This window comes from Protopterus annectens, chromosome 1.part0 (assembly GCF_019279795.1).
Source record: "Protopterus annectens isolate FY-2018-M chromosome 1.part0, PAN1.0, whole genome shotgun sequence".
Taxonomy (NCBI): Eukaryota; Metazoa; Chordata; order Ceratodontiformes; family Protopteridae; genus Protopterus; species Protopterus annectens.
The window spans coordinates 133,919,791-134,063,969 of NC_056725.1; positions in this window are offsets into that span (position 1 = coordinate 133,919,791).

Genomic DNA, 144,179 nt, shown 5'->3' on the forward strand with positions numbered 1-144,179 from the left:
TTACAAGTGGCATCCCCCAGGGTTCAGTCCTAGGACCCCTCATGTTCACTATATACTTCTCTGAGGTACAGGCAAGCACAGGAGGACTTTGGCTGAAAAGGTTTGCAGACGACTGCAAACTAGGGGCCATAATTGGTTCCCCAGCTGATACAGATACCCTCCAGAAGGGTCACAGAGACGGATACCTGGTGTCAATATCATGACCTCAAGCTGAATGCCAAAAAGTGCATAGTCATCCCCTTTGGATAAAACTAATTACCCATGGACTACCACATAGGTGCTAGTTCCCTACATACAAAAAAGTTAATAAGGGATCTGGGAACCCAAGTAGATAGCAATCTCTCCTTGGATAACCATAATGCCAAGGTGGTTAGAATATCCTTCTACGTGACCCCCCCCCAATCTCAAATGGGTTCTTTTCCAGAACAAAGGAGGCTGTTGTGCCTCTCTACTCATGACATATTAGACCCATTAAAGGATACAACACCCCATTTTGGATGTACCTTACGAGACAACTGCAACAGCTTGAAAGACCACAACAGTACCATACCAAGAGGATTACTGACCTCAAACAGATGACCTATACAGCCCAACTAAAGAAACTCCTGCTGTACTCGGTTACATACCACATACTCAGAGGTGATCTCTGCTTGACATACAAGGCCCATGTCCAACCCAGTATTGCTGGATATGCTCCACCTAAACAAAAGCCCCTGAGAGCCACATGCTCTAGGGATATACACCTAACCACAATGATAACTAGGACGTGCTGGAGGGATAGATTCCTGACCTGGAGTCTCCCCATGCTTTGGAACATGATTCCAATGTACATCAGGCAGGGCCCCTCACTAGCACTCTTCAAGAGAAACCTTGACGGGTGGATGGGAGACAGACATGTACCCTGGGGATCAATGCAGTGGCTCTGCTGGACAGAGGCACAGGGAACTAATGGCTCTGCTGTTCAGAGGCACAGGGAACTAACCTAAGGGGGTGGTGGAAGCCAACACACTCTAGCTAGGCCTATAAATATCTTTGGGCAGACAGCCTAGTACCTACCTTTGAACTTATTACATGTCTTATGTGCATGGATAGTTAACTAGCTCTTCCATTTTACTTTGCTATCATGCTGATAAACTGTCAGGTGACTACAAGTCATATGTATCCTGTTATTGTGTATTGTAAATGCCAATAGACATAACTAATGTTTGTTTAACATAACAGTAATGTTATGTAAAATGTAATACATATCAGCCTACAATACTGTACATTACACAGTTATTGGCACAATATCCCACAATGCAAATCATAATTGCACAGTAGGCCCACCTTTGACATGTTATTCTCAGTAATACATCCATACATATGCCTATTGTTACAATATATCAACATATACTATCCCCTGTTATAGCACGTACTTGTTGGACCAACCCTGCCACTGACAGTGGCTGGAGAGGAATTGTTGGGTTCAAAGCCCTTATATAGCATCCCTTGTGGTGTATGCAGTGTTTGCCTTGTGACCTACAGCAGTACACACATAAATACTACAAGCATTACTATGCTTAACAATACATCACTGCACGATAACTTTCCACTATATGCATTGCATACACTTTAATTATTACAGAACAGGTACTACATACACAGACATACTGAGTGTTCTACATACCTTATTAGTAACCCGAGGTGTCATTGACTGTTATTTCAATCCTTTTCAGTTTGTGTTTCAGTCTTCTTTGTAATGTCCTGCTGGTATATACAGATGATTTGAATGTGTGACAAGCCATTCTTTTATAGTTAAATATCGGTAACATGTGCTATCCTGACCACCAATTGGTGTTCCAACGTAGTTAATTACATGCACATCAGCTGTGCAGCTACTCCATTAGCCAATGCCATGGCAACAGTGGTGTATAACTGAGTACTCCACTTGGGCGTTGTCCCTTTGCCTTACTTTAAAGGAAGACGGCCTGGATGTGTTGTTTGTGATGTATTGCAACAGCTATATGGAGACAGACAGAGATATATTAGCTTCATGACTCCCGTGGATTGTGTGTAATGGCTAGAAGATGTTGATCTACATGTGAGTACAGCTGTTATATTTCTGAACATTTCTACTTATGCAGGGTTTGTCTGTACCTGATACTTCTGCAGATGTTTCAGTCTGGCAAGGATGTTTGGGCAGCTAAAGGCTGTATGGCTATGCATGAAATGTTAGGTGGTTTACAGTGTGCTCACCAGACATCTTTGGTTTGGTGTACATGTGTATCATACTGTGCTGTTAATCAGTAAATGGTAACACTTCCTGGTGTACACACAACCCTCTGAAACGGGATTAGTGCAAACAAACCTTGTAACATCAGCAGCTGTTCCATTGTATATCAGCAACTGTTTCACATAGGGCCATGTTAGTGTGTCACTGACAAGGTATGTTAAGGCTTCTGCAGATGTTGTACAGTGAGTGAATGATTTGTGATGTTATTACAGTTTGTATTGTAATTGGTTTGGGTATGGGGGAGATGGAGGGTGTACATAGCAGATGCAGGTGTGTAGAAACTGCTTTTATACATAATTCATATGTGTATAAGAGTTCCTTCCCTATTTGAACACCTATCCTTTAGTGGACTAATGCTATGATAATTGCAGGCTGATTCATTAAGGCACTGTTAATTGGTTCCTGTATAGCATGCAGGTGATGTTAGTCCTTGAATCCTTTCGGCAATACATCGGAATGTAATAAAGTGTTGCTACATGAAAACTGTCTGTGTATTTCTGTCATAGCAGTCATTGGAGTTGTGTTGGTGACTGACACTTTGGCTCATGTCCATAGCTCATATTTGTAATAGTGTATAGGCATATACTCTCCATATCCTTTGTCCATAAAGTTTGGTCGTGGCAGAATGTGTGATTGCTATGGTCCATGTTATACTCATATATGAACACTTCAACCACTGTATACGGGATACCTATGGAATTCTGAATGCACACAATTCTGACGCCCACAGTACCGGGCCCAGACTCCAATACCCCACATTACTGAACACTCAAACTCGCGACAGTCAAACTTGCGAAAGTAACACAAACACGGAACACACGCGCGCACACACAGACACACTGCTACCCACCACATCCAAACAAACCATCCTACACTATGTATGAGCAGGTGGACAAACCCCCCTACACCCCCCATGTGGGTGGCTGTGCCCCCCACACCCCCCTACTTTAATATTCTACCTCCGAGATCGCACAAACAGATGCACAAAGCATCCCACACCCACACATTACAGTCCCCCAGGAACACACACCACACTCAGAACACACACTTACACACACTACAGCCCTAAGAAACACACTTACACACAGTAACCTACCTGAACCGCAACACCAGAAGCACTAACTAAATGTCCCTTAACATCAGGATTTTAAACCTTGCACTTCTGGTGTTTCGGTACTGTGGTCTTTTGGTCTTTAAGCTTCGTGATTACTCGCGTCGGTATGTCATGTCAAGCATTCGGTATTTGGTAGGTATCCCATTTATATATACCTCCATGGTTGTGTAGATGTTGTTAACCTATCTATATATCTACATATATGTATATCCCCATATATCAACATATCTCTCTCTCTCTCCCTCTAAATATATATATATATATATATATATATATATATATATATATATATATATATATATATATATATATATATATATATATATATATATATATATATATATATATATATATATATATATATATATATGTTGATATATATATATATATATGTTGATTTATATATATATATATATATATATATATATATATATATAGCATACACCTTTCATTGGGTACATGGCGTTTTGTCCAATTTCCACACATTCATCCCTTTTGTGTTTTAACCTGTCAGAATACATAACTGACATTGGTACATCTCAGGTAGCTTAGTGGTAGGTTATTGTGAAGATTGAGTACATGGTTGCATGTTCTAATTCTGGCAGTAGTCATTTTACCTCTCAGAGCAGGCAGTGGTAGTGCAAGGGTGATTAACACACATTTCAGCCATTGTGTGCTCCAAATGTTTATTTTTCTGTGGAATACTACCTATATGTGCAAGCTGTGGTTAAGGTATACTATGTAACATGTAAATCATCTCTGACTTTATTGGGATTTGAACCTTGACTTCACAGATATTATGCAAATGCTGTAGCCATTACACTATTGACATTAACATTCCTTCTGCCTATTTCCTATCCTATGTGTGAGCTTGGCTACACAACAGGCGGAGCCACCCACACCCAGTGAGCTTCTCGAAATACCGACATGACACATGAATTGAGAGACTATACATTAACATCCTAACTACATTTGGCATAGTCCCTCACTGACACACTTCAGGGGAAACCTTTATATGTGACTGGCCAACAGTACATACACCCCTGGGATCATGCGTCCCAAAAACATGCAGCCAAGGTGTGAGGGGAGCCACTCCAGTTTTATAGCTACAAGACCTGTTGGGGAAATTGAATGCTGTTGGGTTGTCATGTTAACATGCCCTTTTGAGATCACTATGTTCCCCTATCACCCTACAGCACCCCAGCCTTCAACAGCTTCCAGCAACTCTGCCTGGAATCACTTCATTGGCTATGCTTGACAGAGGCTCAGTTACTTCATCAATGGTTCAGGTAAAGCCACCACACTATAGCTATGCTTATAAATGCCCTTGGGCAGATAGCCTACTACCTGTCTGTGAACCTCTACAGTGCAGGCCATCTCCAACATCATATGTGATTATACAGAGTTTTCTGATCACAATATACAGTGGAAAATCACCATGTAGTCAGACAACAGTTAAGTACAGCAATAGCATACAGACTACTGATACATAATCACTCAAAAAGCCTATCTTGGAAGCTAGTGGACTTGTATAGGTTTCAGGCTTTGTATTGCTTACCAGTAGGTTACCTACAGGAAAGATGGGACACAAGCACAGATGGGAAACATGCCTGCAACAATGCCATACCAGCTTGCATGTGTCAGCCTAAGGCTTTGGAATGCTGGGCAAGGCTGTTGGCGCCCCCATGGTGCCGTTTTTAGGCAGGTCTCAGAGGTGAATCTCACCGCCATGGACTGCACAATAGTGGAACCAATGAGGGTTAGGTTACTCAACACCAGGGGTAGTACTCACAACATACACGCACTCACAGCACCCCTCAGTATGGACAACATCTACATCTGTTCTGTGATTGGGACCTGTATAAGGCTCCTGAGAGCACACTGGCACTACCAGACTACAACCCAGAACACACATTTCAACCACTGAACATGGACTGGCACAGACATGGAGGGGGTGTATCCATATTCATCTGGGATACCTACACCTCCAAGTTAGTGGGGCAGCATGTTACCTCTGTGATCATCCATGTGCAGCTAACATCAGCCACGACTGCAATGCAAACTGTGAGCTGCTACAGATAACCCTCCATGACCCAGGATCACCACTACAACTATCTGGAGACAGTGGTAAACATGACAGTCCTACCAGACACCCTGTTATTGGTCAATGTCAGCTACCCTACACTTAACTGGATAATCTACTCGAGTATTCACTTCCAGGCCCAGCACTTCCTGGGATTTATCACCTCATATGGCCTGTATCAGTTGGTAGATAAACTAACGAGTGGTGAAAACATACTAGAAGTGGTAATCACTGACATGTGCAACAGGTGCACTGCATCAGAGGTAAACCAGTCACTGTTTAGATCTGACCATGAACTATTCACTGATGATTTCCACTCCCAACCATCTCCCCCACCCAAGGAACACACAGTGAATACCTTTCCTACAGCTAAATTCACAGTACTAATGACAGAGGTGGGAGGGTTCACAGCCTCCACGCTCAGGGATGACACTGCTCAAGATACAGACAGAATTACAAATGCACTCTATAAGCACCTACAAAGATGTATGGGTCATGCCATCAATGGTAAACCAGGACTCACTATTCCTACACAAGGACACCAGTCTGCTGAACCCCTGTAATATACAGACTATACAACTGAAGTAGGACAGTAGTCCAGAGCAGCAGCAAATCCCAAGACATGCAGACATCCATGACCAGTATTAGTAAGACACTTATGTTACTCATGAAATCATCCAAGGCTGACATCCACAGGTAAATAGGCATGGATTCAGAATATGACCACAAAGGCTTCTTTGGCTATGTCAAGGATGTAAGCAGTAACACACAGATTTGCACTGTGCTGGTGCAATATTGCACTGAATATACTGACCCTACTGATATCACCAACACACTTGATGATACATTCGGAGCAAGCTTCACCCCCTACTGGGCCCACAGCAATACCCAAAACATACAGTATCCCAGACATCTGAGACATACAGGTGGTAATGGCCCTTTCAAACAGCATGACAGAGCGTCAATGGAGGCAGATGGTGTCCCAGACTGCATCCTGCAGACACTACAAGACAAAGTGACCCCCTGCCTAATATAGCAATTCAACATCAGCCTCTACACAGGCTACATGGCCATTCACTGGCACATGGCAACAGCTATTCCACTCCACCAAGGTGGTGACACAACTGACCATGGTAACTACCACCCCATAAGCCTGAGTAGCCTGATCTGCATGGCTATGGAGTGCATCCTCATGGCACTCAATAACATAGACAATGGTAACCTCCAGACACTTGACCCAACCCAGGTCAGCTTGATTGAGTGCAGATCATGCCTACTGAACCTGTTTGACATCTTACAGTCACCTAGACTTTAGGTGCGGGTTGTGGTAGTTCACACATACTACCTGGACCTCACCAAGGGTTTTGACACCATTCCCCGCTCAGGTATTATTTCTACACTCACCAGCCAGTACATACACCCATACATCACAGGTTGGTATGCCAACAGGCTTACACACACAACCCGCATGGTAAGCCTAGCAGCCTCCAGGTCCAACTCTTGACGAGTCACAGGTGGACTACAGCAGGCCGTGTTTGGTGATTACTGCAGACTGGAAGCCATAACTGACAGTCCAGCTGTCACAGACGTCCTTCAAGGGACCTCACATAGACCAACACAGGGTGTCAGAGTGATGGCCTCCAGCTAAAGGCCACATACTGCATGGTCATTCCATTTTGGGAAACTACACACACACATATTAACACGAGTGGCAGACACTATAATTCAGATGACATAATGGGTATGTGGGGACTAAATTACATAGTGATCTCTTTTTTGACAGTCATATCTGTGAAGTAGTTAGGACATCCATCTATGTAGGCCATCTGATTACTTAAGGGTTTACATCTAAACGGACTTAGGTTATTGTGCCCCTTTACTCATCACTCATCAATCCCATCATCGAGTATGATAACCCATTTTAGATGCACCTCAGAAGACACATCCGACAGCTGGAAGGGCCATGAATGTACCTCGCAAAGAGGGATAATGCCCTCAGACATGTGTCCTATGCTGCCAGACTGCATAAACTCTTGCATTACTCAGTGGCATCTCGTTTACTCAGAGATGATATTTGCTGGCCAACAAAGCCGTGTCCAAGTCAGGCTTAATGGATATGCTCCACCTATGGAAATCCATGTCACAGTGAGCTACACACTGTAATGAGCTACACCTTGCAACAACCATAACTGGAAGATGCTGGAGGGACAGATTCCTTTCACGGGTACTCCCCATGATTTGGAACTACATCCCTGATTACATTTTACTAACCCCCTCACTAACATTCCAGGGAATCCTTGCAGAGTGGGTGGGGAACAGTGGATACACCCCATGGATCCCACAATTGGCTCTGCTCCACAGAGGGACAGTTAGTTAATCAATGGGGTGGCGACAGCAGACACATTTTGGCTATGTTTATGAATGGCCTCGAGCAGTTAGGCATGTACCTACCTATGTACCTATGAACCTATACATACAGTATCGACACATGCTGATAGCTTAATTTACTGTTCAGGTATTGACTTACCTTGTGCCAATGGCAATTGTGTTTACAATAGTTGAGGGCTGCCTATGTAGGATGCACAAAGTAGACCACCTATACAAGACAATTTACATGTGGACGTGTGTGTGTGCCATCCATGTTTGCTGTGTGTGCAGGTGGAGAAGGGTGTCAGTCTGTAGGTGCCTACACTGTCAGTGTGTGTGCTATACATTCCCTCTTTGCCAAGGCATGGGCATACTGGGCACACCTCCGTCTGCCTACTGGGGCTGGCACAGGGTGTTTGTGGTTTGATTCCCTCTATGCCTGTGGTGCCCTAGGCAATGGTGTTGGGCTGTGAGGGCCTTCATCATTCTGTCCCTGCTGCAGCTGTTTCCACAGGATCATATTGTGTAGCATGGCACATACTATGAAAATGTCGGCACACATGCCTGGAGAGTACTGCAAGGCTCCACCAGATATGTCCAAGCAACGGAACCGTGATTTCAGCATCCCAAGCACATATAATAAACATACAAGGCCATGTCAAAACCAGAGCTGTTGGACATGCTACACTTAAAGAAATCCCAATCCCTCAGAGCCACACACTCCAGGGATCTAAACCTTGTCATCACAATAAACAAAACATGCTTGAGGGATAGGTTCCTGACCCAGAGACTCCCCAGACTCTGGAATAGATTGCCCACACATGTCAAGCAGAGTGCTTCTTTGGCCCTCTTCAAAAGGAACCTTGATGATTGGATGGGAGAAAGGAAATTCACCCCAGGGATCACATCAGTCACCCTGCTAGACAGGGGTCCAGGGAAGTAAATAGTGTGGGAAGAAATAGCCAGGGAATTGTTATGGCTAGACTTGTATAGGCCCTAGAGCTGATAGCCTATTACCAACCTATGAACCTATGAACCTATGGGTGATTTCAACTACCCCACCATTAACTGGGAAAACTACTCATGTACTAACTCCTTTGCGCAATGCTTTCTGGAATTCATAAATTCCAGTGCCCTGGATCAACTTATCCACACCCCCACCAGGGGCAGCAATATCCTAGACCTAGTCATTACCAACATGAGTGACCGGTGTTCAACACCTGAAGTCAACTCCTCATTGGTCAGATCCGACCATAAGCTAATCGCCCTAGATATCCACATCCCACCCCCACCCCCCATTAAGGAAACCATGGTAAAAAATTTCTCCAAAGCCAACTTCATGCTTCTTAAGACATAACTTCATGACACCCATGCAGATGGACAATACAGTTACGACTGCTGAATCCTACACAAATGCACTCTATAAGCACTTACACGAATGCATGGATCATGCTATCCCAAACAGAACCAAGACATGATCCTCCAAAAAAAGGAAGCCAATCTGGTGGTTCCCTGCCATAAACAAACTCTACAACAGAAGGAAGAAACTGTTGCAAAAGAGAGTAAAATCCCATGAGTGAAGGAGCTCCCTGGTCAGCCTCAGTAAGAAGCTAAGATCCCTTATAAGATCCTCCAAAGCTAGCTATGAAAACAAAATCACCACTGATTCTAAGGGCAATCACAAAGCATTCTATAGCTATGTCAAGAATCTCAATGGCAACACCCAGATCTGCTCTGAGTTACAGCACAATGGCATGAAAATTACAGAACCAACTGATATTGCCAACATCCTGGCAGATAGGTTCAGTGCTAACTTTACCCCCCTCTCACCCCCTAAAGGGCCCATATCTATAGAGGAAGAATGCCGAGTCCATGTAATCACAACTATGCAGGTAAAAGCTGTACTCTCTAAAGCCAAAAACACAGCATCCATGGGAACGGAAAACATCCCAGGCTGCATTTTACATGAACTTCAGAATGAACTGGCTCCCCACCTAAGCACCACGTTCAGTCATAGCCTCATGTCAGGCTTTGTGCCCACTGAATGGCACACAGCAACAGTTATCCCATTTCACAAAGGGGGAGCCATCACTGATCCCGAAAACTATTGCCCTATTAGCCTGATGAGCCTCGTCTGTAAGGCCATGGAACGTATCATCATGGAACTCATAAACAAAGACATTGGTAACTTCCAAACTCTGGACCCCACCCAGTTTGGGTTTGTGAAAGGCAGATCATGCCTCCTGAACCTGATCGGCTTCTTTGAGGTAGTCACCAAAGCCGTAGACGAGGGTAAAGTGGTTCACACAGCTTATCGTGACCTCACCAAGACTTTTGACACCATCCCCCATTCTGGAATCATAGTTAAACTCACTAAACTAGGTATAAATCCCTACGTCACAAGATGGGTTGCCAACTGGATCACTGAGAGAACCCACACTGTAAAAGTTGCAGACTCCAAATCTGACTTCAAACCAGTGACAAGTGGAGTACCACAGGGTTCAGTCCTGGGAGCTCTCCTGTTTGGTATCTACTTCTCTGAAGTACAGCTAACACAGAAGGCCTTTGGCTACTGAAGTTCGTAGATGACTGCAAACTAGGAGCCATAGTTGAGTCCCCAAATGATGTGGACATTCTAGAGAAGGGCCTCACTGAGACAGATGTCTGATGTCAGAGCCATGGCTTCAAGCTCAATGCCAAAAAGTGCATTGTCATCCCCTTTGGTAAAAACTCTGTACCCATGAACTACCACATAGGTGGCAGTCTACTTAACACAGAATGTGTGATAACAGACCTTGGGACCCAGGTGGACAGTAGTCTCTCCTTTGATAATCACATCGCCACAGTAGTCAGGAAATCCTTCTATGTGGCACACTTCATCACAAAAGGGTTCTCATCCAGGAAAAAAGAGGTCATTGTTCCCCTCTACTCAATACTCATCAGACCCATTATAGAGTACAATGCCCCTTTTGGAATGTACCTCACAAGACATCTGCAGCAGCTGGAAAGGCTACAGAAATACCTCACAAAGAGGATTACTGGCCCCAAACAGATGCCCTACACTGACCATCTCAAAAAGCTTCAGCTTTTCTCCATAGCATATCACCTACTCCAAGGTGATCTCTGCCTAACATATAAAGCTATGTCAAACCCAGAGCTGTTGGACATGCTACACCTAAAGAAATTCCAGTCTCTCCAAGCTACATGCTCTAGGGATCTAAACCTTGTCACCACAATAAACAGGACATGCTGGAAGGATAGATTCCTGTCCCTGAGACTTCCCATATTCTGGAACAAGCTACCCATCTATGTCAAGCAAAATTCCTCATTAGCACTCTTCAAGAAAAATCTTGATGAGTGGATGGGAAATAGGAAATACACCCCGGGGATCACTTCTGTGGCTCTGCTCGACAGGGGCACAGGAAAATAACTTTCTTGGGTGGCATAAGCCAGGGAACCTTGTTGGCTAGGCTTACTTAGGCCCTTGGGCTGATAGCCTAGTACCTACCTATGAACCTATTTGAATTTAAAGAAAATGGCTATTATGCCTATATTCACACGTTAGCCTGAGATAAACTAGTCTGCTGGAACTAGGTACTAAAGTTGCCTGTAGTGCAGTGCCACCTAAAGGGAGGAATTGATACTGCAGTCATCAACAGTACAGCTCCACTTGTATGTGGGATTAGGTACTCCAGTCACCTGCGGTACAGCACCTCCTACATGTGTGAATAGGTATTGCAATCACCTATAGTACATCCACTGCTGTCACTCATAGTACAGAACCAACTGTATGTGAGACTAGGTACTATACTCATGTGCAGAATGTAGTCACCTATAGTACATCTCCACCTGTATGTAAGGATAGGACTGCAGGTAGTCCAGCTTCCCAAACAGTACAGCCAGCAGTAATTTTCACATACAAGTGGAACTTTCACCTCTTCAAGAAGCATATCTATTCAAGTTCCTATTGGTGAGCTTGTCAATAAACAATGCAGAAATTATTCAGTGATGCAAGCTCCCCTCCCCTTTTCAAATTAATGTTAATGCTCCACCAGTCCCCATTAGTATAGCCTAATTGGGGACTGGCAGAGACCTATCTTCTGGAATTAGGTATGGAGTAATTCACTGCAAAAATATTTTGGAATCTGTTCCAATATTAAAATTGCAGTTGAGGCCAAATGAGAAAATCTGAGTAAACAATCCATGGAAGTTTTTGTGGAAATTTTTCAAGATATTCTGATGAAGCAAGTATGTACACAAAAGGCTGTAAAACAGATTAAACTTTATTAGTACCCGTGGTAGTGGTGCTGCGGTAGCGTTGTCGCCTCATAGTAAGACGCTGTACAGTTTGATTCTCAGCTAGAGCATCTTCTGCGTGGAGACATGCGTGAATGGGTGTACCTTCGTTGAAGGTTGTGCATCAGGGCTGGTAACTCGGCACATAAAAATCAACTACCAATCATTAACGGACCGGAGTTCCGCTGTGGCGACCCCTAACCGGGAAAAGCCGAAAGACACAACAAAAACAACAACATACAGTACAGGTGACTAATTGTTAAGTATGATATAAATTAAAGTGGGATGATAAGAATATTTACATAGAATGTAGCCAAATTCTCTTATAAGGTACATGATAAAGATTTTTTAAGGATGTTAAATGAGTTGCTTTACTGAGTGAATAAGAAACCTGGATCACAAACTTAGGCAATTTTGCAATGTACAGTTATGAAAGTTTTGGTAGTGAAGCTAAAAATGAAAGTGAATATAATGAGCAAAAGGAACTTTAATTACCTTAAAGATATATATAACCCGTATTCTAAATCTTCTTTTTTAACTTTGTGTATGTAAGTGTGTTTGTGTGTGTGTGTGTGTGTGTGTGTGTGTGTGTGTGTGTGTGTGTGTGTGTGTGTGTGTGTGTGTGTGTGTGTGTGTGTGTGTGTGTCTGTGCCTAACTGGAAGCAAGCTGAATGGAGGTTAGCAACAGTATACCAATGACTGATTTTTGAATCCTACTCTGACAAAAGCAGTTTACCAAAATGCAAAAATCATGAAAAGTTGCCTTTGCTAGTGGTTGGATTTAAGCCCTGCAGCACCTCTCCAGAACCTCACTGCATTAATATCATTACTCTGAGGCCACACATTCCTTGGAGAAAAGGACATACAAAGCTGAAAAATTAAACCTTTCATATCCTCTTTTCTGAAGCTGAGCAATCCTACAGTGACAATAATAATTATTTAGCAAACCATATTGGGAGTGCAAGTCTTAAAAGAGGAGAGTGCATGAGACCTCTGCGCAAAACAAAGCTTCTTGGATTTCAACATTTCACTCCTTTCTTTTTAATAAATTTGGATTCAATGAACAACAGTAGCATTTTTTTGAAAAGAGAGTATGTTGGTATGTAACTAAGCTATGCGTGGAGCTTTACATCTATAAACCCTACTTACTAACATCAACTCCGATGCAAGTGCACATCACACACACACACACGCGCACACACACACACACACACACACACACACACACACACACACACACACACACACACACACACACACACACACAGCCACAGCCACACACACACACACACACACACACACACACACACACACACACACACACACACGCATGCATACGCACACACAGCCACAGCCACACACACAGCCACATAGATATGAAAACTAGATTTCCCATCAATTTTCAGAGGAGGCATAGTTTTTCTTGATGTATGAAAAGCAGTAAGAAGTCAAAATACTGCTTTCTCTAAACCAAATTGAATTAATTTTACTTTAGAACAACCAGTTACTGCTGCATGTGCTTAATTGTTCAGGTGACATAAATAGTCAACCGTTTCTTGTATACCAATGGCAATACCTTTCAAAGGCACAAAACAGAAAAGTTTGTGTATATTAATTTTGTAAAAAATGCTACAGTTAAGAATATTTCTAAGGATGATCTTTAACTGACTTGCTTTTCATATGTTCATTGAAATACTTCATTTGTTTGGTAAAGCCAGCATGTAAATAAATGTGTTTTTTTTTTTAGTCTCTTGGACACAATAGTGCACAAAATTTATGATGTTGTGGGTTGATGGTGCTTTTTAACAAGGCATATTGTAAAACTAAGATATGTACTTACCAAGTGCTGAAGAAACAACTCAAACAGATATTTCCATTAATCTGGAAGCATGGTTCTGTACTGGCCTACCCAGTGGTATCAGCTGTTCATGGGATCACTATAAAGGCCAGATACAACTTAATAGCATTGGATGTATGGAAGGTTCTGTTTGCAGGCCATTCACAGATAGCATAATTTAACTGGTTCTAAACAGATCTATATTAATTCCTCAAAATATGTATTCACTGATTACATATTCAATGAAGGCTAAATATTGAAATTCATTACAGGGAAGCACTGAACTTTTCCCAGGGGTAGGAACCATTCACCTCTAGCATTCCAGAACACACACCGCACTAAATCAAACCCACCCAAGTTGGGGGCTTTACCCCCCACACCCCCCAACTATATATACCAACTTCGAGATCGCACTAGGGTGGGGAAAATGGCAAAGCTGTGCCGACGGCCCAGTGGTCTTAACCATGAGAAAAATTCCATACTTTGCTGTAATGAATTTGGCTGATTAGCAGTCGATTAATTCATATTCGAATATGTATTTCGATGAACTAATATAGACCTGGTTCTAAACACATAACCAGGAGTTACATCTGTTCTACTGCCTGTGTCTGATATTTGACACTTGTTATAACATATATACTTATCTTTTAGACTCAGTTGACTGAATGCCACTAACAAATTAAATGACGTTTAGGACCATGTCACATATTTCATATAAAAATTACTTGACATATGTTTTGTCATCTGATTTACTGGCAGATTATATTTGTATCTGTTAAAAACCTAATCTGTTATTTTTTTGCTTTTGAATGTTAACAGTCTTTTACCGAAAAAGTTGCTGGTTTAATGAATTAAAAAAAACTTTAATATTCAATTCAGTATAGCATTATCAAACGTTGCTTCCATTTAGATGAATGAAATATGGCTTGTTCAGCTCTTATTTAAAATAAAAGCCTTCCCATGTTGTGATCACTTTTGATCTTTTATCCTCAGAGGAAATAACTCTAGCCAGAATGACTAATTGATGGCACAGAAATATTGAAATTGATATTGTAAGTGACAGGAATTATTCACGGATGAGACTAAATCTGACAGGGCTTTAAATCTATATATCAAACCAAATAAAAAATAACATAAAAATGTAAAACCTCATCAGGTGCATGACCTCATTATTAAAAATACAGCAGAGCTAATATGCCAGTGCTGGTTTATATGATAGCATACATCTTTTCTTGGAAATAGACATTGTCTACTGGTATCATTAGTCGTCTCTGTGTTATGTTCAATACATTATAATTTAGGATTTATATCACATTACATGATATAGTTATGATGTACAACAACAAAAGTATACTGCCAATTTTCAGTAAGCCTGCAGAGATTGGTAATGTAAAATTTCTAGTTTGTTTGCTTTATGTTCCATGACGACAACATGCTGACCTAGTAAACAGCAGAATTCATTCATTTTTCCTTTTATAATCACTTTATTTGAAAAATAGCTGTGTATTCTATACTTAGATATATAAGTTACTGGTGGCTTGATTTGTGCTATATTATTCCTAGCCCAAAGCTCCATGTAAATTATAGCGTATTTTTCTTTAAAATCCATTGTTGCTTATTTATTCTGTGTTAGCATGATAACAGCTATGACAACATAATAATTCACTAGTGGTCCCTGAGTTCTGATTTCAGTGACTTGCTTAGTCATACACAGTAAATAACCAAAAGCTGCAGGAGTCCAGCTCAGGTCTTCTGCACATGTCAAGTTCACATAAACAATTTACTAGGCCACATTTTAAGCTATGCTGCCTAGCATTATTTGTTTTACCTGCTCTTTATACAGAGCCCTGATTGGTTACTGTTGTAAACTCTGCAGTTTGTAATTGCACTTGTCAGAAGTACAAGACTGTTAGAATGATTGGGAAGAATATATGCAGTGTCTGAGGTTTGACTACACATGAGTATTCCACAGACTGTGAGGTACAGTGACTTTGGATGTATTTTATATAGTTAATTGGGGTGTAGTTGGCAAAATCCCCACAATAAGGATGGACAGGGAATCATCTGTTCCCTGTAAAACTGTTTTAACAGTACAACCAGTTTCAGCATGCTTTGTTTAGTGTCTGAATCACAAAGTTTGTTTTTCATTTCTGCATGACTTGCAATAGTTGGTATCACACTTGTTATAGGTAACCAGAGGATTATGAGTGGGTCTCCGAACATAACCAACTTATTATGTGTTTGTGACATGGATATCAAGAAATTCACCATCCAAGCAGACTGAAGCAAAACCTGAGAGGTGAATTTTGACATCCACGTTGAGAACAAGTAGTTACATCTCCAGAAACGTGATTATTAGTATGTTTTGTGCAACTGTAGTACCTAGTCCCACAAACAGGTGAAGCCATACTGCCAGCAAGCTGGCATTCCCCATCTGCAGCATGTGGTACCAGTTACAGAAAACAAAAACTGCAGAAGCACAAAGTGTTCTGCATCTCTGAAAGCCATAAAAAACTTATCACAGCTACAGTCAGTGGCCAGAAGTGATGCCTGTCTGATGAATTAATAGCTTTAAAAGCTGTTAGACATTTCACTCTATTATACGTTTGTGTGTGTGTAGCAATAAAATGTGCTTGGCAACAAAACCTAACAGATTTTAAAACTGTTTTAGCTACTCACTGCTGTTCTTTGTTAGCCATCACTGGTTGCCGTTATGCTCTAGCGTGAGACTAGAAGTTAACAGACTAAAAACAAATCTTTTTAAAATACTTTTCTTTTGTCAGGATGTTGCTTAACCAAGTTGCCATTTCTCCAGACTGTACAAATCCCTGACTATGGTCTAGATGACCTTAGTTTGATTAGCAGTTTGTGTTATTGACGGCTCATCCTGGGGGAGTGCACTATGCATAACTGTAATGAAGTTCCAGTAGAGGGCAGTGCTGAGAGAGAGAGAGAGAGAGAGAGAGAGAGAGAGAGATGATGCTGGAGTGGGGGTGCATGATGACAGAGAATGTGTGATGATCCTATGGTCTCAGGGTGGATGCACTAGCTCACAGTCATTCCTCATGGCCCACCCACTCCAACGCTGACCTCAGTATGCTTGGGGAAGGATTTAGGTCTTAAGACAATCCTTCACCAGGCTCCAGTGTGATGGCTCCTGCTTGGCCCATCCCACTCTGCTACACAGGTAGGTGCTTACCTTATAGCCTGCACACAGAAGTGGGGTCTCCATGTGGAAGAGCTCTCCTGGAAAAGAGAGCCTCCTGGTACAGGAACACAGGAGGCCCTTCCAGGGAAATGGGTGGATGAGAACTATAGGAAACTGGCATGAGGCCAAGAAGCCTGAAATCAGTAGTGGGTGGAAAGAAAAAAAATTGCAGAGTAATCATGGCGCTCCATGCACTGCATAGATCTTATAAATGTGCCCACATTTATTTGTTTTATTAATGTATTGTATATAGCAAGGAGGTTATATCCAACTTCAAAGGTTTGTTACTTAAACTTACTTCAGAACATGACCAATACACTTTATGCATCCCATGTCTATTTGAATAAGTTGTTTACTATTTTCTATCCAGACTTTCTGTTTTGGCCTTAACTGTAGCTTTAATTTTGTTCATATTCCAAAATCATTTCTCCATGAATTGTGTTACTACTCATTCTGTTTCAAAAGATAGGGCTGTGCCAGTCCATGATTAGTATGTGCTAATGGGGACTAGTGGTACCCTATGACTGATTCCAGAAAAGGAATTAGACTTGTGTCACCAAGTTATTTCTTCATTGTCCATTGACAAGGCTCATAAATGCATGAGGGAAGCCCATTGAAATGAAAGGGCTTTGTGGTGAGGAGAAAGTTCTATCTGTATGTAAAGTTAATTACAACAGGTAGCAGTGATGAAAGCTGGACCAGATAAAGAAGTCTAAATTTCAAGATGCACTTGCTCAAAGCACTCCTCAAAATGGAGAACATCGACATTTGTGCTATAACAGAGACCTGGTTTAAAGCAGCAGAAAGCACCCCTGAGCTACCAGGCTATAACTCATTCTACACCTTTCAGCCCCACAATATGGACCGAAGCTCCAAAGGTGGTGGTGTCTCCATATTCATAAAGGATATGCACACCTCCAGACTAGTAGCCCAGCATAATGCATCTGCGATACTTGAGGTACAACTAACATTGGGTAAGATGGTGATTCAGGTCATAGCCTGCTATAGGTCCCCAACCATGTCCCAAGACTCTCACTCCCCATTCCTAAGCACCCTGGAAACTATTAGGGTCCAACCTAACACTCTCCAAACTAGGTGACTTCAACTACCCCTCCATCAGCTGGGAAAACTACTCATGCACCAGTACACTGGCCCAATGCTTCCTGGAGTTCATCAATTCCAATGCCCTGGACCAGCTAATTCTTACCCCCACTAGAGGAAGCAACATCCTTGGCCTGGTTATTACTAACATGGGCAACCGTTGCTCTGCACCAATAGTCAATTCCTCCCTGGTTAGATCTGCCATTAATAAACTCTACAATAGAAGGAAAAAACTGTTGCAGAAAAAGGTGAAGTCCCAGTCCCAAGACTGGAAAAACCTCTAAAGCCAGCTATGAAGGCAGAATTGTGGCAGACACTAAAAACAAACATAATTCCTTCTATAGTTATATCAAGAATCTCCACGGCAATACCCAGGTTTGCTCTGAGTTACTGCACAATGGTACCTCCTATACTGAGCCAACAGATATTGCCAACATACTGGCCAACAGATTCAGTGCCAACTTTACCCCTCCTCCCCAAAGGACCAATCACAATACTGGAGGAATGCCAGGCACCCAGCATTACTACAGCACAGGTTAAAGCTGCATTGTCCAAGGCCAAGAATACTGCTTCCATGGGACCCGACAATATCCCTAGATGTGTTCTACATGAACAACAAAGTGAACTGGCACCACATCTGTGTGCCCTGTTCAATCACAGCCTCACCTCAGGCTTTCTCCCTACCGAATGGCGCACTGCTACAGTCATCTCTCTCCACAAAGGGGGAGCAACTACAGACCCTGGGAATTATCGCTCCATTAGCCTGACAAGTCTGATATGTAAGGCTATGGAGTGCATTATCATGGACCTAATTAACAAGGATATAGGGAATCTCCAGACTCTAGATCTCACACAATTTGGTTTTGTGAAAGGTAGATCATGCCTGCTCAACCTGGCTGAATTCTTTGAGTCAGTCACCACAGCTGTGGATGAGGGCAAGGCAGTTCATACAGCCTACCTCGATCTGGCCAAGGTCTTTAATACCATTCCTCACTCAGGAATTATTGATAAACTCACCAAACTAGGTATCAACTCCTATATCACTAGGTGGGTTGCAAAATGGCTCACAGATAGAATCCACAGTGTGAAAGTAGCGGACTCAAAGTCAGACTGCTGACCAGTCACGAGTGGTGTCCCAGAGGGATCGGTCCTGGGTCCTCTCCTGTTTGGCATCTACTTCTCAGAAGTCCAGGCCAAATTGGAGGGACTCTGGCTGACCAAGTTCTCAGATGGCTGCAAGCTGGGAGCCATTATTAACTCCTCAAGTGATGTAGACATCCTATAGAAAGGCCTCACTGAGACCAATGACTGGTGTCAAAACCATGCCCTTAAGCCTAATGCCAAAAAATGCATTTTCATCCCCTTTGGGAAAAACTCAATTGCCACATTGATGGGAGCCCACTGAACACTGAAGGCATTATAAGAGATCTGGGGACACAAGTTTACAGCAACCTCTCCTTCGACCACAGCATTGCCACTGTGGTCAGAAAATCCTTCTATGTGGCACATCTCATTACTAAGGGTTTTGCATCCAGGAAGAAAGAGGTCATCATCTCTCTCTACTCTTCCCTCATTAGGCCAGTCTTCGAGTATAATGCCCCATTTGGCATGTACCTCACTAGATATATGCAACAGCTGGAAAGGCCACAAAAGTACCTCATGAAGAGGATCCTAGGCCTTAAACACATGTCCTACACAGACAGACTCAAAAAATTCCAGCCATTCTCTGTCTCATATCATCTACTAAGAGGCAATTTCTGCTTGACTTACAAAGCCATGTCTGACCCAGCTCTGTTAGAAATCCTACATCTAAAGAAATCCCAATCCCTCCGCACCACACACTCCAGAGACCTCAACCCCATTACCACAATCAACAGAACATGCTGGAGGGACAGGTTCATAACCCAGAAACTGCCCATGCTCTGGAATAGACTTCCCATACATGTCAAGCAGAGCACCTCACTGGCCCTCTTTGAGGGAAATCTTGATGAGTGGATGGGAAATAGAAAGATTATCCCGGGGATCACTCCAGTGGCTCAACTTGATAAAGGCAAGACAATGCCAGGGCATTTCTATGGGCTAGGCTTGTAAAGATTCCAGGGCCATTAGCCTAGTACATACCTATGAACCTATGAACCTATGAACCTATGTTTAAAATTGCAAATTCAGTTCAGTACACTTGGCGCTAGTTTGCTTGACTACTAAGCATTATAAACTAAAGAAGTTGAAATATCTGCATTCTTTAATTGCCCAACAGTTAAACTCTGGTCATTTTTTTCAGAATTATTTAAAGTAAGATACTTTTGATGAAATCAAACATTAGTGAGTGAATCACCAGCTCAAGTGTTAGGCATTTCTGTTGCATGCAGTACTTTAGACTGGAATGGAAAAGTGAGGATGAGAAAATAGAGAGCAACCTTTGTCAGTGGTGCAGCAGGTAACACAGTGCAGAAGACTGTGGGTTCAGTTTCCACACCAGGTAGATTTATTGCTGGCATTGCAGTACAGCATGATGTTGGGCAGGGTTGGTGCAGTCTTTCAGATTAAATGTTAAATCAAGGCCCCATCTGCTTGAGTTAGTGTGGTAGCATATGTAAGATCCCCTAGCACCTATCAGAAAATTGGGGAAAGTCACAGATACTCTAGCCAAATTTCCTCTAGAAGCATAAATGCCACCTTATGTATCCCATGAAAAGACACTACTAGCCTTGTTGGACTAACCAGGTCAACTTGTAATCTTTTGTTAAAATTAGTGACTGCAGTCACTATGGACCATTATTTAATTTTACTGGTTATTGTAAAATCATTTACTAACTAAAATAAGATAGGTAAAATAAGCATTTGTTAATGCGGATTGTTGCCTTATACTGTGAATAAACTTCACCAATACTGTAGAAGGCAATGAGAGATAGGAGGGGGAGACAGACAGAAAGAGAGAGGAGAGAACATCTTTGATAGTACATCTATATTTAAGTGACATTGAAGGTAGACTACAGGAAGAAGAGAATCAGACTGAATCCTTGTTAAATAAATGCAAAGAATGAAGAAACAATGTAAGATTTTTTGGCATATCAGAATAAAAGCGGAAGTAATATAGTGACTTTCCTAGCAACAGTTACCTCAAATATTAAAGTTTCAGGAGGAGACTTTCATATGGAATAGAAAAGGCTGAAAGATCTATAGGAAAATCCTCAACATTCAAAAACTAACTCTCCTTCAAAGTCCATAATTGTAAAAGTTTATCTCTCGCCTGGACAAGTGACCAGTTTTCAAAACTGCTTTATCAAACGCTGGCAGTTAACACAGAGTACTAAGGTTTTGACTTGTTAATGAGCTTCTTACAAGGGTGCAGCTTTTGAATATTCCACCTTCATGGGGGGGGGGGGTTATAGTTTTCAACTGCATAGATTTTCACAGAATGTCCAGATTTTGCCTCATATTTTTGGTCTGTATTTATAAAAATTGTGAGTTTTTTTTGACAAATCATTGTGCACTGAAGTCACTAAATAATGACAGATATTTGAGTTTCAGATTTCATATCTTTCAGAAAATACATTATGATGCAAAGTCTGTTATTCTAGCAACTTTCCAATTTTATAAGAGCAGTTTTTTTTAAATCTGTCCCTATTTTTAGGCCTTTGTCCCCCTCACTATTTTTAGTTTTGCCCAGATTTCATGTATTAAGAGTATAAGAGGTATGACCAGTATAATGGTTAAGGTGTTTACTCACACCCTAGAAAGGGAAATTAGTCACCCTTAAAATGACCAAGAAAGGCAGCTAGCTTAGTATTTATGAAATACACCATTTAATGTTAACAACAATATCAGTAGATATGATAATGATTATGTTTCTAAAGCTATGGGGAAAAAAGAACATGTTGACCTCTGCTGAAAATACTCAAATAAATTAGCATTAAAACTTAACATTTTGTACATAGGTCAGGGATATTTTTATCAACCAGAGGAGAAATTGTGGATACCAATTAATAAAGAGCTGATTTTATCTGGGAGGGGAAGATGGCAAGAGTCAAGTGGGATAAGCTGCTTCTTCCAACAGAACAGGGTTGATTGGGATTACCCGAGCTGAAGGGGTATTTCAGAGCAACACAGTTAAGGCTCCTATACATAGCACAAGCAGAAAACTATAATTAAAAGTGGAAAGGGATGATGATGAAACAGGAGGGAAGCTCAAGAAACAGGGTGAGACTGGGATTTTGGGTGCAGACCTTTAAGGAGAACAACAATAATCATACAGAATATTATATTCATAAAGTAGCAGAAGGTCTTCTAAGAACTGAGCCAACACAGAAATGGAGCAGATAGCCTAGTACCTACCTATGAACCTATAGGCAGAGCCCCTCACTGACCCTCTTCAAGAGAAATCTTGACGAGTGGATGGGAAATTGTAAATTTACTCCGGGGATCACTTCTATGGCCCTGCTGGTCAGATGCTCAGGAATCTAATCAAATCTAAATGGGAGGTGAAAGCCAACACATTCTGACTAGGCTTATAAATGCCCTAGGGCAGATAGCCTAGTACCTCCCTATGAACCTATGAACCTATGAAGATTCTGCTGCTAGAGATGACTGCAATTTGGAATACAGACACTAGGCAAGAGGGGGCAGGAATATATTAAAGAAAACTGACAAAGGAACCAAGTTATTGTGAGCAAATAACTAGAAAGGGCAAGGTTATAGAATGGGAAGACGCCAATAACTTATTTGGACTGCAGGTTAGAGATTGCCTTCCATATCAAAGATGTCAGAGTATAGGCAAAGAGAAAGAAATAGGGGGATCCTGAATGAAAGACCAGCACTGGTAGAATGTTTAACTGAATCTAGAACAGGTTACTGTTAAGAAAGGAATAATTAGTAGAGCATATAAAAAATTGCATGATAACTATAAGAATCAATCACAAGAGGTTAGGAAGGATTGGGAAGAGAGATTAGATAAGCAATTCACAAAGAAACAATGGAGGAATATATGTATGTCTCCCAAATATGCAACAAAATCTAAAAGATTTAGGACCTTTGCCTGGAAGTGTTTACATAGGTATTTTTATACCACAAGCACACTCAAAGAATTTTTTCTCAGGTAGATAGCAAATGTTGGAGGTGTGATGGGTGTAATGAGTTGGCATACTTTAGAGATTCTCTGCATACTTCTCTGTCAGATATGCTGAGTGAGCAAATTGGAGTAACTAGGGAAATGATTTTTTGAGCTATGATACAGAATCAGAATTGTCTAGACATAGTAAGGCCTTGCTGGGTCTGATTATGTTGACTGCCAAAAAAGTAATTACTAGAAAATGGAAATCAAAGTCTAAACCAATTTTACTAGAAGTAACAAAATAGTAACAGAGATAAAATAACCAAAACCAGGAGCTTTAGAAAAGAGTAGGCGCAAATTACATAGGAAAAAAATGGGAAATGTGGGATCAATACATACAGAGGAGGAACAAGGTTTAAAAGAAGCCAGGATTTGAATGAGCTATGTAATGGTTGATTAACAATGACTGGATATTTTAAAAACTGATGGATAGTGTTTAAAGCTACAGTTGTGTCAGCACGGCTTGGAATGTATAACTTTGCAACTGAGATTATTGCTGTAGTTTATTTTAATTTATATAAATGTAACATGGCCTATGTCATACATGATAATTTAATAAAGTTGTTTCTTGTTTAAAAAAAACACATTAAAACTCACATTTTGCATACAGCAAAGATTAAATGGTTTATTTTCATTGGCGTAAGAGTCTTTAAAAATCTAGAAGAAAAATATTCCTTTACACTAAAAATAACCTAATACTGATGTGAAAATATGGGCTGGAGCCTATCCTCTTTTGAAGAGACCTTCTGTGGAAGACACTGGTGCATGCAATTTTTTTCTTTTATAAACTCAAGGCAAATATTGCTGTATATATATGTATACATTATATATATATATATATATATATATATATATATATATATATATATATATATATATATATATATATATATATATATATATATATATATATTATGTGTGTGTGTGTGTGTGTGTGTGTGTGTGTGTGTGTGTGTGGTTGCAATTAGGAAGAGTGAACACTCATGTGAGCAAATGCTTTTTTGTGCTGTAAAAAAAAGCAAGTGCTTATGTGAGTGAATGTTCATTCTAATGGAGTTCCTGCTGGCAGTCTTTTAAATGGGATTACAGTAGAGCGGGGTAATGGAATTTGCCCTTAACCCAGTGTTGTGTGATCTCAAAGTTAATATAGTAGAAGCATGTCATATCCAGGATGAAACAACGAGAAGAGGACATGCACATGCATGGTGTAGCTCAGTATGCACACCCAGTACATGACAAATGTTTTCTCCAGGTATCCAAGTACTGGTATGGCCACCCTTTGAGAACTTGGAAAATAATGTGCTACTGCACACTTTTTGCATACATAGCATACACCTTCTGACCAAAGATGTTGCTGATCAGCATCTAATAAATCAGAGCTGGGGCCACAGCTGATGCAGCACTGGGTACAGTACATGGCAGCACAGGCAAAGTGATGATGTCTTGTCTCAAAACTATAGGCCATGATATAAACAATACAGAGTAGCATGATGCAGGATGTAGCATGCAGGCTGAGCAAGTCAGGGCAGTGCCTGGTCTGCCTTCACTGTGCATCAGACATAAACAAATCCATGCAGGTTAAAGACAGGGAGGGAAGGCACAGTCCTGGTCACTTGTGCAGATGGGTGACACAGTTAACTGTAACACTACAATGTGGGGATAGGGCCACAGGATGTGAATGCAGTAACTGTATACTCTGGAAGATTGTTGAGTGTCAGGGATCATATCCTCCAGTGGCACGGTTAGGATATCACTGTATCAGCATTTGTGACATACAGTGTGTTGGCTAGCTGTGTCAAGGATGGAGCCTTCCTGTGGCAGGTATAGAGCTGAATGATGGGATCTCATGGGGTCATCCTAAGGAGTCATTCCATGTGTACAGCCCAAGGAAAGTCTCTGACCATGACCAGGTTGCCACATCATGTGTCAGCAGGTGACATCAGTGCTGCTGTGCCTATCATGAGCCCTGTCCTATACGCCTTAACTCACAACATTCCAACTAGATAAGTTTGAGTACACTATGTTGCCATTTTATACATCTCTGAATCTCTCCATTACGTTGCTCATTTCCACAGGGTTCTCATTTACATGTATATTAATCCTAGTCTAAGTGTTCTGAAAACACAATATCTTATTTTATTTCTTCAATGAAGAAAACTGTCAAATAATTATTTGTTGCATTCAAAATTTAAAAATATTAATTGTTTTGTTATACCAGGTGTACCGTTGAACCACATACCCATTCCTAGTCCTGCTAGGGTCCTAGTTATTATCTTCCTTATTCTGCTGAAAAGTCTGCATTGTGCACAGCTGAATTGTGGACTTGGAGCAATTTTTTTACCTTCTTTGCATGTTATTCAGCATTTCAACCTGCTGCCATAGCTTGGCTAATTAGTGATATGTCTGCCTCACATTTGAAATACATATTCTGTAGAAATCTCCTCATGGACTTCCACACTCACCTTTCACAATCTTTTTTTTTTCTAAAAAGGCAATTTTGACATTCATTGTGTGCTATTATCTTTTGTCAACTTTTTTTGCATGAGATTATTATATAACAACATAATGCAAATTAAAATTGCAGAAAAATATTTGCGAGCATACCTCTAATAATGTGAGCTTGTTCTCATATTTCTGATAGTTTTCAATGATCCAATGAACAATTTAAAATACAGACATTTTCAGAGCACCATTTGAATGTGTTAGATGACTAATCCAGGACATTTTTTTCCTTTACAACCCAAAAGGAGATTATACATTACCTACAATAACCACCTTAAGCAGGAGCCAAATATTTTCAGTATCTGTTAACAGGATGATCATAACAAAGAAAATACATCTGTAGTGCAGTTTGTAATGACATTTCTTGCTTTGACAATTAATATTTTAACACATAAAGTAGTTTAGTATTTAAGTATTTATTTAGTATTTACAAGGGTAGTGTGACAGTGGTGAGATCTGGCATGGGAGTGACAGATGCATTTAAGGTGGAGGTGGGATTACATCAAGGATCAGCTCTGAGTCCTTTCTTATTTGCACTGGTGATGGACAGGTTAACAGACAAGATCAGACAGGAGTCCCTGTGGAATTTGATGTTTGCAGATGGCATTGTGATATGTAGTGAGAGTAGGGAACAGGTTGAGGAGACCCTGGAGAGGTGGAGATATGCTCTAGAGAGGAGAGGAATGAAGGTCAGCCAGACTAAGACGGAATATATGTGTGTGAATGAAAGGGAGGATAGAGGAATGGTGAGGATGCAGGGAGTAGAGTTGGCGAAGATGGATGAGTTTAAATACTTGGAATCAACAGTTCAGAGAAATGGCAAGTGTGGAAGAGAGGTGAAGAAGAGAGTACAGGCAGGGTGGAGTGGGTGGAGAAGAGTATCAGGAGTGATTTGTGACAGACGAGTACAGTAAGAGTGAAAGGGAAAGTCTACAAGAGGGTAGTGAGACCAGCTATGTTATATGGGTTGGAGACAGTGGCATTGACAAAAAGGCAGGAGTCAGAGCTGGATGTGGCAGAGTTAAAGATGTTAAGATTTCACTGAGTGTGATGAGGGTGGACAGAATTAGGAATAAGTATATTAGAAGGTCAGCCCAGGTTGGACAGTTTGGAGACAAAGCAAGAGAGGCGAGATTGCGTTGGTTTGGACATGTGCTGAGGAGGGAGGCTGAGTATATTGGGAAAAGGATGCTAAGGATGAAGCTGCCAGGTAAGAGGAAAAGAGGAAGACCTAAGATAAGGTTTATGGATGTGGTGAGAGAGGACATGCAGGTGGTTGGTGTGACAGAGCAAGATGCAGAGGACAGGAAGAAATGGAAACAGGTGATCCGCTGTGGCGACCCCTAACCAGGAAAAGCCGAATGAAGAAGAAGAAGAATTACGTTAAGTATTTCTTCACAGCTTCTTATACAAGTAGCAACTGCTGTGACATGTGCTTTAAATAATGTTTTTTTTTTGCATCTTGACTGATGATTAATTTCTGCCATGCATACCAAGTAAGTTAACATGGAACTGAGAAATGCTCACAGCATTTTGCTGTCTCATTGGAGTCTTCCTCTGTGATGAGCTGTTATGCATTAACAGCAACTTTCCTTCTTAGTTCTTCTACTCAGCTTTGGATCTACAGTATTTCTGATGCATTTCCCATAGAATTGGTCGGCAAATGTCTGTTATTTTAAATGCATTCCTCATTCACCGTTACCTATGACATGCCAAACAGTTATTTCTGTCCAAGTTCACCGCGCTCTTAAATAGCTGCATATGTTTTCTGCATGTGACATGGCAGATGTATATTGCTATAGTAGAATACATGGTATATTTCTATTCCTAGAGTGGGGCAAGATGTCTGACACATACAATGGTAGGTTGGAATACATATATATGCACCTGTAGTGAGATATGACTTGCAAGCATATCAAAGAAGAACCACACAATACATTTGCCTTTTACAATAGCAGCACTGGGTGAAATTTTTTGTAGATACACTGAACATGTTTTGTAGTTGTTTACAGTTTGTGTATATTTTACTGCAGATGAAAATAGAATGTATAAAGATGCTGTTAATGAGATGCTGGGTAAATGAGTGCACTGACAGTGATGTGAGTTATACCACATGCTTTATTTACCATAGTGGGTGCTGCAGTCTAAACTGATATCTGATTAATTCTTCATTAGAAGACATTTTTAGATTTCATTATTTACGTATTTTAGAACAGATGCCCAATTACAGACATCCAAGGTCTGTGTACAGGAAAAAACTAAGCCAACTTTGGCCTACTTAGAAGTCACTATTAAAAGATCTAATAGGGGGAAAAAATGCAGTGATCTGCTATTACCTATCAGTTGCCTTACAACGCCATCTAGTGGACTTTGTCATACATTCCTTGATACAGAGGGAAATGAGAAGGCCAGAGACCCTCTAGTATATTAGAGGTCAGTTATTTTCCAGAAACAATGACTAAATGTTTTTTTCTGTGCATTATTGACCTGTCAATGTCTTTCACTAGAACATGCCAAAGTCTGACCTATGTGTAATAACAAATGTCTCAAATCCCACATGAACATTGTTGTCAGCTTGTCTGTTGAGGTTATGGAATCCTTGTGAACTTGACAGTGCTGTCAAAAGCAAAATTGTTGCTTACTTGCTACCAGTCAAGACGAAAAGGAAACAATGTAATAGCCATTTCAGTACTTAAAGTTATATACCTGCTATGTTTACTTCATGGATACTGATTTGAATTAGGGTCAGTTTATCTTGCAGTCCTAGTTTCATTTATTTTCATAATCAGTGCCTGATTTGTTAGAGCTAAAGCCAAAGAAAAAAGTATGCAGCAACAAAGTTTTTTTAGCTTGGAAAAATATATGATTAAAACGATTATATATCATAAGAGAAATCTTTGATAATCATTTAGTCTTGGGGAAATTTTTGTTCAAAATATGATAGCTCTACTGCTGCTGCCCTTTCTAATTGCTTTTGTGTCTTGGAATCAGTAAAATTCAAGGACATGATCTGAGATTTTCTAGTGCACACATGATACTGCTCCTTCCACCTCCACCATGCATGAACTACTTAGCCCTGTACTCTGCAAATATTGCACAACTGGATTCTCATTACAACAGTGTTTTGTTTACTTTTCCTTCTTCAGAACAAATATTTGCTTGATTTTGGAGACTTTCCGTAACTGGGATTCATTGTTTCCTAGTCTGATTTTCATGTTAAGAATGATTCGTTTGACAAGCTGACTAAAATGTTTTGTCTATATGACAAATCGGAAGGAAATATTTTGAGAGGGAGACATGCAGTCAGTTGCTAGAGATTTCATCAATGTGCATTTTGTCATAATATCAGATGTGTATAGCAGTGTAGGTGAATGGGTAGTGAGAATTTCATACTTTCACAGCAAAGGTATGGTGCATACTGTGCATCCTGAGATGGGGTGACATTGCACTGGTCCTTTTCCTCACTGCATTGCAGTCACAGAGTTAATATATGTATAGTTGTGCGTGTGGAAAAGTGGAGCCAATATCTGTTGTGAATCTGAAGGATTCTATGAATTGCTTACCAGTCCAGTGCACTGAATCTTGATCTAGTGTTACACTGATTATTCAAAATAAATTCCAAAGACAAATGGTCAACCTTCCAACACAAATGTGGTGCCATGGGTGTCTCTTATTGCTGACTGTTGCACATTGAAAGAACAACATTATTTGTATTGGTACAATGTATTAGGCATAGCATCACCTGTTTCTGGATATTCAACAATGACTATGGGAAGACAATATACTGCAGACTCTCTTGTACATCAGACATCCTCAATTGTTCCTTTAGATCAGATAACGTTTTGATTCCTATAGTTCCAGCACTAGGTTCAACACCTTGAAGTAGATGTAATAATAGCTGTTGATCAATAATAACACATTGTTCCCTTGGCTTAATTTCACCAAGTCATTTGGGTTTCTAATATGATGATAGGTATGGACCCCATTCCTATGTCAAAGTATGATTAAAGATCATGAAATTAGTATTGTTTCAATCTTTGATGTCAGCCAAAATTGCACTTTGCAGCATCCGCATTGTATCCAGAATTAATTCCTTCTGCAATTCATATAGTGTTACATGTATTAGGTAGCATATCTAAATACGATTGTAAATACTTTTTATGAGACCCATTGCTCCTTCTACTATTGGAACTGTCTGGGTATCCTTCTTTCACATTCCCCTTATTTCTACCTGCAAATCCTGGTATTTTATGACTTTGTGGCTCTTAGTACGTAAGAAACTATAATCACGTTGCTCTCATTTCTGCCTGCAAATCCTTAGTCACAGTTTAATTTCTCCAAGTCTCTGGAGTTTCTAATACCATGACAAGAATGGTCCCCATAGTATGATTAAAGTTCATGAAATCAGTATTGTTTCAATTTTTGATGTTAGCGAAAAGTGCTCTTCGGTACCAGCAATGTTCCTAGAATTGACTCCATCTGCGGTTCATAAGGAATTACATGAACTAGTAGCACATCTAAATCTTCTTCTTTTGGCTTTTCCCGGTTAGGGGTCACCACAGTGGATTACCTTGTCCACTCATGATTGGCAGTGGAGTTTTATGATGTCGAGTTGCCAGCCCAGCGCCCAACCTTCCACAGAAGGCACACACACGCACGCACTCACGCCTATCTAAATAAGACTGCAAATTATTTTTTATGACACCGATTGCACCTACTACAATTGCAACTGTCTGGGTATCCATCTTTCATATTCCCCTGATTTCTGCCTGCAAATCCTGGTATTTTATGACTTTGTGCCTCTTAGTACGTAAGAAACTATAATCACTAGGTGTAGCAATTTGGTAATGGGTGATCATATGTGATATAAACTTCATCATTCTCTATAATACTTTGTGAACATTCCAGAAATTTTGGATACTTCAAATAGCTTTATTTAATGCAAAAAAAGTAGTACATTGCAAAGAAGTGCAGTCATTTTATCCTTGTCATACATTTTAACACTTTAGAAATTATTTCAAACACTTTTGTACTTATTTATAATACTTTATCAGTATGTCGCAATTTTGGACATTTTGTTTATCTCAGTATTTATTTTCAATGTTCTGAATGCTTCACCAAATGTGTGGTGACTAAAAAGTCATTTTACTCATTACACCCTAGTGCCACCTCCAGGTGCTTCTGCAGTTGCATCTTACTGATATCTCTAGGTGTCAAATATTACTTGCTCATAGCTACATTTATAACTCCAAAATTAAGCTGCATACAAAGTAATAAAACACTCCATGTTAAAAATTGCACACTGGCAAACATAGCTGCATTGATATTTGACTTCTGCCTACTGCAGGTAAAGTGATATTGATTGCTGTTCATATAATGTTTATTTATACTGTTATAAATGTCTTGTTTGCCTAAATATCTCAATAACCCAGTAGCACAGGCAGAACTGCCTAGCCTCATATGAAAGCTCTCAGCTGGATGAAGAAAAGTTTGATAACAATGTATGTGCAACTTGAGTGGTTACTGAGATATTGTAAGTTGTTTACAAAGTATTATAAACTTAATAGACACTGGGCCAGATTCATGAAGGCTTACATGGAGTCTAAGAGTAGTGTAAGATGTCAGACAGGCAATATGTCTGCCGAGCGATTTAGCAATAGCACGGACAGTGTTATGATATGCAAATCACCTCATTTGCTGCTGAAATGTATGCAAATGAGGTAAATTTGCAATCCAGGAACCACTAACCTGCCCGTGGAAGAGCAGTGTTATTTGCAGAAATTAACTCCATTGGTAACAGAGTACCATTCTCCAAATAGCTAAATGGAGCTATGACAGCTCCAAATAAAGGATGCATCCAGTTGAGGAAGCATGCCAATGGCCAAATATAAGGCCATTGGCATTTTTATAGGTTGAAAATTAATAAAAATTAATTTTTATTTTTTTCCCCGATCTCTGATGTTTAACCATAGCGCAGTGCCGTGCAAACGTGTGGCGCTTTAAAAACCAGAAAATAATTTAAAAATAGCTAAAAATAGGCATTTTTAATAAAAAGCTTATTCTGCCATGCAGGTGAATGGTAGGCTGAAGACAACATGGCTACTGAGTAGTGGTTGCTAAGGGGGGACGCTCAGTTTGAGAGATGTAACCAAGCTTTAGTAGGCAATCCTATGCAAATGAGAATAAGGATAGTGAATCCCAATTTTCCCTGGCATGTGTGCCATGTCCCTAGAGTGTAAGTGTAGGAGTAGGGGAGTAGGACAGTAGAAGATAGGTGACATCATGAGGGGGTATGTATGAAAGACTGTAAGCTTATTGGAGCAGAGTGGCTTGTGTTTGCTCTGATTTGCTCAAGATTGGAAGAGGCATGTCTACTGTTGTCCTAGCTGAAACCCAAAAACCAAAGGTGTACACCGTGGATATATCTGAAACTTCTTGCAAACGTGTTTACACTGTGTGCGCGCGTTAGCACGCCTGTAAGCCCATGTAAGCTTGTGCTTGCGTGCGTGCGCTTGTGTGTGCGTGTTTGCACGGCGCTGCCCCTTGTGGAAACAGAAAGGGAAAAGGAAGGAAACAAAGTCGTAGGAAGTTAACCAATGAGAACTAGCAGAGCTGCCAGGTGAAATCAATCAGAATCAGCCAATTACACAGGCAGTACACTAGCCTAGCCCAGCCCAGCACTTAAAACTCTGCAAACAACATGTTTTTCTCAAGAACACTGCAACACTGCAGTATACAAAGAGTGAAAACTTAAAAAGCTTAACTCAGACAAAAAAATGTTAGGGGCTGCCATTGCTATCATAAGCCAACATGTGCAAGATGCTGAGGGTGATACCATTGCGAATGCTGCTGAGCAACACACAGTGAGGAGACGGAGAAGAGTGTACAGACCCAGGGTAACCTACCAGGGGCTACATGAGCTGGAGATAGTGGAGCGCTATAGAGTGGACAGAGACCTCCTGCAGAAAATTGTTGAGCTGTGCAGGCCATGCCTCACACACAGAACCACCAGAGGGGAACCCATCCCAGTGGAAACCAAGGTATGTGTTGGACTAAGAATACTAGCAACAGGTACCTTCCAGAGACCGACTGGTGATATGATGGAGATTTCACAGGCATCAGCATCCAGGGTACTGCACCAGTTCCTGAATGCCATGTCAGCACATGTCAGTGATCATGTATATTTCCCCAATTCCCATGAGGCATTGGCCAGCAATATGTGTCTTTTCCAGCAAATAGCGGAATACCCTGAGGTAGTGGGTGCAATAGACTGCACGCACATACACATCAATGCACCACCCGGTGAGCAAGGTAAGGCCTACATCAACCACAAGGGCTTCCCCTCCATCAACTGCCAGGTTGTGTGCGATGCCCAGGGCATAATACAGAATGCGTGTGCTGGCTGCCCTGGAAGCTACCACGATTCCCATATCTGGCATCTGACGCAGCTGTACCAGAGATTTGCCAATGGGGACATCCCTGACAGTCACCTACTGGGGGATGCTGGATACGCACAGGAGCCGTGGCTGATGACACCCATCAGAAATGCACACACACCTGAACAAGACTCCATAATGAGGCACACACACAAACACGAAATGTAATCGAGCATGTGTTTGGGATGCTCAAGTCATGGTTCCGGTGCCTGGACACATCTGGTGGAGCCTTGCAGTACTCACCAACTACATGTACCCAAATTGTCATAGTATGTGCCATGCTACACAATATGATCCTATGAAAACAGCTGCAGCAGGAACAGCATGGGGCAGGGCCAAACAGCCCCCCACCATTGCCAAGGCCATCACAGGCAGAGAGTGACTCAGAGGAGGAACAACCTGAGCCTGCCCCAGTAGGCAGAAGGAGGCGTGCTCAGTATGCCTTGGCCTTGGCAAAGAGGCAACGCATAGCACATACACTGGCTCAGTAGGAACCCTGGAAATGATACCTCTCTCTGACTCGCACATAAAATAAAAGGGATGCCTAACTTGACACTACCTGTTTTCAAACATGTATATGGAGTGTACTATGTGCATCTGACATAGGCAGCCCTGCAGCACCACCTGAGGCATGATTGCCATGTTTTAAGCAATATAAAGCAGTGCTAAGCAGCTTTTACCACTATTTAGTATATGTAAACAAAATTGCCCGCGCTAACTACCGCAAAGTCGGGCAACATTGAGCAATGCTGGGCAAGGTCGGGCAAAGTTGAGCAAAGTCAGGTAAACATGCTCATATTTGCTTTACTGTTCCTTAAGCAGTCTGTTCTGCCCAGCATGAAAATAAAAAGCAGTGACAGGGCTCGAACCCAGGATACTGTGCACTATAGTCACAGTACTGAACCACTAAGCCATAACAGCATTTCACTGGCACAGACACAGCAGGACAATTGTACACTAATGTAAACACAAAGAAATGCTGTATCATGCCCTTAAAGAGGCATATGGGTAACCTCCCCCACAGGCCTATGCAGACAGAGAACAGCAGGCCAGGCGGTGTGATGTGGGTTGGGTAGGCTATGAAGTTGCAATCTAATATACGTGACATTGGATGCTAAGATCTGTAGTACAGTAGTATGCCTCAAGCCAGTACGATAGGCAACAGTACAGACTGAAATGGTGTACCTTACATAGCAGTGCAGGCCTAGCAAATGTGTATAAGTGTCAGGTGAACCCCTCATCCTATGTATACCTACAGTAACAATCAGGTGTGCCCCTGGGTAGAAATGTACAAATAATAGCTGTCCCCCCTGTATGTTGAAATGTTGATAAGTCTATGCAAAGTGTCTCATGGAAGCCCTGCAGGCACAGCATGATACCTGTTGATTTATGACACAAAGGTGAGCCCTGCAGTAAAAATACAACTTGATTTTCCACACACATATAGTATAAATGTCTATACCGGGCGTGCTCACACACTTCAACAAATGTAGTGGATTTCAGTCAGCAACATACTGAAAGGTCATACTGGGCATGCTCACACACTTAGGCCATGTCTGAGTACAGCAGTGGGCCACACATATCTGGCAGTTGCATGTTTTACCCCAGGAACCTGTCACTATTCACCAATCCTGCCTTGTGCACACAGTTATATGAAAACAGACACATAAATATATTGGAACCCTGTCATAATCAAACTATGTACCACAAGTACTTAAGTTGTTCACAGAAAGTGAAAAAGCAAAGAAGATCAATAAACCTGCAATCAGTATCATCAATAAACAATGTGCACTCCAAACATTATCCAATCCATGGTCTGGCAAAATAATCTGTGAAGGAGTCCATAGACAACCATGACGCTTCATTCCGCTATGTCATAAATAGCAATGTACACTCATATATGTCCTGAGTCAGTGCAAACTGTAAATGACTGACATTGCCAACATCCTGTCAGACAGGCTCATACATATATACCCCCCTCTCACCGACAAAAGGCCCCATCATCATACCTGGAGATTGTGAAAGCACAGATATCGCATATAGAATGGGTAAACAGCTCCTTCCAAACCTGAAAACACGGCGTCTATGGGATTACATTGTTTCCCTATATGTGTCATAAGTGAACTCCAGAACAAACAGACCCTGCACCTGAACAGTCTGTTGAGCCTCACCCTCTGTACAGGATATGAAACTGTTGAATGGGTTACAGCAACGTTTGGCACACTCCACAAGTGTGCGTGCACAACAGACCATGGGAACTATTGTCTTATAAGCCTATTAAGCCTTATCTGCAAAGCCATGGTGTCCATCATGATGAACCTCATAAACAGAGGTATTGGGAGCCTACAAACACCCAACCCTAGCCATATTGGTTTGTTCAGGGGCAGATCATGGTTCCCAAACCTGCTACACTGTTTTCAAAGCAGTCACCCAGGACATACAGCAATGAAATGAGTTACACATGTCCCACATAGACCTTGTAAAGCCCGTTGCAAACATCCCAGACACATGTCATATCCACAATATCAACAACCCGTGCATAAATATGTATGTCATCTGATGGATTGCCAAATGGGGCACAGATAGATCCCACAAGGTAAGAAATGTGGTCACCTGTTCAAGCTGGTAACAACTGCTGTCCCCCATGGCTCAGTCATGAGACCCCACCTGTCTGGTGTATGCTCTTCAGATATACAGTCAAACACATGAGGGCTATGTTTAGCAAAGGTTGTGGCTGACTGCGCAACTGTTGTCATACCCGATGTTTGGGACAACAGAGACATCCTTATAAAGGTTCACAGTCAGACAGATGTGGTGACAGGATTATGGCCCCGAGCTACAGTCATACAAATACCACATAGGTGCCAACACCATAAATATGGAGTTGATATGGACACATGTGGATAGTCATCTCCACTTCCAGAAACACATTCACAAAGCGGTTAGAAATACATGCAATGTGTTCCCACAAACCGCCAAAGTCTTTGCATGTAGGTCAAAGGAGGTTCCCTGTGCCCATCAGTCATCAGACCTGTATGAGAGTACCACATCAGAGTTGCAATGTATCTGACTAGGCACCTTCAGCAGCTGGAAAGAGCACTGAATTACCTCAACAAGAGGATTACTGGCCTCAAACAGTTGCCCCATGCAACATGACTGAATTTAACTCAATCTGCACTCTGTTGCATACTGTCTACTCATGAGATCTCTGCCCAACAGACAGGTCCATGTCCAATGCAGAACTGATGTACATGCACTATCTGTAGTAAACCCAAGCTCACTGTACCACATGCTCTAGGGATATCATCATCACAACATTGCATACAACATGTTAGAGGGATACAGTACTACCTCACAGACGTCCCTTACTTTGGAACAGGCTCCCAACCAACAGTAGGCCGAGTCCCTCACTGACACTCTTCCAGAGGAGCCTTGATGAGTGTATGTGAAACTGAAGTGTCACACCAGGCAGCACTTCATCAGCTCTACTACACAGAGGCCTAGGGAACTAACACCATGGGTGGAGATAGCTGCACACTCTGGCCATACTAATATATGCCTTCAGGCAGATAGCCTATTACCTACCTATGTACCTATCAATATATGTAGGGGGAATACAGTATAATAAGGCAAAGATGGATGTGCACAGATGTGTGTAAGAGGGTGACCATCAACACCCCTTCTGCTATGTACCTCACAAGACATCTACAACAACTGGAAAGCCTGCAGAAATACCTCACAAGGAGCATTGGTGGCCTGACATACATGTCATACATAGACCGTCTTTAAATGCTCCAGCTGTACTGTCTTGCATATTGCCTACTCAGAGGTGATCTCTGCATAACATACAAAGCTATGTCAAACACAGAGCTGTTGGACATGCCCCACGTAATACACTCACAATCCCTCTGATCCTCGGACTCAAAACCAGAGTGAAATACAGAAGGAAGGGGTGTATCCATTTACCTTATGGATACACACACCTCTAGGTCAGTGGCACAGCATGAGGCCTCGGAGACCATGCAAGTGCAAGTCACATTAGGCAAAGCTGCTTATCACATTGTAGGCTGCTACAGATCACCTACCATGTCTCAGGAACCTCACTCAGTATTCCTGAGAACAGTGGAAAATATAAAGGTCCTACCAAACAGCATTATATGAGGGGATTACAACTACCCAAACATTGACCGAGATAATTACTGGTGTACAATGTCCATTGCCCAATGCTTCCTAGAGTGTAAGCACTCAAATGCCCTGGAACAGCTGGCCACCATGGCTACTAGAGGTGACAATGTACTGGACTGGAGCATCACCAACATGGGGTAGCAGTGTTCCACAACAGAGATAAACCCCTTGCTGGTAATACAGATCATAAAGTAATCACAGTGGACATCCACATCCCCCCCCCCGTCAAGTAAACCACTGTGAAGACATTGCAAAAGCAAAATGCACACTTCTCAGGACCAAAGTGTAAAGTTCCAAAGCCCCCTTGCTATAGGATAATGCCATACGATCCGCAGCATCATTTACAAGTGCATTCTATGAGCATCTACAGGGATGCATGGATTGAGACATCCCAAATAAAACCAAGATGCACACCTCCAAAAGGAAGACACCAAGCCAATGGTTGTTGCCCATAAATAAGCTATACAACAGAAGGAGGAAACTAACACATGTTAGGGTAAACTTCACAAAAGGAAAGGCATCACTGATCAGCATTAGGAAGACATAATGATTGCTCATAAAATAATGCAAGGCCTGTTTCTAAAGACAAAATGCCAAGGAATGTAAGAATCACCACCAGAAATCCTTCGTTAGCTATACCAAACATGTAGGTGGCAACTCACAAATATGCTGTCAGCCATTGTAAAGTGGTAAAGCATACACTGGACCAACTGACATTGGCCACATCCTGGTGGACAAGTGCAGTGCAACCCCCCCATCACCCCCAAAAGGGCCTGTGTCCATCCCAGAAGAATGCACAGCCCCAGACATCATGGACATACAGGTAGAAACAGCACTCTCCAAAGCTACGAACACAGCATCAATGGGTCTGGATGGTGTGCCAGGCTGCATCTTACACCAGCCCCAAAAGGAACTACACCCTCACCTACATTCACTGTCCAGACTCAACCGTACCACAGGCTATGTACCCAAAGAGTGGCATACAGCAACAGCCATCCAGCTCCACAAAGGTGTTGCCACAACAGAACCTGGAAACTATTGCCCTATAGGCCTACACAGCCTGGTCTGCAAAGCTATGGAACAGATTATCATGGAACCCATAAACAGACACATTGGGAAACAACAGACACTAGACTCTACCCAACTTGGCTTAGTTAAAGGCAGATCCTGCCCTCTAAACCTAGTTCACCTCCTTGAAACAGTTACCAAGGACATAGATGGAGGTGAACATAGGCCACGCAGCCCACCTGGACCTCACTAAGGCCTTTGACACCATTCCCCACTCTGGCATCATGGACAAGCTTACTAGCCTTAACATTAACACCTATGTCACAGGATGGGTGGCCAACTGTTTCACAGATCGAACACACATATTCAGAGTTGCGTGTGTCATGTCCGACTGTAAGCTACTCACAAATGGCATCCCACAGGTCCTGGTCCTGGGACCTGAACTGTTCAGTAGATACTGCTCAGAGGTACAGGCAAGCACGGGTTTGCAGATGACTGCCAACTGTGGTCCATAATCGACTCTACGGCTGACACAGACATTCTCCAGAAGGGTCTTACAGAGACAGATACCTGGTGTCAAACAATGCCCTCAAGCAGAATGCCAAACAATGCATAGACATCCCTTTGGATAAAACAAAGTGCAGACAAATTACCACATAGGTGGTAATCCAGTATGTACAGAGAATGTAATTATGGACCTGTGGACCCAGGTAGATAGTACACTCTCCTTTGATGATCACATTGCCAAAGTGTTTAGAAATACCATCTATGTAGCCCACCTAATGTCACCTAATGTACACACTTTGTGTAGTCTGATGATGTCACCATCCTACAAATATACCTGTGGAAAGAAGCATACCCAGTAATGTGTATAGCACGTTGTGTAAATGCGTACTGCTGTAGTACCATAACATAGTTAGGTAGGGGTTTGAATCTTGCAACTGACAACTGTATGAGAGTCTGTGGGTGTGCGTCTCCCCTTGGAAAGGAGCAACCTTTTTGGAAACTACAACAACACATTCAAAGTGGTATTCTCACTTTTGTCAGGTCGGATGATGTCACCATCCCACAAATATACCTGTGGAAAAAGGAGCGCCCAGTAATGTGTATAGCACATCATGTAAATGCATACTGCTATAGTACCATAGCATAGTTAGGTAGGGGTTTGAATCCTGCAACTGACAACTACATGGGAGTGTGTGTGACTCCCCTTGGAAAGGAGCAGCCTTTTTGGAGACTACAACAACACATTCAAAGTGGTATTCTCAACTTTGTCAGGTCGGATGATGTCACCATCCTACAAATATACCTGTGGAAAGAAGTGCTCCCAGTAATGTGTATAGCACGTCATGTAAATGCGTACTGCTGTAGTACCATAACATAGTTAGGTAGGAGTTTGAATCTTGCAACTGACAGTGACACGAGAGTGTGTGTGTCTACCCTTGGAAAGGAGCAACTTTTTAGAGACTACAACAACACATTCAAAGTGGTATTCTCACCTTTGTCAGGTCGAATGATGTCACCATCCTACAAATATACCTGTGGAAAGAAGAACTTCCAGTAATGTGTGTAGTGCATCATGTAAATGCATACTGCTGTAGTATCATAACATAGTTAGGTAGGGGTTGGAATCCTGCACTTGGTGACTGTGTGTGTGCTTCATATGTGTGACACTGTTGGTCAATGTGTCGCGGGATTTGCTTTTACTACCGTATGACATATCACAATAATGAGAGTATGTGCATTACACGTCAGGTAGCTGTGTGGCAATTACATATACATACATGTGACCTCGATTATTTCATAGGGGGGACCCTGCTTTCTCCATTAACACATCTGTTATCTTTGCCAGGGTGTGCTGCTGCTTTACAGACCTGAGGTCACACCTGTATGCTTGTGACAAGCCCAGCCACTGCAGTGATCCCTGGCCTAGGTCATCTGTGTCACACACACTCATTACGGTTTCTATTGAATAGTGTGAGTGAGGGTTTATGCCTGAGGTATATTTGAAACATGTGCAAATGCAGCAAAGTCTGTCAATGATTGCTATTCATTATAAGTGTACAACAACCTTTGTGGATATGCATGCGGACCCCTTATTGCTTATGTGATCCACTGAGGGATTTCCAAATACCTTTAGAAATGTGATTATCAAAGGAGAGATGACATAACACTTGGCTGTATGTATACATCGGTACACGCTCAACATGCTGGGGGCTAATACCCATGTGGTACTGTGGGGATACTATGTTTTGTGAAGGTGGATGACTGTGCTTTAGCTGGCTTATAGCTTTACAGCATGGGTTTGACTATGGGTATCTGTCTGTATGATACCCTTGTGGAGGATGTGTGTGTCATCTGGAGAATGCATTATAGCTCACAGTATGCATTTCCAAACGTGGATGGACATATCCCTGCTGTGTATGCTTATACCTAAGAGGGCTATATGCCAAACAGGGGTGGTCCCAGGAATGGGTGCAGGTGAATAACACTGGTTACTGGCATAGTATAGTACCCAATGGATCCAAATGTTACTGTGTGTCCTACATCTGTGTGTCAGTTGTCAAGACATCATCTAACGAATGTTTATGGTCAGGCTGTTGAGGTGATGTATACTACCTGAATGCAAACCAATGACAGATAGTAACAGTATCCCCACAGCACAGTGTCAAACCATGTAATACACACATGCGTACTCAGGTTCCAAAATGTGTGTAGTACAATGCATACTGGCCACCAATAGAAACTATGGAGTGTTAACACTGTGTAATACAGGGTGTGTCACCCTGCCCATGTATCCACTATGCATGTACATGCGGATAGTGCACCTCCACCATGTTCACCAATGTACACCTGCAAATCTGTGCTGCACACATCCCACACGTACTGTCCACTCTCTAACACATGCTGCCAATACTACACACATCAGCCAAGTGGCACGTGGGTGGACAATACACTATTGGAATTAACACTAGTGTAAACAATACCACATTGACAATTATAGCTTTAATGCATCATGCCTGCTCAGCTACACTTTCAAGGATATCATTACAGTTTACTGCTGACAACATGCTAACATTGCTATACTGCTATAAAGTCACCCTGTGCATCAGCACCATGTTAGCCTGTTCCTGCATCAATGTTACAGATGACAGGGGTGGCACAGGTTTCATCATATGCACAGGGTGTGTTGTTGGTTTGCCAGAGGCCTACATTGAGCCATACAATCGACATGTGTGTGTGTGTGTGTGTGTGTGTGTGTGTGTGTGTGTGTGTGTGTGTGTGTGTGTGTGTGTGTGTGTGTGTGAGGGCCAAGAGCACTGGTATGGGCCAATGTTGATGTAATGTGTGCGGGTATGTGTTAGCCCTAGGTGTCTGGTTTATGTGTGTGTGTGTCTGCATGCACACAGTTCCACCATATGGCTGCCATATACGGGGATTTGTGGGACAGCCACAGACTGTACCTGCCAGGCTTTACAGATCACCATCTCTGGCCATGGATACGGTACCTGTGCCTGACAGGGGTGCTACTGACAATATCAGGTACTAAGCCAGACTGGGTACTATCCTCAGAGGTAGACATATGTACACTGGACCCAGGTCCCTGCTGGGACTGGCCAGAGCCACATGCATGTGGTCTTCTAGGATGGTCTATGGACAGCCCACCCCCAACATTGCTGGGGTTGGTACTGGCACTACAGGAGTGGCTGTGACTTGAGGGATGTCTGCAGCGACTGCCAGCTGCTGATGTTGCTGACATATGTCCACATCTACATCTCAACCACCCCGCACTGTCGTGACACATGGACATGACATTGTGGTGGACATCTAATGTCTCACACCAATGTTTGTCAATGACCTCAGTGTAATTATGGATGGCACCTGCTAGGTCACGGATACTGTCATTTAAAGCAGTCTTATGTGCCCTCTGTGCCCTTAGTCTCTGTCTGGTGTACCGTTTCATACATGCCTGTGCCTCCATGACAGCCTGGAACATGAGTGAGGTTGTAAGACCTGTGGCACGTCTGCCAGGGGAATGATGACCAGCAGTGCTCCGACAAGAACCCCTGGACATCTGCCTATGTGGTACTGTTCCAGACATCTGGCTATGGCTGCTGTGTCTGGATGCATGTGCCATAGATATCACACTGTCCTGGCCATTGCTGTGTGTACACTGTCCCTCAGATAAGGGCATTGGTGATGATGGATGTATAGGCAGTATGACTGTGTGCATGGATGGGGTGGACACTTGTGTACTGTCGATTGGTGGCCCAATGACAGACCCTGGCAAACATGCCTGTGCCTCAACACACCTATCCTCATTATCACTATTTGTGTCAGTGACATCAGGTTCCCTGCTGCATTGAACTAGCCCAACCTCAGCACCTGTGAGAGAAAGACAGGAAACACAGTTTATGACCTGTATATGATGTCAGAACACATGCACACATGAACACATGAACACATGCACATATGCACACATGCACACATGCACACATGAACACATGAACACATGAATACATGAACACATGAACACATGCACACATGAACACATGCACACATGCACACAAATACACTAAAAGCACACACACACACACACACACACACACACACACACACACACACACACACTCACACACACACACACACACACACACACACACACACACACACACACACACACACACACACACACACACATACACACACACATACACAAACACACACACACAAACACACCACCAACAATCCAGAACATACTCAATAGCGGTTGATGGTGGGGCACAGTATCACAAGCCAAACAGTCATATCACACATGTCAGCATGCAGAACGTGTGTTGCTCAACAGCATGCAATGCGAGTGTAGACAGTCCTTGCTAATAACAGTATACATGGCTTTGATGTATGTGTGTTGTTGTTCAGTGATTGGCCTCACCCTGGAACACAATGTGTACATGGACACAACATTGCTGTGCAAGTATTAAAAGCTCTTTAATGTCCTGTGCACCATCACTCACAGGTATACATACCATGGCTGGATGTGTATCTGTGTGTCACATAGATATCCATTTCTGATTAGAGCGTCTGTGTCTTTAGCAGATAATTGTGGACACAGATTTAGCTCATGCATGCTATGTATACACACGGGATCAGTGGTGCATATATACCTGATGGAATACCATTGTTCAAAATAGCCATTGTACAGTAGTTATGGTGAGTGTAGAGCATATTGTGGACATGCCAGTGCCAGCCATGACATGGCATGCTACAACACAACTGCAACATTAAACATCACACATACCCAATGTGTGTCATGTGACCTATACACTCAATAGCATTACAAGACATATATGTGTCAATTTGAGCAAATGGTGATTGCTATGCATATTGGGTATAGGTGCATATGTTTGTACACACACAACATTGAGGTGTATAGCAATGAATGCTATGTGTAGTACTGTGGTTAATGTAACTGGATGGGGTGTAGTACCATGAGCCATCATCATGCAGCATCATGTGGTCACTCAAGGCTACTAATGTGTGCCAGACCAGCACCTATCATGCTGTACCTGAACTGCAGTACCACGGCTACATTCACCATTTCACAGCCATTTGTTACATGGGTTTGTAAGGTGCCCAGTAGGGAGCATTGCCTAACATGAATGTGTTGTGTGTTGAAGAGTGTCGCACTGCCCCATGATAGGCCTCTACCCCTCAGGTATATTATGTGTGCTGTGTGGATGACATTTGGGATATTGGAGTATGACCTTACAGCGGGTGTCTGAATACACCATGTGTAGCATAGTAACATGTACTGCGTATGACAAAGTTGTGTATATTGTGTGTATGTGTATCAGCTCTGTCTATCCAATGTCCACTACAGTGTATCCACAATTGTTTGGGATGCTCTGTGTATTGCATGTGTTTGAGGCAGCTACTCACGTTACTGAGATGTGCATAGTCTCACAGCAAACATGCACAGCATGCATTATGCGTAGGTGTGTTACATGTGTATATGGCCTACACCTCACCTATGACATGCACATTTTATTTGCAATATTAAATGTAGAACACACTCACCAGCATGGGTCTGCTGCCTTGCTGTCACACCAGAGGGACCTACAAGGATATGAGGCAGTTTGTCAGTGGCAACAACTGTGGCATTGCTACTGTGGGTTTGCAATCTTACAGTAGTACAACAGTTGACAGTCACGGGCCTACAGATTATGTTCCAAATTATCAGTATTGCACAACACCAGGCTCCACATCTTTTAACTACACAGTACACATCTCACATATGCATGATCTACCAATAAAGGTAACAGTAGTCTACAGATATGCCATGTTAGCTGCATGCTCTGTGTGAACTTGCTGGGTGGCTCTGGCCTCCATGATGATACATGTCTGCTGGTTGTTGTTGTTGTTGGCCAGGAGCCACCAGGCTCAGGAGCAGCTCCTCCACTCTGGTGAGGGGGGGATGGATGGTAACCCCACCACCTGTGGCAAGCTGTTGTCTACGGACATCAGACGCATGCTGCCGGACATGTCTAAGTAAATCACTGCAGTGATGGCGTACCTGCTCATATGTCCGGTTATGCATGCCTATGTCATTTACTCTGCGGACAACATCTTGCCACAGTGCAGTCCACTCATGCTGGTCCTGGCTGGTTCTTGACAAAAGCAGTCTGTAGTGCTGAGACAGACTGGTTGTTATGATGTCATCCTCAGCAGGACTATAGCTTGGGTTGCAATGGTGAGCCATGAACCCTGGAAGACAATGAAACAATATGTGTGAGCAAGTCATGTGGCACACAACATTCTACAGTACAGATATCACTGAACTGCCATATATAGCAACCTATTGGCTGTCAGAGGATACACACTTTTAATACCACATATTAGTGCTCAACCCACAACTGCCTGACAGTGCCTGGCACACTCTATATATTAAACCATGTTCTGCACAGCAACAAAGAGAAACCACTGTGTAAGACTATACAACAGTACATGGCACACTGTATGCGACACACTGCACCACCTAGCCACAGGAGGTATATATCAAGCTAATGCATAAAGAAATATGTCATCCATTGCAATGATTGTAAAGTTCAGTTACAGTATTACCAGTATACCACACTAGTTGTTGATGGCAAACCCCTGCCTAAAATATGTGCACATTCATGAATATAGGTGGCATACTGCTGTACTAGACTATACATGTTGCTAGATATACACTTATATCCTGTAACACACATATGACTGAGGGCATGTTGCAGGCATACCCACACACACATCAGACATACATACAAGACACAAAGGTATGGCAACCCAGATGAGCTTTACGTGTGTACCATACAGTACTGTGTGTCAGTACTTACAAAACCTTATGCCTGAGGTTTGTAATCTGTGAGGACTACAGGGAACACACAAAACAGTGGTTCCAAGCAATGTGGACATACACCATACTGTGCTGTTTAGGCCTACAGCTTCAGGTAGTACTACAGTTCATACAGGATTTGGATTCACCAGCAGTACCAATCAATAAGCATACATGTACTGCTTTAGCCTCCAATGGCACACCCCAATTAACACCAAGGGACTACATCAGACCATATGCCATACTGCTTTTTCTGCCTAGCAATAGCATACACATCTTTTGCTGGGATCAGAGCTAGGGCACAAAATACCATGACAGAAACAGTTTCCCACTAAGCTGTCCCACATATACACAACTTTGACACATTCACCAACACATTCACCATCACACTCAGTCAACCTCACATAGCAATTATTGCAACAAGTACATGTGGGTGTGTATTGGTTCATAGGTAGGTAATAGGCTATTGGCCCTAGGGCCTATAGAAGCCTAGCCAGATGGTACTCTGGCCTTTGCCACCCAAGTAATTTAATTGCATGTGCCTCTGTCAAGCAGAGCCACAGAGGTGATTCCTGGGGTGTATTTCCTATCTCCCATCTAATCATCAAGATTATTCATGACAAGTGCTAATGAGGAGCTTTGTTTGCTATTGATAGGTAGTTTGTTCCAGAGTATGGGATGTCTCTGAGATAGGAATCTATCCCTCCAACATGTTCTGTTTATTGAGGTTACAAGGTTTAGGTCCCTAGAGTGTGTAGCTCATAGGGATTGTGATCTGTTTACGTGTAGCATGTCCAACAGCTCTGGGTTTGACATAGCTTTGTATGTTAAGTAGGGATCACGTCTGGGTAGGTGATATGCGACACAGTCTAGCTGTGATTTTGTGAGACGGTCTGCATAAGGCATCTGTTTGAGGCCGGTAATACTCTTTGTGAGGTATGTCTGTGGCCTTTCCAGTTGCTGTAGATGTCTTGTGAGGTACATACCAAAAGGGGTATTGTACTCTATAATGAGTTTTATGAGTGATGAGTAGAGGGGAACATTGACCTCTTTTTCCCTGGATGACACACCTATTGTGATGAGGTGTGCCACGTAGACAGATTACATGACTAGTGTGGCACTGTGATTATCAAAGGGGAGACTACTGTCCACCTGTGTCCCATGGTCTCTTATCACACTTTCAGTGTTAAGTAGACTACCACCTATGTGGTAGTTCATGGGTACAGAGTTTTTACCAAAAGGGATGCCAATGCATTTTTGACATTGAGCTTGAGGCCATGGCTTTGTTACCAGGCATCTGTCGCAGTCTCTCTCTCTCTCTCTATATATATATATATATATATATATATATATATATGCACACATACATATAAACATCCATTGGTGTACATATAGATATACATATAGGCACATATACAGTCCACCTTTCATGGTGGGAATATCAATTATGCGAAGGATGTGAGGTATACAGTTATGTAATAATATTGCACAGTCTTGTGCAAAATGCATTGAAGGTGTTCTCAGCCCATGTAGCTTTAGCAGGCCTCACTGGCTGCGACACTGTAAACCTAACAAATCACACCCACAGTGTTTAACCACCACATGTCATATACCAGCACTTTATGCTGTCTTGTTTGCCACACACTACAACCTACATACAAATATGCACATAACAACCTTCACCAACATATATATGTCCACCCTTCACAAACAGTTGCAGTATGTCCCTTGCTCTATGCACATGTACAGATGTTCATATATCTGGCACAGATATATCTCTTTGTACATACACACACAAGGTCCACACTGTTGTAAGTCCCTGGACCTCACAGCTGACCTATTGGGCCTTGCTGCAACATGAACAGGTGTCACATGTGAGCACATAGTAATATTAGAGGGTGTATATATAGCTGCAAATGCTAGATTAGCATACTAGCCTGGTACAGCAATTGCCAATGCTAAGCTACACGTTAATATGACTATCATGCATGTGTTACTCTGTGACATCCATGTTTATATAGCTGTATGCACTACTCCCCAAACAGCCATTGTCCACACTACTGTACAGAACACAGATAACATGGATCAGATGTTTGACATTTAATGCTGAGCTACATATGTCACAGTTATGTCCCACTGCACACAGCTGCACACTGATTTGTCCATGGCAGTAGTTATGCAGGGCATCTGTGCATAGATATGTACTGCTGCCACATATGGATGTTTCAAAGTATGTAGAGTACTCTTCAAAAACATCTACTACATGCCAGTAAATGCATATCTATTACATACATTTCCTTTGTTTGTGTTGGTAGTATTACGTTCCGTGTGTCTTTGGCTTTTTTTTTCTGTAGATGTGGTGTGTGTGTCTCTCTCTGTCTCTGTCTCTATCTCTGTCTCTCTCTCTCTCAATATCTGCAATGGAATGATTGTGTGTGTGGGCAGCAAGTACAGCCTGCTTTTATATGTATCTGCACATGTGCATGTGATGCCCTCTGCACCAATTGGTGGCCACCATTTGGTAACTGCATGCAGCCTGCTGTGCGGTAATTGCAGTACTCACTGTCATAGCAACCCAATGTTATAAGGTAGGTGTAGCCCTTTCAGCTTTCCAAAGTGGGGACCATGCTTGTTTGCTGTGGACACCGTTGTTTGAGTCAGAAGGTTGGTATAGTTCTTATATCTGAAGCTAGGGGTGTAGCCAGTGATTTAAATGTTGTACTCAGACCTGAATGTTGCCACTTCCAGTACACAGTTGTCAGTGTAGAATTCTACTCACCCCTACAAATGCTAACACAAGATACCTGGGAGTATGTAGTTTCTTTTCTACTTATACAATTAACTGTCATACAAAAGTAGTTATTGAGATGTATTAATTTGGCACATGAACTGTTTGTGAACTGCTATGCTGTGAATATTAATGTACTCACTTCTGCACAGTTTGTGCTTTTTTATTCTTGACATTAGCACAGGATGCTCAAGAAAACTGGACAATTCCAGTACTGAGTATGCCTACCTATATCCTTGGTAGACCCTGAACACACAGGTATATTGTACATTTGGGTGAGGATGCAGACATACAGAGAGCATTATGTATTATTGTGTGACTGTTATCTTGCTGGACTTAAAGGGTTGCTGTGTACCTGTTAGTTTAGCAAGGCAAGTAGTCTGTCTGCATAGCTCCCAACTGTGGACCTATCTAGATGGTAGCCAGACATTAGGCTGTTATTCTCTGTCTGTGCAACTCACAGGTCTTTTCAGCACTGGTACAATGGCATTATTACAGTAGTTTGCTACCAGTACATGGCTACATCCTTTGGTATTTCAGTGTTGTACTCCTACATAAGGGTATGCTTGTGGAACTCCTTCCAAAGCTATTTGCACAGTGTGTAACAGCAGAAAAGCTGATATACCTGTGTGTTTCTGCCTCGGCCAGGCCTCTGAAACACTCAGGTACATATCTGAACAGAGTGAGGTAAAGGTAGGTAAAAGTGAGGTACACCTTCAAAATATTAGAGACAGTAAGTGGAGATTTTGAGAGCACTGGCGCATATGGACTACTACACCTCTGCTGAAGTACAAGCGGTGTCTAACTCCTACATATTGTTATTACTCATTGGGTGTAATACCCCACCTTTCTGCCTAACATCAGTACTTTTCAGGGGATTCAGAGGGACACAGCTAAGATATGTTTCAAAATCAAGGACATCCCTGAAATGTAGTCACAGTTGGGATGTATGTCCTCTGCCCTAATCAGATATGCCACTGTTTGTCCTGCTATGATACTGTGTGGGGGTTGTAAAGTGCTGCTGTAACATTATCTCCTGCTAGAATGGCTGGTTCTCTTATCACAGTCATGTAATGCAATTCCACAACAACTGCTGGTAAAGTTCCACAGAACAGGTTTTGTGTTATGGCATTCCTATTTTTCCTTTACATTCACTCATTATGATGCATGATATATCTATTTCAGCAACAACCTGCTGTATATCTACTGTGGCTTAGTGATACTTCATGCAGTCTAGTGTGTCCAAGGTCCGGGTTCGAGACTGACAGAGGTGTTTTATTTTGCTGCTGAGCAGAACAAACGGCCCTCACATGCAGGGTGACTAAGGCACTTTTAAGCAGTTGTAAGCGGGTTTGTGTGGGTTTGCGCGAAGCTTAGCAATACTTAGCTAAGCGCACACAAGTGCACACTCATGCAAACCTGCTAACTACTGCTTAAAAGTGCTTACTCCCGCTAACTCTCGTGCTCATTTCTTTGAAAGAAAAGAAAATGGGGAGATAGGAAAGTGGTGAAAAAAGGGTACAAAGAGGGAAAGACAGTAGGGAAAACAGCTCGGTATGTGCAGGACAGGTGTAGGGAAGGACCATAGCTGCCCATTTCTTTTACAACAACAGCTGTGCATATGCAATAATTTTGGAGGGAAATATGAAACCTTTAACCCCTGACAGAGGGGTGAGGACAACAAAGTATGTTGTACTGCCAATTAAATTACATTTTATATGTCCAGCAGACATGTGTGCAAAATGGGCAGCTGTGTATGGGGCGTAATTTTTTTTTGGAGCAGATTGTCCTTTTATTTTTTTCCAGGTGAGAGTGGAATGTGGGGTAGGGGATGTAGGTATATTTGGGGAGGTAGGTTGGGGAGGTAAACATACAGGACAAACAAGATGCATACAGGGGTGGAATATGACACATGTGGGGGATGGACAACATTGACGGGGAAGGATGTTTGGAAACCGCAAGCCCATGAGCCCACAGATGGCAACAGTGGAACTGAGATCCCCACCCATGGGCAGTCACCACTGCACCTTCACAGCCTAGAGTGTGGCTGTGCTGGGGGCTGCATAGGAGGGGCAGGCTCACCCATGAGTCGCGCCATTCATGCCTCAAGCTGGCATAGAGGATCAGTGACAGAACGCTGGCTCTCCCTACACACCACAGCCAGGACCGTTCTGAGGGTGAGAGGTGGCACTCCTCCGCCCACACTTGCACAGGGGGGATGAGCCCCATCCCCTGCAGGGCTTCCACCCGAAGGTGGCACAGGCCAATGAAGGAGGAGGTCCCAGGCTGGGCACCAAACCTGCTGGTGCCAGGTGACATCGCCAGCTGAGGTGGGACAGGTGGGTCCACTGGGACTGGCCTTCCCCTATGTTCAATGTTTAGGAGGATTTAATGACAATATGGGTTGGTAACAGCCAACAGCATTCCAAATTAGTTGTAACAGCATGCAGTAGTATTCCCATTAACCCAACACACCAGAGTTCCAACAGTTGAACAGCAAGCATAACACATGCATATATAGAACAACAGTGGACATTTCAACAGCATGCAGGATTAATTGGTGGCAACAGGCCACCAGGATTGTGGTATTTGAACAGGGCACATGCATCAAAGTAAATGCAGATATTTATAAACCAATAGGACATATGTCCCAACAAATGTTTTGAGATTAGACATACCCATTGAGGTGTGGAATTGCATTGTTTATGCACATACAGTAGGGTGTAAAAAGATACCTCCATTAACAACTTATATATACTTATAATTTACACTACATTCCTATTGACTGCAGGTATATATCCCCTACATGTATTATTACACTAGGCAATGTCCGTTAAATTGTGAAAAGGGTTTTGCTAGTTCTTTATATACCTGACCTGTATCTGACATACAAACTGTCCAGGATGCAGATGTTACTGCTACGTATTTATATATTATATTTATATTTATATATCTACATATCTAGATGTGTTCAGGTGACATTATCAGTTATATTTTAACAGCTCCCTACATTTCTAGCAGCACACTGACATTTCTGGGGAACACAATAACAAGCTACTCATGTGCCAGATTAACCTGTACATGCCGGCCATGAACCAACAGTTGAGGACTGTATATATGCTTAACAGCTACTGGCACTCCCTTCATCCACTTTATATGGGCCTACCCAAGTGTGGGTTGACAGTGCTTAATACAACAGTACTATTTCTATAATGCAAGAGTACAACAACATATCAAAGAAAGTGACACGGACACACTCCAGGAATTATACCTTTATTAATTACATAGCACACTTTTCTAGAGGCTCTCTCATTTATTTGATATAACAGTGCATGCAGAAAATTTATTCAAGACTTATTATACCTTTATTAATTGGTTACAACACTCTTTTTCAGGCTCTCTCATTTATTTTATATAACAGTACATGCAGAGAAATTATTCAAGACTTATTATACCTTTATTAATGGGTTACAACACTCTTTTTCAGGCTCTTTCACTTATTTTATATAACAGTACATGCAGAGAAGTTATTCAAGACATTATACCTTTATTATTGGGCTACAACACTTTTTTCAGGCTCTCTTACTTATTTTATATAACAATACATGCAGAATAATTACTAACCTGCCTGATGGCACAGCCTTAGCAGCCTATCTGCATCTGCATAGGCTTGCTGATTCACAGCATGGCCACCTGCAGCTGTGAAGTAAATGAAGTGATATTGAGACATACCTATCCATAATATAGACCACAATAGCAATTCTTACATACTTCATTCCATGGCTACCTACTCAGTAGTGGGGCATTTTCCATCCCACGGGCCTCCTGTATCCACTGGTTCAGTCGGTCCTCCTAGCATCTCTTCAGGTCTGAGTAGTGGTGTCTGACCTGGTCACCAGTCTGAGGGACGCCTGTGGCACTGGTGAGATCATGAGCTAGACAGTTCAAGGCTTCCGCTTTGTATTGGGTGCCCTGGAACTGGCCCTGCAGGAGTCTCTCCTCATGATTATGGACGAGGAACTCGAAATCGAGAGCCCTCTCCAACACCAGCCATGCTGACTGCAGATGGGAGCTACAACCAGTTATGGTAAGTATTCCCGCCTATGGAGCTTAAATATGCCTCATTTCTCGCACTTATCTGTGATTGACCGGTTTTGAAAAAACTCAGCTGAAAGCACACCTGCTTAGCAATGGGTAAACTTCCATTGATATGTATGTGTGTGTAGAAAGTGCATGGTCATGAAATGCTGTCATGGCTTAGTGGTTCAGTACTGTGATTATGGTGCACAGTATCCCAGGTTTGAGCCCTGTCAGTGCTTTTTATTTTACTACTGGCCAGACCGGCTACGAGGTGTGGCTGTGTTTAGCCAACTTTGCTCAGCTTTGCCCAACGTTGCTCGATGTTGCTCAATGTTGCGCTGGTTTGTGCGGTGCACAGCTCCACACAATCTCATTTCTCAAGTTGGCGCTATGTGCAATGTCACACAAACCATGCTCTGTTTGCGCTAGTTGGCGTGATGTGCACCTACGTGCAAAGCTTTTGCGCTAGTTAATGCAGTGCTCAGCTATGAGCAATTACATTTAAATATGCTTAATACTGGTTAACTTTGCTCAGCAGTGTTTCACATTGCTTAAGATACGTTACTTATGCATCCATCAGTATGCATAACCATTTCACATTCTTAGATGTATATATATATATATATATATATATATATATATATATATATATATATATATATATATAAAATTCATTGACTACTACATAAGCCATTTCAATGCTTTTTACAAATATTTCAATGATAAATGTCAGGAATTATTTTTATATACAGATTTCCTACTGAAAATAGAAGGGGGAGTGGTGGGACTCGAACATGGAATGCCTCCTCTTTGTGAGAAGGCTGTACCACTGCACTATCGCTATTTTCCTTAATTTGCATATTTTTTTCTTGTTATCCTCTTTGGTGTCTATGCTGCTAACTGTAGCTAAGCAATGGGCAAACCCGCGCAAACACACGCAAATACAGGCAGCTATATCGGGAATATTAAAAAATAAATAAAAGTTTTACATTTTATAATTGTACAGGGGTTTAGAATGTGGGGAGTGTAGTGTTGGGTATGTACACATTTGAGTGGACTCGCTCATGTAAGTTGACATTTCTCGAGTGAGAGACTTGCAGGGGCATGGATTTTTGGACTGCTCGGCAGTCCGACATGCCCCCTGCACTCATGCATGCTCCGTGTTAGCCTTAGAGTTGAGGCAGCATGCCCTCATGAATATGCATGGCGCACTGCCGTCTTACTCTTAGACTGGCGTTTCCGTGTAAGACTAACTTAGTCTTACATGAAAGGTTAGTGAATCCTGGGGACTTTGTTTACTGTGAATTATAACATCCAGTTTAAGACCTGAAATACAAAGAATACTGCCACTATTAAAATAGTTTGTGCTGAAGAATTTGATATTTAAATTTTTTTAGTAACTCCTATGGTTCCTGAAATATGAATATTTGTTTAAAATGTGAGGGCATAATTTGATTTTATCAAAAAACTTAGGCTCCTTCCATTGAAATTGCAGTGCAAACTTTCAGAGCTCCACTGGAGGGAATGAGTTAAATGAATTTAAGTACCTTTGAATAACTGCTGACCTGTTTGCGAGTTCACTCCGGTATATTCCTCTTCTTTTAACTGCATGCCTGTTGGCTTTTGTGTTGCTTCAACTTCAGATCCCATTCTGGCACCATGTTCCTTGTCTCATGCATATGAAATAGATGATAAAGTGGTGTATGGGTCCAAGATATTTACTGTATGTAAACATGTCAGGAACTGTAACTAGAACATGTTTTCAAGTTAACTGACTCACTCATTACTTGAAACACACTCGCATGTGCATCTCCAATCATGACTTCATTCTCTCTGGCTGACTGTACAAAATGGCACTGATCCTGCACATGCTCAGTACTTATATGCACGTGATAACTAGCTACAGTGGCTGAATACACTCAATGATCTACAGGGACTATCACTGATTTACTTACCTCAGCAACACTTGTTCTCTACCTTACATTTTACCAACTCATCCAGGCTCTGTTCTCTGTTTTCAACATCTCTTCCATGGCCTGCCAGTGGAGCAAACTCTGGTCTCCTTCTTTAGTACCCTCCCCAGCATGACACAGAAGAAAGTTTTAAAGGACTCTTCAAGTGTCAGGCCAGCTCCTATTCTGAATCAGTCATTGATGAGTGACTCTACAGTGGCCTGTTGTTGTTTCTCAGACTGCACATCTTTTTTCCCCACTCCTCTTAGTGTAGCTTTTTTAGCCACGAGTCAGTCTATTTTCAGAGAAAGTGTGTTTAGTGAGGAAAAATGGTTAAGCTCCTGTTTCTAGGGGCATGGCAAATTTACTGAGCTGTGCAAGGGAACATGTTAGTGCTTTTTCTTTGACTTCTGATTCTTTAAGCAAGAAAAGGAAAAGAATGCCTTACTTTATTTAAGATGAAAGAGGCTTTTCAGTGGGTCTAGAGTGGGGTTCCCGTGGCACAAAAAATGATATGGTCTGTTATAGTAAAAGATGCTTAAAGCTGCAGCTATCCCTCCTGTTTTGCCTGCCTTAGAGAATGTTTTTCTCACTTCTTCTAGCTTGCTTGACAGTTAGCCTCCTGCTCTGAAGAAGTCTGACACATTATAAAAGGTACCCCAGACACTTAAGTATTTGTTTTCCAATCCTAAAGCAGACCCAGCAGTTATCTCTCGATCTAGATTTGCTTCCACTTCTGTTGCTGCTAAACAAGTTACAGTTGCTAATCCAATTCCCCTTGACAAAGATGGGAAGGTAGTGGAGAAGTTGGGGAAGAAAATGTATTCTTCTAGTACTTTAAATTACAGAATTTTAAAATGTCAAGCTCAATTGGTAACGTTTTAGTGTTATCGTTTGAGAACATGCAGAAGATAATTGTGCCTGTTTCTTCTTCTGAGGTAAAGAATTCACTTAATGCTTCTGTGGCAGCTGTTTCTCATGTGCCAAAGCATATTTTAAAACATGCAATTGATGCTGCTGATTCTTCCTTCTGAGTTGCTGCTTCTGGATCAGTTTTGAGGAAATTTGCTTGGTTTTGTTCTCAAAATCTTTCTGATGGTGTTAAATCCAAGATTTTAAATTCTGTCTTAGATAAAGAGACACTGTCTAGGCCTTCTGTTGCTGAGGTGCTTAGAAAGTGTGATGAAAGGGGAAAACTGATTCAAGGAGTGACTCCGATTTTTCAATCCTCCTTTTTCCGACTAAATAGTAATTTTCCCTCCTCCTCAACTCACTTTTCCCATAAGCAGTTTAAGCAGAAAAAGAGTTGACAAGGTTTTAAAAAATGTGAAGAAGGCTCAAAAATGAAAGGAAAAGGGGGAGAGGACTGCAAAGCGCTATGAAGATTTCGGAAGGGAAATCTGCCTGTAAAAAACTGACCTAATGGAAGGATGAGGAGAAATGGCCAGGTCTAGTAAAATCAATTATAGATCTCAGAGTACAAGAGCCGAAGGAGAAAACAACAATATCAGCACTGACCAAAATGATTCAAGAGGAGAAGAAGAAAGAAGTAAGTAAAGTCAATATGGGAAACCCATTTAGGTTGCAGGATAACTGATGAATTCCTGTCACCACTGAGAAGGTAATTAGATCAAGAAAGCTCAGAATGTTTGGATGGAAATGTCTATCTAAAAATTTCTATACACTAAGCAGTTAAAAACTGATATTCCCAACTCTTCCTAGGGTTTATTAGATGTGAGACCATGGAATTTTGGGCAGCTGGCAACATATCTTTTGGAGCTTTGTTAAAGAACCTAGAGAGGGAATGGATTGAATGGCAATTAGATTAACAAACAATAACAGCATAAGATGGCATGAGACAGAATACATCTTAGGGTTGCGAGAAGGTGTGAATCTGAATCAAGGAACCCAGGAAATGGTATCAATAGTTAACCTGGCAGTGAAAAAAGTTGTCACCAGAAAATGAAAAGTACTTTAGCAGCCTGCGGTGGTGGCTAACTAACAGTCTGGGTGTGTGGAAAGTACCTTCAGGCTTTAGTAGCTTACTGGCTGTTATAGTCTTATAGGTTCATATGTTCATAGGTTCATAGGTTGGTACTAGGCTATCAGCCCTAGGGCCTATACAAGCCTAGCCATAACAATTCCCTGGCTATTTCTTCCCACATTATTTACTTTCCTGGACCCCTGTCTAGCAGGGTGACTGACGTGATCATATATAGCTAAGGTTACTGCAGCAGTGATCCATATGATGAGCATCCTTATTTCAGCCTTATGAGCTGGCTCATCTGGACACTGAGTAACCATCTGAAGCATCAAGTTCAGATCCCAAGGAAAAAAACTCCTGTTTCCTTGGTGTAGGAGTATGCCACACCCCTTCACAAATTGTTTAACTTGAACATTATTAGAAAGAGAGGATCTTTAAGGAAAAGCAGAAATGGACACAAGTGTACCTTATTAGAGGAATATAAAAGGCTAGTGGACAGTAACTCACACAAATAATCAAGAACCAGAGACAGATGGGCTGCAGGAGGATTTTGATTGGCCCGAATCAGAAAATCTTTTCTACTTACCTAGATATGATTTTCTAGGAACAGGTTTCCTTTACTACCTGCTGCTCATCCTCAGAAAAAAAGTAATCTAAAACTTATAAAAATTCTATCATCCAAGAAGCTAGTTGACGTGTTTCTAGAGTAGGGTGTATAAAATTTCCACTGTCTTAAGCGGTAAATCCAGTCTTTGGGGAAGCTTGTAATTGCCCTTGGCCAATGTGAAAAGAAGGAAGAACCAATGTTGCCTTTTCCAAAAGGGGGTCACCACCACAATTCTTGGAGAGCACTGCTGGATCTTTAGAGGAATCCTGGATATCAGTGGAAAGGGTAGAAAGGTATAAATGAATATTCTTCTCCTTGAGAATGAAAAAGCATTTGTCTTCCAGACCTGTTTGCAAGGATTCCTGGAGCAGAATGTCTTTAGTCGTCAGTTTTGAAGGGAGACAAACAGATCTACTTGAGGTATTCCCAACAGTCATATCATTTCTTAGATGACCCCAGGATGAAGTTGTCATTCTTCAGGGTTTGTCCTGGTCCTTTTGAGCTTGTCTGCTTTGATTTTTTGTTCTGACAGAATGTATAAAGCCAGAAAAGTCAGATTGAGCTGAGTTGCTACCTCCCAGGATGTCAGAGCAAGTCTGCAATGAGGTAAGATCTGGTTTCACTGAGTTTATGTACCACATCACTGTGGTGTTGTCTAGGTACACCTACAGAGGTCCTGGGAACCAGAGAAGAATCAAGGCTGCCAAAGCATTGATAACTGCCAGCCTGTCATATTTATATGCTTCTGTCTGTCTACAGGATCCCACAGAGATTGTGGTTTTACTCCTTTTCAAACTGCTCCCCACCCTAGGTTTGAAGTGCCTGTGGTAACAGAATGGGGGGGGGTTAAAAGAGAGAATGGAAGACCTGTATTGCAAGTTATTTAGATTACCCTTCATCCAGTCTCCTGCTTTAAAATCCCAGGACTGGAATCTGAGAATAGACTGATCTGAGATACCATTGTATTTTCCTCATGTGTAGTCTGGCAATGGAAAGCATGGAAACAATGGATGTTTTGTACCCCAGAATCCCGAGAAACTACTTTGCAAGTGCCTCATTTTGACTGGACCAACTTGGGAAGAATTATTGAAATATGTTATCTTTGGAGGAAGAAAGGCTCTTCCCAAGGCAGGGTCCAAATATATCCTAGGAAACTTATTCTGTGAGAAGGAATGAGAGAAGTAGAAGCTCCCAAACAGTTGCTAAGGACTCCTAACAGCCTATCTAAGAGTCTGTCATGATAAGTTAATCATCCAAATACGGAAAAATGTAAATGCCTTGAAGTCTGCAGTAAGTAGTGACTGCAGGCATTGTGTGAATATTCTTCCTGCAGAGGAGATTCCAAAGGGTAAAACAGAGAACTGGTAATGTAAGCTAGGTAGAGCAAATCTTAAGAGCCACATGGAATGCTTGGCAGTAGAAATGTGATGATAGGTGCCCTTTAGCTCCAGCTTTACCAAGAGAGCTAGAGGGGGGATTAGAGGTACAAGAGACTGAAGATATAACATTTTGAACTTTGGAATCTTAACAAAAATGTTTAGAAAGCAATGATCCAGAACAGGCCTCCAGCATCCTTTTGTTTTGGAACTAGGAAAATTATTGAATAAAGTCCTTTGCTTAGCAGATTGGGAGGAACATGTTCTATGACTCCTTGAGACAGCATGTGGCTTGGAATGGGAGGAAGTAGAGAGTTCCGGTTCCCTGGGCAAGAGGGAACCCCTAACAAAGAGGGTGGGATTCCCAATGCCAAGTCCTCCACTGCTGAATTACATTCATAACCCAACTGTCTGAAACAATCTAATGCCATAAGGGAAGATGAAGTTTCACAGACATGAAAAGGTTACCAGAGATGGAGGGAGGGGAGACCTGAAAAGGCAGATAATCATACAAACTGGGAGGACTGCACTAGACTTATAGGGACTTTTCATTTTTTCCCAACAATCTTGCCTTTATTGTTCAACAATAAGTTTACATATATTTCAGTAAACATGTATGGTCAGTTTTCATCATCTGCTGATGGTTGGTGAAACTTCTTACTGTCTTTCTAAGTTACTTCATGACCAGTATCACTTCAGCTCAGTATCAGTAATTACATTTTTCCATATATTAAAATTTAAAATGTAATAAATAAGGAAACTATATAAAAACAAAAATTTCCTTAACTGTTAATTTTTAAATGCCTTACAATAACTTCATACCCATAAGGGTTACATGAAAAGATTAAACCAAAGAGAGAAACAATAAATGGTTTTCAAGAAAATAACAAAAGTTGACAGCCAATTAGACATCACATAAGACTATCACTAAAAATCAAATATTTGGGAGAATATTTTTCCAAGATCAGTTTCAAAGGAGCTCTGTTTCAGTGACAACGTAAACAAAGGTCTTTTTTAGTAATCCAAATAACTTTTTCATATTCTAGGTAGTCAGATCATCTCACTTTTCCTGTGGTGAGTCTTCCATATATCTCATAGAGGGCAGGCATCTCCTTACATACTTCTGCTAAAGTACCCCAGCCACAGATGGGTAACTCTACTGTGGCCATTTCTGGTTCCTCAGACCATTATTTTTTTCCCTGGCTCTCTCTGGTGTAGTCAGTATAGCCACCCTGGACATACCTCTCAATTGTACAGATTTTCGCAGAATTTCCAGATTTTTGCCTCAAATTATTGGTCTTTTTTTCATAAAATTGTGGTTTTCTGGCACATGATTGGCTAATCATTAAAGACTGAAGTCAGAAAATAATGACAGCTATTTGAGTTTCAGACTTCATAGCCTTCAGAAAAATTCATGCTAATACAAAGCCTGTTATTCTGTCAACATTCTAAGTCTGTAAGAGCAATATTTAAAATTGTCCCTATTATTAGGCCTTTGTCCCCCTATTATTTATGACTTTGTCCAGATTTCTTGCTCTAAGAGGTTGAGAGGTATGTCCCTGTCCATGGGTTAGACAAGTCCTCTGAGACTGCTGGAGTAATCTTGGTGGGCAAGGAAAAGCTACTCTTGTTAGTATTGGAAAAAAGGAGTGTGGAATACCAATCTGCCTAGAGAGAGTGACATGCCTATCCCTAGGGATGTTTTTTCCTTGCAAAAGTGAGTCTGCTGCTTTAGAAGTTCCTGTCAGAAAGAATCAAAAACAGGTATATTTCTTACTCATAAATTAGTACTATGCTAACCACCCTTGTGGGACATTTTAAGCCTAGCGAATTACCCCATGTGAGAATCCGTGGCCGCTGCCATTGAAACCATTATGAGAAGGTTTGCTTGGCTGTATTTTCAAGATGTCAAAAATGAAATTTTAACTCTCCCTTGAATAGAGAATTAGTTTTTGGACTATCTACTGCACAGGTTCTTAAAACATTTGATGAAAGATGTAGGCTGATTCAAAGAACCTCTCAGATTTGTTAGCCTTCCTTTGCCAGTGGATTAAATGCTACCCCTACAACCTTCTGTAAAAAGCAAAATAAACAAAGTCAGCAAACTGTAGGTAAGCAAATGTTTAAAAAGTAATGGCAGAGAAATTCCAAAAAGAAAGACCCCTCCCCCCACAATCAAAAGACAGTCTAATAAGTCTGAATGACTATCTCCAAAACTCCCCTTCCTCTTTCCATCCTGGCAAACCCTTAATCCTTCTAGAAAGTCTGAAGTTCCACTTTTCTCCTTGGTAACAAATAGTTTTAGGCAGATGATTTCTGACAGTAAACCTTCAAGCTTACCAATGGCAGTGAGAGTATCTCCTTTGTTTTTGAGGGATTCCCTCCACATTTGCCAGACTAGGCTCTTCTTTTCCTCCTGTCATTTTGCATCTGCTGCCTTGGGGGAGATGATAGAAGTGGTCCCTCCTCCTCAATTAAGAGAAGTGTTTTCTTCAAGAATATTTCTGATGCCAATGATTTATGGAGGCCAGTTCTGGATCTTTCCTTCCTGAACTTGTTTGTGATAGTGGCCAAATTCAAATCACAAGTTGTTACCCCTTATTCCCCATTTGAGTTTTCTGGTGACCTTAGATTTAAAAGATGCATACCTTTAGATCCAGATTTCAGACTTTTCTTATGGTGTTTTGATTCTGGTATATTATCAGTTCTCTGCATTACCCTTTGGTCTTTGCACTGCTTCAAGGGTATTCAAAAAGAGTTTTGCTCCTGTGATAGCCAGCTGTAGACTGCAAGATATTGACATTTTCCTTATTTAGATGACTTGCTTATCTTTGACAAGTCTTCTTCAAGGTGTCAGGAATCTCTCACTTAGGTAAGGGATCTCCTACACAGATTAGGGTTCTAACATAACATACAAAAGCCTTTTCTGACTTCTTCTGGCAGGATTGCTTCATGGGGTGTCTTCTGGATGCCTCAGTTCAAAGAGCTTTTCTTCCTCAGGAAAAAGTAAATCTGCATCTTGATCTCTTCCTGAGTTTTTTCCACTCAGGCTACTGTGTCAGCAATGGAATGTCTAAGGATTCTAGGTATCACGGTTTCAATTATTGTCATGATCACTCTTGCAAGTTTCCACATGTGAAAACTTCAGTGGTACCTGAAATCTGTATGATCCCAACATTACCATCCCCTGACATTCCAGATTCCACTTTTGGGGGTTGTGAAAAAGGAGATTTTTTTGGTGGCGACACTAAATTTGTTAAAATCCAGGTCTCCCATGTTCCTCCCTGCTCCAGCGGGATGATCACAACAGACCTTAGACTTTGCTTATGAAGCAGTGTCTATGGGGATAAAAGTCTTTATAAAACAAAAGAGAGACCAAAACACATAAACATACAAGAGATGTTGATAGTTATAAATGTTCTGAGCTCTCTCAATCACCTATGGTCCCTTGGACCTCTATAAAAGTTTACAGACAACACCACAGTGATGTGGTTCATAAACAAGCAGGGTGGATCCAGATCTTACCCTCTATTCAGATTAGCCATGGTCGACTATGATAAAATGTATCTGAGTCTGCGGGCATATTACATACTGTCAAAGCAAAATTGTGTAGCAGACAAGCTGAGCAGAACCAGGACAGATGCTCATGAAAGAGAATTGAATCAGGGAGTCTTCCAGGAATTGATCCAGTGATGGGGAATGACTCAAATAGATCTTTTCACCTCCACTCACAACAGTCAATTGACAAAATTCTGCTCCAGGGTTGCATGCAAGCAGGCCTGGAAGACAGATCCATTTTCTTTTCATTGGATGTGAATATTCTTGTATGCTTTTTCCCCCTTTCTGTAATATCTTGGGTAATTCTGATGATTCAGGAGAACTCTCCAAAAATTATTGTGGTGACTCCCTTCTGGCCCAGGCAACATTGATTGTCCTTTCTTTTGAAAATGGCCAGGGTCAATTACCACAAGCTTGCTTATAGACTGAACCTACATTCCAACCCCAAACAATTGCAGCCTGCATGACAGAATCTCAATATCTTCTAGGGACATATTTTTTTCTAGGGATGTGCAACAGATATTAAAGGAAGCAAGAAAACCTTCTACTAGAAAATCATATATTCATAAATAGAACATGTTTTCTAGTTGGTGCCAAGAAATTAACCAGCACCCTTTCAGGACTAGTAGTTCTACATTATTTTTGTGAATTACTGTCCTCTGCCCTGTCTTACAATCCTCCATCGAGATTAATTTATTAACCACTTCAGCATGTCTGCCCACATATCACCCTCTTTCAATGCAGTCGAATGTGGAAATGTTTTTGAAAGGGGTGTTACATACTAAGCCTCCTAGGAAACAGGTAGCTCCACCTTGGGATCTTACTTTTGTGTTAGAAAAACTAACTCTTGCTCCATTTGAACCAGCTCATCATGCTAATCTCAAGGTTTTTAACATGGAAAACAGTTTTACTGCTTGCTCTGACCTCTGCAAAGATGAGTATTTGAGTTGCAAGCTCTTATGATGAGAGTCAGACTTATCTTTTTCCAGAAAGAGAGGATTTCCTTAAGAACCTATTCTTAATTTATGTCCAAAGTAGTATTTGAATTTACTTTGAGCCAAGCTATCCATCTATTACTTTGAGCCAAGCTATCCATCTTCCTGTCTTTTTTTCCAGAACCTAAGAATGAGAGAGAGAGAGAGAGAGAGAGAGAATACTCCATATCTTTGATGTCCATAGAAAACTCAGGTACTATCCTGACAGAACAAAATCTTTCAGGAACTCTGATCAGGTGTTTATTTCTTGTGAATGTAAGAAAAAAGGACAATTTGTGTTAAAACAGACTATTTCCATGTGGTTGTCTCTTACAATTACCTTTTGTTACACCCATCATAACAAGACAATTCTGGGCAGGGTCAAGGCTCATTCTGCCAGGGCCTTGGCTTCATCTGTGGCTTTTTGGAATTGTTTAAATTCTCGAAGTATTCTAGAAGCAGCAATGTGGTCCTCTGTACACTGTTACAAAGCACTATAAACTAGATTCCTTCTGCAGGTCTAGATTAGGCTTTGATATAACTATTATCCATGGGCTCGTGGACCCTCATCCTTCCTCCTCCCTGTCAGTCCAAGATATGGTAACCTACCCATATAGCTAAGTTTACTGCAGTGCTCCATATGATGAACAAGGTATAGTTGTAAAAGTAAACTTACCATAAACAGTAGATGTTTGAATGATCACTACTGCAGTACTGCAGTAGCTGTTCTTTCTCTCATCCCTCTTATTTTGTTTTTTTTTTTTTGCCATGGTGAGGAGCTTTGTTTTTATATTCATAGCATTCTCCTTATCAGGGCTTTAGCCACACTGTCTCCATTGTCATGAAAGCTCTGAAGACCCTGGTGCCCAAACTTGCTTTTTCAGTCAGTGCAGCTTGAACTAACAGTTTGGTTGTGTGGAAGTTACCCTGAATCTTTGGAAGCTGGGTGGTTGCTATACCATTAGCAAGATATAACCTATATAGCTAAGGTTACTGCAGTAGCGATCATTTGATCACCAAGTGTTGAGATAAGCTTACTTATACATCTATACTTTCTTAACTTTGAAGACTGTTTTATTCAGCCATTAGAGGAGTATCTGAGTTACAAGCCCTTATGGTAAGTCAGTCATAACTTGTTTTTCACTGGGACAGGTTTGATTTGGAAACAAATTCGACTTTTATACCTAAAGTGATGTCAGAGTGTTCTTTAAACCAGACTATTAATCTTCCAGTTTTCTTTCCTGAACCTAAAAGTAAGGGAGAAAGGATCCTTCACAATCTAGATGCCCACAGGCAGCTCAGATACTACCTAGACAAAAGTCAAACTTTCAGGGAAGCTATCAGCTGTTCGTCTCTTACGAAGGTAAGAAGAAAGAAAAAAAAAACATTTTTAAAAGCAGACCATTTCCAGTCAGTTCTCTCATGCCATTGCCTTTTGTTACACTCAACATAATAAGCTACTTTCAGACTTCCAAGATGACTACATATTGAGTAACAGCTTATTTCTAGCTCTCTCAGTGTGAAAACACAAATTCAGCAGAGAAGGCCAGTAGTCTTGTGTTTATGGGTGCATTTCAGTAACTGGCTAGTAAGTGCACTGCCTGGATGCAAGGGATAAAGAAATATAGGAGGCCTGGAAAGAAATCAGCTACAAAATGTGAGGAAGAAACACTGACTGGGGAAAAGAAACTTCTACAGTTGTTCAGCAAAAAGCAATGCAACCTTCAGACATTACTTCCAATAACCTACAGGGAGATATAAGACAACTGCGTACAGACCTGGTTAAAATAAACAAAACACTGATGGCTTATATCAACACAAACAATAAAAGGCTGGAAAAAATGGAAAAGGCTTTAAACAGATATTCAGATGAGATAATAAAGCTGCAAAAATTAGAGGTCAAAATGAAGAAAAGGCTGGCTGAATATGAGACTGCTCAGGAAGAGGCGTTTCAAAACATAATAGAATTAGAGGACAGAGCATGTTGGGAAAACCTGAGATTTTTAGCTATATCAGAGAAGCTGGCAGGAACAGACTGCATTAATTTTATGAAAGCACAAATAAGCAACTGGACTGGTATTCCACAGTTGGAGTTGTTAGTTGAAAGGGCACATTGTGGGTATGCTCCAAACTTGGCTATAAGAAAGCAACCTAGACCTTTAATAGTAAAGGTGCAGTCCTACCAGCAGAAGGAGTTGATTCAGGCAAAACTGTTGGAGAAGGACAAAGTACTAAAAGTGGGAGACAGCAGAGTGTTTGTGGAGAATGATTACTCATTGTACACCAGACAGAAGAGGAGCAAATTTATTACACTATTCAGGGAATGTCGAGATGCAGGTGTGAGATTCAAATTGCTGTACCCAGCTGTCTTTAAGGTACTCTTCCCTGGAGGGACAAATAATTTTTGATGAAGTACATGCTAAAGAGGAAATACAAAAGTTTGTCCAATGAAAAGTAAGCTGTGAAAAAGAAGTAGATTCCACTTCTTGTTCTTCTGGTAATAAAGACCACAGAGGAACAGTACCTGTGAAACCTTTTCAAAATTTTCAACAGAAAATGTGGGAGAGAAGGAAGGGAGCATAAGAGTTGACCAGAAGAATCAAGAGAACATTTCAAAATGAAGCAGAGGCAGGATTTCGGAGATAAACAGTAATAAAACCAGTAACTTAATATAGGATTACAATGCAATAATTATATTTGCGAAATATGACAGAACGAAAAAATCTGGAAATACTGGACTTTTTCAGAATTTGTTAGACTTGTGGGGGACTTTAAAGTATATGCCCTACTTTGTGTCATTAATGTTCGGAAAAGTGCTTTGGGGAGGGGAAGAGAAGGGAGAAAGCTAACTGTAAATAAAGATTTTTTTTCTTAAATAGTACTAATTTTGTGGCATGTGGTTCTCTTTACATGCTATAAAGTATTTTTTCAGTTATTTTTAAGTGTAATGGGAATTGTAAATAGGTACTGCTGTTCTTTTTTATCTTTTCTTTCTTCCTTCTCTTTTTCTTCTTGTTCAGTTTTATGAAATGTATGCTCTGCAATGTAAAAAAAAAAAGCCTAGTTAAAAAGCTTAATAAAAGAAAAATTGGTACTTTTCTGTTATCGGGGCAACACATTTGTAAAGTGGCAGGTAGTGGTGGAAATCTTTGCACGGGTGCTGGAGTAGCTAGTGACAGCTGGTGTGAAAAGCAATTCTCCTTCCAACCTTTTCAGATTATCTGACAATGCTCAGAATTATACCTCATGCATTTGGCTTGTTACTCATGTGATTTCTGTGGTGGATGCTTCTTAGAATCCTTGCACAGCTGTTAGCCCTGAAGCACTTCCCTTTCCGAATCTTGAAACAGCTGTTGTGTGTGAAGTGTTTCCTTTTTTTTAAAGCGGCAGCTTTGAAAGGGTTGGTGTCACAAAGTTAATGCCTTTTTATAAAGTAACGGTAATGTTTGCCTTAAAACCACAACATTATGAATAAAATGACTAAAACCATGAGAGAAAATTCAGGAAATTTGCTAAAGATCTATACAATGCAGAAAGATTGTGGCTGCAGCCTGTTCAACAGCGTTTGTGTTCAGAGTGCTGTGGCAGTGGTAGCACCATAGTTTTCAACCTGCCATCTGCAAAATGTGTTCTAAAAGGAAAATGAATGCCCCCTCCAGCCAATGTAGAATAAATGGCCAGAATGTAGGAAAATTAACTAACAACTTCAATTAAGAAACTCAGACATATGAGAATACCTGTTTATAGTGCATACATCTCATTGTAAATGTTGCCTCGATAACGGAAAGGTACCGAAAAATTAATGTGCTTTTTCTCATTCTTGTATGGGGGAATGACTGGATTAAAGACATTAGATTGATTTAGTAACATGTTTTAAGAGAGAGCAAGTAAATAAAAAAAGAACATTTAATATTATGAGGATTTTTTCTAGCAAATGCATATATGCTCAGTAACAATTCTGCAGATGGTCTTCATGTTTCCATGGAAACAATCTGATTAAATGAAAATGGCTGCCTGGTACTAATGTCTCAATGGAGACAACCTGATTTCATGGAAACAATCTGATTAAAAGAAAATGGCTGCCTGGTCCTAATGTCTCAATGGAGACAGCCTGATAAAGAGAAATTGGCCACAGTCTGGTGGAGAGTAATTGGCTGAGGAAAAACAGAGATAATGGCTAGAAATTAATGATCTCTGAAAACATTCAGGGGCTTTCCCAGGGTAGTTAATGCTCTCTGAAAGCATTCAAGGGTTTTCCAAGCTGGGAGGGCTATAAAGATAAGGCAAAACCAATTAGCACTTAGTAGAAGCACAGACTGCACTAATCATCTTAGCATGGATAACCTTTCTTTTAGGTTAACTAATGTTTGTAAGTGTCACTGTCAGTTTGAGACTTTTGTTCCTATTAGGGGGGTAAAACTTCAGTATTTGAAGGTGTACATAGTTTCTGTGTTAGTATTAAGTTAACTGTTTTGGAGGGGGGATTGGGATGTGTTTTTTTTTTGTTTGTTTTTTTCAAATTTTATAAGATGTGACATGGCTCAAATGGATATGACAAGAAACAACTGTATAAAAGTTCAACCTGCCAAACAGTGCATGTAACACAAAAGCTGGAACTAGACATTTAAAAAAAGGTGTTATACATAAAAGGTGGGAGTACTGTAATAACTTGTAATACAAGGATGCTTCCTGTAATGTCTTTAAATGTAAATGGTCTCACAAATAAACACAAAAATGAAACAGTAGTAAACTATATTAAAAATGTAGAGTGCAAATAGCTATGTTACAGGAGAAACTAAAAGAACTGAACATGTGAATTTGATAAAGAAAGGTTTTCTGGATGGTTATTCAGCAGAATACCTGTGGCAAAGGAAAAGAGGAGTACTTATATTAATTGCAAGAGGAGCTCCAATAGTGATAGAAGAAGATAAAAAAGATAATAATGGCAGATTTGTAGTGCTAATGGGTTACTTTTAAAGGAGGATGATTACACTGCCATGTATTTACATTCCACCTAAAACTGCAATGATAGTTTAAGAAAATTCTGTGAGAAATAATCAATTTTCAGCAAGGAGCATTAATTGTAGGTAGGGACTGAAATTTGATTTGCATCAGTGAAGATGTGTCTGAGGGGCCTAGAAGAGAGAATATAACAAAGGAGGGTAGATGTTTGAAGAAATTTATGCAAATATTTGGCATGGAAGATGTGGATTCAGTAATAGTTCAGAATGAATTTACATATTATTCCATAAGATGTAAAAACTGGGCTAGGCTAGACAGAATTTACATTTCACAGGAACATGTGCATTTAATTGAAGGTTTTGATGCTCACCCAATAACTATTTCAGATCATGCACCAATAATAGCTAAAATAAAAGCACAGGGTAATGAAATAAAAATGAAACATTGGTGTTTTCCCACCTATCTGTTGACAAGAGAGAATTTTAAGGAATGGGTAGTGGAGATTTGTCAGGGGCTGCTAAAGAGAATAGAAATGTCTTCTGAAAATATAGCTAGAGAGTGGGATAAAATTAAGGTGGAGTTTAAAAATAGGGTGGAAATAAAAGAAAGGGAGCTATGGTTAAGAAGTAAGAATTATTTAGAGGGACTGACAAATGTTAAAGTATTGTAGAATGGAGGAATCTCACAGAATAAGAAGAGGTTCAACTGCAGAATGCTACACAGAAAATAAAGGAGTACCTCAACAATATACATGAGTTTAGAAAGGTTGCTATTAAGCAACCCTTTTTGATAATAACACTAGAGCACAAAAACTTTTAGTACAACGACTCAGGAAACAGAAAATAGAAAGGGTTGTTGCCAAACTTAGGGAGCCTGAAACAAGGAATACTCGATCTTCTCATTACTTCTGAGACTGTGTATTTCACTGCCTGTAGTGGCTCACCATTCTACTACTTATGACTGCCTTCATGTTTCTAATCAGGGAACAAAGCCAAAGATAATCGGAGGGGATAGTTTATCTTCGACTTCAGTATAATAATAGCAGGCATGGATTTACTGCGCACACAGAATTAGATTCCATCGAAAATAATATGGGAAAGGGTTAGTAGATGGAGCAGTCTTCATAATTTTAATAAAGGCTTTTGAGTTAGTTGGTCAATCTTTGCTCTTAGCATGACTACAATATTGTTTTGGCAAGAATCCTGTCAACTGGTGTCAGAGATTTTACTGCTGAACCTTTCAGGTTTTCCTTAAAACCACTGTCACGTGGTGTAGAGGGTTAAAGCCTTGACTACAAGCCCAGACAACCTGAGTTTGAGTAATGGCTCATGCAACTGTCAGAGCAGCAGGGAGGATGGGTGTTCCTGTCCTGAGGGGAATGGCTATGCTGAATCATCATCCAATGGGCCATGGTGAAGGCCATACTTCCTAGATATGAAGCTCAGCAGGGGTGGAGAAGCAGTTTAGGGTGGACCCACTGTGCAGCAGGGGATGCAGAACCTGAGCTCGACAAGGTCCTCTCACTGCCTGTTTAGCCTATGTAAGGTCAGTGTTGGCATGTGGGTGTGGGGAATGGATGATGGCCTCTCCTGCAGCCCATCTCATAGTTTGTATGGCAGGAAATCTAACCCAGTAGTGCCTACCTTAAAACAGGAGCTCTCCCATTGGGGCGACCCTCCTGTCAAAGGAACACCAGGGGTCTGCTAGGAAAGGACTTGTGGGCAGGATGTTTGCATTTGTCTGACATGGCTTGATGATCATACCATGGTGGAGCCAAAAACATCTCAAAAATAAAAACTTTTAAGTGGTCCCTGGGGAAACTTGCTCTGACCTGGGTTTGCTCAAGTCATGGGCACATGAGGGTACCCCTTGTAGGTCCCACATTCTTTTCCTTAGCTATATATAAAAATGCATTTGAGTTACCAGGACTACAAATACCGCTCTATGAAGATGACCTATTACTTTTGAAATTGCCAAATTATCTGAGTTTGTACAGAAAGGGGAATCCAGACAGCCTTTAAGTATCCCTGTAAATAGCACCAAGACAATAAGGTGAGAGTCAGCACTAATAAAACCTCAACCATGATATTTGTGATATACCAAAATATGAATGTCATCTGACTTGCATGTATTTGATCCACTGACTGTTCCGCTTAAAACAACTCTGAGTTATAAGCACTTTGGCATATGGCTGGACCATACTTTTTAGTTACCACACTGTGACTGTGGATGTAAAGATCATAATGCAACTAAATGTTAGCTTTAAACTCATTAGTTTCCTTACCCTGAAGCAAGAAGGGCCATAGGAATAAGTCTTCTATTACCCAGACAGGAATATACTTCACATTGTATAACAAGAAAAATAAATTGCTTGATATTTATAAGATGTCTGATTTTATTTAAAAGTACACTTAAGCAAACTAGTAAAGAACCTAAGGAAAGCCTTAGAAAGCTGAAAGGTGAGTAAGAACTTAAAATAGCCACTAGAACCCAAAATAACTACAAACATTTATTTAACTATATGGGAAGTTAAGAAGTAATACACAACAATGTTCAGGGCTAGTCCACAATAATACTGCACACACTCTGACCTAAAGGAAATAGCTAATATCCTTAGCTGACAAATGTAAGGCAAATTTTACTTGACTTACAGTTATAGCCATTCCACAGATTCCACAATACAAGCCACCCCCTTTAATTACTGTGGAAAAGTTCTGTTGGGCCTCCCAAAAGCTAAGAATGCCTCATCCATAGGGCCCTCATAATATACCAGGTTGCATGATTATCAGTGCCAAATATTGCCTATCTGAACCACTACTTCCCTTCTCTGAAGCCTGGAAAATAGCCATCATGATGCATAAGGGTGGCCTAGCCACTGACACTGGTAACTATATACCTATTAGTCTCACTAGCCATATATGTACAACTTATCTTATCAACCTGGACATTGGAAAATCTCATAACCCTGGACGCTCATTAATTCAGTTTTGTCAAAGGAATGTCCTGCCTCTTTAACCACATTAAGTTCTTTGGAATATTAACCGAAGCAGCAGATAGTTGTAATGCAGCACATGCAACATATCTGTACCTGGTCACAGCCTTTGATACTATTCCTTCATGCAAGTATTATACACAGACTTGCACACCTCACTATACATCCTTATATTGTGCTGTAGATAGCTAACTGGCTGGCTGTGAGATCTCATGTGGTTAGAAGGTAGCAATTCTTAAAGGAAAAGGTTGACAGTGGTGTACAACAGGTCTCGGTGTTGGTCCCTCTCCTATTTTGGCATCTGTTTCTCAGATCTTTAGGCGAGCACTCCTGGCCAGTTGTTAAATAAATTTGCAGATGACTGTAAATTGGGTATTATTCAATCTTTCACTGACTCACAATTTCTCCAACATGGGTTAGGCCATGTTAACAATGAATTCAAGGACAATGGTTTCAAAGTAAATGTGAAAAAACACATCCTGGTTCTTTTTGGTAAACAAAACATTATCATGTAAATTATAGGTGACACACCCATCTATTCAGACATTGCTGTAAGGGATCTAGGCAGTCTTAATAATTCATTGTCATTTGACCATCATGTTGACACAGTAGTTCAGAAAGCCCTCTGTATGTCTCATCTGATTTCCAAAGGTACCTCATCTAAATCCAAAGAAATCTTAATTCCTCTTCACTCATATCTCATCAAACCCATTATTGAATATAAAGCATCCTTTGGCATTTATTTGTGTAAATATATTGCTTAACTTGAAAGACCTTAGAGATTCAGAACTTAAAAGATTAGTAGCTTCAGAAGCCTTGGTTATTAGGACAGACTAATCAGCTGTCTCAGTCTGTTATAGACTCTTCCATAGAGACCTGTGTCTAGCCTTTCGAGCCATGAACGATCCAACCTTCTTTGGCCTTCCTTCACAGAACAAATGGTACCACAAATATATGGTTAAAGGAACTAATCCTTTATAAATAAAACACTTTGGCATAATTAGATTCATGTCCCAACATATCCCTCCCCTCTGGAACAGGCTTCCACTAAATGTCAAGCAAGGTAGCACCATTGCCACCTAGATGATTTGATGGGCAGACTCAAATTCTCATAAGGTCCATCTTGTCTTGCCTTCCTCTAGGCTGAAGGGAACTTTAGAATAGGGTTTTTTTGGTTAGGCTTGTAATGGTCTGCAGAATGATTACATAGTACTTACCTATCATCCTATGGACTAACAATAAATCTTAACTCCATCAACAATACCAGCATGGTACAAATTGCCCTGAATGAAATATGATTGTATTGCTTTCACATGCCATGGGGCACCACTTTCTCAGTAATCTGAAACCTAAATTCCCACTAATGACTGCTAATACAACCTTTTAACATTTAGGTTGTCAAATCTGAAATACTATCCTCAGTGGCAGAGTAAGTTAAACATTGCCTCTCAATTTTTATCCCTAAGACCTAGCGGCCAAGTAACTCAGTCCTTACAATACAGTACATTTTAAATTGTAGTAGGTGAAGTAGCCTTCAGCATGGTGGCAATTGCTTGGAAATCACCTTTCACACACACACACACACACACACACACACACACACACACACACACACACACACACACACACACACACACACATACACACTCACACATACATTTAGAAACAAGGAGAATTTAGATGATTTTAAGTTCAAAGGCATGGAATATTTATCTTCTTCTCACAATTGTCAATACTTAACAGATGACAGGCCTGGCACCCATGCCCCTTATGGGCAGAGGTAGCTTATAAATGCCTGACCCTTAATGTCATATTTGGATATGGAACATCATTCTTTCAGGAAAGTGTGGCTGGGCTTAGAAAGGGTCCTTGGGTCATTAACCTGGTAACAATCTATGAATCTATGAATGACTGCAGCTAATTAGTTTAATCTAACCACTGCTTCATGTTGTTTGTTCTTGCACCTGTTCTTGCACTAATGATTAACAGTCTGACTCCTGGCAATAAGGACAAATTGCATTACATTCAATATGCTAAGTTGTTTGGTTCTTGGTCAAAGTTCTTCTATTAAAATACTGTTTTACTCCCTCTGTGTAAATTAGTGGATTTAAAATGCTTTACTTTGTATGTGATTATTGTGCCATCTGGTCCGGGTCATGGATGAAAATAGTCCTTAGACCAGCAGACCTATCGGATTAGGTAACTAACAAATAAGAATACCACTTTGATACAGCACATAGTAAAAACCTTTATTAGCATCAATACTATTGATTTTGAAGAGAAAATATTAAAAATAAATGTGTATATACAGACATTTTGTGGCTTCTCAGTGTTTTCCATTTGTGGGGGTGCTATCTCGGATTAAAAGGAAGCAATCCTAAACAAAACTGAGCATAATCAAATGTATAATTTTATGTATATGTCTGTGTGTATGTATATGTAGATATGTACACACACAAAATCTTCCTAAATTAATAAGCAATATTATAAAGAAACTAATAATATGATAATGTTGAACACATATCAGCTTACATATCAATGGACGTATAAACTACAAAATAACTCCTGGGATACAAACTAATTAATATAACATTTTAGTACAAATACAATAAGGCATGTACATATTCCTGGAGCCTATTCTACCTGAGAGAATACCAGAATACCTAAATATGGCATTTTAAATCCTAATTAATTGCATTTTGGCTTAAACTTGATTTTGTGGCACTTGATCTTGCAAAACTATTGATTAATAAAGGTTGGTAACTTAAAAAACTTGATTCTGGCTTTTTTTCTGTTAATGAAAGCAGAAAAGAGATTTACATGTTATACTGAAGAAAAACAGTTTTTTAAAAAAAAAGAAAGAATAAAAAGTGTTACTTAAAAAATTTATGAAATGTAACAGTTATGACTGTAAATTTATCAACAATGTGGCCATCAATCGGATTCCATTGCAAACACAACCAAGACGGCCGATGCTATGGACACAGAATAAAACAGCTGCAGATAATGGATACCAATTAGCCAAGCACAACCCAGACAGACAGAGATTTGGAGGCGAAGCAGAAACAACTACTCAACTGGCAATCAATGAAATTGACTTTAACTTCAACAACAGCACAAGTGAAGTGTTACAACACAACAACCAATACAAACAGAAACAGTATTAATGCCATCAATGCCACCATCTGAAATCAGTTGGCCAGTCCGGGCATCTACCAATAAAGAGTGAGGAAGTCGTCCGTCCCGGAAACTCATCAGATAGACACCGGGAACACAAACCTGCCTATCAGAACATCATATACCATCTCAAGTTTTCAAGACAAGACACAAGAGAGAAGAGGAAGCAAAGGTCCCAAAGATTGAAGAAGTCAGAAGGAAAGAGAGGAAAGAAGGAAAATAAGGAAACTTTTCCAACAGAAAAACAAGAACAATTTAATTTAGCACTTTTAAAACATAAGGGAGTTTTTATACGTGATTAATGCGTTGTTATTTGGTTCGACTGCTGAATTAAGATTATTTTGGATACTGGTAGCTCTAAAATTTGATTTATCAAATGCACCAGGAACATCTGAAGCTACTGCAATAGCTTTAAAGAAGAGATTGCAAATTTTTCCTTAGAAACCAAGAAGACCTTTTTTTATGTTTTATATGTAGATGTGTTGTTTTATATTTATGAATATTAATTTTATAGAAAAAACATATAAAGAATAAATTTTAAACAGAAAAAAACATAAATAGAATAAGAAACTTAATATAAAAATTAATGATGACCTGCTAACCAATTAACCAACCACAGAGGGCAGCGCAGTATGGATGCATGTACAAGTTACAATGATACATGGCCTTATGATCTGATAAGTTACAATGAAAGCATGCATACCTACATAATATGTATTAAGATATATAGAGCTGTATCATGACAATATATACGTGAGATTATACATAATAGCAGTAGATTATTGTTTTACTTATATGAAGTAGATGAATTACCTTCCCATTATTTGATTTTATGCATTCCTTCTTACCTTCAATACCACCCATCCTCCACCAATCACGACCAATTTTTTCAATAAGGGATGGGTTGTTTCGGTATATCTGAATTATTAATATATATATATAGACCTATCTAAATAACATATATCTAGTTGACAAAGACCCCAAACATTATAAAAGAACACTTATCATTTACTGGATGACATCAAAGAGTTTAATGGAAGTTATACACTTATAAGGATGCTTGCATCCTGATAACCCTAGATGTCAAATGATCTTCACTAGCATGCCCTAATGAATGAAGGTTTGCATGATATGATGGAAGTGTTGATTTAGATACAGATTTTACAGATGAGAAAATTTTGTTACATTTTCATAATGCAAATATTATTTAAGACAAATTTACAATTATTATTTAATAAGTAGCTATGGGCACTCCATTAAGCTATTGCTATGCACTTTGCACTGTCATGCACTGTTAGTTTTAACTCTTTATTCAAGAAAAAGGTATTCAATGAAGAAAGAGAATTGAATAGAAAATTGATTAGATGATTTGAAGATTTATGGGATGGCACTTTGGATGATTTTTAACAGTTTTTTAAAACTTTTGGACACTTTTACAGTTTTAAACCCATTTTTGGACTTTCTTTATTTTACTGATTTTTTTTTTATATCAATTTGTTTTTGCAAGAATACAACGCCGGGATAGAAGTAGTTTATATAGAACATATTGGGTGATTATAACAGTTTGCTTGAAATACATGTAGATCCCAGACATGTGTTATAAGGTATAGTCAAAGTAATCAAAACTAGAATAGGAAGGTCAAATGAACAATCATCAAGTGCTCATTCATCAAGTCAACAATATGATCAAGCTAAATATACATAGATAGACAAGCAAGAGAGAAAAGAATAAAAGTCAAAGTCGGAGAAGGAAGTCCACAGGAAGATTATGTACCTAATTAAATAGAAAAAATAATTCAATAGAAAATATAATAAAGGTACTCCAAAATAAACTACAACACTAAAAGTAGAGTAGCATACTTGATGAGCATACTTGATGCAATATCAATGATAAACATAATTAAAAAAAATTAAATTAAAAAATTAAATTATTAGGGAATTAGGGATAAATAGTAAGTGATTATATAAAATTAATCTATAAATTAAATTCTAAAAATTTCACTACTTTTTAAACTTTAAAAAAGAGTAAATTAAATGAACAGATACATCTGAAAACTGTAGGCACCTTCCCATGTGTAATGTGTATGATGTAACATGTGAATACATGAACAAATATATAAATGATGAACTTCTAATTTCACATTCATTCAAAGATTTTATTTTAGCTGCAATGTATGTTGCTATTCATGCATATTATCTATGCACGATTTCTATCTTTGCAAGCTTTCTATGTTCTTTAAGAAAAAAAAAACAAAAAAAGGATGTACAATCAAAGAAGAAGAATAAAGAAAGAGAGAATGAATGAGAATGCTCTATGAATGAATGAAATGAATTTCACAGCATATTTTTTTACTGCAGCTAGTAAGCAAGTTTAAATAAAAGATGGGGAACAATGTAAACAAAACACTTTAGCAAACATTGAATTGTCATGGATTTTGAAAATTAGTGCACATACATCCTTGAATCAGAGTATTATTTGTATTTAAACCAGTTTCTAGATAGGGATATATATACAAGTAAAGGTTGTTACATCTATCTGCATATATATATATATATATATATATATATATATATAGAGAGAGAGAGAGAGACACACACACACACACACACACACACACACACACACACACACACACACACACACACACACACACACACACACACACACACATATATACATATATTAACTGTCAGCATGTCAGCATGCAGGAACATTGATGCACAACACATCAATTCCTGCATGTCAACAGCATACTTTAATGACGAAAAAATAGCTGAAACTATACTGATTGCAAAAAGAATACAGTCTCATTTTAAGATTCTTCTTCTTCTTTCGGTTTTTCCCAGTTAGGGGTCGCCACAGCCGATCACCTGTCCGCTCATGATTGGCAGTGGAGTTTTTACAGTGTTGAGTTGCCAGCTCAGCACCCAACCTTTCACAGAAGGCACACACACACAAGCACTCACACCTAGGGCCAATTTAGAGTGTCCAATCCACCTACTGCATGTCTTTGGGATGGGGGATGAAACCGGAGCACAAGGAGGAAACTCACGCAACCATAGGGAGGACATGCAGACTCCACACAGAAGGCACCCCAGCTGAGAATCGAACTGGAGAACCTTTTGTTGTGAGGCAACAATGCTAACCACTGCACCACCGTGGCCGACCCACAGTCTCATTTTAAGATTACTGAACAAAAAAAAAGCTACCATTGACTAGGAGAAACACTTTATCAGCTACTGCACCACCTTACTCATGTATACTAATGCCGACCTTAACACTTCCCTATTTTCAGAGATAACAAATGTTTGGGCATTAGGGTGGGATTGTGTGTAAGTGTTTGTAGGTTAAGGTTAGAGTAAGGCCTATGGAAGGGGCATAAGTTTAGTGTTGTGCATGTGTGCAACCGTACATGATGTGGCCTGTGTCTTTTGCAGTGGTAGTGTCACTGAAAGAGGTTTTTTCCTAAGCTAACATGTGATTAGGTTAAGAAGCAGGGTAAGAGCTAGAGTTAGTACACATTAATAAGGTGGTACATGGGGGAAGGTGAAGCCTAGTAATTAGCACATTAACCAGCAGTACAGCTGATTGTCATCTGTTTTTCGGGGGAGAGATATAAATAAGGGGGTATTAAAAAAATTTACAATGCTGCAGTGCAGCTCTAAACACCAAAGATATCAGAGTGCAATGTGACCTGATGCTGCTTAGCTATGTATTTCAACCATCATAATAGCAGTATTCTTGCAAAAAGGCTATATAACACATTAAAGTAGCTGCCTTACTGGTAGCAGTCACTCTCCTGAACTGTAATGAAATGGCAACGTGAGGCAACGTGACCAACATGGCAGGAACAGTAAAGTGGTGTCCCCTAAGCCATGCATAGTCACACATACAATGACATGCCTTATAGCTGCAACATACGCACAGTGAGCAAGCAACAGAAGGCCAGCACAGCAACATGCCAGATCAGTTCTTCATATAACTGAAGAGGAAGAGGATGAAAGCATGACAATCCAGAAACTGGGCAAGAGCAAGCAGAGGAGCATACAGAAGGGTAACCTGAAGGAAAGATAGGTGAAAGGAGGAAAGGCATATTTTTTACTGGGGCAAAATATCCATTTTACTTTCTTGAAGAAAGGTTGATGGGAACGGTAGCACAAAGCATGTGTGAGAAGGAAGTAGAGAACTGGGAAGGTAACAGATGCAGGCAAACAAACACAAATTGCAGACAGAGAAAGAAACAGGGTGGTATGGACACAAAAGGCAATTAACAGTGGAAGGGTTCAGACAGATAGACAGACAGAGGAGGGACAATTGGTGATGGGGTAGACTGGATTACAAACAAAGCATAGGTTGTGACACACAAGAAGGGGAACACCATGATAGAGGATAGGGGAAGGTTCATATGGCCTGACTGATACATGCATAGGAGAACCCACACAGATCTCAGTCACCTTGGCAGGACCTGCCTCTGAAGGCCTGATGGTCAGAGTCAGCTCATCATACTATTGTATGAGCCACACAAGGAGATTCTCTAGAGTCAAAATGTGAGAAATTAGCTGTTGCCACAGCTTGAATATGATTACTGCACCTGCTGCCATATGACCCAATGGACTTGTCCAGGCAACTTTCAGATGAGAAGCCTTTGCCCAGTCTACTGAGAAATGGCTACAGAGGCCACCAGGAAGCCCTTTAAGTCACTTTCAGCAAGATGACATTTTTTCCCTACTGTGAAGCAGATCTGGTGATACTAATGACCCTACATCAGGCATGTTGGTTGGAGCAGACCCAGATGCCACTCTCACTTCACATCCTGCACCACAGGTGGACCTGTAGATGGAAAGACGTGACAAAGCCAGAAAGGGAAAAATAGAACAGATTAGTACTCACATGTATGGCCAATTGGATTTCAAGTTTACATGACATAAACAGGCATGTTATACATACTCCACCACCTGAACAGCCTCTCAAATATCCTCAGACAGGCCACCCTGTTGAAGGTAATCTCTTTGGCAGCCCTAAAAGAAAACAGGAAATAGTGAGTACATTGTGGCCTGCCAAAAGGAAGCAAAGAAAGCAACAGACAACAGCCATAAAAAAATGCAAAAAAAAAAAACATACACAGTGCTCATTGTAAAATGCTGTCTTTCCCTAACCTCTGCTTCTCACTATTGTAAAAGGTCAGAATGTCACTCCCCAGGTCATTATATTCATGCTTGTATTGCTTGCCAGAGCAGGTGCTGACTGTTGCATTACTTACTGCCCTGACAAGCTAGTGCCAGACATGACTCTCATATAAGGGACCATCATAATGCTCCTATAGACACTGCTTGTAGTCCCTGAGCAGTGTATACAAAAATATTTGTTTACTGACTAGAAGACCTGCAGAACCCAGCACCTGAAGTGGCCAGGACCACTCAACAGGTCAGAACAAGGACAGCAATTTTAGCCCCATGGCTACACTATGTGGACACCATGTGATGCTCATTGTTGGACAGCAAGTGTGTGCATTAGATGCAACAGAACCTCTCACTAGCACAGACAGGCAGGCAGTCAGTGCTAAGACTTTTACAGTGCCTGTGCATGAGCATAGTATGCCCATGACCTTCTAGCCCAGGAATGGGTAGGGGCAAGCATTGTAGTGCTGATTGTAGCTGGCAGTAAAACACATAATAGCAGCAATTCGGATAATCATGCTAAATTACCTCATTATCATAATCATCACATTACAAGACCTGCTGTAGTATGATAAAAAGTGAAGTCACCATATTACAGGCATGCATGTTAAAAGGAATAAAGAAGGGACAGAAATTCAGTAGAAAATAGTTTTACTGCATTTCAGGCATATTTAAAGAAGACAAGACAACTGGTAATGAACCTTGGCATTGCAATGAGCACACACGTTGCATGAAAGCAACAGGGACAGATAGGAAACATTAGATTAGGTGCAGTAAGATAGCACAAGGCCATTACAGCTTACTGCTGAATTGGGATGAGGCTTAACCTGACAGAGAACCAATGCACAAGGACATGATAGATTAATGTCTAGATGTGGAGTGCTCATCCCAACAAGGAACATAGCATAATAGCATATGGACATAGCAGGTTAGTGTCTAGCTGTCGGGGGGGGCTCACCCTGACAGATAGCATAACACACAGGCATGGTTGATTACTGTCCAGTGGAGTGTCATTAACACTGTGGCCTATGTGGGCAAACTGCAAGAGATGCTACAGGGAAGCAATGTCTCCTGTACATAGGTGATGGCATGGGCATGTGCAGAGAGGAATGTGAAAGGCACAGAATGTACATAACACCACTGGCCTTCAGTACAGTGCTCCAACAAGATGGACAGTGCTAACATGCCCATTGCTGCTGTCAATATGCCACAGGTCAGGAATGCTCAAGCACATTAGCGGACAGATCAGGTACTCAGCCACCAAATGGAAACAGGGGACAGTGCTGACCATAAGGGATTGCCAGGAACAGTGATACACACACACACACACACACACACACACACACACACACGCACACACACTGACCCCACATGTGTATCCTACAGATCTACACATCTTGTCATGTGCTCAAGATAACAGCACTGGCTGGAAAATTTCACCAAACAGGAGACAGAGGTATCACTGCAGGCTCTGTGTACACATGACATGTGTATCCCTGAAAAAGGTAAAATAGACAAGGCTTTCTGAGACCATATCTGACAGAGAGTGGTGCAGAACATTGGTGATGTGAGTGCCCATAACAAGTCATAGCACTGGTGCATTGCAGGGTCAGCAGTATGATACTGCATGCCAGAACCAGGGTACATGACATCCACAGGGACAAGTCCACAACAGCACTGACATGGAAGCAGCAAAGGAGAAGAATTCCAGGTAAGCCTGTCAGGTGCAGATGAGAGAACCCATATGCCTAGTGGTGGTTTGGATGTGGGAGTTAGGCTGATGAATGCCTGAGTTAAGGGGATGCACCAGATTAGTCCTAGCATAATAATTCTCAGTTGTACACTGATCAACAGTTGTATAGGGGCTATTCAGCAAACACTTATGCATATCTGTTCTCCAGGTATATAAAGTCTGCAACTGTGATAAGCTGTACCACAAGGTATGTATGTGCCATTATGATATTCACATAATTTGTCTGTAGCGATCTGTGTGCAGCCCGGGGGGGGAGTGAAGCATATGTTCCAGCATTACCACAAGTATATTTTCTTTCTGCCTCCACACATTGCATTGGTGGAGGGTGCATTACAGTAGGTCAGCACAGGCCTAAGGTCAGAAGGTTACCTGTTTTTTTTTTTGTTTTAACAACATCATCAAATTATCAGTTAAGACATAGGCACACATACATTAATAGAAAAGAAAACAATCCATGTTAACACCTTTTTTATTTTCATACATTATACATTGAGGTTTTCATTATTTATACAGCTGTCACTGTCCAACATCAAATACATTGCTCGATCCCCCCCCCTTAAACCTCACTCCTCCTACTGAATATTATTCTGCATGTATTGATGTTCATCATATTGATTACTGTTGCAGTAGCTTTAGCTATATGGGTAATATCTTGCCAAAGAGATAGCTGGCTGACTTGCAAAGCTTCAGGGCACTTTCCACTTGCCCAAATAGTCAGGCAGCATAAAGTAAGCTGATTAAATAACAAGTTTGGGTGCTAAGCACTACAGAGCTTCCTTGCCAACAAAGAGGGAGGCTGAGCCCTGAAAGGACAATGCAATGAAGAACAATAAATAAATAAATAAATAACCACACCCTGACATAAATACCACACCAAAAAACAAGGGTGCTGGAGAGATAAAGGAAGGTAGCGGCTATTGCAGCAGTAATCACTCAAACACTGACTGCTATGGTAAGTTTAGTTACACAACTGCACTGTGTTCATCATATTGATCACTGCTGCAGGAGCCTTGGCTATATGGGCAGATTACCCTAGCTTACTATATTTGGGATGTCGAAGGAGACGAGTCCAGGAGCCATTGGAAAATGTTTTTTGCAAAGTTTGATCTAGACCTAAGGAATAAATCACGCTTATAGTGCTTTGCAGAAATATGTACAGAGGACCAAGTTACAGCTTTTAGACTACTAGAATCCAACCCTTTCCAAAAAGGTGATCACATGAACATCTACTGTTATGGTAGGTTTACTTACATAACTGCACTTTCCCACAAATTCCATTTATTTCTATATAATTTACTCCTTCCCTTTTCTAAACATCCCACTTCCAGTTCTTTTATCTGTTTTTAAATACTCAACCCTTCAGATACAACTGGTTTTCTGTTTTGATCCCCATTTTCTATTAATTGTTTTTTTTTTTTTTGGCAGCCAAAAGAATTATGTTTTGATCCCCATTTTCTATTAATTGTTTTTTTTTTTTTTTTTGGCAGCCAAAAGAATTAAACTTAATAAGGCTTTACTATGTTTAAGCAATTCAGATAATTCACATCCTGTGTCCCAGCTCAAAAGAATCTTTTCCTTAATTACAAGTATTTACTCCTCCAATATTTCTAACAAAGTACTCTGTAGGGAATTTTTAAAATCTGCCAACTCATTATATTCCCAAAACATATGTTCCCAGTCACCTCTTTCTTTTCTATCACACCTCCAGTATTTGCTATCTATGTGAGTTAAAATTATTTAAAGTCTGTTGGGGGTGCAAAATACATATACAATACTTCTAAGCAAAAATCCTAAGCCTTCTGGATTTTGTTGCATACTTGTGAGTCATACATATGTCCTCCCATTGTTCATTAGAAAACTGAGAAAATTACCTGTTGCTGCCAATGATGCCACGGTGGTATGGCGGTAGCGTTGTTACCTCACAGCAAGAGGTTCTCCTGTTCGATTCTTGGCTTGGCTTGGGAGTCTGCATGTCCTTCCCGTGGTTGGGTAGCAAAAGACATGCGTGCGTAAATGGGTGTGCCTTCGTTGAAGGTTGGGCATCGTGCTGGCACCTCAGTATTTTGTAAAAATCTACTGCCAATCATTAGGGGACTGGAGTTCCACTGTGGCAACCCCTTACCGGGAAAATGTCGAAAGACAAATAACAACAACCTGTTGCTGCCAATGATGGAACTATGCACATGCTACCATCTCATGACACTGTGGCATGGTCAGCAATGCTAAACTAACACCGAAGGGCATGCACACATCCCCTATATATGAAACAATGATGGAAAGTCAGGGCAAATCAAGTAAATATTGTGGGAAGAAATAGCCAGGGAATTGTTATGGCTAGGCTTGTACGGGCCCTAGGGCTGATAGCCTAGTACCAACCTATGAACCTATATCACCAGTGTCCATGTTAGTCTCACAAAAGCTACATAAGATTCACCACCACAGATAGCATATGTGAACCACTCTGCCTCCAATGTGCCCTTCACCCACCTTAGGGGAGAGGCATGTAGATAGACATTGCAACCATGACTCCAGGTTATTCCTTGACTTGCATTCAACACTTAGCATATATCAGAAGATGTGCACATCAGTGATCCAGGATCATATGATCATAAGGTCATAGGAGGTTCCTAGACTAACATCCCCAGAACCTTTTCTAAGCCTATCTATTCATAGGTTCATAGGTTCATAGGTTCATACTAGGCTATCTGCCCTAGGGCATTTATAAGCCTAGCCAGAATGTGTTTGGCTTTCACCACCCATTTTAAATTTATTTTGCTATGCCCTTTTTCGAGGTTAGTATACTGTGCCTCTGTCTAACAGTGACACAGAAGTGATACCTGGGGTAAACCTATGATCTCCCATACACTCATCAAGATTCCTCTTGAAGAGAGTCAATGAGGGACTCTGCCTAACCTGGACTGGGATTTTATTCCAGAGTGAAGGGAGCCTCTGGGTTATGAATCTGTCCCTCCAGCATGTCCTATTTATTTCAGTGCTGAGGTTCAAGTCTCTCACGTGCGTAGCTCGATGGGATTTGGATTTTCTGAGGTGCAGCATGTCCATTAATTCCGGGTTGGACATGGCTTTATACGTCAGGCACAGATCGCCTCTGAACAGGCGGTATGCCACTGAGTAGAGCTGGAGTTTCTTTAACCGGGCAGCATATGGCACCTGTTTGAGCCCTTTGATCCTCTTGGTGAGGTACTTTTGGGGTCTTTCCAGTTGCTGCAGGTGTCTGGTAAGGTACATCCCAAAAGGGGCATTGTACTCAATTATGGGCCTGATGAGGGATGAGTAAAGAGGCACAATGACCTCCCCTCATCTAGATGTGAATCCCTTCATGATTAGGTGGGCTATATAAAATGTTTTTCTTACCACTTTGGCCACGTGGTTGTCAAATGAGAGATTGCTATCAACTTGGGCCCCAGGTCCCTAATTACTTCTTCTGTACTTAATGGATTACCACCTATGTGGTAATTTGTGGGCACTTTGTTTTTGCCAAAGGGGATGACTATACACTTTTTGGCATTTAGCTTGAGGCCATGGCTCTGGCACCAGTTGTCTGTTTCTATGAGGCCCTTTTGGAGGATGCTTGTGTCGGCTGGAGAGTCGATTATGGCACCCAGTTTGCAGTCATCTGCGAACTTGGTCAGCAACAGTCCTTCCGTGTTGGCCTGTGCCTCCGAGAAATATATACCGAACAAGAGAGGTCCCAGGACTGAGCCTTGTGGGACACCATGCTCCAATTTTCCCACTTATCAATGCCCACTGGCTAGAACAGCTTTGGTATAGGCCTGTTCCTCAGTACATCTATGAACTGCCCCTTTGTAGAGAGGCATCTGCAATGCACATCATAGCAGAGATGGAAAGTGTATTGCTTGGCCTATGTGAGGGCATGCAGCTGCTGCAGGGGCTCAAGGATGGCCAGCACCATATTTAGAGTGACATAGCTTATAGGGAACTGGAGGAAACATACCTGCTTAGAGCACTGGGGTCAAATGGTATCCATGTCCATGGATGTGTCCATATGTGCAGTAGACAGTCTCAGGCAAGGCTTATGCAGATGGCACACACTGTTCTTGAGACTGTCATTGTCATCCTGTAGTGATGATAGCCTCCACCCCTAGGTCTGGTTTAATGTTCATGGTCAGTGCTTATCTGGCTCCAACACAGGGACACCCCACTGGGCCAACAACTCTGGGTCCCTCATTTCCACACCATCACTATCAACTGTTGGCCTACTAAGTGCAGTGTCTAGCCATGGACATCTTCAGGGCCTTGAGTGCCATCCACCTATTGCTTCTCCACATGGAGAACCACAGCAGGGTTTACATACATGATCCTGAAGTCCTACACCATTTTTCATGCAAGACACATCCAGTTCTTACACTGCAAAGTCACATGGTACAACTGACTAATGATCTTGATATAGAAACTCAACCCCAGCACTGGAGGATGTGAGCCCTGACCCCCCTCCCCAACATGCTGCCCACATGCATGGCTACCACATCTACCTGCCACATCCCTTACATCTAAGGTAGTACTGCTATCTCCTATAACTGTACACCACATAACCTGTGCAAATGATGATGACTGTTCCCTCCCCATCCCTCTGGCCTCTGTGAATAAGATAATGTCTGATACACAGTGTGGCCTGTCAGTGCACTGTAATACATAGCTTGGATGTGCTATGTATGCATCAGTTTTATTCTGTGTAGTAAACGCCAGGGCCCACAGTTGTGGATTAGAACCCACTTCTATGCTACTGCCACAGCAGATTGCATGCATGTCTACCCTGCTTGAAGTAGTGCTGTAGCCTATTCCTGTAATGTCTAAGAGCCTAAATCCTACTCCGTTGCTGCAGCAGTTCTGTCAGGCAGTATTGCAGTGCTCGTACCTTGAATCTGCTTGCGTACCACCATAATATGGAACACTGCACACACGTTCTATAACTGACTGCAAGTCTTGAGTGTGTACTGTAATGTACCACCAAATGTAACCAGGCAGTGGGAGCATAACTTCAAGAGTCCAAACCCCCTTTTGAGAATGTTTCTTGTCTGCAAATCTGTGTTGTTATATGCCATCTCAGATATAGTCTGTGGGTTTTGGATGAGGGTCATCAGTCACAGCTATGCAACATATCCTCCATCACCTGCAACACAAAACAATGGGCACCATTTTGATTGGTCTGCTGCCTGTGACAATGGCTTGAGCATATCCAGGACTATAGCTGGCAATGTGTGCACATACCATCTAGATGACTTTGTGGGAAGTTATCTCATATGAAATGCTGGTAGAGGTCACATGCATGCCAGATGTGGGAATTATGGGAACTACCAGAATGATGCATAGGCACAATATATATAATATCCTGTCAGCTGAAAACCACCTAGTATGGTGGAGTACATGGAGTAGAAACTCTTCTGGGTGATACACCAGACTTCATGTAAAACAGCTGGACCTTGATGGCAATGTAGATGCAGTCAATGGCCCCAGGACTTCAGGGGAAATGGGCTATGTTGTGGAGTGACAATGTAGTAGTGATTGTCTCCTCTACTGTCTGTGGAAACCATATATACTCCACTATGGATTGTAACATTATATCAAGGAATTGATGTAAAAATCAGGGAGGCCAATGCCTGCAGATCTTCTTATGTGCCACCTGTCAAATGGTGCAAAGTCTCCATAGCAATTATGGTCAATGGTACATAAATCTTCATGTTTAATAGGATAGGGAAACCATGCATCCCACTTCCATCTGTGAATGTCACAAGTCTACTAATTCTTATTTGCTGTTTCTGTTCACTGTGACCTGATCATGGAGTTCATGACTTGTCAGCTGCTGGCAGACTCAAGTACAACACAAAATACGATGATGTGTAATATCATGGGCAATGTCTCTGAAAGCATTCATTAAGACATATTGCTCAGCTAATGCTGCTACTTCTGATAGCATTATAGTGGGAGAAAAAGTTCCTATGCACTGGAGAATCCTGGCATTCAGCATAGAGGAGCACATTGGCTCTTTGTGATAAATTTGTACAATTCCGAATTGTTCCACCATGTCTGATGTCATTGTTTGCATAGTCCATGGATCTCATTACAATAAATGCACTAATTGTGCATGCTATTATGCAGTCATTTGTCTTCTGTTCGTGCCATAATATTTATTTTTGTCTCTTAATCACCCCTTCCAACATTTCACTGCTCACTAAGTTATTTTGTGTAATTCTGTGTACTATTTTCCCTGAATACTCCTGAAGTACATTAATTAATAAGATAATTAAAATAAAAAAAAATAATACAAACAAAGGCAAACTGAGGTAGTAATAAGATAATTGTGTTTTTCTATTTTGGAAATTATTAACATACACTGATTTAATACAATAACTAAAATAAAAAGGCTGATATAAACAAAGGTAAAAGGAGGTATTAATCAATAAGGTAATTAAAGTAAAAAAAATTAATACAGAGACAAAGTAAGATTATCTTATTAACACACTTTAATAATTTCATTTTTTTTCAAAACTACTGTATTGGTTTTCACACAAAAAAAACATGAAATAAGCAACAATGCATAATGATTACATGCAATAAAGCACCTTAATACAGAGAGAATTAAATACAAACTATAATAATTTCCAGAAAATCTATAGAAAACATGATTACATACAGAAATAGAAGTACTTAGAAAATATTGTGCATTCTGAAACAGAAGTGCACTTTCATAGAGCAGCTGTAGACTCAGAATTAGTTGATTAAGTCATTGCGCATTGCCCAGAGGAACTTTAAATGGGTAACTTCAAAACTATTAACATTATATGTTAATAACTTGAAATAAGTTTCCAAAAAGCTTGAACTCTGAAAAAAAAATGTTTCTTAAATTTGTAAAAATTTGTATGCCCCAAATGCTCATTAATGCTGGAAGAAAATCAAGATGTTATTACCTTCATATTGGTCAGGTGAGTGGTAATACAGAATCTGAGCTATGGCCAAAAATTTCAAATATCATAAAAGTAATGGAAACATGGATGAAGACTGAATTCATCTCTTTAGACATGGTATATAATTTCCACTGTTTTTTTCTTTATGCATTTGTTGTTAATATGATAAATCTACTAGGCTAGTGGCATTTTTCACACTTAATTGAAATAGTAGATTGGGGAGGAGGGAGAAAGCTACAAGGAAGATAGAGGACAAGCAGAAGCCTGCAAGAAAAATCAAAGCTTGACATTGCATATTTGTTTTTATTAAATGGAAGCCCAAGACCAGAACCAGTAGTTATGTCCAAGCTTGCCACTGCAAGAAGCAGCTCACTTATGTCTGGATTAATGTTACTGTTTTATATATCTATCACTTTAGCAATAATGTCTAATATCATGAAAATATTGAAACATGGCTGAAGCCCGAATTCATCACCTTTCCCTATACCTGGTATGTAATTACCAGTATTTCCACATAAACAGGAAGGAAGTCACATTGTAGGATGGGCAATTCTTCTGGTCAGGAAACCCTTACAAGAAACTGAGACTGCTGATTGTTTTAGTTATCACTTTTTTCGTTGTAAAAAAAAACGTGCAGCACCTGAATTCCTTCTCATTATAATGTCTAGGATGAAGATAGCAACTACTCCATTTGTGAAGATAGGTGAAGGCTGCCAGCCTAGCCAGATAGAATTTTGTAGATAATTCTGTCATTTGTAAATATTAATATAAGCCACAGGCTTGTTCTCTTAAATGTGAAAAGACTGTATTGAATGTTGAACTGCAAAAATGTAACAACAGTGCACTCTGCTGTAAGAAAGCTGATACATCAAGCATTGTGAAATTCTTTGATCTAAAACTCAGAGCCAAGATGTCTGGCTGAAGGAATTCTGGCTATTGTTTTGAAACCAGAGTTAATTGCTAGAATTTGCATGTATAATTTCTTTTATTGCTCAGGCTTCCTGACCAGCTGCAAGATCAAAATGGCTATTAACCTCTGAGTTTTCGTTAGCTTGGGAACCAGAAAGAAATGATGTAATATGAAATGAATCAGTGGTACTGTGTTATCAATTTAAGGACAGAAAGAATGAGGGCATTTAACATTTGTCTTGAGAACATCCAACTCACCAGCACTCTGCCTGTGTTCTATATGTAGGTTTATTTTAGAACTGTGTTTTCACTTAGATATAGCTAGGAACTAGGAAGATTAGATTATTTTTTTTCTGTATTGATGTCAGAACTTTTCTACTGTATTATTTTAAGTATTCCTCTGTGATCTCTGAACTCTTGACTAGCACTGTGTAGTAAGAATTATTGTCTTGTGTTTTTATTATTTATTATTAAATATTTTTAAACCTTTCAACTGTAGCTGTTTTGTGTAGAGATAAGTTAAGCTCTAAGAGTACATTGCATGTATTTAGTGATATTGTACAAAGCCACTCCAATAGCTTTGCTGTTCAGTCACACTTACTATTTGGATAATAATATTGCACAGTATAATTGGACGCCCTTTGTTAAGTGCCTTTTTAGTAGCTGATAAATATTAGTGGGTGGTGGGAAGTGGTACTACCATATAGTCTGGGTAAAAGAAGCACAGCTGGAGAACCTGTGCCAGCCTTTCCCAGGAGTGTCTGTGTGGTTGTATATAACTCTTATCTCAAAGTGTGTGTGTGTGTGTGTGTGTGTGTGTGTGTGTGTGTGTGTGTGTGTGTGTGTGTGTGTGTGTGTCAGCTACTTTTTATTTGATTAACTTTATTTTACATTTGTTAACCAGGGGTGTCTGACTGAGCCAAAAAGGCCCTTTTTCAGCAGAGGCCCGGGGAGAAAAGCTCCACATAGAAAGATTACAGATACATTTAAATATTTAGATATGATCAGTATACTCACATATTCCAATAGACATGTTTTTACAGTGGTACGCAGCACATCAACAGTTGCAGTGGAAAGAACAAACAAGAAAATATTAATTTAAAAATAAAGGTAATCAATATACTTGTGGTGTGCAGCTGAAATTTGGAACATAGGTAGAATACCTGGGCAGGGACATGAAGCACTGGTTGGACAGATAGGGTGCTGGAGGTTTTAGCTTGCCCACTAGGCTGAGATCTGGACCCTATAGCTGTGTCAGTGGGGAGTCTTACTGGGGATCTGTAGACAAAGGGAGAAACCAGCCCCAGACTGACTGTGATCTCTGTGTGTTCTTAAGAGAAATTGTACTTTACTGTGTGTATATTTATTACCCTTTCCCCATATGGATGCCCCTCACTGGTGTTAGTGGTGAGGATTGAGGCTTCTTGATTGCTGGGCCAGTGCACGGGCATCACACCATTTACAAACAGTATTTAAACACTGAAGTATGATTTAAAACAATCAAATATAAATCCACAAGTAAGCGCTTTTGTTTAATATCTATTAAACTTCATCAGACAATGTATCTGTTAACTTCACTTCCTTTTATACTAAAACTTCATTCGTTAAGGAAAGTTAACATCACATGACTCTACCGTAATTGCAGATAAGCATGCCTCTACCCTGAAATAAAATTTAAAATCTAAACAAATGACTAGTGTTGGTACATAGTTAAAACATTAAAAATCTAAAATGCATATACTATAACAAAGGTGGAGAACATAATGAAAAATATATGTATATTTATAGCAGCTGAAAAGCATAAAAACATAATAAATTGTGTGCATTCACATATAAAAATGTTAAAGAATATTAAATAATATATATAAATGTATATATATTAAAATGCTATCATACTAAATTAACATCGAGAAACAGCAACTCTTTTAATTTTCACATGACACCAGCATGCCTAGGTAATACTAATCCCCCTGCTCATCATAATACCTCTGGACCCGGCCAGCAGAACCAAACGGATCTCAGAGGACATCAGCCTTCACAAACAAATGGTTCAGGGCATATTTTCATTAATAATGAAGGAACGATAAGAGAGATTCCTGTGCTCACAGAATGGCTTGAATCGGCGTTTACTTTCTCTGGAGGACATAATCATGGTGCTAGATACCAAACTAAACAATTATGACATAAAGCTGCTTAAATGCAGAAAACTGCAGCTAGAAAACACATATTTAAAAGAATGCATTAAGCATAACATTATACCTAAAGGGTTAAGTTTTTGGCATTATCCTACAGGCTTGGCTAATAACTCACCTTTTCATACAGAGTTATTGCAGTTGTTTGATAAAAGTGGTAAAGACATGTTGGACATAATGATAAAATATAACCAATTTGATATTGATGAACTGATGAGTGAGCTTGATCGGCTTGATAAAGAAATCAGGGCCGACACATCCTATGATAGTATTAAATTTGAAATGTTAAGAATGTATAATAGTATAGTACAACAGATTGCTAAATTAAAAACTGGAAAAATGAATAAACTGGAAAGGGACCTTAATCAGTATGCAAATGGAATAGCATACCCTAAGCCTCCTGGAAGCCAAAGAAAATGCAGGCCCTATTATAATAATAACAACAGTTTAGACAAAGACAATAGATATAATGAACCAAGAGAATTTGATCAGCAAATCGATCCGACATATGATCAAGAGTTTCCTGAAGTAAGAAGGTTGGAGAGATTGAAGAACAAACACCCCTATCCTAACCGCCAAGGAGCGGGGTTTCAAGGGGCCAGGCCCAAAGACAAACAATGGAGGACATAAAAATGATGATTATGTTCATGTAAAAGAAGGAAATGTAATGAATGAAGTTCAACATTGTAGTAACATATTATATGAATATAATCAACATGTTACAGTGAATGTAGGAGGCGATTTTAAAGATTTAAATTTTTCAGAGGTTGAAATTGACCAAGAAGTAGCAAACATTTTAGCTAAAGGTTATACTTTTGTTCCCTTGAGGCCCTTTGATTTCATCACTACAATGACTGACATGAAATTATTTTTAAGGCAAATTAACTTTACATTAATGTATCATGATAACATATACAATGAGACTAGTAAATTTAACATTAGTAGTATTTTTAACCCACCACTACATCTGAAGCTTTTATTATATGAGAAGATGTGTGAATATCAATTGAAATGCTTAGATAAGTTTAATAAAGAAATAAATTATTCATCGAATTTAAATGATGAAGAAAGAATTAAAAGCATTAGGTAAAGAAAAAAATAGAATCATGAAACCAGATAAAGGTGGTGGGGCAGTTATTATGAGTCATTACACTTATAATCACAAGTTAAATGCTATTCTTGAAACTGATACTTATGGGCAAATATCCCTAAATGAGTTGAATATTGCATATAGAAAAGTGTATGAACAAATTAATGATATGTTTCTTGAAAAACGTATCAATATAGATTTATTGAATTATCTTAACATTACAACTCCTAGAATTCCTGTATTTTTTGGAAACCCTAAAATACATAAAAGCATATACAACCCCCCCACCCCCATGCGCCCTTTAGTGGATGGAAGAGATTCCATTACTTCATAGGTTCATAGGTTCATAGGTTCATACTAGGCTATCTGCCCGAGGGCATTTACAAGCCTAGCCCATAGTTTAGTTTTGTGCACGCCCCCCCCTTTTATATGGGGAACTACTCTGCCTTGCTCACATCCACAGATTGCTCTCACATTTGCAGGTTTTTCTCAGGTGCAAGGGGAATACACCTGATGCGTCCTATTAATAGCCCGTCCTATGTGCCTCGTGTCGACGCCCTTGTGACTCTGTTGGAGTTTTTGATTAATCTAGATTTTTGAAAATGTAACATCTTCATTGAATTGGCCTTTTGAGTTGAATGTAAGGCAAAGGATGGCGACTGAATAGAGCTGGAGAAATAGACTCTGAGGCATTCCAGTCAGCATAGGACAGACAGATGTTTTTTTGGTTTTATCCTTTTGTGAGGAACTTTGTGCTGCAAGTGGCGTGCTGAGCTGTTCGGCATAGAGCATCATGGGGCATTGTTGTACTCAATCATTGGTCTGATGAATGGATGATAAGTCTTCCCTTGATCCTCCCTTGATCCCTGATAAGAGATGTAAATGATGATGAAGGTCTTCCTAACTCTACTGCTTCTTCTACTTCTACATGGGTGGTACTCTCAGACTGGGTCCCCCCTGGTCCCCATTCTTCAACTTCTTCTGTGCTCTTGGATTGCTATACCTTTGCTAGGTAGGGGTAACCTTTTTTTTTTTCGAAGGGTATGACTATGCATTTTTTGGCATTTACTTTAGACTGGCACACCAGTTATCCGTTTCTGTGAGACTTTCTGAAGGGATATCTGTGTGATGTGTGATGTGTTGTCTACTATGGGCAGTTTGCAGTCATCTGCAAACTTTGTCCACTCCCTAACCTGTGTGTGTTGTTTTTTGAAAAGTAAAGTAGATGCAAGAGTGGGAGAGAGGAGAGACTGAGCCCTCTGGCACACCACTTGGGCCAGGGTTTGAGTCTGACATGGGCGCAGCCACTCTGACCCTGTGGTTCTGTTCCCAGCCAGTTTTTGCCCCCCATCTTGATGATGTTAACATTTATTAAGCTGATGTGAGTTTTTTCAATGATACGAGTGGTTATTGTATGAAGGCCTTAAGCCAGATCGAGGTAGGCTGAATTTCCCAAGTGGGACCACAGTTGTGGGACCACAGTTGCCTGTGCGCCCTGGAGTGATGTAAGTAAGAGAGTAAAGACTATGATTAAACAGCTGTCCTGGCTCCTTGTAATTCGTCGAGTTACCTCGAGGAGGGGACACGGGGCAGCCCACATGGATGCTGTGTTTTTGCTTTTTGTTTTTGGAGAGCGACTTGAGGCGATGTTTGAGGGGCTTTGGGGGGGCTTGTATGCGCTATCTATGAGTATCTTCTGGGGGGGGGGGGAGGCTGCACTGAACCTGTCAGGTATGTATGTATGCAATGTCTGATCAGTAATCTTCCTTCATTTTTTTGAAGTAGTTCTGCATATAGCATATCCTCCCTCCCAGGGTTTTCTTTTATAGCTAAAGAAGGCCTGGCATGTGTTAAGTATGTTGATTATGAATTTAAAAAAAATATTAGGAATGAAAAACATATTTGTAAAGATTCCTGGACTTTCCTTGAGCATATGAATGAAGTGGAATTTAATAATCAAGACATTTTAGTAACAATAGATGTTTGTGATTTATACACAGTCATTCCACAGTCTTTAGGTTTGGAATGGGTAAATGAATTATTAATACATTATCATGTTAACCATGAACTAACAAATCTCATAATGGAATTATTAGAAATAGTTTTAAGTAATAACTTTTTAACATTTAATAAAAAATATTTTCTGCAGAAAAAGGGCATTGCTATGGGGTCACCATGTGGGGGTGTTTATGCAAATGTAGTCATGGCATTCTGGGAGAAAAATTCTGTTTTTAATAGTAAGTATAACACTTTAATTAAATCTTATCATCGGTTCCAGGATGATATCAGCATAATTTGGACTGGTACATTAGATAATTTGAATGAATTTTTAGTATATATTAATGAAACAACCATTTATTTTAAATTCACATGGAATATTAATAATAATAGTATTGACTATTTATATGTACATCTCATGAAAGATATTGAAAATGAAGCATATATTGCAGTCATTCATAGAAAGGAATCCTATTCTAATAGTTTTTTGCATTACAATAGCTCCCATCCAGAACATCAGAAAAGGCCCGTAATTAAGGGACAATTAGTGAGAGCTGCCCGGATGGTGACTAAGTTTGAGAAATTTAAGTTGGAGTGCAAGTTTTTGCATGATATGTTCCTTAATAGGAACTATCCAGTAACATTAGTTGACTCTTTAATACATGAAGTTACCACAAAAAGATTAAGTGGACACTTTAAGCCCATTCTACAAAAACAAAATAAAGTATATGATGTTATTAATACACCAAACATCAGAAGTAATAGTCATGATAATATAATAATAAAAGAAACTATTAATAAAGACGAAAATAAAGATTTTTCAAAGGCTTTGGTACTTACTTTTTCTCAAGAATACCATATAATTAAAGAAATTATTATTAACAACTGGGAATCCGCGGTGGTGGTGCTGCGGTAGTGTTGTCGCCTCACAGTAAGACGCTGTCCGGTTCGATTCTCAGCTAGAGCGTCTTCTGCGTGGAGACATGCATGAATGGCTGTACCTTCGTTGAAGGTTGTGTGTCAGGGCTGGTAACTCGGCACGTAAAAATCAACTACCAATCATTAGCGGACCAGAGTTCCACTGTGGCGACCCCTAACCGGGAAAAGCCGAAAGACTCAACATTATTAACAACTGGGCCATATTAATGCATGTCCCGCAATGTAAAAAGCATATTGGAGAAATACCAAAAATAGTTTATAGAAAGGGTAAAAGTTTTAAAGATATCTTAAAAACAGGCACCCACTCAATAAGTAACAAAAACAAAGGTATGAGTAGATGTGGAGCTTGCCATTGGTGTTTTAAAATTAGAATAGGAGAGTCTTTTCATCTTAGGAAAAACAAGTTTTACTTGAATGAAAAATATAATTGTAAATCTAAGGCAGTGGTATATCTACCATGTGCAATTCCTGCCCCATCTTCTACATAGGGAAAACAGAGAGAGGTCTAGCACAAAGAATATATGAGCATGAATATGCCATAAAGAAAAATAAATGTAATAATGCACTAGCAAAACACATTAATGAATACAGAGATCATCAGTTTTCTTTTACAGCAATAGTTCATGCAGAAATAGAAGAAAAAAGACCTTGGGGCTTATTTTTAGAATATAAAGAATTGCAATGCCAGATTAGAACACAAGCTGATACATGGCCTGGTATTAATGAACGTAGTTCAATAGCTCCCATTTTAAAATTAAAGGCATTAAATAGAAATAAAATAGTAGAATGAGATATAGTACATTTTTTAAAAAAAAAATAATTCATATATAAAATTTAAATTGATTTTATTTATTTTATATATATTTTTTCATTAATCATTATATAGAACAGTATTTATAATATAATATTATGCAATTGACGTAGATATATGTTCATTAATTTATCTTATTTATTTGTATATTTAATATTTATAAGTAAAGTACATATATTCACTATTTTTAATATCATATTTTATATATATATTTCTTATTTTAATATTGTAAGTAAGTATATAAGTCCTTTATGATGCTGATAGATTATGTAAGTTGTTTATGTAAGTATAATATATGGATTTATTGGCTGTTCCATGGTGCTAGTATACATATACATACAAAACACAGATACTAGCGTAAACATCCACACACTTTTGAATGTGATGACTTTTGATGGGACAATTTAATAAATACATTTTAATTTAGCATGATAGCATTTTACTATATATACATTTATATATATATTATTTAATATTCTTTAACATTTTTATATGTGAATGCATACAATTTATGTTTTTATGCTTTTCAGCTGCTATATACATATATATTTCATTATGTTCTCCGCCTTTGTTATAGTATATGCATTTTAGATTTTTTAATGTTTTAATTATTTATAAGCGAAGATTAACTATGTACTAGCACTAGTCATTTGTTTAGATTTTAAATTTTATTTCGGGGTAGAGGCATGCTTATCTGCAATTACGGTAGAGTCATGTGATGTTAACTTTCCTTAATGAATGAAGTTTTAGTATAAAAGGCAGTGAAGTTAACAGATACATTGTCTGATGAAGTTTAATATATATTAAACGAAAGCGCTTACTTGTGGATTTATATTTGATTGTTTTAAATCATACTTCAGTGTTTAAATAAAGTACTTGTTTTTCCAGTTTGGTGGTTCCTCACTTGCCGTTCGCATTTTTAGTTTGTTTTGTTTCCGTTTTTGGCATTTACAAACAGTGACATGGTACAGCAGTTCAAAAGAGCTACAGACCAGATGTCTATATGCAAACAACCTTTCAAAAAAGTGAATGTGGAAATAATGTGTGTGTGTGTGTGTGTGTGTGTGTGTGTGTGTGTGTGTGTGTGTGTGTGTGTGTGTGTGTGTGAAGTATATTAGGTTTTCATGAACAATATATGAAATATGGATTACTGGTTTAGGGAACTAGCTTTGTGGAAAGTCTAAAAGTCCAACTGCATTTCTCCTGACTCAGGCTTTGATAGCATGCATGGGTTTATAGTATTAGAGTTTTTTTTCTTTATTTTTGGCCAATGGTTAGCACCAGTTCTTAGAAAAATAATCATGTTTATTAGAAGTAACAGTTCATTTACTTTATGTATTTAATCAATTTGGTGAGAATTGTTAGGATTTGTTAGTTTTAGTTTGCTTTTTTTAGTTAAATTACAGTTAGTGTACATAGCCTTGGGTCTATTTTGCAAGTAATGCTATTTTCTGATTGGCTAGTTGCAGCTAGTGCTTTTAGCTTACTTTTTATGCTGTTATTTTAACTAGTCTTCGTTGTAATAAAAAAAATAATTTCTCTTTGAGGGGCTGATTGATGGGAGCAGTACTGATTTGGGCAGGCATTGTGCAATGCTGTTTTGGGAAATTGTGTGGGTATTAGAAGGCTCATTTTATTTTACATATTTTGTTTAATTAGCTTTTTTTCTCCAGATCCCCCATAAACATCCCTCTCATCCATCCAATCTTTCAGTGTTTTCCCCCAGAAGAAACAGCCTTATGACCCTTTTTTCCTCCAACAGGCAAGGGTTGAGAAGTGGAAATTATACCATGGCCTGCTTGGGAACCTAGGGTTTTCACTTAGGGTTCTACCAATTTCCTTTGTGCACATCTGATAAATCCCAATGGAGTATGTGAAATAGGCATAGATGACAAGATGCATTCAGTGAAATGCCCTGCCCTTTTGAAGACAAAATGCCTCTAGCAATTCAGAGTCTCCATCAGGGATTCAATGTGGAGACCACATTCCAGGCATGATACTTTAAACCTTCTCCCCAGAGAAAGGTAAGCAGGCCCAGCCTCTTAATTCCTCTTTCTCCAAGCCAGCTTCTTCAATGTCTGGGCTGCTAAGCAAAGCATAATTAAATGAGTCATAGTCAGGGCTTCAACCATCTATTCTGTGGAGGTGACAGAATTGTTTTAGTTATACTAAGCTTGAAGTTGATTTTAGAAAGTTGCTTTAAGATGGCTACAGTGTTTTTTGGGAGTGGTAGCATCTGTATTTTACTTATTGCAGTATGCAAACTTGTATTTAGTTTTTTGTGGGTACTATAATTATGATGGGTTTGATGATGGGGTATGGGGTAATGTATTCCCAGATAGGCTCATTTCCCTCAAGATTTGAGAGTATTTACATATTTATTTGGTAACACTGTTTGGGCCACTCCTAATAGCCTTGGTCTTGGTCAAACTACCATTTGTATTAATATTAATTTCACTCAGTATATTGGGTACCCTTGCAAGGGCCTTAAGGTAGCTGGCAGGAGTGTCTGGTGGCGGTGGTACCTACCTTATAGTCTGGGCAGTAGGGCATAGCTAGTAAACCTGTGCCAGCCTTTCCCAGGTGTGTGTGTGTGTGTGTGTGTGTGTGTGTGTGTGTGTGTGTGTGTGTGTGTGTGTGTGTGTGTGTGTGTTTAGATCAAATCTTTAAGAGTGTGTGTGCCTGCTACTTGGACAGGGGCATGAAGCACTGGTTGAACAGACAGGGTGCTGGAGGTCTTGGCTTGGATACTCAGCTGAGATCTCAACCCTATAGCTGTGCCAGTGGAGAGTCTTACTGAAAATCTGGAGAAAGAAAGAGAAACCAGCCCCAGACTTACTGTGATCTCTGTGTGCTCTTGAGGGAAATTGTGCTTAATTCTGCTTGATCCAGAGAGCTGCATCTGGAGATACACTGTGTGTACCTGTTGTCCACTCAGTGAATATTCCCCACAGGTGCCAGTGGTGGGGATTAAGATTACTTGATTACCGGCCCAGAGGTGGAGGGTCATCACACACAAACACACACACACACACGTGTGTGTGTGTGTGTGTGTGTGTGTGTGTGTGTGTGTGTGTGTGTGTGTGTATATATTTTTATTTATTTATTTATTTTACATTTGTTGACCGGGATAGTCCAACTGGATATATGTCCATTTTCAGTGGAGGCCTGAGGAGAAAAGCTCCAAGATAATAATACACATTGAACATTTAGTAAATGCTAGTTTCAAGCAGATTACAGTCATAAGCAATACCAGCATTTAGCACATATAGTACTAACTTATTATAAAACACTTTACAAAACATAACATTATATATTATATATCTGTATCTGTATATATATATATATATATATATATATATATATATATATATATATATATAGGTTCACTTTATAATCCTGAAATCCTGAAATATCGAATTTCAGAATCTCGAGATCATAAAGCCGAAACCTTAAAATCCCAAAACCCCAAAAGCGTGAATTTCAAAATCACGACTCCTACACTAACCATACACCACACACATACACACATCCCCCCCCACATAAAAACACAAACCTACACTACATATACATATATATTTTTATATATATATATATATATATATATATATATATATATATATATATATATATATTAGAGAAAGGCTAGTAGATGATCAGAACAGACTTCCTCAGGATGGTGTTGGGTTCAAATGTTGATATTAGAGAAGGTATGTAAAGATGGGAATTGTATAAGAAAATTATTATCAGTAGTGTGCACCTATGAACTCCTGGTTAAGCAGGATTTGCAGCTTTTTAAATAGAGAGATAAACAGGCAGACAAGATTGGTTAGCTATGCCTATCTACCTCCATAGTCTACAGATAGACAACCTGTATTCCTCTAGATGTTACTATTGAACAGAAAATATTACACTGCACCATGGGTGGTATAATACTGCATTCACTGTTCCTTAAACAAGGATAAGTGGAGAAGAGTACAAATGGAGTTAAGAAGCAGTATGATATCTCAGTACTGTTCATGCTGTGTATTAATACTGACACGCTATGTGAAGAAGTTACTGAATACTCTCTATGGGTGGTAGATATAGCAGAAATAAGAAGGATATTGTGACTGGAGAGGGTTGTTGGTTAAGGGTTGGAGAAGGGGTGGCATCCCTATCTTCCCATTTTCCCACCTTCAACCAGATATTTATGTTTTTATTTATAAAATTTTAGAGTAAAAACCTTAGGTGCCTATGCAAATTTTCTAAGTTAATTGACCTTTTATTTATTAATTTATTTATTCATTCATTTATTTTTAAACACCTTTACTGAATTATCAGTTGTGGCAAAGGCAAATATACATTTATACGATAGTAATCGAACTGTATTAACAAATTAACATTAACAAACATTATACTTCACATATATTACTATATATCATATAACCTATGCAACATTACATAAATTATTCAGTTTCTGCCCCCTTTTTTAAAGAAGAAACATCTTTATTAAACCATCACTTACAACATAAACAAACATACGTTTATATAAATGAAAACAAACCACATCAACACAATCCTAGTTGCAAGCATTTTACATCACAAACCATACTAACACACTCGCAGGTGCAAACATTATACATCACTTATAATCTACCCAATCATTTTCAGTCAAACATTACACAGCTCATTTAAGTCCTGCCTTCTTTTAAACCTCATTTCTTCCCTGTATGTATTGTTCCCACAATTCCCATTTTTCCTATGTAGTTTGCTCCGGGTCTATATTACAAAATCAAATAGGAAGAATGTGGAACGCTCTAATGAGTGAAACTGTCGAAACTGGAAGTCCTTATTGTGGGGGGGGTTGTGCCCCCCACCCCCGTTAAATATATATTCCAACTCCGAGATTGCACTACAGTGAGGAAAGGGCAAATATTCCACTCTACACTTTACTAAGACCTCAATAACAGACCCTCGAGTTTTGGCAGTTTCACTCATTAGAGTGTTCGACCGTCTTCCTGTCCGATTTAATGATATAGACCCGTTTGCTCCTACCCTTTTCTAAAGATCTCAATTCCAGTTGTTTTATCTCTGTTACTATATTCACTATTTCTAATATAGTTGGTTTAGATTTTGATTTCCATTTTCTAGTAATTGCTTTTTTGGCAGCCACCATAATTAGACACAGCAAGGCCTTTCCATGTCTAGGCAATTCTGATTCTATATCATAGCTCAGAAAACATTGACCTTATATTTTTATACCTTTCTGAAAATCATAGTACTACTAAGACAATATATGACAGGAGCATTGCCCATGTCTTTTAGAATAATCATGGTCTGATGTCAGCAAAACATTGTGGGCTACTGTTGCAATGCTAGGATTAAAATATAATGCTTGCATATAAAGTACAGTTGTGTAAGTAAACTTACCATAACAATAGATGTTCGAATGATCACTTTTGTAGTAACCTTAGCTATCTGGGTTATATCCTGCCAAGGATATAACCACTAGCCAGTGTCCAAAGCTTTAGGGCACCTTCAACATGACTAAATAATTAATCATCTTGAGCTGAACTGACTAAAAGGACAGGTATAGAAGCAAAGCCTTCCAGAGTTTTCTTACCATGAAGAGAGTGCTTCTCTGAGAGCTTTTGAGGATCAACGGTCAGCTTGTACTATTACTTTGTTGGACACATAATTCTCCTTTGTGGAAAACCTTCCACATTAAAAACATGGGGCAGGATTCACGAAGCCTCCGTGTAAGAGTTATAACTCTTACATGGAGGCTGCAGTTAAACAGAGTGATGTCAGCATGCTCTGCATATTCATGAGAGCATGCTGAATCACACCTAAGGCTAACACGGTCTGTGTAAGACAGTAGAGGGCGTGTCCATAGGCCAAGCCCTGTAAGCGGACACGCCCCCAGAAGAGTAAAAGTGCCCAAAGTAAACACCCACGACAGAGTCCATGGAAATGTGAATAAACACAACACAACACATGCCCCCACAGACTACGAACATAAAATGTACAAATGAACATCTCATAATTTTTTTTAAATTGTAAAGATGTTTAACCGTGAGTGCGCTCGTTTGCGCGGGCATGCCTGTAGCGCAGCCACAGTTAGCAGTTAGTGGGAAAGCATATAAGAACTAAATATGCAAAGTAAGCCAAGAAGCAATAGCATAGCAGTAGAGATGTTGGCTGAAGAGCAGGCAGTCATGGTTCGAGCCCCCACAACACCAATTTTTATTTTTAGCAAAATAAGCACGAAACAAGTCCCTGACAAACATGTACACATAAAATCACATTTTATGTAAAATGTAATGAAATAGCCCATTTATATTGAAGAAATGTGAGGTAACAAAACAATAAAAAATGCCAGATGTGCCCATAGCTGAGCTACAGTTTAACAGGGTGAGTGCATCTGCCCGTAGGTGAGCAGTGGTTTAACTGGTGCAAAATGAGTGCCCGTAGGTGAGCAGTGGTTTAACATGCTGAAACTATGTGCCCCTAGCTGAGCTGAGCATAATATGCATGCTGATAGCCAAATGAGGCTTAAAGCAGCGTACCCCGTTTGCGTGGAGCTGCGCATCATGCAAACAAGCTAACCGACAGGCAACGTTGAGCAAGCCGTATCAAAACTGCCTTTACACAGACACACCCCTCAGCTTGTCTAGACAGTCATAAAAAACAAAAAGTAGTGGCCAGGTTCGAACCCAGGATACTATACACCATAGTCAAGGTACTGAACCACTAAGCCATGACAGCAGTACCTATAAATGCAATAATAGCAAATATATAGGAATGAATACAAACTGGAGCATGACAATGCAGGTTTAGTGAAGTTGATACAATTCCAAAATGGCCACTCACAGATATGTGTGGGAAAATGGCTTATATAAGCCCCATAGGCGAGAATACACAGCATAAATGATTGTAGAACTGACTTGCAGCCAGAATGACAGGAGTAGGTGAGGGTAGTTGCTTTCGAGCACAGAGGTGGGGCGTTGAGGAGTCCAGGTACATGGTCTGGCTCCTAGTCCACAATCATGAGGCCCAACTCATGCAGGGCCAGGTCCTGTTGGGAGCATATAGGGCTGAGGCATGGGACTGGTTGGCTCATGATCTCACCAGTGCCACAGGGATTCCAAGGACTGGTGAGCAGGTCCGTCACCACCATGCGGACCTGAAGAGATGCAAGCAGGACCAATTGAACATTTGGATCCAGGAGGCCCGGCAAATGCCCAACGCCCCACTACTGAGTAAGTTACATTTAATTATGTATGTAAGAAATTAAACTAGCTGATATTATGGAGATGTGTATTCCAATATTACTTCATTTATATTACAGCTGCAGGTGTCCATTCTGTGAACCGCAGAGCCTATGGTGATAGGCTGGTGTGGTTGCACCACCAGGCAGGTCAGTAATCCACTCCCAATAACTGTAAAGAAATATAAAAGTATGACAGTTAGCAAAAGAGTGCAGTGTAGTCACTAAGTAATAAAATGTGCAAGTAACAGTGTAAAAGTGTTTGCAAGTATTGCTTGATTACAAAAGTGTGTTGCAGTCTGTAATCCAAACAGAAAAATGAAAATGTCTGACATAAATTCTGAAATAAAGATGCCCCACCTGTAAGAAAATAGTACACAACCTGCAGCAGGCTGAAAAGTACAGCTGCAGAAGATGATGAAATCACATGTGTGAAATATATCCCTGTTGAAATACTGAAACATGACAGAAGTGAGACTGCTGGAAAGGATTGTAATAACTACAGGTAAAACATGCCAATAAAGCCTAGAAGTAAGTACCATCCTGAATAGTAAAATGAAAACAAGTGAGAGAGTGTGAAAAAGTGTCATGAATCCAGCAATACAGTAGTAATAACCCTGAATAAAGTATACTGCAGTCAGTACAGAATGAAATGCATGTGAGAATCAAAACCAAACAGCGAAATCTGTTCAAAGTGTTGCTGCATCTGGAATGTGTATCCCAAAATCTGGATATGTTGCTCTCAGTCTGCAATATGCAGATAGTATGATTGTCTGATATACCAAACATCCACACTTGTCTATAGCTATATAAAGCAAATGTAGCAGGATGATGTAGCTGAACAAAGCTAGATATGAATGTGTATGAAGAACAATAAAATGTATATTGATGTCGCAGTAACAGTCCTATCACCAAGTTGAAGTAGTTATCATATAGGAAACTGTAGTTAGAACAGTAGTGTGTATATATGTGCAGCTATTAGAAATGTACAGCATATGTATTGGTATTCGAAGGTGTTAATATTATTTTCTTCACCCCACCCTATAACCACATATAACCCATTCCACATCAAAATGGTATGTGCAATCACAATTAACACCCCTGGACATTTGTCCTGTTGGGTCATATATATTTGCATGTCCGTTGATGCATCTGCCCTGTTCATACATCCAAACCTGATGGCCTGTTGCCATCAATCAACCCTGCATGTTGTTGGACTGTGTATTGCTGTTCAAATTATGCATGTGTTATGCTTGCTGTTCAATGGTGTGAATACCTGGGTGTTTGGTTAATGGGAATACTAATGCATGCTGTTACAACTAATTGTGAATGGTATTATATGTCACTAACCCAAAATGTCATGACATAATGCAAAACATAGGATGACAGGGAAGGCGGGTTCCAGCGGACCCACCTCTCCCACCTCAGCTGGCGAGTGCACCTGGCACCAGTGCCCAGTCTGGACCCTCCTCCAGTGGCCCTGTGCCACCTGCGGGTGGAAGCACTGCAGGGGATGGGGCTCGTCCCCCCTCTGCAAGCGTGGCCAGAGGAGAACCACCACTCACCCTCTGTAGCGTCCGGACTGTGGTGCATAGGGAGATCCGGGACTCTGTTCTCGAGCCCCTACACCAGCTTGAGGCACAGGTGGCACAACTTACGGGCATGCCTGTTGCCCAGCCTATACAGCCCCCAGCACAGCCCCATCCTGGGCAGTGAAGGAACAGTGGCAACTGCCTATGGGTGGGGATATCAGTTCCACTGTTGCCATCTGTGGGCTCATGGGCTCTGGATATCCAAACCTCCATCCCCGTCAATTGTGTAACCCCCCCCCACACGTGTCATACACCGCCCCTGTATGCGTCTTGTTTGTCTTGTCTGTTTACCTACCCAACCTACCTCCCCAGCTATACCGACTTCCTTCACCTGACATACCACTCTCACCTGAAAAAAAAAAAAAAAAGGGCACTCTGTACCCACAAAAAAATTTCGCCTCATACATAGCTGCCCATTCCGCACACATGTCTGCTGGACATGGAAACTATCAATTACAATTGGCTGTACAACAAGTATTATTGTTGTCCTGACACCTCTCTCAGGGGTGGAAGGTTTCAAATGTCACACCAAATTACATACATATGCAAAGCTGTTGCTGATGAAGAAATGGGCAGCTATGGGCCTTACCTACATCCTTCCTGCAAATCCCAAGCTTGTTTCCCTACTGTCTTACCCTCTTTGTGACCCATTTTTCACCACTTTCCTGTCTCCCCATTTTCATTTATTTCAAAGAAAATAGCGCGGGTGTGCGCCAGAGTAAGCACTGTTAAGCAGTTGTAAGCAGGTGTGTGTGTGTGTGTGTGCGGACCTGAACGCTAGTGCGCATGCGTGAGCTCCGCGCAACCAGCGCTAACCCGGTTACAACTGCTTAAAAGTGCCTTAGTCACTCTGATTGACAGGTCCTGTAGTCAGTTCAAAAGCAAAATAAAATCCCACTGTCAGTCCCGAACCCAGGACCTTGGAAACAGTAGTCTGTATGACCTACCACTAAGCCACGACTCTTATACAAGAACATTGTGCTAAAATAAATATAACATGTAATAGTAGGGATGAATGTAAAGGGAATATAGGGTATGTAGTACACAAAGCATGTCATTTAGAATCACTGTCAAAACTACTGGATTCCCATAATAGTAGTGTGTGTGTGAACAGAAACAGCCATGCTAGTTGGTAGCTTGTAGGTAATAATGTCAGTTAATGTACATATATAAATGTATGTATATTTACATATATATATATATATAAATATATATCTATATATAGTTGTAGGTGTCATTGTGCATAAACACTTACTACAGGGAACAGGAGAGAGGAATGGAGAAATGTGTATCTACAACACAGCCTGAATCATGAGAGAGATACTAACCTTTACACTCACAGAACAGTGTCCACAGCATACCAGCATGGTCCCCGCCCTTACAATCTGAAAGGGCAAAGCCTATCTCACATACCCTTTTATAGCACTGTCCTGAAATCACAGTGAGAACTGCAATGAGTACACAACTGGCTGCATGCAATTAGCAAATGCTGGCTTACAATTGGTGCAGAGGCCATCACATGGACCTATGCAGATACCTACAAAAGCATCCTGTACTAACACTCCACACATGCAATACGTTCATTGCACTGTCTGGAAGCAGACAGAGGGAGAGAGACAGACAGAGACAGAGAGAAAAAAAAAAAACACGCTACACACTGTGAGTCTAAGCTGTCAGCAGTGACAGTAGCAGCAGGAAGCAGAAGCAGTGGTAACACAACCAGCTGCGACAAACACAGGTAATGCAAAGTAGCAGGTTAATAGTCTGCATACTGTGAACCCTCCAAATGTGTCATAGGTCTGTATCTATAGGTATGTCCATGTGATATGTTGTGTGTACGTAGTTCCACCAAAAGGGGATGACTATACATTACATGTCAATCAGTGTTAGGCCATGATCCTGGCAGCAGTTGTCTGTGCGTTGCCCTCAGCAATGGCTGTAGTGACTGTTTTGAAAGGTCAGCCAGGTTCAAAAGGCAGGATCAGCCCATCACAAAGGCAAACTGGCTGGGAACAAGTGTCTGCAGGTACCCGATATCACTGCATATGCATCCCATACTGAATAATTCCATAGCTTAGCAGACCAGGCCAGTTATGCAAATGATGTGGTAGTTCCCAGGGTCAGTAAAGCTGCCTCCTTAGTGGTGTGGGACCACTGTTGCTGTATGCCAGTGTCCAGGTACATATCCTGTAGTATGGCCAAGATTAATTATCAGTCTTATATGCGGTTGTATGTCCTCTTGGAGTGCATGTAGCACACATCCAGGGATACCATCAGGTCACAGTGATGCTGTGTGTTCTGCTTTGCTGAGGGCGGCCCTCACCTGGACATGTGAGATGATAGGGAGGTTACATACAGCTGTGATAAGTATTTCAACTGGTGGGGAGAAGGAGGGGGATATGTGCATCGAACCTGTCTGCAAGAATGTTGCCAATATCTGTGTGTTTGGTGAATGTTAAGTAGGTGTGTATTAATGCAGAGCATATCTGAGGCATTTGGTCCATATGTGTAACATAACTGAAGAAGGCCTTGTGGTTATCCATAGTGTTTGTGGCCATTTCCTCCCAGAGTAGGCCGTGGCCATTGTTATGAGAGACCGTAGCGTAGTACCAGTGCTGACCACAGATGCCTTCCCTTAATGTGAATCTGCTCTGTCCTGCAGTAGCCTCCTGCTATTGTTATACAATCTGCCTCTGTCTGGGGTCCACCAGACAGGATGCCTAACCTTTGTGCATAGGGTCTGGGTTAGAAATGTGTGTGCAAGTTCCATGCAATCTGTGGGATGTCCATGGTAAGCATTTGCAAAGGGGTCAGCAGTGTGGGTTGTGGCTTCCACTGGCTCAGTGTGCTGCATGGATACCATCTCAGTCCTAACAAGTGAATAACTGTCTAATCACATACATATCAAAGTAGTCTACTGTGCTGGTGGTGGTGGTGGGATATGTATATCCAGGCCGAGTAACTTGTGTCCACATCACACTAGTGGATGGCGTCCCACATACAGTACCTTGGGATGAACTCCCAGAGTGAGGTTGTGCATTGGACCTGTCAGTGTGTGCTGACCGATGGGGCATGCTACTATGTTGTGTGGAATGTGGCAGGTATTGTTGCACAGGTGTTGGCTGAGCACTGATATCTGGCCATGTACTTGTGTATCCACCATGAGACACACACATGCAACATATGGGAGTAGTAGTATATCACTACACATGAGTATCATGTATAGTATGTGTGCCATATATTGCTGACATAGTCTGCTGATATCCTGTTTGTGTTCTCTTCCAGGAGATGGTGTGTCAGCGTAATCCGCCTACTCTGCAGCAGAAGATGAGGAGATACACCAGAGCCTGGTGCGGGAGTATGACATACTGTTTTCGCGCACCAGTCAGAATCAGCAGGAGAGGGCTGCACTGTGGCAAGACCTTGTCCGTAGGGTAAATGGCATTGGCACGCATAATAGGACATATGAGCAGATGCGACATCACTGCAGTGATTTAATCAGAAATGTCCGTCAGCGTCGGATATCCACAGGCAACAGGTTGCCACAGGAGGTGGGGTGGCCACACATTTCCCCCTCACCAGACTGGAGGGGCTACTCCTAAGTGTTGTGGCTCCAGCCCTGGAACAGCAACAGCAATACACCTGCATCATGATGGAGGCTGGATCCACACAGCAGCACGACATGGAGCATGCAGGTAATATGCCATATGTACACTTGACTGTTCTGTACACTGTTAGCTTATGCATGTGTAAGGTGTGTCCGTGGTATGTAGCTGTCATCATAGTATGTAATTGTGCATGTGTGATATTGGCAATATCAGCAGCTGACATGTGAAAGGCAACTGGTGTACTACTGCACTGTATCATATGCAGTATCAATGGCACAGTTGTGCCCACTGACATTAATCTCATCATTTCTGCAGGTCCCTCTGGGGTTACAGCAAGGCAGGCCATCCATGCTGGTGAGTGTGTTTAACAATACCTATAATAGTCCTGATAGTGCTAGTAACACTAGTGTAACTCAGTAGTGCTCTGTGTGTATACTGCGGGGTGTGCATGTGTGCATGTGTGCCTGTGCCCATGTGTGCATGTGTGCATGTGTGCAGGTGTGCCTGTGTCCACATGTGCATGTGTGCATGTGTGCCTGTGTCCACGTGTGCATGTGTGCATGTGTGCCTGTGTCCACGTGTGCATGTGTGCATGTGTGCATGTGTCCATGTGCATGTGTGCATGTGTGCATGTGTGCATGTGCCCATGTGTGCATGTGTCCACGTGTGCATGTGTGCATGTGTGCATGTGTCCACGTGTGCATGTGTCCACATGTGCATGTCTGCATGTGTGCATGTGTGCCTGTGTGCCTGTGTGCATGTGTCCACATGTGCATGTCTGCATGTGTCCATGTGTGCATGTGTGCCTGTGTCCATGTGTGCATGTGTGCATGTGTGCATAAGTGCATCACTGGTAACATTGTGTGGACACTGTAAACTGTGTTTCCTGTCTTTCTCCCACAGGTTCTGGTGCTGCTCTGGTGTCCTGCAACAGGGAACCTGAATCAGGTGCCACAGGTACTGGTAATGATGATATCTGTGTAATGGTACAGGAAGGTGTGTCAGGGTCCGCCATTGGTCAGCCAATTGACAGTACACAGCTGTCAACCCCATCATTGCGCACAGTCATCCTGCCAGTACATCCTTTGTCACCATTGTCCCTAGGTGATGGACAGGATACAGTGGGCATTGACCAGGGTAATGTGGTATCTGTGGCACATGCTTCCCCACACAGCAGCCATGGGCAGGGTCCTGTGATGGTACCACACAGACAGTTGCCCATGGGTTCTCGTGGGAGCATCCGTGGGCATACTGCCTCTGGCAGACATGCCCAAAGAGGTCTGTCAACCTCAGCTATGTTTCGAGCTGTCATGCAGGCACAGTCGCGTATGGAAAGGTACACCAGACAGGGTCTGAGGGAGCTGAGAGCATGTCGCACAGCCATGACTGACAGTATGCGTGACATCGCGGATGCTATCCATAATTTCACCAATGTCATAGACAGACGTTGTGGGGACATATTACAGCAGTTCCACAACCAAATGTCCATGGGCCAGGGCAATGGTGGGCGGTTGCGGCGTTGACGTGGCCGTATGCCAGCAATAGCAGCAGCTGGCTGTTGGCGCGGATGACAACAGGCCTGCGCACGCTCCCATAGTGCCAGCAGCAGCCCCAGCAATGCTGGGTCTGTGCTGTCATCGGAACGCCCCAGGAGACCACGTGCATGTGGCTCTGGACAGTCCCAACAGGGACCTGTGTCCAGTCAACACACTCCCGCTTCTGATGACAGTACCCAGTCTGGCTTAGTACTGGATAAGGTCCGTAGCACCCCTGCCAGGCACAGGTACCGTGTCCGTGCCCACAGACACTGATCTGTATGACCTGCCAGGTGCAGTCTGTGGCTGTCCACAAACCCCTGTATATGGCAGCCATGAGGTGGAACTGTGTGCGTGCATACACACATGAAAATGTTAACACCTAGGGTGACCACATACATGCACACACTGCACCAACAGTGCCCCACCCTGTACTGCTGCCCCTCACCAACACACATACACACACATGTCAATTGGTGGTATCAGTGGCAGACTCAGGCATACCTAATTCACACCCTGTGCATATGATGACACTGTGCCACCTCCTGCAATCTCCAACATCATTGCGGGAACAGGTAAACACGTTGCTGATGCACAGGGTGACTACATAGAAGTGTATTAGTAGTATCATGTTGGTAACAGTACAGTGTGCTGATATGACTGTGTGTATATCCCAGCATGCCTGATGCAGTAACCATATGAATGTCCTGAATTGTTATCTGCACCCATAGTACGTACCAAAGTGTAACAGCTGCACATAATTGCATGCCGGTGGTAAGGATGTCAACAGATAGCTGCATACATGGGTAACACAGGGGGGAAGCTAACGCAAGTAGTGATATGCAATGGTGGACATGTACAGTAATGGTGTCAAGTTGTCCACAATGACTATGCAATGTGGATGTTTGCGCATGTTGATATGTGTGCAGTACCAATGTAATCCAAATCACAATTAACTATGACATATTATCAGTTCTACCATGGGCATCTGCGCTGTGTATTCCTGGGTACATGTTGATAGTGCCTACATATTTGCATTGTTACTTACTGTTAGTGTTACCCCTTCTTTGTTGTACAATGAACTACTTCCAGCCCTGCTTACTGTAGCTTTGTTTGCATGCATGTTTGCTTGGGGTTCCCTGGAACACTGCTTACACCTGCAATGCAGAGTTACAGTGCTTCTGTGGACTCCTAGTGACATCTGCATAGCGTACGATACGTATAGGTTCATAGGTTCATAGATTCATACTAGGCTATCTGCCCGAGGGCATTTATAAGCCTAGCCCATAGTTTTGTGGCTTACGCCACCCCTTTAGTTTGGAGAAACTATGCCCATTATTTTGCTGTGCCTCTGTCGAGCAGTGACACTGAGGTAACCCCTGGGGTGTATCTGCGATCTCCCATCCATTGGTCAAGATTCCTCTTGAACAATGCCAGCGAGGTGCTCTGCCTCACATAAACCAGGATTTTGTTCCACAGCATAGGGAGTCTTTGGGTGATGAATCTATCCCTCCAGCACGTCCTATTAATAACCGTGTCGAGGTTTAAGTCTCCCGCCCTTGTGGCAGTATGTCAAGTTTACACATGACAGAATGTCACTGTCCGTCCTGTTTGCATGTACGTTGCCTGTGACACATTGCACATGTCTTACCTGGCATTTACCCATGTGTGCAGTTATATATGCCAGTGCTATGAAACAGTAGCAGTACACCCACACATACACACCTTCAGTATGTTGTTCCCCATTGGCCCTATGTGTTGGTACTCACCATGGCAATCACACTACTAGGGTAGCATGTGCAAAGGTAACCTGTGAATCACCTCTATGGTCCAGTTGTGGTTTATGTGAGTCATGTGGCAATGTCACAGCTGCCACATGTATGCAGTCAGCCATCACCCTTGGCCAGGAACGTACAACACATGTGTGGGATGCCACCACATAGCCAATCTGGGGACTGAGCTCTCTGAACCCAGTAATGCCATACCCTGTCAGGTGGCATGTCATATTACAGTGACTACAATACAAGTCAGACATAGACACGCACTGACAGCATGCTGAACACACTGGGGCATACGTGGGGACTCAGAATAGCATCCTGCCTGAGCATCACACACCTCTGCAGCTGGCACACAGGCATATGTTCCATCGGAACAGAGCACATTCCACACATGGCACACACATCCCATGTGCCACGCACTCACAGCCTGTAGGGCTACACAACACACCTGCTACAGATGTGTCAGGTACCTGTCTTGGGTGCTGCACTGGGGTCCCGCTCAACAGGCTGTATCTGGTGAAGGTCACAGTGATATGCCTCAGGGGCACTATGGTCCACCATAGAACACATGCATACAGGTCAGTCAGAGGCATGGACACATATGACTCACTCATTGACCATGCCACTATGGATGACCTGAGACATACCTCCCTGGACTACATGATAGGGAACATAGAATGGATCTCTCAGCATGTGGCACAGGCCAGTATGAGCCTGATCTTGGTTGCCAACATACCCTCAACAGGTATGCTACCACTATATGTAGGAAGGGTGTTGCATGTCTACATTATGCTCAGTCTCCAATGTCATTCATAGGGTATCCGCTGGCTGTCAATGTGTGCTTACATGCTAGGGAAGCCACAATGATGTGCAAGGGTCAGCTTGCACGTGACACCCATGGCCCAATGTATATTGGCGAAGCTCCTTGATACACACATACTGCCTTATGCTGCAGGACATGGATTACATAGCCACCTCCGCGGGTATCACACAGGTTAGGACACTAACAGTGCTGCTACACAACACCAGCAGTGTACACCGCAAGATGCATGCACTGGACACTGCCCTCAGCACGGTGAACTGCAATGTCTGTGCAGTACCAGAGTCCTGATTCATGGCTCACAGGTGCAACCCATCACTGCCAGGATATGCCTCATACCATGCCTGTCATCCCCTACACATGTAACACACATGGACAGGGGGGTGGTATCCCAAGGCACCACAGATACACACACCTCCAGGTTGTTGGCACAGCACAAAGCATCAGGGCCTAATCATGTGCAGCTAACAGTGTGTCGGACTGCCATCTGGTTCATAGCCTGGCACACACAACCCTCCCATACACAGGAAAACCACCTATCCTCCATAACAACACTGGCAATATGACAGTCTCAAGAACTGTCTTTATATGGCTGGACTGCATCCAGCCAAACATTGTATGTGAGCAATACTGTAGCTACAACACACTAGTTGAAGGGTTCACAGCATGTGGTCACTGAATTGCAGTGGAATGACATGTTACCACTCCCACAACAGGTGGGAACATGCAGCACCTGTACATCGACTACATGTAGACTATATGGCCCAGACCAGATGTGTATCCCCTGCTGTAGGTATTTTACCATATACACCCACACTGTATAGACACATACCGCGTGCGGCCCCTGCACAGTAAGACACAGTCATATTGTTATACATTGCAAATACCATTTATCCACTTGAGGCACGTGTCAGTCATGGTAACTACTGCAGGTCACAGGTATTTATGTGTATGTGTCACACACATACATGTGTGCAATGCCATTGCTGGTTTAGGCAATGGCATGCATTGTTATGCACAAAGACCCACACAAGGTCATAATGTGTGACACAACCACACGTGGCAGTTGTGGGTTACCAAAACATACCTATCTGTACTCTGACAATGGTAATAGATCCAGCAGCAGAGTGCACTATTGGCATTACTGGCCAAGTAGCCCTGTTTGGCTGTGCTGATAGTGTGGTGACATCCCCTGTGTTTACTGGGGGAATATGCAGCATCTGGTCTATTGTAGTATTTGCCAAAAGGATCTGTTCTCTCACACTTGCATTTACACACACCCTACTACCCCCACACACAAACACACGCACACTTGCCATTTGCAGGATTCATACCCCTACCTAACTAAGTCACGACACGTGAGAGAGACGCATTAGCAAAGCGCACTATTTGGATTACTAGATGGTTCCTTTTCTCTGGCTGTACTTATAGGGTGCTGACATCATCAGTGTTTTGAAAGGGTAATGTGCATCAGGTAGTGTGATCTCCTGATTGCCAAAACTAACATGTTTTTCATACAGAAATGCACACACACAAACTCCCCACATCCAAACACACACACACTTGCCACTTGCAGGTTTCAAACCCCTACCTAAATATGTTATGGCACTTGAGAGGGACGCTGTAGCAGATTGCGCTATTCTGATTATTGGTAGATGTCTCTTCTCCAGCTGTATGAATAGGGTGCTGTCATCATCACTGTTTGGAAAGGGTGATGTGCATCATGTAGTGTGACCTCCTGATTTCAAAAAAGCACATGTTTTTCATACAGAATTGCACACACACAGAGTCCCCACATCCAAACACACACACATGCCATTTACAGGTTTCAAGCTCCTACCTAACTATATTATGACACTCGGGAGAGACGCATTAGTAGAGTGCGCTATTCAAATTACTGGGAGGTTTCCCTTCTCCTGCTGTAGTTATAGGGTGCTGACATCATCCGTGCTGAGATAGGGGAATGTGCATCCTGTAGAGTGCTTTCACAGATGCCAAAAGGGACATCTCTCTCACACAAACTTGCACACACACTGACCCCTCCACACACACTGAGCATTTGCAGGATTCAAACCCCTACCTAACTATGTTATGACACTCGAGATGGATGCATTAGCAGAGCGCGCTATTCGCATTACTGGGAGGTTTCCTTTCTCCTGCTGTACTTATAGGGTGCTGACATCATCAGTGTTTAGAAAGGGGAATGTGCATCCTGTAGAGTGCTTTCACAGTTGCCAAAAGGGACAGCTTCCTCACACAGACTTGCACACACATCAACCCCGCTCACCCACATACACACACACACACACACACACACACACACACACACACACACACACACACACACACACACTGAGCAATTGCATGGTTCGAACTCCTACCTACCTATATTATGACACTTGCGGGAGATGAATTAGCATAGTGCGCTAACCGAATTACTGGGCATCTGGTCTGCACCTGCAGTATTTAAAGGGTGCTGACATATTTATTTCTACAGAGGTATGTACATCTAGTACTACCTGTCAAATGGGGGGTAGCATATATATGCATTTGCAGCCACCTACGTCAGGGTCAGATATGCACATCGCACTGGCAGGTTATGTTCTATACCATGCTTCATGACCACAGGACCTGTAACACACAACACAACCAGTCCAGAACACCACTCCCACATCCAGGACACACACTTAGCTTCCCTGGGAACAGTGCCGGGATATGCAGGTGTTCCCATACACCATTCCAGTTGTTAACATCAGGTACAGGCATATTGTGTGTGAGAACTACTCAGGCCTCTACCACTTTACCCTACAGCCACTACAATTTGTGGGTCCATGTGCTATGGCAGAACCACACACCACAGCCACATGGGGGAATACATATTGCACCTGTCCATCTGGAACATGGGTACTCACTGTTCCACACCAGAGGTAGACCACCATTGTTGATATCTGACCATACCCACCTTTCCCTGGACATCCATATCCCATCCCCACCCCCAGGCAAGGTTGTCACTGCACACAAATAGAAGTTATGTTCTTACCATAACGTTCCATGTTAGTTGTCTTCTTCTCGCCTTCTTCTTGCTGGATGGGTTCGGCCACTCGGGCCCGACTGCCACTCTAAAAGCTCGAGAGTTGGTTCCACCGGCTCGAGGCTCCCCTTATATCCCACAATGCTAGGCGAGAGTTACCTCAGATCTCGTTTGTAAGCTAACCCCAGCTTATAATAGTAACAGAATAACTCTAAAACAGAGTCCACCTCTAACAACAGGAAGAAAGAAGGGTGACCTACATCCTGATCCAGGAAATATGCACAACAGCATATGCCTAGAAAGAGGTGGTAGAAAGAGAGGTCACGATCACAACTCCTCTAGGTCTGTCCAGGCCAGGGGAAGGAGGGTGGGGCCAAGAAGAAGGCGAAGACAACTAACATGGAGCGTTATGGTAAGAACATAACTTCTATATGTTAAGTTGTCTATCTTTCATTCTCGCTGGATGGGACCGTCCTAGCACCTTGTCCCGGTGGCCTAACGGAACAGACTCCTGAGAACAGTGGAACCAAAATTAGCTCTATGCCTAGAAGCTAAATCCAACTTATAATGAGAAATAAAAGTGTGAGGAGTAGCCCAAGTAGCCTGCAAATGGTGTCAATAGGCAGTCTGTCTTGGAAGGCTAAAGAAGTAGCCAAAGCTCTGGTGGAATGGGCTTTAGGTTTATTAGGCAATTTTGTTGTCTAATTTCATATACCAGGGAAATCAAAGATGTTAGCCATCTGGATAATGATACCTTTGAAACTGAAAGTCCCTTTCTGCTTTCCATAGGAGACAAACAGCTGATCAGATTTTCTGAATTGTTTTGTTCTATCCAAGTAGTACCTCAATTGACGATGAACATCCAGGCATTGTAATTTTGTTCAGACCTATTGGAATACTCTGGAAAAAGACAGGAGGTCAATGCTTTGGTTTAGATTTGATGTCGAGACCACCTTAGGCAAAAGGGCCGGGTTAGTTCAGAAGATACTCTGTCCTTATGAAACAAAAGATAAGGAGGACGACAACTGAGTGCTTGAAGCTCTGAAACTCTTCTAGCTGATGTAATAGCTACCAGAAAAGAGTTTTCCATGATAACAATTTTAAGGAACAGGAAGCTGCAGGTTCGAAAGGGGAAGAATCAAAGAAGCAAGAACTAAATTTAGGTCCCAAGGAGAAGGAGGATTTCTTATAGGAGGTCTGAGAAGAAAAACTCCTTTCAAAAAAGGCTTTGCAGAGTTTGTGGGACATTAGGGCAGATTCAGAAATACCCACATGAAAATTAGAAATAGCTGCCAATTGAACTTTAAGTGTAGAGGGAGATGAACCTGCATGGAAGAGTTCAGCTAGAAAATCAAGGACTAGTTGGATGGAAGCGGTGAAAGGATCTATGTCCTTTCCTTGTGCCCAATATGAGAAGCGTTTCCACTTACTCAAATAAATCTTTCGAGTGGAAGATTTATGGGAAGCTATCAATATATCTCGAACAGAGTGAGATAATTGAGGAAGCCTGGCTAAGGTTGGAACTGGAGTAACCAAGCAGTGAGGTTCAGAGAGGGGAGGGAGCGATGTACCTGACCCGACTGATGGATCAAAAGATCTGGAACTAGGTCCAGATGCCAGTCGCTCAATAGAAATTGATGTAGAAAGGGGAACCACACCTGTCGAGGCCAGTAAGGAGCAATGAGGATCAATGAGGCCTTCTGAGCGATAGCTTTCTGTATCACTTGAGAGATTAGTGGGAAGGAGGAAATGCATAAAGAAGTCCCCGGGCCAAACTTGGACTAGAGCGCTCTGCTGGGTTGGCCTGGTAAAGGAATAGAGTGAAATATTCTCTGCACTTGCTGTTTTGGGGAGTAGCAAAAAGATCGCAGCAAGGCTGACCCCACTTGAGAAAAATTTCTCTCACTACAGAGTCTTTCAGAGACCACTCGTGAGGCATGAGAATAGCTCTGCTCAACTTGTCCGCAATGTGATTGGACTTCCGGGGATGTCGTTGCTATCAGAAAACGCTGAGAAGAAATCGCCCATTGCCACAGTCTGAGTGCTTCTCGACACAGGGGGTATGATCTGGTTCCGCCTTGTTTGTTGATGTACCACACTACAGACATATTGTCTGTCTGGATTGCAATTGTTCCCAAGGAAGAGAGTCTTGAAGGGCTTGCAACGCTAAAAGCACTGCTCTCATCTCCAGAACATTTATGTGCAAGTGGCATTCGTTTGGTTGCCATGTGCCCTGGACTGTCCTGCCCTGATAATGCCCCCCCCACCCGATCAGGGAGGCATCCATTGTCAGGGTAGCAACCGGAGGAGGTGGAACAAAGGTCTTCCGACAGAAGATGGGAAGACATCCACCACATGAGATGCTTTTGCACGCCTGTGATCACAATGGTGTGAGACATTGGAAGTTCCTGGTATGACCATTGAGTAAAAAGCATCCACTGAAGGATCCGCATGTGGTATCTGGCTAATGGAAGGAGAGGTATGGCTGCCATAATTCCCAACACCTTTAGAACTAACCTGGCTTTGATTCTGTTGTTGTTGAGAAGGAGTGATACCAATTTGTGAATGTCTGATATCCTTTGATGTGTTAGCCTTGCAGACATGTTTATCATCTAGATTTGCGCCTATGTAGGTAATAGTACAAGGCGACAAAACAGACTTTCGCAATTTATTGAAATACCCAGTTTTGACAAACGCGAAAAGTATAATCTCTGGCCATCAGAAGGAGATGCTTGGTGGGAACTGTGAGGAGCCAGTCGTCCAAATATGGAAACACCTGGAATCCTTGTCGTCTCAGGTGAGAAGCTACCACTGCCATGCATTTGGTAAACACCAGGGGCAGTGGTGAGACCAAAGGACAGGGCCCTGAACTGAAAATGACTGGTTCCCAGCCTGAAGCGGAGGAATCTTCTGGAGCGCCTGTTCATTTTATGTGATAGTGCATCGAAGGTCTATAGAGCACATCCAGTTTCCTTTGCCCAAAGGGAAGGATGGATTGCAGCGTGACCATCCAAATCTTGTTTTCTTGACTGATTTGTTCAAGACACTGAGATCCAATATCGGTCTCCAGTCCCCTGTTTTCTTTGGAACTAAAAAGAACCTTGAGTAGATTCGGATCCTTGTTGGTCTGCTGGCACTGGCTGAATTGCTCTTTTGCAAGCAGTTTTGAAATTTCCAAAACTGCTAGATCCCTTTGAGCGGGTGGAACATCTGGAAGGGATTTTTGACTGATTTGGAAAGCGAAGAAAGGGGATAGAATAGCCTTCAGAAATGATGGACTGTACCCATTTGTCTTGAGTCAGGGATAGCCAGGCTTCTGGGTACAGTGACAATCTTCCCCGACTGCCTCCTCAAGATGGGCAGTCGGGCAACACCTCAGGGATGCTGAAAGGGCTTGTCAGGAAGGCTTCCCGATTGCCCTGGTTCTGCGGACCCCCTGCCCCTAGGGCGTCACCATTGTTATTCCCACCTCTGCCTCTGGTAGGAAAACGACTCTGTCCAGGCGAAGTCCCTTGAGATTGTTTACGGAACCACATCTTTCCACCCTTCTGGCCTTTGGGGTAAGGCCTGGAAGGAGTCAAAAAACAGACTCCGACGGCAGAAAGGGTCTTGCCATCAGTCTCACCTAGTCAGGGTTTCTTTCACTTGAGGACCAAAGAGATGATCCATCAAAAGGAGTTCGTGAAAGACGCCTTGAAAGGGTCCATAAAATTGCATAGCCGCATCCAGGCGTGCCTACGTAGCCACACCTGTCCCTGCGGCTCTGCTCGCTCCATCAGCTGCGTAAGAAAGGAGGCATGGAGGAGTTGGATATGGAATTAGTAGCCAGCTGCGTGTTCATCTTGTCTTGGAAACCCGCAGCTGTAGGATCCTTTAACATTTCACTCGCTTCCTTGATCAAGTCCCTTTGAAGGCAGTAAAATGGCACAGGTAGTTCAGCGAACGCATGGTAAATGTCGCTGAGGAGAACATCCGCTTCCATTACCTATCCATGGACCTAGTTTCCTTGTTAGGTGGGTGGACAGGTACTGGAGGCTCAGCTAGTTCCTTCTTTGTGGCAGCAGCTACCACCATAGCCTGCACAGAAACTCCTTTTGTTAAAAATTGTTTGTCTACTGGGGTTGTTATGTACTTAGAGGGTCTCCTGGGAGTGGGGTCCACTGAATCAGGAGCCGCCCATGCCTTCTTAGCAACCACCTGCATGAGGGGTCGAAGGGGGGACACCCAGGAGGTGGAAGGACGAGAGCCAACCTCAAGATACACAGATTCGTCCTCCGAAGGGTTGAGGGCTGGCCAATTTCCCTCTGTTTCAGAATCTCCAGAATGTCTGCAAATGAGACATCTTCAGAAGGGGAACGGGGAACCCTCAGAATCATCCAAATCTGTGTCTGACGTGATGGACTCAGGTGAGTCAATGTGTTTCCTCTTACACTTCCTCTTCCGAGGGGCTCTTCTGCCAAATCAGGAGAGGCCTCGGAAGAGGATGAAATCCCACAGGGGCTCCTGAGGAGCTGGCTCTCTGCGGTCCGGGATGAGGGAGTGAGTCGACTTAGCCTGAGGCACCATAGAGGGAGGGGCGGACGGAGCCGACTGTGGAGTAGAGCCAGGCTCTAACACACCGCATGACCTCAAATGCACCCCTGTCAGGCAGAGCCAGAGGTCCCCGCCCGAGAAGCTAAGAACCCCTCGGCACCGACAGTGATGGCTCGAGGCGATGTCGGAGCCGAACTCACCAGCGCCCGAAGCCCCGAGAGGGAGAGGGGGTCGGACAAGGTCCGATGCCACTCACCCCTCGGAGCCGACGAGGGAAGTCCGCCGAGATTCTTCCAAAGAAGAAAACGGAGCCGACGACGGAGCCGAAGACAATTGTATCGGCTCCGACATAACCACAGTCTCGGTTCCGACACGACCCAGCTCCGAACTCAAGAGAGTCGAAGGAGGAATATGTTGATGGACCGGGGCAGGCATCGACTGATGAGTCGGGCTCTGAAGCATCTGGGCCAGTGCCTCGGACTTAAGTAGTCGACTCACTACCCTCTGAAGGTCATGATCCGACAGCCTCGATGACCTAGAGGAGTGAGACCTTTGGCTCCGTTCAGACAGCAGGGGAGATCCTGGAGCCGAATGAACGGAGCCAAGAGATGGTGACCTGGACCTCTTCCTAGTTGGCTCCGGTCTGGTCGAGCCGACACGGAACTTATAACCTCGCCCGGTCGGAGCCACAGAAACTGTGGACTGAGACTTATCGGCTCCAGCCGGAGCCGATGAAGGCAAAGGTTGAGAAACTCCAGGTCTCGGCTCAGTTGCGGAGCCGAAGACCTAGATGCCTTAGAGGGCTTCCCTGTAGAAACAGACAGGGAGTCCTCTGGCTTGAGTAAGCCTCTAAGAATTTATTCTTTCTTTCCTGCAGGACCCTGGGGCTGAAGCCATGGCACACAGCACAGGAGTCCTGCAGGCAAAGACAATAGACACAAGTGTGAGCGCCTGTCAGAGACATCTTCTGACAGCACGCATCACACTTCTTGAACTGAGACCTTTGCTTCTTTAGACATTTTGTCTGAACAGGTGTACACAAACACGCACACAAACACACTAGTTATACACTGTCAGGTTAATACAATAAAAATAGTAGTAATACTAGTAATTTAAACTACAATAAACACACACACTCCACTAGAGAAGGAAAGGCCTATAGGCCCAAGGGAAGAACCAAAGGTTCTTGGGGAAAGAAACGGAAATTTTTTGGGGTAGGGAATAAAAGTTTTCTAACCTACACTAACTAAGTAAAAATATTAAATTAAAGGGGTTTTTAAAGACTAATTTTCACAAGAAAATAGTACTCACCAGGAACCGGTAGAAAAACCAACCTCGAAGCTGTAGCGGCAAACAAGATCTGAGGTAACTCTCGCCTAGCATTGTGGGATATAAGGGGAGCCTCGAGCCGGTGGAACCAACTCTCGAGCTTTTAGAGTGGCCGAGTCGGAGCCGAGGTCGGCTCCGAACCCATCCAGCAAGAATGAAGGCGAGATAGACAACTTAACATACTGTATTTAGCAACAAGCAGACTCTACACTTGTGAAGACTGGGGTGGACGACTTCAAAGGACCCATGCTGGGGGACTATAGTGGCCAATCTGCATAATCCTTGACAATTGCATTCTATGAGCATGTGTAAGGTTTGCATTGATCATGCCACCCCACATATACCCACGACTGCTCCACAACAAGACACCTGTCAGGTGTACACCAGCCATATATGAGCCGTCCAACAGACAGAGTGAGCTAATACATTGCAGAGCTGTAGCCCACAGAGGGAGGACATCTGTGAACAGTTCCGGCATGACACTTCATTCCCACATAATCATCACAACACAGTGTTGACAGTGGAATTGTCCAGACAATGCAGATAGGGCTCCCCTCAGTCTGTCATTGATGGCCACTTACTGTTAGAGGTCCTCAACAACCCTCTTCCAGCACACACCAACAACATGGCTGTGGCTTAGCACATTCAAACCCTGGGATCTCCACTGTGCCCCTGCTTGACAGAGGCACAGCTCACTAGCCTCACACATTGCCTTATGTGACCTACTTTACAGTGGCACAGTAGCCTACTGTACTGGGGATGCAGATGCCAAGCACACTCTGGCTAAGCTGTCATTCCCTAGGGCAACAAGCCTAGTATTGACCTCTACACCCATATGTTCAATTGTCAGATGCACAATATTTGTTGTGCTGTTCTACTGTTTGCAGGCCTTTATTGCCATAGCATTCCCTGTTCCTATGAACAACTTGTGTATCTGTGGAAGATGTTTGCATATGAGGGCGATCCACTATATCACTTATGTCTCTGTAGTCATTTACTGTGTGCACTGGGCAGATTGCTGTGTTGTGTTTGGTTCCTGGAATGACACGTACAAATACCAGATATGTGTGGCCAACTGCTAAATGGAGATATGGCCTAAGTGTGTGAGCATGCCCAGTTCAGCCTTTCCATGGCATGTTGTCTGACATATGCCTCATTTATCAAAGTGTGCGAGCATGCCCAGTGTAAGCTTTCCATATGTTGCACTCTAAAGTCCACCACATATTTGGGTGTGTGTGAACTTCAACAATATCTCACGTTTATGGTTGTGTGTTGGGTGTCATGTTGTGTACTAACTGGCCAACTGCTTCGTGTCTGCCACAACAGGGATTATACTGTGCCTGCAGGGATTGCATGGGATACTTTGCAGACAGTTGTCAACATACTTTCATAATGACCTAACACTGTAGTACCGTATAGTGTACTGGTTCAGTACTTTCACTGTGGTGGACAGTATCCTAGGCTTTAGTCCTATCACTGCTTGACATCTTCATAGTGAGCACAACAGACTGTGTAGGGGCCAGTTGTGCACATATGACCATGTTGCATTATGTTCAGATATGGACTACCTACACCAGGCTCGTCCAACATTGGTAGTGTATTCCACAACATAGGTGGACATTGGCAAACACTGGCAATGTTCCCTAGGCCATTTCTGATGCTAGTCACAGGGTGTGTTTGTCCTTCGACACACATTGTAACTGGAGTTTGCCATGACATATGTCATGGTTAGTATACTGTGCCTCCGTCTACCTCTGACATAACAGTGATACCCAGGGTTAACCTACCATCTCCCATCCACTTATCGGGATTCCTCTTGAGGGGTGTCGATAGGTGACTCTCTGGCTAACCTGTACCAGGAGTTTACTCAAGAGTGGGGGTGCCTTCTGTGTTATGGATCATTCTGTACAGCTTGTCCTATGTATGTCAGTGCTGGGGTTCAGGTCTCTCATGTGCATAGCTCACTGCCATTCAGATTGTACAAGGTGCAGCATGTTCATTGATTCCAGCTTGGACATGGCTTCATACATCAGGCACAGCTTGCCTCTGGCTGGGCAGTATGGCAGTGTGTGGAGCTGCAGTTTGTTTACTCAGGCAACACATGGCATCTGTTCATGCTCTTTGCTACTCCTGGTGGGGTACTGTTGTGGACTTTACAGTTGATGGAGGTGTCTGCTGAGGTATATCCCACAGGGGCTATTGTAGTCAATTGTGACGCTGATGAAGGATGACTGCAGAGCCACAGTGACCTCCCTTATCTACATCTGACAACCTTCATGATTGGGTGGGTATATGGTATGTTTCTGCAAACACTACAGCCACATGTTTGTCCAGTGCAGGATATCTATCACCTTGTGTCCCCAGGTCTCTCATTACATGTTAGGTACGTAATGGGTTAACACCTGTGTGGTAATTTGTGGGCACTTACTGTATATCCACGGTGGTTGTCTATACACAGTTCTGCAATTAGCTTGCTGACATGGCTATGGCTCCAGTTGTCTGTTTCTAGGTGGCCCTTTTCTGGGTTGCTTGTGTCAGCTGGGGGTCAGATATGGTGGACTGTTTGTACTCCTCTGCATACATGTTCAGTCACAGTCCTTCCATGTTGGCCTATACCTATGGGACATATATACAGAACGGGGGGGGGCCCAGGACCAAGCCTTGTGGGATGCCACACATATCTGCTTTGTAGTCTGACATGGATGCAGCATGTCTGACCATGTCAGTTCTGTCCTTGGTCTGGTTTGCAACCCCTCTACTGACATATGGGTATATATTTAAGCTGGTGAACATATCCATACTGAACTCGTAGGGTATTGTCTGGAAGCATATGCACGGTCCAGCTACGCTGTGTGGACCACATTGCCCTCATCAATGACCTTAATGACTGTTTCAAATGGGTCAAACATGTTTAGGGGCAGGATCTGCAGTTACAACAGCCACACTGTGTAGGGTCTGGTATCAGTAGGTCCACGATAGCTTTATGTCTGCGGTACATACTGATCCTTTCCATAGCTGTGCAGACCAAGCTTGTCAGGATCCTGGGGTGGTAGTTTGCAGTATCCATTCAGGCAACACCTTTGTTGTGAAGGACCACTGTTGTTGTACACTGCTCTTTGGGTACATATCCTGTGGTAAGGCTGACATTGGGCAGTAGTGTGATTTGGCATTCCATTATTCTTGGAGTCCATGTTGGCCTCAGCCCAAGACACCATCACATACCTTTGCTGCTGTGTGTTTTGCTTTGCAGATGATGGCTGTTACCTCAGCATCTGCAATGTCAGGGGACCAGCAGTCTGCTGGGATAGATATTTTGCATTCTGGGGTTTGCACTGCACCTGTCAGGTTGTATGTTGGCAATATGTGTGTGTGTTTGGTATGTTGTTTGTAATATCTGTGTGATTCGGAGCATATCTGTGGATTCCCAACATGGTTCCTACCATCAGTTAAGTAAGCCTTGTGATTATCCTTAGTGTCCTGTACAATTTGTATCTTCATAGGTTCATGGGTTCATACTAGGCTATCCACCCTAGGGCATTAGTAAGCCAAGCCAGAGTGTGTGTGTCTTTCACTGCCCCTTGCTATGTGACTATTATGGCCATTTATGATTTTCTTTACTGTGCCTCTGTCTGGTCGTGACACAGTGAAGACCCCCAGTGTACATGTACGATCATCCATCCACTTGGCAATATTCCTGTTGAGGGGTGTCAGTGAGGGGCTCTGCCTAACATGGATTGGGATCCTGTTTCTGGGTGTGGGGAGCCTCTGGGTTATGTATCTGTCCCTCCAGCACATCCTATTTCATTATGTGTTGAGGCTAACATCTGTCACTCTCACAGCTCCAATGGCTTTGATTTCCTGTGGTGGAGCATGTCCATTACTCCTGTGTTGGACATGGCCTTCTACAACAGACATACAATGCCTCTGTGTAGGCAGTCTGTGACTGCATTCAGCTGGGGTGTCTACAGCCAGGCAGCATATGACATATATTTGACACCCTTTATCCTCTTGGTGGGGTACCTTTAAGGTCTTCTGAACCGTTGCAGGTGTCACATATGGTACATCCCATATGAGTCATTGTACTAGATTATGGGTCTGATAAGGGAACAGTACAGGGGCACAGTGACCTCTGTTGATGTAGATGTGAATCCTTTCATGATTCTGTGTCCAATATCGACAATCTTCCTAGCCACAATCGCATTGTGAGTGTCACATGACAGATTACTGTCGACTTGCGTCCCTAGATCCCTGGTTACTCCTTGCATACATAATGGTTTACCACCTATGTGGTAATTTGTCAGTACCTTGTCTGGTATTTGGTGGGACATTCATACTGTCCAGTGTCTTCAGGATGTCTGGGTGGAGTTCTTGTGTGTGAGAGTGTGGTCTGTCGCATGCTACAGACTGTACAGCAGTTTTGACTACACTTAGGTGCACATGGGTGGTCTCTGCTGCTTTGTGCATTGACAGTTACCCGGCCGTATGGGTGTCTGTGCTGCATATGGATACTCCCCCTCCTTTGATGTTTTGGTCCAGGTGTTGGGGCCATAATGCATGATATGTGGTATAACATGGTAGTGCTGGTGTGCTATCAGTAGGCTTGCAGCAGGCTTCTGTCACTGCACAGACATCGATGTTCTCCATACTGGGAAGTGCCTCAGGGGCATGCATATTGCAGTTTACACATCTGGCATTGGTCAGCATTACCCTTATGTTTCTTACCACTTATGTTTTCTAGGGTGGTGGGTGGTCTTTTTGGCCTTGCCTACGTACGGCTCTATGGAGGTGGCAAAGGCCTTATCCAGTATCCAGATGCCCAGGGGTAACAGGTGCAAGTCATCCCTGGAACAGCAGCATGGCTTGTCATGCATGACATCTCAAGCAGACAGACATTAGACCCTCTTGGACTGACAGCTGTAACTGTGCCACCTGTTAAAGTTGATCATTCTGTGTTTGTACTGTGGCATCATTCTTGGTGAGGGTTGGATGCTGCAAATGGCCAGTGTCATACTGGCCTGGGGTACATACTCAGACAGCTCATCCATGTCTCTTTTCATGTAGTCCAGGGAGGTACATCTCAGGTCATTCACACCAGCATGGACAATGAGTGCATCATATTTGTGCTTGCTTTGGGGTGACCTGCGTATTTGTGTTATGTGGCATATTGTGGCAGCCTACAGGCAGTTTACTGTAGCCTTTCCCTTGTTCAGTCTGGTGAGTGGGACAGCAGTGTGTCTGCCTATACAGACACCTATTACAACTGTATCAGGCATGTTGTTTCTCCTTCTGGCCTGTGACTGTTTGGCACCCCAGCTTTGTGTACTTTGTGTTGCATGTGCTATGTTTGGAGGTTGTGGTTGCTTGGGATCTGCTTTGGAGGCTTCTGTTGGTGTGGTGTGTTTGTAATTAGTGCCTCCGGGAATGTTTTTCTGTGTTTATGTGTTTGGTTTACAGTTGTGATAGGTCTATGTGGGACTGGGTTTGTGGTGTATGTGGTTACCTTCTCCTCCTGACTAGTTTTGACAGTACTGAGTTGGGGGAGCTCAGCCTCCGGTTTGGATACATGGTTGCATCTCTCACATATATTTGTATTTATTGGGGGGAGTTGTGGGTTGTCTGTGTACTTGGGCCAGGTGTCACACTGCCTCTGGATTCACAGATTCTACTTCTTGTGGCTGGCCTTAGTGGATTGTATGTGTGGACATATTTTATTGCCATACTACTTATCAGTGATTACTTCCCTTTTTATGTTTGCTCTATCATGTAGTAGCTTCCTCATTCTCTTGCATGGTTTGGTAATGGCTGGAGTCCAGCATGCCAGATGCCTGCATGTATGGCATTGTGTCTTGTTGTTATTTGTGATTGCATACTCCAAGCATTCCTGGCTGTGTTCATGGAATGCCTGTATAACATGTTCTGTGGTGTGTCCCATATTCTGCACTTGCATAGGGCCTTTCGTGGATTCCACATCGGTTTGGAGGGGTGCAACCTATGCTTTACACATGTTTTTCACTGTGGTATTCTGGCCAGGGACTGGGGTCAGGATGTGTATATCCAGTGTGATTACTCTATGGTCTGGTCTTACCAGTGAGGGATACACTTCTCATCTTGCCATCCAGTACACATGTTGCTGGTTATCACATCCAGTATGCTTACCCCTCTTGTGGGAGTGGTATGTTGTTCCTGGGCATTTTGGTTTATGGATTCTGGGAACTTTTCTCCTACTGTGTTGGTGCTAGTATAATGCTCCCAGTGTATGTCTGGGTATTTTCAGTCAAGCAATATAATGTGGTTTGGGGGGCTTGATATATTCATGTATTCCAACATAGGCCAGGTGCAGTTCCTGGTATTAGGACAGTAGTCTGCAGCAGGCTATGTACTGGGAGGCGGTTTTAGCCATTGGTATTTGACCATGGCTAATCCATGCTGCTTCTTGTTGTGGTACCAACATGGGGTGTGGTTATCCTTGACATTTATTGCTAGTCACCCTCCTTTTGTAGCTTGTTCCATGTTTTGCGGCTGTACAGCACAGTATGAGGTGTGACCTGGTAGTGTTAGGGTGCTGATGTGAGCCTTGACCCAGTTTTCTATTACAGGACTGATATCTACATTCTCCATACTGTGTGCATTTACACTGCACACATCTTGCTGTTTAGACTTCTGGCATTGGGTAGCATTACATCTAGGTTCCTATCCCTTGTGGTACCTATGAAGGTGGGTTTGTGTTTTGAGACTTACCTATTCAGGGCATGCTGTGGGTACTGACAGCCTTTGCCAGTATCCATGGGGCCTGGACTGATAGGTGCACGCCACCCCTAACAGGTGGTGCATCATGTCATGCTCCGCATGTCTTCCCAGGCTGGAACACATTGGCTCCCCTTTGACTAACTGCATTACTTCAGCCAGTTATTGGAATTGATCATCCCATCATCATTTTGTGGCTTCATGCTTGGTGAGGGTGGATGTTAGTCAGGGTCCTCAGGTGTGCATATAGTACATGGTGTTACATTACTTAACACATGGCATTCATGCCTCAGGTGGTGCTGCAGGGCTGCCTCTGTCGGATGCACATATTACACTCCCTGTACATGTTTGTGAGCAGGTCATGTCATTTTAGGCATCCCTGTTATTATTTGAGTGAGTCAGAGGGGGTATCATTCCCAGGGTTACTATTGAGCCAGTGTATGTGCTATGCATTGCCTCTTTGCCAAGGCCAGGGCATACTGGGCACGCCTCCTTCTGCCTACTGGGGCAGGCTCAGGTTGTTCCTCCTTTGAGTCACGCTCTGCCTGTGATGGCCTTGGCAATGGTGGGGGGCTGTTTGGCCCAGCCCTATGCTAGTCCTGCTGCAGCTGTTTTCGCAAGATCATATTATGTAGCATAGCACATACCATGACAATTTGGGTACATGTAGTTGGTGTGTACTGCAAGGCTCCACCGGATGTGTCCAGACACCGGAACCGTGACTTGAGCAGCCCAAACACATGCTCTATTACATTACGTGTTTGTGCATGTGCCTCATTATGGCATTCCTGTTCAGGTGTGTGTGCGTTTCTGATGGGTGTCATCAGCCACGGCTCCAGTGCATAACCTGCATTCCCCACTAGGTGTCCGTGTGGGATGTCCCCATTGGCAAATGTCTGGTACAGCTGCGTCAAATGCCAGATGTGGGAATCATGGTAGCTCCCAGGGCAGCCAGCACACACATTCATTATTATGCCCTGGGCATCACACACGACCTGGCAGTTGATGGAGGGGAAGCCCTTGCAGTTAATGTAGGCCCTACCCCGCTCACCGGCTGGTGCTTTGATGCGTATGCGTGCAGTCTATTGTACCCACTACCTCAGGGTATTCCGCTATTTGCTGGAAGAGACGCATATTGCTGGCCAATACCTCACGGGCATTGGGGAAATATACATGATCACCGACATGTGCTGACATTGCATCCAAGAATTGCTGCAGTACCCTGGAGGCTGATGCCTGTGATATCCCCATCATATCACCAGTTGGTCTTTGGAAGGTACCTGTTGCTAGTATTCTTAGGCCAACACATACCTTGGTTTCCACTGGGATGGGTTCCCCTCTGTTGGTTCTGTGTGTGAGGCATGGCCTGCACAGCTCAACTATTTGCTGCAGGAGCTCTCTGTCCACTCTATAGCGCTCTACTATCTCCAGCTCATGTAACCCATAGTAGGTGACCCTGGGCCTGTACACTCTTCTCCGTCTCCTCACTGTGGGTTGTCTGGCACCATCTGCATTGTCACCACCCTCAGGAAGTCACCTATGTCTCATTATGACAGCTATGGCAGCCCCTAACATTTCTGCTCTGAGTTCAGCTTTTTCAGTTTTCACTTCTATTAGCTTACTCCTGTCTTGCAGAGTCCCTTGAGAGAAACATCCTGCACTGCTGTTTGAAGAGATTTAAGTGCTGGGCTGGGTTACTATTCTGCCTGTGTAATTGCCTGCTTCTAATTATTTTCACCTGCTAGCTCCAGCAGTATTCCCTGCTAGCTTCCTACTAATCCTGTTGCTTCCTTTCTCCTTTCTGTTTCCTCAGGGGGGAGCAAAGTGCATACCAACAAAAACACGCTCACAGTGGCTTACACGCGAGCACACATGCTTACACGGTTCAGGATCTGCCTATTCGGGTTAAAACACGCGCACACCAGCGCAAACAGTGTTACAAGTCTGCCAACAGGCTCCTACATGCTCAGTCTGCCCTACACGCGTGCACACCAGCGCAAACAGTGTTAAACATCTACAAACACACTCCCACATGCTCAGTCTGCCTTACACGTGCGCACACTGCCCTACTCGCATTTCATGGCGCACACACGTGTGCATGCATGCCCATCAAGAAACTTTGGTGTAAGTAACAGTGTACACCTTCCATTTCTTGACTTTCCCATGCTTATCTTGTGGCACTCCTCTTTCCATGATATGTATCTGTCATCTGTCATGTTACACTGACCTCCAATGAACTGCATTTCTTTCTACCATTCCCCCCCTGTGATGTCACCTATCTCCTACTCTATTCCTCCCCCTTATGTATCTCTTACACTACTCAGACTGTGCTCATTTGCTATGTGACTGTGGAATTCAGTATCCTAACCCTCATTTACATGAGATTGCCTACTAATGCTTAGTTAAATGTCTTAGACTCAGCTTCCCCCCTTAGCAACCACTACACGGTGGCCATGTTGTTTATGGTCTGCTGGTCCCTGTATTGTCATTCCATGTATTGCATAAAACCCACATTTGTGGGTTTATAACCTTCATTTTTATGTTTTATATAGCACAACCCGTTTGCGCGGGGCTGCGCTGTGTTTAAACATCGCCGAAAAAATATATATATATTTTTATCATTTTTACATCGGGTTACCTTGCCAATGGCCACATATTTGGCCATTGGCATGCTGCCTGACACATATGCACCCTTTATTTGGAGCTGACATGGCTCTGTTGTGATTTTTGCAGAAACGTACTCAGTTGTCAACTGAGTTCATTTCTGCAGCTAAAACGTCTCTTACACGGGCTGGTTTCTGCTTCGTGGATCGCTAATATACCTCATTTGCATACCTTTCGGCTGCAAGTGAGGTATTTAGCATATCCACGCCCAGTCCGTGTAAGAGACGTTTTAGCTGGTCTCTTACATGGAGTTTAGGGCTGTTCCTGGATCGCGAGGCTTGCATGGAGTGTTACACGTCTCTTACACTCCGTGCAAGCCTTCGTGAATCCTGCCCATTGTCTTTTTGCTGTTAATGTGTAGCAATTATACTAGCAAGTTTCTGCTGTTTTTTCTTTTACATTAGGATTCAGTGAAACCATCTCATGTTTTGTTCTTTGTACTGCAGTTACATTAAGTAGGTCTGTAGTGTGTTGCCATCTGACTAAGTGTTGTTTCTCTCTGCTAAACTGTAGTGCAGATATGTTTATGTTTATATATATGTTTCTACTCACTTCTACTGAAGGTTTCTTTATGTTTGTACGAACAGCACAGTTACTGGGTAATGTAGGCAATTGTTAATATATGAAAGTTTCTGTTTGTGAAGAGTTTTGTCATTGGCTAGGGTTGCTTGTTTTTCATATATGTTACACACTCAAGCTACCTTTTCTAAGTGCTTAAATATCACATTTACAGACTGTATGCTGTCTAGCAAAGAGTGGGAAAGTACAGTTGTGTAAAATCTTACCATAACAGTAGATGTCCTTGCCTTCACCGCTACAGTATTCATTACAAATGAGATTCCTTGCTGTAAAGCCCACCGTCTGGCCAGTTTACCAAAGTCTACTGTTGCTTTAAGGTATGCTGAACATCATTTACACACTCCTTGCTTAGCATAGGGCATAAAGGCGATATTCAGGCATGTCATCCTCAGAACTGATTCCCCCAGTAGGAACAGCAGTCCAAGGAAAAACAAGGAGAACCTGCACATCCAGGAAGGAAAAAAGACTAGGGGAATGGAGGGAGGGAGTGAATACTGCAGTGGTGAAGGCAAGGACATCTATTGTTATGGTAAGATTTTACACAAATGTACTATGTCCTTATATTCACCTCTGCAGTATGCATTACAAATGGGAGAGTGCCAAAGCTCAAGAAGAAACTTGGGGGGAGGAAGCGGCAGCAGAGCCCTCTAAGAAGCCATGAGGAATGGCATCAGCAAAACCAGCTCTAGCTCTGGAGATACCATCCAACTGGTAATGTTTGGCAAAGGTATGCACAGAAGTCCAGGTAGCAGCTTCTAGAATATAATTAGTGTCTAAGCCTTTGAAAAAAAGCACCAGAAGAAGCCACAGCTCTAGTGAAATGAGCCTTTACAGAAGAAGGAAGGCACTCACCATGAAAAGTGTAACAAAAGGAAATAGCCTTTGAAATCTAAGTGGAAATAATCTGCTTGGAAACAGTCAAACCTAAAGACCAAGGATGAAATGAAACAAACAACTGGTCAGATTTTCTGACAGCTTTGGTTTTAGCCAAATAAAATCTGAGCTGTCTATGCACATCTAAAATATGCAGCAACCTCTCACTGTCAGATTACGGAGGGGGAAAAAAGGTAGGCAAATTAACAGACTGATTAAGTGACAACTCATTAACCACCTTGGGCATGAAAGGAGTAGTACACAAGGACACCTTGTCCTCATGAAAAATCAAAAAAGGTGGACAAGCCATAAGGGCTTGCAAGTCAGATACCCATCTGGCAGAAGTAAGAGCTAACAAAACAATTGTCTTCCAAAAACAATTTTGCAAGGAACAAAGCACAAATGCAAAAGCAGCTGGGGATGAAGTTCTCCCAAAAAAGCAAAATGCAGTAACAAAAGTCCAAGTTGGGAGCAAACAAACATGGCTCTCTCGATATTAAATAAAAGATAAAACTTTTATTCAGGTACAAACTAGTGAGTGCTTTCATGCCTCCTGACACTTCTTCAGACAATACAAACATTACAGAAATCTCAATAAAAAGGGGTTGACTCACCCACATTATTTCACAGTAACCAATCAGCTGTCTTCAACAATTAAAATTCACCTGCTGACAATATAATGTGAAGTCAGAGACTTCATACATCAACTAGCATAGGAAATCTTTATACAAAGATAAAAGGTCTGAAATTGCACATAAAAAATAAAATAAAATAAAACATTAATTCTCACTTTCATTATTATCAGCAACTGTATAACCATACAGAAAAGTGACAGCAGCAAACACCAGTCATCATTTTTTTTTACTTTCTCACATATAAAACTGCTGACATCAACCTTCTCACGGTTGTAATACCAGAATGTATTCCAAAATTCCTAAAGCAAATACCTAACACTCGCATATCAGGCTAAAATTCAAGGAACAGCAAGCATAAATTTCCCATCCTTTAAAGCAACTGGGATACATCTATCAGAAGATAATAATGGCAATACATCACAAAAAACTGAAATACTGTGAGAGAAATAGTTGGATTTACCCCAGTAGTAGCGTTCTTAATGTTTCAATGGCCTCTCAACTAAGTAAGGTTTCAGGGACACTAATTCATTCAGGCCATACCCTCTATCAGCCTGCAATCTAATTATCCATCTAACCTCACATTTCTCCGTATAGTTCTTATAATTACCTAATCTAGCCCCTCTAGTGGTCATTTCAACTGCTATAGACCTACACGTATGTCTGGTGCCATTATTCAAGTGTATGCCTAGCTAGGTCATTACCCTCATCTTCTTTATTGATCACATAAATATGCTCTCTAACCCTTTCTCTCAGTGTCTTGTTGGTTTTGCCAATATAAAAACATGGGCACTCTGTACATCTGGCTAGGTAGACTAGGTCCCTAGATCTACAGTCTGCATAGTGATGAAACACAAACACCCTCCCAGTGATTGGATGCATAAACGTATTGTCATTCAACATGTATGAACAGAAGTTACAACTTCTACATCCAAAAGTACCTTTCCTTGATGATTCCATTCCTTTCTTCGTGTTATGCTCATAGCAGAGTAATCTCTTAAGAGGTTTATTATTTTTATAAGAATAGCTCGGTCTAGTACCCACTATCTTCTTTATCTTCTCATCAACTCAAAGAATCTCCCAGTTCCTTTTAATAATCTCACCAACTGCTCTATTGTCTGTGGAATAGGGTAAAACAACTCTACAAGTATTGTCTCATCAGGTGGTTATGATCAGGGGTTGCAAGTATCTAAACTAACTAGTATGGACACTAATTGTGAGAAAGCACTTAGCACTCTAAAAGGAGATTTATGCCAAAGGGGTTATAAGAAGAGTGAATATGGGGAAACTGAATGATGTTATGTTTATAGATAGGAAACAGAAAGGTAGACCTTACAGTGAAAGAAGAAACGAAAATGATCATATTTCTAAAAAGGCAGACAATACTTGTAGAGTTGTTTTACCCTATTCCACAGGCAATAGAGCAGTTGGTGCGATTATTAAAAGGAACTGGGAGATTCTTTTAGTTGATGAGAAGATAAAGAAGATAGTGGGTACTAGACCGAGCTATTCTTATAAAAATAATAAACCTCTTAAGAGATTACTCTGATATGACCATAACACGAAGAAAGGAATGGAATCAGCAAGGAAAGGTACTTTTGGATGTAGAAGTTGTAACTTCTGTTCATACATGTTGAATGACAATACGTTTATGCATCCAACCACTGGGGGGGTGTTTGTGTTTAATCACTATGCAGACTGTAGATCTAGGGACCTAGTCTACCTAGCCAGATGTACAGAGTGCCCATGTTTTTATATTGGCAAAACCAACAAGACACTGAGAGAAAGGGTTAGAGAGCATATTTATGTGATCAATAAAGAAGATGAGGGTAATGACCTAGCTAGGCATACACTTGAATAATGGCACCAGACATACATGTAGGTCTATAGCAGTTGAAATTACCACTAGAGGGGCTAGATTAGGTAATTATAAGAACTATACGGAGAAATGTGAGGTTAGATGGATAATTAGATTGCAGGCTGATAGAGGGTATGGCCTGAATGAATTAGTGTCCCTGAAACCTTACTTAGTTGAGTGGCCATTGAAACATTAAGAACGCTACTACTAGGGTAAATCCAACTATTTCTCTCACAGTATTTCAGTTTTTTTGTGATGTATTGCCATTATTATCTTCTGATAGATGTATCCCAGTTGCTTTAAAAGATGGGAAATTTATGCTTGCTGTTCCTTGAATTTTAGCCTCATATGCGAGTGTTAGGTATTTGCTTTAGGAATTCTGGAATACATTTTTTTGTGGTGTATATGACTGCCATCTTTTGGTTTACTCTGGTATTACAACTGTGAGAAGGTTGATGTCAGCAGTTTTCTAGGTGAGAAAGTAAAACATTTTATGACAGGTGTTTGCTGCTGTCACTTTTCTGTATGGTTATATAGTTGATAACAATGAAAGTGAGAATTAATGCTTTGTTTTATTTTATTTTATTTTATTTTTTATGTGCAATTTCAGACATTTTATCTTTGTATAAAGATTTCCTATGTTAGTTGATGGAAGTTTCTGACCTCACATTATACTGCCAGCAGGTGAATTTTAATTGTTGAAGACAATTGATTGGTTGCTGTGAAACAATATGGGTGAGGCAACCCCTTTTTATTGAGAGTTCTGTAGTGTTTGTATTGTCTGAAGAAGTGCCAGGAGGCACGAAAGCGCTCACTAGTTTGTACCTGAATAAAAGTTTTAACTTTTATTTAATATCGAGAGAGCCATGTTTGTTTGCTTCCCAGCTTGGACTTTTGTTCTGAGTTTTGCAAGGAATCTGAAACAGCAGGCTCAAAAGAAGCCTGTGTCAATTTTTCCAGAACAAAATTAAGATCCCAGGGAGGAGGAACAGGCTACCTGGGAGGTCTAATATTAAGGATATCTTTAGGAAATTGCTTAGCCTCAAATCTAGATGCTAATGGAGGAGTTAAAGGCAGACAAGAAGAAAGAGCTGATAAGTGGGCCTTAATAGAAGAATAGGCCAAACCAGCATTGAGCAACTCACACAAATAAGAGAGAACCAAAGGAACATCTACAGAAAGTGGGTCCGGGTCATGAGAAAGACACCAAATAGAAAACCTCTTTCATTTAGATAAGTAGGATTTCCTAGTAGTAGGTTTCCTGGCCTCCTGCAGGGCCTGCAGCACATCCTCAGAAAAATGGTGTCTCTAAGGGATCAAAACCCTATTACCCACATTGTCAATTGAAGTGTGGACAGGTGGGGATGGTAGAGTGACCCCTTGTCTTGTGTGAGAAGATCCACCCTGTGAGGTAACTTGTGATGATTGTCCTTGGCTAGATGCAGAAGTATAGGGAACCCGTACTATCGCAGCCAAAAAGAAGCCACCAATAAGATTTCGGGAGCATCCTGTTGAATCTTCAACAGGACTCTTGGAATGAGAGGAAGGGGAGGGAATGCATAAAGAAACATCCCCTTCCAAGAAAATGAGAGGGTGTCCACCTTTCATACCAGAAGACCTGGGACTCTGGTACAAAACTGAGGAAGTTGTCTGTTCAGAGAGTAGGCAAAGAAACCTACTTGAGGAGCACCCCACTGGTGAACAATGTCCAGAAACACATCCCTGTGAAGCATCCATTCATGGGATTGAGTGAAGGACCTGCTCAGATTGTCTGCCACAGTGTTCTGATCTGAAAGGATATAAACTGCCTGAAGAGTCACTTGATACTTGATAGCAAGATCCCATACCAGAAGTGCTAACCAGCAAAAATGGTAGGATCTTGTACCCCCCTGTTTGTTGATATACCACATAACTGTGATATCGTCTGTGAATACCTTGAGAGGTCCCAGAGAGAACAGAGGATGAAAAGCCTGAAGAGCCAGCATAAGAGCACTAATCTCTTTGATGTTGATGTGCTCCATCCACTGACAAGGCAACCACACTCCCTGAACTCTCAGGGAGCCAGACGTTCCTCCCCATCCCACATCTGAAGCGTCTATGAACAGATCCTGAGAAGGAAGATGAGGTTGAAAAGGGAGCCCTGGATTCAGAGACAAATGCTGAATCCACCAGAGAAGTTTCTTCTTCAGACATGGGACAAGATGAACTGGAAAGTCTAGAGAATACGCATGCTGAAGCCAGACCAACTTCAGAAACCACCAGAACTTCCTCATGTGAAGCTTGGCCAGGGGAAGCATTGGAATGGTGGAAGCCATGAACCCCAGAGCTCTCAGAAACTCCCTGTCTAATGGAGGCCAGGGGAAGAAGAGTTTGAAAGAAAGAAATGAGAGTTAAGGTCTTTGGAGGAGGCAGGGATGCCAACATTGGCACCGTTTGAATCCTGCAACCCCGAAAGACATGGTCCTGAGAAGGAGTCAGGGAAGACGTTTTGAAGTTTATCATGAACCCCAAGCTCTGAAGAAGACAATTGGTAAAATGAAGTTTTGCAAAAGAACCTCTGGAGAGGATGCCTGAATTAGCAGGTTGTACAAATAAGGAAAGATTTGGAGCCCTTGAAGCCTGCCAAAAGCAATCACAGGAGCAAGGCATTTGGTGAATACCCTTGGTGCAGTAGAAAGGCCAAAGGGCAAAGCACAGAACTGAAAATGCCAGGAAGCAACAGAGAAATGCAAAAATCTCCTGAAAAGAGAATGGATTGGAATATGGAGATACACATCCTTGAGATCCAGAGATACCAGAAAAGCCTGAGGTAGCAAGAGATGAAAAAGGTACTGAAGGGACAACATCCAAAAGGAAGGCACCTTCAGAAAGGTGTTTAGATGAGAGCGGTCTAGAACAGGTCTCCAAGTACCTTTTTTCTGGGCACTAGAAACATTCTTGAATAAAACCCTTTTCCCCTTTGGGACACACGCACCTCTTGAATAGTACCCTGAGACAAGAGGTCTCGAAGAACCTCTGAGAAAAAAGGAAGTTGTTCCCAAGGAGGATGAGGAATGCCCATAAAAGGAAGGTGGGAAATTCAGATCATGAAGTACCCCTGCTGAATGACTGACAGAACCCAAGAATCCTGGGTGATTCAAAGCCAAACAGGAAGAGAAAGAGAAAGGTGAAGAGAAAGAGGAATGTGGCTGGGAACAGGTGGATAGTCAGACAACACCTGGCTTGTCAGGAAAGGAAGGCTTTATAATCCCTGCAGTCTGAGTGGCCTTAACAGGAGGAGTCTGTTTACCACCCTTTTTACCTTTAGAAGGAGAGCGAGATTGCCTATGAACAAAGGCTGACTTAGAAGGGTAGTTTCACTGAAAATTAGGCACAGGAGAAACAAAGACATTTTTAAGCTCCTGTAAAGCCTTCCCCTTGTCCTGAAGAGACTTAAATAAACCAGCAGCTCCTTCCCCAAACAAAAGTTTATTATCTAGAGGAGCATCCATCAACTCAGCCTTAATATCATCCGGTAAAGGTTGAAGCCTAAGCGAAGAATACCTCCTCAGAACAGAACCAAATGCAGCAGCCCTAGAAGAAGCATCTGCTGCATCATAACTACATTTGATAGAATGACAAACTACTTGAGAGGAAGTCCCTAGCAAGGAAAGAGCAGAAGATTTACTCTCAGAATCTGGAAGATCAAAAAAATCTGACAAGCCTAAGAAAGAAGAGCCAACACATACCTAGAGATATGAGTCTGATAATTAATAGCCCTAAAAGCTAGTGTAGCCAAAGTATAAACCTTCTTACCTAGCCTATCCATGGTTCTGCTGTCCTTGTCAGAAGGCAGTAACTTAGATGAAGGAAGCAATTAAGACAGCTTATCAGAGGCTACAGACACCACAGAGGGGTCAGCAGTAGGACATTTAAACACAAAGGAACAATCCTCAGGCACACTATAAAACCTATCAGACTTCTTGGGAGCAGAGGGCAGAGAATCCGGTGCTTTAGAGGAATAGGAAAAAGTATCCAATAAAGTAGCCAAGACAGGAGGAATGGTGGCAGGTTTAAGAGACTTCATCCACAGTAACTCATAGTACCTCTTATGGATATCCAAAACCTAGGCAGAATCCCACTTAAAAAATTCAATCATCCTAGGATTGTGTCCCCAAAGGAAATTTCCTCAGAAGGATTATCTAAACTATGAGAGTCCTCTTCCTCAGACCCATAGTCTAAAAGAAAAGGAATCTGGGTAAAATAAGCAAGGGATTCATCATCAGAATCCACCTCAGAAGAATTCAAGTTCTCTGGGCCTTTAGGGGAAGAAGAGGACCAAGGAGGAGCAGGAATTGAAACCTCTTGAGGAGGCCTTAATGACAGTAAAGCATTAAATAATCCCTGAGTAAAGGCCCACCACTCACTTTGTGGATCCCTAGGAGCAGAAGAAACATGATTAGTTTTCTGTTTCTTTTTTAAGGGGACATCCATCCTAGAATCCTGAGAAGGCCTGAACCCCTCTAGACCCCCCCCGGAAAGAATCAACAGTGGTTCCCTCTGAATGCCCAAAATGGATGCCTGCAAAGCCTTGTTGGACGTGCTGCCCACCAGATCCTCACCAACCTCAAACCCAGACATGGTAGAGGAATCGGACACTACAACAAGATGAGTCTTTGGGTTTGTAATAACCTTGGGAGAAACTCCCAGCAGAGGCTGGACAATGGAAGATTGGGCCTTAACTTATGCACCTTCTTCTTCCCTGACAGGTGACCTTCAGGGCAGGAAGTTCCATCCATAGTATCTTTAGCAAGAAGCTTAAGACACTGGTTCTCAAGGGAAGAAAGAATACTACAAAGAGTTTTAGGGACAAATGCCTGACAAATTAAACAAGATGTATGGTCGTGAGAAAAACCTAGGCAAAAAAGACACTTACCATGGCAATCTTTATGGGGAATCAGTCTCCCACACTGGCATTTACCCTTCCTGGATGACATTAACCTCCCAAACAGCACAAAACAATTAGAAAAAGAACAAAAAACCCAACTGGGTACTTATCTGCATCGATATCTGTGCAGTAACTGAGACCTGGTTCAAGGCTCCAGAGAGCACCCCTGCAATACGAGGCTACAACTCTTACCACACCTTTCGGCTACCAAACCAGAATCAAAACACTAAAAGTGGAGGAGTGTCCATATTCACCAAGGATATTCACACCACCAGGTTAGTTGCCCAACACAATGCGTCTGAAATTCTCCAGGTGCAACTAACACTAGGGAAGACTGCAATCTAAATTGTAGCATGCTACGACCCCCCATCATGCCTCAGGATTCTCACTACACCTTTCTAAACATACTGGAAAATATTAATATACAACCAAACACCCTAATACTGGGTGATTTCAACTACCCTGCCATTAACTGGGAAAACTACTCGTGCACCAACACCTTTGCCCAACGGTTCTTGGAATTCATAAATTCCAATGCCCTGGATCAACTAATCTGTAGTCCCACCAGGGGCCCCAATATAATAGACCTGGTCATTACCAACATGGGAAATCGATGCTCTACACCTATGGTCACCCCCTCATTGGTCAGGTCAGACCATAAGCTAATCACCCTTAACATCCACATTCCACCCCCACCCCCCAGTAAGGAAACCTCCATAAAAAACTTCTCCAAGGCCAACTTCATGCTACTGAAGTCAGAAGTTACAAACATCATGACACCCATGCAGATGGGAACTGAAAGTTTGACTGCTGAGTCCTACAGTAAGGCACTGTACAAGCACATCCACTCATGCATGAATCGTGCCATCCAAACAGAACCAAGATGCTATCTTCCAAAAAAAGGAAGCTAATCTGGTGGTCCCCTACCATAAACAAACTTTACAACAAAAGGAAAAAAACTGTTGCAGAAAAGAGGAAAATTCCAGGATGCAAAAAATTCCCTTACCAGCCTCAGTAAGACGCTGTGATCCCTCATAAATTCCTCCAAAGCTAGTTACGAAAATAAAATTGCCAAAGATTCCAAAAACAACCACAAGTCATTCTAGAACTATGTCAAGATTCTAAATGGCAATGCTCAGATCTGCTCTGAGCTACAACATAATGGCATTAAATATACTAATCCCAAGGATATTGCCAATATCCTGGCAGATCAATTCAGTGCCAACTTCACCCCCCTCTCACCCCCTAAATGGCCCATCTCAGTACTGGAAGATTGCCAAATTCCGGTAATAACAGCCACATAGGTAAAAAATGCACTCTCCAAAGCTAAGAATACAGCATCCATGGGACCAGATGACATCCCGGGCTGTGTACTACATGAACTACAAAATGAACTGGCACCTCACCTAAGTGTCATGTTTAATCATATCCTCACCTCAGGCTTCATATCCACTGAGTGGCGCACAGCTACAGTTATCCCACTCTACAAGGGGGGATTCACCTTGGATCCCGGGAACTACCGCCCCATCAGTCTGATGAGCCTGATCTGCAAGGCCATGGAACGTATTATCATGGAACTTATAAACAAAGACATTGGCAACCTTAAAACACTGGACCCCGCCCAGTTTGGGTTTGTGAAGGGCCGATCTTGTCTCCTGAACCTTACTGACTTCTTTGAATCAGTCTCCAGAGCCGTGGACGAGGGTAAGGCAGTCCACACAGCCTACCTGGACCTCGCTAAGGCCTTTGACACCATCCCCCACTCTGGAATCATAGATAAACTTACTAAGCTGGGCATTAATCCCTACATCACTTGATGGGTTGCCAACTGGCTTACTGACAGAACCCACACTGTAAAAGTAGTTGACTCCAAATCCAGCTCCAGACAAGTGACAAGTGGAGTACCTCAGGGTTCAGTCCTGGGACCTTTCTTGTTTGGTATCTACTTCTCTGAAGTACAGGCCAACACTAAGGGACTCTGGCTAACAAAGTTCGCAGATGACTGCAAACTGGGAGCCATTATTGAATCCCCAAATGATGTGGATACTCTACAAAAGGGCCTTACAGAAACAGATGCTTGGTGCCAGAGCCATGGGCTCAAGCTCAATGCCAAGAAATGTATAGTTATCCCCTTTCGGAAAAAACATGTACCCGTGAATTATCACATAGGTGGCAGTACACTAAACACCGAAAGTGTGATAAGAGACTTAGGGACACAGGTGGACAGTGGTCTCACCTTTAGTAACCACATCGCCACAACAGTCAGAAAATGCTTCTATGTGGCACACCTCATCACTAAGGGCTTTTCATCCAGAAAAAAGGAGGTCATTGTCCCACTTTACTCATCCCTCATTAGACCCATTATAGAATACAATGCCACATTTGGTATGTACCTCTCAAGACATTTGCAACAACTGGAAAGGCTGCAAAAACACCTCACTAAAAGAATCACAGGCCTAAAGCAGATGCCCTATGCTGACCGCCTTAAAAAACTCTAGCTATACTCTGTCACATATCTTCTACTCCAAGGCAATCTCTGCTTAACATACAAGGCCATGTTAAACCCAGAGCTGTTGAACATGCTACACTTAAAGAAATCCCAATCCCTCAGAGCCACACGCTCCAGTGATCTAAATCCTGTCATCACAATAAACAAAACATGCTGGAGGGATAGGTTCCTGACCCAGAGACGCCCCAGACTCTGGAATAGACTGCCCATACATGTCAAGCAGAGCACCTCTTTGACCTTCTTCAAAAGAAACCTTAATGATTGGATGGGAGAAAGGAAATTCACCCCGGGGATCATGTCAGTCGCCCTGCTAGACAGGGGTCCAGGGAAGTAAATAGTGTGGGAAGAAATAGTCAGGGAATTGTTATGGCTAGGCTTGTATAGGCCCTAGGGCTGATAGCCTAGTACCAACCTATGAACCTATGAACCTATGGTGAGGACTTCAGCAAACAGGAGTAATCACCGGAATGTCAACAAACAGAAAAATGTCAAAAATGAACAGAGGTAACAGACTGATAGTTGAAAACAGCATTCGGACTGGTGGCAAAGATGTTCTGAGAATGGTACACCTGAAAGTCACCTTTATGCCCTACGTTATGCAAGGAGTGTGTAGGTGATGTTCAGCGTACCTTAAGGCAATGGTAAACTTTGGTAAACTGGCCAAATAGTGGGCTTCACTGCAGGGAATCCCATTTGAAATGAATATTGCAGCAGTGATTATAAGGACGTCTAACAGACAGGCATTCTACCTGTACCTCTAACATTTATTTATTTATTTTTTATTTTACATTTGTTGACCGGGATAGTCCAACTGGATACATGTCCATTTTTAGTGGAGGCCCAGGGAAAAAAGCTTCGAGGTCAGCAATTTAGATTAAAATATATAGTATTTACAATAATTAACATATCTAAGCAAGCAGTTATATTTACAGAGGTTACATACATAGGCAAATTATAGACATTCCAGGGTTAAAGAAAATCCAGAGAGTAGGTCATCATTACATAACACAAGTCAGCTAGAAAATACTGTTATTAACTCATACATTAAGTTACAGATGCAATATTTACAGTGGTTACATACCTAAACATGTTTAGAGTTAAAAAAAGTAAAGGTCAGGATAGTGCCACAGGTAAACTAAAATTACTGTTTTTGTCCCATTGTCAAGGAGAGTTAGTCAGGTTTGCTGCATTGACGTAGCCAGTTTAGTGTCAGATGTTGTTTGAGTCTAGTCTTGAATTGACTCAGGGAGTTGAGCAAAGTAATTTCAGTTTGGAGAGAGTTCCAGGATCTACCTACAGAGTTTGTGAAGAGAGAGTCACCAGCAGAGTTATTAGTTTTGATAGTGTGAGCTAGTAATTTATTAGAGGATTGAAGAAGTCGGGGATTGTGATAGGGGGTGATAATATTTTTAAGAGCAAGAGTATTATCTGGATTGTAAAGGATCTTATGGGCAGTAATCATAAGGTTATACTGGATCAAGCTGGGTAATTCTAGCCACCCAAGCTGGTTTAGGTTAATATAATGATGAGTCCTATAAGGCAGGTCAGTGGCAAATCTGGCAATATGGTTATAGCAGATAGAGAGTTTGTTAAGGACAGATTTGTTTAGATTGGAGAGTATCGGGGATGCATACAGAAGAGTTGAAAGTAGGTGAGAGTGAGCTATGGCAAATCTAGCAGGAGGGGTTAAGAAGGCTTTTATCCTGTAAAGTGAGCCTAGTTTTTATTGATGGTCTTAATGGATTGATTAACAT